Below are 114,372 nucleotides of genomic sequence, written 5' to 3'. Positions count from 1 at the left end.
AGACGTAGGTTTGTTTGTGTTTTTTCATAAACTTTTACTTATGAATCCAGGACCAAAACTTCTGATTTTGTTTGCAGTATTTTAATATTTGGATAATGAAAATACCATAAGAATATCAAATGCTGAATTTGGTGGCCCTTAGGAAAAAGTGTTAACACAAACGCTGAGAAGTTTGGAAGTTTTGTGAATTCAAAGAATCACAGAATCTCAAGGGTTAGAAGGGACCTTGAAAGATCATGTAGTCCAACTCTCCTGCCAGAACAGGACCTCCTAGAGTTGGTCACACAGGAAATTCAACCTACTAATTTTTGTGATATTTGTGTACAGGTCCAAATGTTTACGGCAAAGTGCTTTTGACTAGAGTTTTAATAATGTTTTTAGTATGTTTGTTTATTTTGAAATAATTTTCTTTTTTATATGCTGTTGCTGACTGAATTGTTGAATTTCAAGTGTATTTCATTCCATAAAAAAATCAGTTATAGAAACTTACAGATGATACATCTTGAAATTCTACTCACAAGTGTTTTTATCTGTAAATAATTTAGAAGCTGAACTTTAAAAACTTTGTAGAATGACTATCCTAGAATTTAATTTACTGTTTACTAATGTGTCAAGCTGTTACCATTAACTTAAATAGAAATAAGCTTATGCCATTGCGGTTGGAATAAAGAACGTTTAACTATCTTAGCTGCAAAACTAAAAAAGCTGATCCTGCTCAATGCTATTTTCTTTTAAAATGCTCAAAGAAGGTCAAGACTCCATAAAACATACCAAGTTGCTAAAACACCTTTCATATACAGATATGACTAACAGAATGTTCACAGTAATGAGTGAAGGTTAAGGAAGGTGAAAGAAGTACCTTGTGACATCATAACAAAATCAAAACTTGCATTTCAATGAGAAATATTATTTAGCAATTGGCAAACTGAGATGATTAAGATAGCCTGAGAATAAGGACAACATTTACCTGTCTTCTTTCTTTAGGTCAGTTTTGTTTAACAAAGTAAGACTTTTACTTTTAGTATCATCTTTTCCAGCACGCTGTGGGATTTTTCACACCACACTGCTTCCTCCAGATTGCATAATTGACCAGAAAGGAGACCTAGGCTGGCTAGTGGAAAAAGCCTGAACTCCATACAGTCCTTGACTTCTGAAACTCATTTCTCCCTAATTTTCTCTCCTTTTCGGTCCTTTGCTTTGCTTCTTTTCTTTTCTCTTCAACATGGAAAACAATGAGTTACTGTAGTTTTCTCTCAAGCAAGAATTAAACTGTGTGAACTGAAATCAATGAACTATTCAGGGTACTAAAGTAAATATATTTGTAGTGTCTTATTCAAAATATGAATGAAATCAAGAGGTTCAAGAATTAGGTATATCTGTTCATATAAAAGGGGGTTGTAGGTGCTACACAGTAATGAACTCATAGGTCAGTTGAAGGCTTAACTGACATTTCTGTTTTCTCTGTCCATCTTGGCTTTAGACAGCGATTGACAGGTATAACTTTGAAATCCTTGACTGGAGCTAAAGAATAAGTCAGGTAGAGATAATCTGCCAACATCTGCTTTTTAAAATTAAACTGGTCCTGATAGGCTCGGAGGTCAATAAAGCATTGTGAAAATAAGGGAGGCAGGAGTTTCCCTTCTGAAGAAAAGTTCCACTCTTTTCCTTTGCAGCGCTTAATTTCAGTACTATTCACAATAAAAGTGTTACATTTTCTAATCACAGTGTCATGGTTTAGTGTGGAGCTGTTTCTAGTAACGGGGAAGGGGCTGTAAAGATGGCTCCTATAAGAAGTTGCTCGAAACTCTCTCCAGCTCTGAGCCAGACCCACTTCTGGGGTTGAGCCAATTAGGCACCTCCAAAATCACTTTTATGAAGAAGCCAGAAGAAGAGGGTTCTTCCTGTTCCTCGTTGCTGTTCTCTTTTTCCTTTTTTTCTGGTTGGTGGTGGTGCAAGGAGTTGGAAGAGAGAGAGAAGTGACCATGCAGACCCCAAGGTCAGCAAGGGAGGAGAGAAGGAGGTATACTTTCTAAATCAAAGTCTTGAAGAGAGCTGTCACATTTTATGCACAGGTCTTTCCACCTTGTATTTTTGCCTCTAATATACTGGACAATTTTGTCAGTTCTCTCACCTTCAGGAAAACCTGCAGTCATGTGTCTCACAAATTTAGCATGATCTAACTGAACGAGTGTTTTCTTGACTGTAGTAGGGAGGTTTGTTATGTCTTTGTAAAAGTTAAATCCTGGAGAAGATAGACCTATAATCCTACTTTTATTTAAATTCTGAAGTTGAGCTAATCTAAACCTCAAACATATGTTGCAAATGAATCGTAAGTTATAAATTTTCATGAAATACATCTTGCCTTCTGACAGAGGTGGTACAGGGTTCCCTATTTGTACTTCTACATTCAAATTCATTTGAATGAAAAAAATTGTTATCTGGAATATACTTCCCTACCAGTGAAAAGTGTGGAAAAAGACATTGTGATGAATATGTCCAGTTTTAAGTTTTGCTTAGGGAATAAGAAAGTATTTTTGCAGAAATACTTTCATATCAATTACATGCTGGATTGGTAGTTTCTCCATAGCTCCATTGGACAGGTTGGCAAGAGGTCAATACAGTTGAGGTATTTATATAATGTATTCAATAACATAGAATGTATTTTGTAGTCTTTTAAACATTGTTTCTATTGTCTTTCTGTTCAGGATCAAAAGGCTATCATTTTTCTGGAATCCATAGGATGACATTCTATGTTTTAATATTCTCATTATCCTCAAGTTTTTTTTAAAGAAAATAGGTGTTTCTTTTTTAAGATTGATATTTGCCTCGTTGCACTCAATTTATGTAGAAAGCTTGAAAAAAAATCCCAGCAACCCACCCACTAAAAAATCAAAAAAAACTAAACAAACCCATAAACCCCCCACCCAAACCCTTCTGTTTTAACTGCCTTGTCTGTAACATTAAATGACCTAAAAGGAGAGGTAAATGTTGTACTTGTTCACAGGCTCACCAGCTAGCTTAATCATCCTAGTTTGCCACATGATAAATAATACATCCCCTCATGGAAATCCATCGTTTGATAGGTATAACTATTGGAGACCATGGTCTGTATTTAGCTGAAATTAAATAATCTATAATAGTAGGTATAAAAAGCAAGGAACATTCCTTTAACAGAATTTTTTCCATGCTGTGGGACCCATCTACACATAGGACAGGCATTTTAGAAACACATTTTTATGTGCCACCACAGAGATGGTGATGGAGCATAGCTTAATTTTTTCCTGGAGTCACAGTATTGCCTCTACTCCTCACTGAGAATGTTACAATTGCCTCATCAGCCTTGGGGATGTGGTGATGTCATTATTCAGGCTACATGAATTACAGATTAGAGGTGGTTTCTCAATATTTATTATTTATAGTTGGCTCACATTTTCATGCTTTATTTCCAGTTGTTTACCAACACAGAACTAAAAACTGTCATTTTAAGAAAACAGAAAGTCGAGAGCCCGATTTAATCCCTGGAACTAAGGCCACAAGCACAGGCCTGTACTGTCAAAGACTTAATCAGAGCCAGCAGCTGGCCAGCAGGCTTTAATTTAGTATGTGCATTTTCTGATGATCACTAGTTGAAAATTCGTCCATTTCTGTGGGTGGACCACTGTGCTATGAGGCTGACATATTGCTTGTTTGCATTTTTTTATTGAAAGGGTACAAGTCTTCTTACTACTTATAACAGCATTACAGTTTTACATAGTGTCAAAAGCATGTATTACGCCTGCATAAGAAGGTCTTAAAAGAGAAGCCTTGCTTCTTAAATGTTGCGTGACATGTAAATCTCTTTGGCAGGTTGATGTTTGTTTGGATATAAGTCCTTTTGATACTGCATTTATTTCTAACTTCCATATCCAATTTAGATGGCTTCACTAAAGGATTTGGATACCTGTCAATTGTATTTCACTGCCTTTTGATTCTGGTGCTGTGATTTTAGAAAGAAGCATTCCAAAAGAAAAGTTCAAAGAAAAGACCATTCTGCCAAGGTGTTGAACTTCTGTTTGCTGTAGAGTGTCAAACATCAAATTGGCAGATTACCTAGGGGCTTTTGGCTTTGAAGGGGAAGGGGAAAATTTTAGCCCAAAATACATTTCCTAATGGTAAAACATGTAGTATATTTTTAAAGTATTAGAAGATGCAGATCCAGCACAAACCTCAATGTAGATCTGATTTTTATGATCTCCATTGATACTATTAGTTCACCTGATTAATTTCATACTTGTTTTCCTAGCTTTGTATTCACAAATCCAACAATCAGAATTAAGATCCATAATCTGGACAGTGGTTTATAAATAATGGGTGGTTTTAACTGCATTGCATACATACTAACTTTTGCCTGACATGCACTTCAGGCATCCTTTCAGTTATCTGAAAGTAAATTAATGGAAATCCGTGGTTCTTGTGAATGCAGAAGCTGGAAAGTAAAATTTAAAAAAACCCAACCAAAGCAAAGTACTTTGAAACTTTAGATTAAATCCTGAAATTTTAACAGCAATGGTGCCCTGGCTCTGCTTTACTACTCTTTGTCAGTCCTGACTTGGAGAAAAAAATACTTGCTTTTTTCATATGCATTTAAGTCTTTTCTGTCTGTTAAGGCAGTTACAAGCTTGGCTGTTACTCTCAGTGATCCTGGTGGTAAGCATTATGCAAATAGAGTTAGGAGACAGTCACTGAACTGCCGTAAGATGACAAAAACTTTGCATGTGGCTTCTTTCTCCCTTAAGTTGCTGAGAAATCAGAGGAGTCTCCAGAAGTGTTTTAAAAAAAAAAAAAGTGTTTTAAAAGCTTCTCTCAACAACCAATTCTAAACTCAGTTACCAGGCTTAGAATGTTGCTCTAACTTCTGTAAGTTGGGTGGTTTGAAATTAACTCAGAGAAGACAAGATGACTTCTCTTCTGAGCAGGGAAAGCGTCTTTTATATCTGGCTCACAGTTCATATATTTGCTTTTAAGTTGAGACAACGTGAACTCTTGAAAATAAAGAAGAGAGCAATATTCTACCACTTAAAAATCAGCTTACATGGTAAGCAGTGTTAAGCAAAGATGGGAATAACCAGTAAGGAATATAATTTGTGGTTAAAGAAAAATAAACTCCTGACCTGTTAGATCGAGAATACTGCAGCAGAAAGGTAGTCTGCAGGAGAAAAGTTTCTAGAGCTAGAAACAAATTTGAACAGAGAGTATTTGAACTATTTTTCTTATGTCCAAGCATGAGCAATATCAAGCCTGTATTTATTAAGTATGGCTTGTATAGCTTTTCGTGCTGAAAAAAAATTTGAACTTTACATAAAAACTACCAACCTGAGGATAGCACCTGAGTGTAAAGGCAGAGAAGTTGAGATGAAGTTGCAGCTAAGTAGGAACATGGGACATGCACTCACAGGAACTCGGTTGGCAGGAAACGGTCAATAAAAAAAAAAATAAAAGGAATCAGGTGGCCAGATATTTTCTTAGGAAAATAATTGGCAGGAAAGCACCCTTATGAAAAAAAAAAAAAACAAAAACCAGTACAAATAAGGTGGAAAAGCTTGCTGTAATGCTTCCTTTTTTCCCACCCTTGAGAAAGAGAGCAGTTATCAACATTTTTACTTGCTTCAAAACAGGCGATCTGGCCGGCAGCCATAGGTAGCTCTGCTGTGCAAACATTTCTGCCGCTGAGACTAACACCTTATGGTAACTATTAACATCCAGCAAGAAACACTCTACAGAAGATTAACACACTAACTGTTTTATTGCTGGCATGTGTCAATTATTTAAACATGTTTTTCCTGAAACAAATATATAAAGCAAGAACATTTTCCATAAGATAGAAAATAAACAAATTAATAGGGATGATACAAGTAAAAGAAGCAAGCCATATTGCAAAGCCATTTCATAAAGCCTATCAATAAAGAAAAATAGATAGTGTTAAATGATTGCAGGAAAAGTACTTTATTGTAAGAAAAATGTTTTCAGTAATCTCAGTACGTCTAGATATGTCAATTTTTCTTTACTATTTTGCTAAAACCAGGTGTTTGGTATTATTATTTGAGTTTGTTCCTCCATTGTTTGATATGCTGTACAGCTTATCGTCTTGCCTGAGACCTCTATGTGGTGCTTTGGTGGGCTTCTGGTTTGACGACCAATGTCAATATTACTTTAGAATCTCAGATTTTATTTGTCACTTTATTTTATTCTTTTCCCAAACTCATGAACTTACTGTTGTGTAAACTTATTAAAATGTATTTTTTTATTCAGATAGGGTATTTAAGCCTATTTAATTCTCCCAGAAAGGTGAACATGCCCTCTTCTATACTTATAAACTGTATCCAGAGGTCACCATCTTCTGAAGTAGAATTTTATTCTTTTGGTTTATTCATATTCCAGACAGATTCTTTTGTCTACATGAAGAATATAATCTAACATAACTTCTAATTTCTCCTTTCATAAGGTCCTGGAGTGTATCAACATCCACTTTATTGTAACCATTAACTGAAAAACGTTTTGCTACTTTCCCTCGAGGAAAGTAATAAATTATTTTTTCACTGATAAAAAATGTCTTTTCCATCTCTTTTATGATTAATCCTTGTCTGAATTCCTCCTAGTGCTAGAAATACAGAAACCAGACCACAGTGCAGTTTTACAGCTTCCCAACCGTGGTATGGTATATCATATCACAAGTACACAGCTTAAATATAAATGTGATTTATAATAGCAAACATTCTACCAGAATTGATATTAACTAATGTAGCAGCTGCTGGAAGTTTTTGTTATTTTTTTGATCAGATTACGTATTTTCTCTTAAAACATGTTGAAGTATAGTAGGACAAAGGAGGTAAAGTTATTTCTTAAATTTAGTAAATAAATACAAATAAATTAATTTCATAGCTGATGTATTTCCCAAATGTACTTTCTAAGAATATTTTGTAAATGTTTTCTACTGTTGTACTGGTTCTAGGTCAGCTACGTGTCTTACCAGGGAGAAGCACAGTGTTATAAGCATAGTACATATGTAGGGTTTGTGGGCTTTTTGAGATATCGAAGTTGCTTGTTACATTTTCTCTAATGGAAGTATCTGGCATAAAAAATACTAACAAATTTACTCACAGAATTTCAGGCTGTGCCATGTAACTTAAATTTCCTTCTTCGCTAGTAAACTAAACATTTTCATACTGCTGATGCTTATTGCCTGTGATGTAGGGGTTAAACTTGTGACATGCAGAAGATTGAGCTGTAGTTTCAAGTTCTGCCTCCTGATTTAACTGTGTGTGGTGAGGAAATGAGGCATCCAATATATCCATTGTGGTCTGATTTCATTGGAGACACACAAATTCTTTCTAAGCACATAGCAATCTCTGCATCCCTAAATGAGGTTTAGACTAACTTTGCTACAAGCTTCAGGGACAGATAACAGCTATGATACCTCCAATTCCCTCCTTTACAAAGCAGTGCAGTGACCTGCAACTGCTGCATCACTGAGATGAGCTTTCTCTGTATCAGCCTGCCTGTGCTCCACAACACTTCACTGGTGTCACAGCATTGAGGCCTCTCTTTATGCATCGCCATGACAGAAGAAGGATGAAGACCGTGACTTTTCTAGAGACAGTTCTGCTTGCTAAATTGCAGTCTGCAGTAGAAAGGACCTGGATAATTTTGCATCTTTTTCCTTAATTGCTATGTAGGCTGCAATACAGGTTTCAAATGTGACCCCAGTAACTTGTAGATCTGAGCTAAAAGTCCTATTTCTTGATGCAGACATATGCCTATGACCAGACACCTTATCCTATTTTACCAAAAAAAAAAAAAAAAGGAGAAATATGATACTGCTGCTGCCTTGAAGAAAAACATTGTGACCATGTTTATAACCCCTTGAGTTGAGGTGACTCTATCTTGGAAACTTCAGTACAGTTCCAAGTGTCATTCTAGGTAATTGTTTTCTTTCCAAGTCACTTGTTCCTGTAGGTCCATTTGGCATTTGGAAGTGATTCAGACTAATGTCTCAAAGTCTGAAGGAATCTTCAGTCCTGACACAGGGCAACTGTCTTAACCTTGCCTTATCTTTGGTCTTTTTGGGCAAGGCAGCTCTTATACAACCTGATGTCATGCATAAGTGTCACAGGGATGATACTGTTATTTATGAAGTGAGAATATGTTATGCAGTGGATATTCTGGTATTGATTGTAGTAGTTTTTAATTCTTCTTCCTCAACATATCCCTGATTGTATACTCACAAGTATGTATTAATGTAAATTAGAATAAATTAGGGGAAATAAATTTGTGATTTAAAGCATCTGAGGTCTCCGTCAGTGGTAAAGCTCCTGTTCACTTTAGAGTGAGCAGGATCACATCTCCTTTCAGAGACATGCAGTGTATTTCAGTTAGTACACATTACATAACTTGTCCCACATTTCTTTCTCTTTTTAGTATCCCAGTATCATGAAAATTATGTTCCCATTAATCATTATGGCTGCTCATCTTTTTCTGTGAAGATAAATTACCCTCCGCTGCCCTTCCTGCACAGGAACATATTTAAATCAAAACAAGTATATATACATGATTGGTTCAAGGGAGGGAGTGTCAGCTAATGGGGGCTTTGCTACTGCAAAAGTATGAAACCAGGATTTGTCTCTGTACTCAGTGGATTGCAATGTTGTGTGGTAGTGTCACTGTCATAGTAAGATTTCCCATTTAGCACATGCATAGCCTCTTTGAATGTCAGTGGAAACTGTGTGCATTCATTTCAGGGAGACCTGCAGTTGAGTCTTAAATGTAATATTGATTACTGCAGCCTATTGTGTAATTTCTGCATCTGAAAACATTTTGGTTGGAAAAGTAATGCTTTCTAGAAAGCACCTATGCAACTGGGAAAAAACAGCAAGCCTCTAAATTCGTTTGTCACTGACTTTATTGAGACTGCTTTTACAAAGCATTTAAAATTGAGATGTCTAAAATTACTTATTCAGCACCACATTCAAGCTACAAAACAGTGAGATGATTTTAAGACATGATGGGCATTTATGCACTTTACTCGTTTCAGGTCTCAGTGCTTCAGAAAAGTAACTCATTTTTATTTACATGCTTTGAAGATGGATTTAGTGACTTTACTCATCCTACACTGTAAATATAGAAGCTAGGTTATTTTCAGACTTCACAATGTGATACTGTGCAAAAGGACTTTTGAAATATAAATTGCTGGTTACAAACCCATAAACTTGGACCAACATTTGTCAGTGACTGTCTATTTCATTTTATTCAGAACATTAACTGAGAAGACTGAGATAGCAAGTTAAAGGCTATTTGTAGATGATCCTCGGGAAACAGATCCTATATCTGGAGGTCTGTTTTCTCCAGTGAAGAGATCTGAGGAAAATTCACCCTTAGGACAGGCTGAATTTTCTTTGAAAGCATGTGTGACAAATGAATTCAGGATTAGCTGTACATGGAAAATTAGTTTCTTATTTTGCCTCTGAAGAGACATTAATTTACATTAGTCTTGCAGAAGAGTACATGTTATATTTTGTTAAAGAAATATACAATACAAAAAATACTTATGTTTTAGGTTAAAATAAGTTAATTTCATTCAGACAATGAAGTACATAAGAATCAAGCTTTTCTGCTGACATCTTAAATTTTGTGGTAAGAAATGAAATCTTTATGTAGTGGAGATAGCAGAAATTAAGAAGTCACCTAAATAAACATTCTGATCATCTTCAGCTGACAATCATATGACCAAAGCAAGTGGTGTTCTTGTTGCAGCCATTCAATATTTACTGTTGTTATAGGTATATGATCTCATTAATGTTTACAAATATGTAAAGGGCGGGTGTCAGGAGGATGGAGCCAGGCTGTTCTCAGTGATGTCCAATGATAGTACAAGCTGGAACATAAGAGATTCCAAAGAAATACAAGAAATAATTTCTTCACTGTGAAAGCAGTGGAACAGGTACAGGCTACCCAGATGGGTTGTGGAGTCTCCTTCTCTGGGGACATTCAAAACCCACTTGGATGAGTTCCTGTGACCTACTCCAGGTGGTCCTGCTCTGGCAGGGGATTGGACTAGATGATCTGTTGAGGTCCCTTTCAACCATTTAGATTCTGTGATTCTGTGTTATCAGTTAACATGCAAGCTTATGAAATGGAATCATCTGGACATGTTTTAAGTGCTTTTGGACACTATTTGTTTAATAAAGTAGCAGAATAACCATTTACTAGCAAGGTGACACTTCTAAAGGCTGCCTCTAGCATTCGTGAACGTTCTTCCCAAGGTGTTTTCATAGGCAGGATCAGTATTGGCAGAGAAGAATTAGGATATGTTTGGTTTATGGTTTTTTTTCCAGAATCAGAAATGAGATATAGACCCCATTTTTTAAGTTATAGTCTATCTGAACTTATTTTCTATTAGATGTTTTCATTATCAGAGAAGCCCAAGAGTTTCTGTCTTGTCACAGTAAATTTTGCTGAGGAAAACAATACACATTTTTGCCGACCATCAAAGCAGTCTCCATGGGAAACTTGGAGATTCTTCTTTCAGAAACTAAAGCCCAACTTGAAAAAGATTCAACACTTTTGTTGTCCTCATTAAAAAAGGAAAATACCACAAAAAAATAGAGTTCCATATCTGGGATTTGCTTTTTTTTTTTTTTTTTTTCCATATCTCACATCTAGGAAACCAATTTCTGCACTAAGAGATGCAAATTGTTAGCAATGATTTTTAGTGGATATTCACTAAATGGTGCTGTTGCTTTTCTACTTCATGACATTTCTAGTGTTTGGATAATTCCTAGTGATCCCATTAACTTCTAAGTTAATTCTAATACTTCATTGCTGAAATGTAGAAAGCCTCTAGTTGAGCAGATATTCCTTCTGTAAAGTTTACATAAAAGTACTGAATTAGAAGTACCATTTCTTTGTTGCTGAGTCATCAAGATACGTCATAAACTTATCTTTCAAAAATTTTAACTTAGAAAAATCTTTAAAAGGCCCAGTATCTAACCTCATTACATGAGATTAAATACTAGGTCATTAGTTTAAGTCAAGTATAAACCTTAAAACTGTAACACATCACAAATGAAGTGTTTACTACATTCCACACCCCAAATATGCCTTTCAATTTCACCATTATGAAGTGCAAAGTATTGCAGTAATTTTCAATGTGTAGAGCACATCTGCACATACTACTGTGCAGTTGTTTTGGGGATAATTTCTAAGTTTGTGGTTCATTCTTGGCAATTCTTCCATTTTTTGCTTTAGCTGTTATTAGGATCACACACAAAAGATTCCGCAGGGAATTCCCCAGATTGCCATAGTAACAATGTATTTTATAGTATTTTTGAAACCTATACTATAGGTTGGATACTATTCTTTACCAATTACGAGCAACAGCATTGAAGTCATATTTTCTGGATTACTGTATCCAGATTACACCATGATCAGTCTGCCCCTTTATTTGTTTGGGTTTTTTTTAATAAAAGGTAACTTACAGTATCTAAAAAATTGTGAATTCAAGTATATAACTGTTAAACATGGAGAATCAAAGACCATGTTACATCTTTGCATAAGTGACTGCAAGAAGAAGTGCTTAACAAAGAAGGAATATTTGACTCTTGAAATATGCTTTATTCCCTCCTAATGTTGTTGCCCACATTTCTTTCTTTGCAGATTCACTTAGTTTACAAATAGTCCATGAATAATGGGCATGTTAGATGATTAAAAGAAAGCAAAACTCCTAGGAGTCACCTTCCTTGGAGGTCTTCAAGACCCGCCTGGACATGTTCCTATGTGACCTGATCTAGGTTGACCCAACCTAGATCTGGGTTGACCCAACCCCTCTGGGCAGCCTGTGCCAGGGCTCCCTCACCCTCACAGTGAAATAGTTTTTTCTTATGTTGAAGTGGAACTTTTTGTATTCCAGCTTCATCCCATTACCCCTTGATGAATAATGAAATAATGAATAATGAAAATGAACACATTGAGGAAGAGATGACTAGGATCTCAGAAAAATGTTTTGGCAAAGCTAAGCCTAGGAACAGAAAGTTTGAGGATCTAGGTGGACCTGCGTCTGCAGGGGGGTTGGACTAGATGATCTCTAAAGGTCCCTTCCAACCCCTACCATTCTATGATTCTATTATCTCATATTTTCAGCATTACAAAAGTTCAAATATGCCATAGATATTTTCTATTCTTATTCTTGATATCCTACAGATGTGGAATTAAAACTCTTTATATGAGAATGCACTGTGGAATTATACATGTGCGTTTACTGAGTAATTCCTCCATTACTTTAGATTGTCTGAATGTGGGCATTGTGCCCAGTGGAATAACACTTACTGTACCAGCACTTTTATATGCCTTAATTCAGATAAAGCTTATCTGTCAAATCAAATAGAAACTGCCAGCATTTGCAGATTATTTACTTTTCCAAATTCCACATTTGCTCAGGATAGTGAATATCATAACTAAAAAGAACAAGAAACTATGGAATGCAGTGGACTGAAACTTCAATTTGTCTATTTAGTTCCACCCTCCCCCAAAAAAAAAAAATATACTGCAAGAATAAAAATCACTAGTACAGGATGTAGGGCTTGTTTGAATGGAGAACTAGGACTGTAAAGCATATTTCTCCAGAACTGTGGTCTCTCTTTCATCTGAAATCTGACAAATGCTATTCTTCAACATAATTTCTCTAGGAAAATACATATTTATATTATAGAGAATGCAGACATAAATACAATGTCTGAAAGATTTTTCCTAAGGAAATATATATTTTGATGTGATTATATTTGTTTTAAAACAAATAGCCATGATCTCGAGCCATAGGAAAGATGAGGCATGGATGAGCCATATCTTAGGGAGGACAGATGGTTTTGGTTTTTTCCCCTGTATTGTATTAACTGTTATAAATTAAATTAAAACAAGCATCAATGTAATACTGTCATGATCCTATTTGGAGGTGAAAGGCAATTTGGGCTTGCATAGCAAGGAAGCTGGAAACACCAAAGTCTGCATGATTTCAGATAGTTCTGCATGATTTCTGATAATCCACCTGACGCATTTTAATTATGCCAGTTACCTTTTTGTTCCTCAGTTCATGTTGTGTCACTTACTCTTAGTATCTTAACAGAAATGGCTGATACTTTATACCGTGTCTGCAGTGGTTGATGCTTGTGGATGTGTAATTACATAGACTTACTCTATCTTTGTTAGTATCCTAAGGCTGTTCCTTGCTACTTGGCTTGTAAGGAAGATTCATTAGCAGTGAGTGTGATGTTTTCCATATGTAGGTGCTTTCTGTGTTTTACAGAAGATTTCTGTTTCCAGGAATATGCATTGCTAATTCATTAGGACAGATTTTTTTTCTTTAAGCTGTCTGTTTATAAAAAATACTTTGCCAGCAAACTGATTCTATCTACATTTATTATGTCACTTGTTTAGAAGCACAGGTTAACTGTTAATTCCACTTTGTTGAGCAAGAAGCAGCAAGTTTGACAAGTTTTACTCACTCATTTTTAAATTAATCATGCGACTTCTTATTAAAGCAGTTTTCAAGGAGGCACAAAAGAAACTCTTACAACATCTTCAGTGACATAATTTTTCACGTATGCCACCTTCAACACAGGTTAATAGAACAGACTCCTGACATAAACATGTCTTCATGTGATGCTTTTGAATATGGCTGTCTTTTCACTTTAGTGGCACAGTTAAGCACCTTAGTAGCAGCTGAGTATATATTTTACATTACTGTTAGGATAAATTAAAAAAAAAAAAGTGCTTGTTAGTAACAGGCATCATCAATACCATATGAGTCTGTAGTGGTTTTGACTGGGCCAGGTTTTTGGTAGCAGGGGGCTACACGGGTGGCTTCTTTAAATAAAGATCTCCCAGAAGCTTCCCCTGTATCTGCCAGGGCCAATGCCAGTCAATTCTAAGATGGACCCCACAGCTGACCCAGACCTGGCCAATTAGTCACTCAGTCACTACTGAGGTAATGCCTCTGTGAATAACAGATTTGAGAAGCGGAAGAAGTTGCTGCAAAGTTGCTAAACTGCTGCAGCAATAGGGAGTGAGAATGTGAAAACATCTCTGCAGACACCAAGGTCAGTGGAGAAGGAGGGAGAGGAGGCCTTAGGCCCTGAAAGATTCCCCTGTGACCTGTGGTGAGGACCATGGTGAGGCAGCTGTGCCCCTGCAGTCCATGAAGGACCATCAGGAAGCAGAGATCCACTCACAGCCCGTGGAGGACCCAACGCTGGAGTGGGTGAATGCCTGAAGGAGGCTGTGGGAAGTTCACGTTGGAGCAAGTTTCTGTCAAGACCCAGGAGTACATGGGAAGAGAAGAGCCCACACCATAGATCAGATTTGCTGTCAGGACTTGTGATCCTGTGAGGGACTCAGGCTGGAGCAGACAGTACCTGAAGGACTGTTCTCCCGGTGGATGACCCACGTTGGGGCAGTGTGTGAGGAGCTGTCCCTGTGGGGGGCCCCATGCCGGAGCAGTTCATGAGGAACTGTAGCCCATGGGAAGGACCAACGCTGGAGAAGTTCGTGAAGGTTTCCCGTGGGGAGAGACCCCAGACTGTAGCAGTGAGAAGTGTGAGGAGGCCTCCCCCTGAGAAGAAGCAGCAGCAAAATCCATCTGTAATGAACAGACTGCAACCCCCATCCCCTGTGCTGTTGAGGGGGAAATAAGGAGAGTCCTGGAGGAGGGAGGAGTGGGGGGAGATGTTTTAAGATTTGGTTTTATTTCTCATTTCCCTATTCTTATAGTTTATTAATAGATTAAACCTTTTTCTCCCCAAGTAGAGTCTATTTTGCCCATGATCTCCTTGTCCTTATCTCAACTCACAAAGCTCTCCTTATATTTCTCTCTCTCTCCTGTCCAATTTAGGAGGGGGAGTGATATTATGACTTGATGGGCACCTGGTACCAGCCGGGGCTAAACCACCATAGAGTATTAAATATTTAAGATGGAAGATGTCACCAGTGATGATTTGACAGCGTTTCATCAGGAAACTCAAAGTTTCCTTTAATTTGGATTAGTTTTGTTTTCTTTAATATAGACTAGAGAATATATGAGACGAGTCATTACATGGGAGAAGACAAGTGCTTTCATTATGGTAAGACAAATGCAGACTGCTGTTTTGTTTCTTCTGATTTTTTTCATCTAAACCTTCTACTTCCCTTTGAGATTAATCTGTATGCACTCAGCTATGGTTACTATCAGTAAACAACTCCAAAGCCTTGCATTCTCTGACATAGAATTTGGTGTATTTTGTCTGGCCGACTGGGCTACAACTCGAATAGTCTCTTGAATAACCAGATTTTTTTTTCTTCAAAGGATTTGAAGCTTTCTTGCTATGTCTTTTCTGAGCTGTAAGGATGTAATTGTGCTGATTTTGAAGTATGGGCTACTGCTATTTACAGTATTCATTATAGGTGGATTATAGGTGAAAGCAAGAGTCAGGAACGCCTGTGTTGAAGTCCATTGTTACCATTGTTGCAGTGGCCTTGGGCAACTCACGTGTTCTTTCCTTTTCATATTTTCATACATGTGTAACATACGGTAATGATGTCTATCCACCCCATGGTGTTGAGGTCAGGAGTTACTAGCTAGTATCTATGTGGTAGTCATTAAATAGTGCTATATCAATATCTCCCATATCACCTTATTTAGCTCAAACTATAGTTCAATGGCATTTGAGTTCCACCTCTGCTGCAGCATATATGTGGGCTAGCTGATAATTACATTGTTTGGTGCCTAGTGTCCAGACTGATCTTCTTTAACTGTACTGTATCTTCTCTATTGAAATACAGGCCTTGTCAGGGAGAGCGTATAGTGTATTAGCTCATATGGATTGTGTACCATTGCCCTCTATTGGACAGTACTAGACTTACTTAAAATGTTTAACATTTTTTGGGCTTGAAAGTTGAACACTGAAAGAATATACTAAACTTTTCTTCAGGAATTTTTGTTTTTAAATATGAAATTGTATTTGTCAGTGGTTGTGCACTTCAGAATCTTCCCCTTCCTCAGCATTAACAAAGATTAGATTTTACTGCTAATGAAGGTTTGCAAATAGCTTTAAATATTGCTACTCATTGACACTGACTTAGTGTCCATCCAGCCAGAATTTTGTGATTTTTTTCAAATAAGGAAATGGAAGGATCTACAGCTACAGCCCAGCCCAACCAAACAGCACAGCTCAAATTTAGAAAAAACTTGAGGGAGGAAAAATATGATAATATTCTATAAGTAAGTTTGAAGTGTTTACTAAACATTGATGATCTTTTAACAGAAAAAGAAATGAAATTTATTACAGGTTTAGTTATTGTAGCTAAGTACAAGACTGCATAGGGTCTTCACATTGCTGAGTGTCTCTAACATGCTAGTCTGCTTAGCTCTTTCATAAAGGAGAATTAAACAAACAAAAACGAGTCTCTATGATTTTATCTTTTTAGTGGTGTGATATGCCATTATGACTTAGTCAGGGCATGAAGTCTCCAGGGGTGGAGACTACCACTTACCACTATTGCCTACTTTTTTTTCTGAGCTCTGTTTTCTTGTATTCTCCCAGCTGTCTTGATGCCATTCTTGTCTGTGGTGGACACTGAGTGGCAGAGACCAGAGTCAGGAGTTCCAGATATTGCACCTAAAATGCAGAGGGGAAATAGAAGCATGGAAACCTGCGGTATCCTACAGACTGCTGTAACAGTATCTTTCTGCTTCACTGTTAACTTGGTTTCTTGACTGGTTTTGATTTTTCCTCTTGCTCTCTAACTATCTCACATCTTCTGTGGTCTGTGATCATTCTGTGTATATGAAGTTGAGTGTTCATTGTAATGCATTGCCTGTTTTTCTTCAGTATGCTTTTTTAAGAGACCTGTATGCTTTGTCAAAAAATATAATGCATCTCATACATACAACAATGTCTGAAAGGGAGATCATGAACAACGGCAAAAATTTAAAACAAGGAAAAGTAATAAAGATCAAAGTAAGATATAAACAGTCAATATCTGGAAAAAAGTTATGACGTGTCTTGGAAATGCCTTTAATCCTCACTCCAGTTGTGAACTTAGTCCTAAAGTACTTTCCTGTACTTTGACCTCGGGAACACATTTTATGGCTGAGTGTTCAAAGGAGTAGAAACTACTATAAAGGTCACAAGGAAAAATAATACTACTATTACTACTGTGTGAATGTTATCCGTCCAAACATCTACCAGCTGCCATCCAAACCTGTATTTCTACTGCTGTTCATTTAAAGTTAAATACAGAGGACTCACATCTAACCTCCATATTATTTTTGAAAAAATATCTACCTAAATTTCAAGATTGTTATGGCTACTAATGTAACAACAATCATCTTTTCACTATCCTTGGATGAATTTTCTGATTTGTGGATGATCCATGTGACAAGTAAATAACTATCCAGTTTGAGTTTTGTAAGCCTAGATGAGTTTGGAGTAGCATAAATATCTGTCTGCAACCTTGGGACTTCATTTCTCATACCAGATCAAGACTGGCTAGGCGAGCTACAAATTCAGGTGCAGCACTGCATTAATGTGGTTATATAGCTTCTGAGACAGCTATCATTGCATGTTCAGGCAGCGTGGTTTCAGAGCTATTAAATCTTCTCAGCATTCATTGTACCACAATATGCTATAACAGAAAAAGCTCCTCAGATCCCAAAACAGAGGCATGTATTCTGTGTCTTTGTTGCTAAGTTGTCTTTTTTATTTTACTATCTAGCTTAATGAAGAGTTGCATGCAACTTAATGTGACCAAAATTAAAGTTTCACTTCCTGTAATAGCTTCAGCCTTTTAAAAAATAATTAAATGCCAAAGACTTTGCAATACTTGTACTGAAGAAATACCTGTAAATGTAGAAAGAGAGGGAAATGTATAATCATCTATCTTCCAGCACTCTCCACATCTGTTAAAGTATCCTATACACTTAGCATCCACTTCACCTGTTTTAGGCATTTATTTGGGAATGGAGTTAATTTTTTTAAGAATGCCTCTCCACATTGATTACACACAAGTCAAGACAGTAACTTGAGCCTCAACAGAGTCCCAGCTGAGATAACTGTCCATATTTCTGTGCTTTAAAAAGAGCAAGTTCCTAACAGAAGATGACATTAGAAAATCTGATTAATACCTTACTGTTGATACGTTTTTTAAAAAACCCTACAAAGTACTAGAAAACTTCTGGTACCAGTTCAGTGCTTGTGAATTCATAGTCAGTTGTATTTTGTGGTCTTGCACATTGCTATGTGAGGTGAAATCCTTGGCCTGCTGACATAATGGTAAATTAGTAAAGCTCCTTTTGACTTTGCTGGGATCAGGATTTTGTTGTATGTGGCCAAAGAGATTTGTTGCCTTGGTGTTCTGGTCTTGATGTTTCTTTCTACACTGATCTTTTAATTTCATTTTATGCCATATGTAAAATCTCTTGGAGTTTTAAACTGCCAGGAGAAGTAAAGAATGATGGAGAACTCCACAGAAATAGTGGAGAAAATGATTTTGAACTTTCATTTGAGATGTGACATTATGTGGCTCCACAATGGGAAATTTCTTGGAAGCTAGGAAAGTTATCTATTTTATTGTTGTCTCTTAAAGAAATGGCATCTGAGGTTATTCTTTTGTCCATGCAAGTAATTCAGCAGAGCATCAATTTAAGCTCTGTGTTCCAATAAACAAGCTATTCAATAAGAGATTTGTATTTAACTGACGAGCACCTGATGAAAAATGCTATGCTTATGCTTATAAGCTTTATTTATTAAAAAAAATTAGAAACACCATAGAGTTGAACATATGCTGACTTTATGTTGATTCTTGTTTTCCAAAATTACTGATTTTATGCAATTAAGCTCAAGTGCATCCAGTAATAACATGAAGGGACTGATTAAAACTAAGATGGCTTAAAAAAATTTTAATAATATTGAAAGGTGGTAATTTTTAAAAAATTGCCATAGTCCCATGAGGTTGTCCATGCTGGGAAGAGATACCAATGCATCTTTTACTCTGATTCTGAATGCCATAAAGTTTCTTATTTCCATTTTTGCCTTGGGCAAATTCTCCTTCTCTGCAGGCTACTTAAAAATATTGTTAACAACATAAAGAATTATTTTTCCAGCAATTGGCATAACTTTCCTTATGTTTATTTATAGTGAAGTAAAAAGTCATGAACCTCTGTACTATTTAGATAAAATTATCCTCAGGTTTTGTTTTGCTTTATTTTAAAGATGAAAATAGATCTAGATATATTAATAGCTTTTTTTACAATGTGTTTAAGAACTTACCAGGTAAGAAAATGTAACCATGAAAGGAAATAATGCTGACTCCCTTATAACCTTATAAGCCCTTCATAGAGCAAAGCTATTTCCCATATTTTTCATGTATCAATCTGTTTTTCTTGTATTGGGAGCAAAATCCTGCTTGATTTACAAATGCAAAAACTGCTTTGTGATTAATTTCATGTGATTAGTCAAAGTTTCATCTGGCTTTTCACAGATAGATTATACATGCTGTCCTTATTTCCTTGAGAGCTATTCACCCAAATAGTCTGAATAGTCTAAAGACTGGGTTCACATTTGTTATCAATATTTATTTCTTCTTTAAATAGTATGCTTCAATTAAGAATAAACAAGAGTAATTTAGCCCTTATTAGTAAATTAATATAGTAAATTAGCCCTTATGAACAAACCTACAGGAACTACCATTCTATGATTCTATGAACTAAACAAAGGTTTAGATGCATGTAAGGTAGACAAGTAATTATAATAAGTAAATGTTAGTTGCAGATTTTTACAGTGAGGATGAAAATGTTCAAACAGTAAAAACTGCTGTTACCATATTATTTTATCTAGGTAGATTGTGCTTCACTGTATTTCCTTCCTCTGCTTAGTCAGCGTGAAAATGAAATTCTACTGAATTTGAAAAGTTTGCCATTTGACCTGATGTTGATTTAAGCTTCTGGAAGCTCATATCAGCACGAGGTCACCGACAGGCAAAGCCAGTGAATCTAAAAATGGTACAGAAAAAAGAGATTAAGCTTTACTTGGGTTCAGATTATTTAAACAAACAGATAAGAATTTAGGGAAAACGAAATTGTGTTTCTCATCTAAGTGGTCAAATCACTTTATTAAATGATACAATTTACATCTCTGGCATGCACTCTCAGATAAAGTGTACTTTGCAGTGAGCAAAAAGTCTTTAGAAGTGAAAAGCCTTTTATAAAGATAATACAGTCTTTTGCTTCTAGGCAGAAATGCAGTGTGAATAGATACTGGGTTGTGTTAAAGCAAACCAAAATGAAAACAAATTATGAACAAGAGTTGTGAACAGCATCATCTAACATAAGTAAATTTTTAGTTATATTGTGTATTCAAATATTCTGCTTATTAACAGAGATACCTCTGAGGGTGAACACACAAAACCAACGTATTTAGAATATCAAGAGAATTATTTCCTCACATTTATTGAGTAGAACTGTGCATTCAAAAACAAATTTAAGAAATACTTGCATTACTATGTTGAAAACTCACACACAACAGTCACTATTTGATAGGAAGGTGCTTTGCTAGTGGAAAAACAGGGTGAAGAATAAAAACTAAAAAAATACCATGTGATTCTTCGTAAAGCTCTGTATGCATTAATATGTCATTTAGTAGTCTGAGCCTGCTGCTTCCTTTGAAATCAGTACATTGTCTCAATCTCATTTTAGCCTGATTCCCTTGGTAAACAAGACCATATTATCTGTCTGCATGCATATGTGTATGTTTGTCCTCCCATTAATAACTTCAAAACTATTTATTTGATTCATTTCTAAGTGGCAGTGGAATAGATCTCAAAGACAATCCATTGCCCACAGGCTTTATAAAAATAGATGCCTGGGTGGAGGACGGATACACTTACCAATGTTGCTATTGAGGGAAATGATGCAGTGTGAACTTGTTCCATATTAGATATGAATCCATATGGAAAAGAGCTAGTAAATCCTCAGAAGGAGGAAAAAAAATCTGCAGAAGGTCATGTTAAATAAACACACAAGTTAATCTGTGGTTAGATATAAAGCCACATGAAACTCAACATCAGTAATTCTCATGTTCACAGAAGTACTTAATGATGAATTCCTGCTTGTGGATAGGATAAAATTGTAAGGCTACACTTGTTTTTTTTCTTGGGAAATTAACAAAAAGCCAGTGATTCTGTCATTCTTACATGCTTGTACTTGTTGCATATTTGGGGCAGGGGGTTAGAGCATGATCCTAGAGTCTATTTTTCTGTATTACTATGTAATCACAGTATGAAAGGGTTTTTAATATCACTTTGTATTGTAACTTCATTTGTAACATCAAAATTTTAAAATACTTTTGACAAATTTTAATTTCATGTATTTAAAATTAGCACACATTTCCTTCTGGTACATATATGACCTTAAAATTCACAACATTAGTTTTAATGAGAATTTAAAAGTTCAGTATCTGATTCTGAAAATTAAAATAATTGTACTGGGTAAAAATATGCCTTAATGCAAACTCATTAATCTGGCTTCCTGTTTCACAATGTTAAATATACAGTTCAAAATGGAACCCTGAACTTGACTTGGGTATAGGGAAGCATTTTATTATGGTAATAGGGACAATAGTTCAAAATATCTAAGTAGTGTGCAATTTTCAGAATGTAGGCCTTCTGTGAAATACACATGCACTACTATTCATTGAATAGTTAAAAGCTTGATGGCTTTGAATTATAGTTTCACTGAAATTAAGTGAAAACTTGAAATCTAGTTTAAGGGAGATAGGCCTGGATTCAAAGACAAGCCCTTAAGGCTAATAGGGCTACCACAGTCCCATTGGTTTCAGTGGGAATATTCTCAGTCATGATAAAAGGGGACATTAAAGGACTTTGTGGAGAGAAATGTATTTTTGCCTGTGTGGCAGGAAAATTTACTCTTTTCATGTGCGTGTATGACTGAGGTGCAAAGCTTCTTTTCAGGCATATCATGGCAGCCTTGTTAATATAATTTTTCAAAATCACTTTTTCTTTGTAAATTCATATTTTGGAAAATAAGTTTGTAAGGTGCTATAGCGATATGATCCTAGTTTAAAGGTTTACAACTCCCATGTCTTCATTTCTCGCTTGATCAAAAGGATCACTTGATTTCAGAAAGACTTCTGTTTGACTAGAGAATTACTGCCAACTTAAACTCATGAAGGGTATATTTTTAATGTGATTATTTGCTCTTATGGGAAGTTTCCCCTTGACTGAACTTTGGGTTAATTTTACTTTTGCCTTTTTACAAATTATATTTTATAATTTCTGTAATGGAAAATTCTTTGCAGATGGGGATGTTTTGTAATATACTTCTTCTTACTGCCTGTGTTTCTAATCTAATCACTTTAGTCAAAGTTGACACCTTCCTAAAACTAAAGGATAGTTAACAGTGCTTCTACAGTAATTTTAGTGGACGATGCTTGACAGATCCTTGAAGAATGCCCCACAAAATGAGGAGAATGCAGAGCACTTTGTAAAACTTGGGATATTCATGTAATGCTTTAATGCCATCTAAACTACCCAGTAAGCTTGGAATACATATATTTTTAGCCACACGTTTCTATCATTTGAATAAGCTGTAAATGCAAGATATCACCAGCAAAAAATATTTACTATCTCTCAGATCCATCAATAGTTTAATTGTAACCAACCATCCAAATATTTGCTACTTCTACTAGACTCACACCATGGAACACATTTCATAAAACCATCTTTCACATACCAATTTCTGTGTAGAACAGGTATTGTTCTTGATCAACAACTTAACTATGTTTTCCAAACAAAATACAAGTCAAAAGCTTTCTAAACAGAGAACTAACTAGACACTAAGAATAACTGCCCAGCCAGTCAGATTACTAGATGCTGTAGCAGTAAATGTTCTGGAAGTAGTGCATTCCACAGAGAAATAAAGGCTTTTCAGCCTCTGGCTTGTTCAATAGTTTATTACAAAATTATCTTGCAATCCAGTTTAAAAGCACTCTAAATACTTTACACATTCTTTTTGTTGTTCAAGTATCATGGTACTGATCTCTATTAATAATACCTTTCTTCCTGTTATGTTCAGATTTTTTGATTAATTACCATATGTCAAACTATCAAAACTGTCTGGAAATCCATCTGAAATGGATAACTGCATAAAATCTCACTTATCTACAAGTTGTAGGTATTCAGGTATCATGTCTATGGAAGTATCTGAGCTGTTGCCACAGTAAAAATACTCATCAATTAACTTTCATAGCTCATTTTTTAAATGTAGTAAAGAAATTATATGGCAAAAAAGCCAGTGCTTCCAAGTATTCCACTTCCCTTAGGATTTTCCCAAGTCTGGTTATATCTAGTACCTTGGAACTCAGATGTGAAACATACCCAGAAAACCTACAAATTGTAAAATATTTCTTGTCTTTAAAATGCCCTTATTTTGCTTTTTTTTTCACATTAACTTTACTGCAAGCATTTGTACTTTATCTGTCTACATTCTTTCTATATTTTTGTACCTATCACATTGATTGCCTCATTTTCATCCTACTCTTCACCCCAAGAAATGTGTATTTTTGCCTTTTGACAAATAGAACAGTCTTAGATTAGTTGTAAAACTGAGTCTATTCTAGAGGCTACTACCCCTGCAGTCATATAAAAACTGTGCTCCAGTCAGTCACCTGATTTCTTTAGGTCAGAGATTGTCAGGCTAACAAGAAACTTTCCTTCTCTAACTCAAATATAAGGCTTGTAAAGCTGGAAGAAGGGAAAATATGCCTGGCCCTTCAGCTGCTCATGTTGGACGCCTCCATCCCCTTGGCTGTGGATTGTAGTTTGAATCAGCTGATGACAAGCAATAGTCAGACCTGGAATCCATGGACATTATATCAGGATCTGTTCTGGACCGTTGACTGCAGTAAGCATACTTCAGCTGAGATCCAGCCTTCATGGTAGCACTTGGGGCAGACAGGGAGCTTTTAGGGTGTGATACATTACCCGGTTGCTTTCCCGCTAATAAGGCTACACTACCACTTGGGGGCTCATAAGAAACTTTTTGTTTCCATTCATCTGGTGGCTCAGGAAGTATTTTCCTGCGAGCAGCTGATACTACATTAGCAGCAATGGACTCCTGCATATTTTGAGGCCCAAAAGCTTCATCCACTAAGCCAAGAGGAGATCTTGCTGCTGCTTCCCAGGGAGTCAGTCTCTTGCCAGGTTTGTCAGCTGCTGTATCTGGCTTGCTGAAGTAATCAGGGGCAGGCTGAAATATAAGAGGAGAAGTAGGAGACATGGCTGGAGAAATGAATGAAGAAGGTCTCCCAGGAAGTGATAATGAGCGTCCACTGCTTCTTCCCTAGGAAAGCAAAATACCAAATATTGTTACAGTTATTAAACACAACAAAACAAAACAAAAAGGAAGCCCCTTCTCTTCAGTTCCAAATTGGAACAACAGACCCTGAAAGCACATGACATCCTGGCAATACCTTTTTATGTCTATAGACACTTTTTAATATTTAAATTTGGTGGAAAGAAAGGAGATAGTAAAAAGGAGCCAGAGAAAGAAACAGGAACAAAGACAGAGCAAACTGAATTTTTGAGGAAAGTATAGACTGAATTACTTTTATCGAAAAGGAAAAATTACATTAGCAACTGTGCAGCTTTCCTACTACTTATCTAATGTGCCTTGTTATGACAGTTCTGAATGTGTTTACAAGATTCTTTCTAACATGCAGGCATAGCCCAATTTACTTGATAGCAGGCTCTGTCTAGGACATCTGTCCAATAACATATATTTGACAATACTCTATTAAGAAAGGCATTTCTTACTCTGAAATGTTTATACTCATCCTAGTTTTCACTTCTCAGAGCACAAAAAGGAACACAAAAAAACTAAAGACATCATTCACTTTATATCCTTACATGATGCTACTTAACCTGGTTTCTTTAAAAGGCAATGCCCTCAAAATTTTAGTACATTCCAACCCATTTATAGGAGCAATCCATTCATATTTGACAAATCCTAATCTTCTTAGTAATGCAGCACTTTTAAACAGAAACTGTTTTCATGTGAAGGTTCAGCTGCAACAGTCACTTGGCAGCATAGGAAAAAGGTATATCTTTTTCCCCAAGCCAGACATGTTCTTTGTGTTACACAAATTACTTTGTTCTTACCAGGTAATGTCAATACATGCCATTCCTAAAATCAATGATTTAAACCAATATCCTGAGGTTTAGAAGCCTTTAATTCTGAAATCCAGGGAGAAATTCTAGGCTTTTTTGCCAGAGGCTTTGCTAGATTTTCATTCAAACAACATTGGCCTATGTTACTTTTCCTTATTAGCTGCCAAAACTTAAAGTACTGTGAGCATGATACAGATGCCATCAATAGGTATATGATCGTACAAGGTGTAGCTTATCTAGCAAAAATTCACACAGAAGTTTCACATTTTATGGGCTTTTCTGTCATGGGTTCTTAATGGATTTTAAAACCTTAAGACCTCTGCTTTACACAGGTTTTTATGTTCTATTTTAATATCAGCCTTGTATATGAGAGATGGAAACTGAGAAAGAGACTACTGATTTAATTGTTTTCTGTCAGTTTGGTGGTGCTCAGTCTGAATCTCTTTTTTAAAAAGTGTAGAGTGTACTCAGAGCTTACATAACAAGAGTTTTGATAACTCTCACAACTAATGCTTTGTAACAGAACTATCCTTTCACCTCTGAGCTATGACCAGCTGTTCCCAGATCGCAGTTCCAGAGAGGAAACTCTCCAATATTACTAATCCTACTCCCATGTACTTACAGCACATTTTCATGAGTTTCTAATTCTATCCAGAAAAAATATTTCATTTTGGACAACTTAGCTCAGTTAATTTTTAAGGATCCTTACTTAAACCTTGAGATGAGCAGTCATTACAACGTGGCTGATTGATGATTGCATATAGACAGATCTCTAGTGAGTGCTGTAAGATGGAACATTGGAAGGTAAGGGAATTAAAAAAAAATATAACTATTTTTTTTTCCCACAGATGAAGTTATATGCTGTCAAGAATGAATTAAGTTTCTCCATATATTCTCCTGATGAGAGGGGTCTCTCTTTTTTTACCTGGAAAATAAGAGTCCAGGTAGCAGATTATTAGTGGGACCAATGAGTGGCAGGCCCAGATAAGCCAGTCAGAATGGTTATTCCTCTAATGTATTACAATTTCTTTCTTCATTGAATCCACAGAAAAGAGTTTATTCAACAAGCTTGGTTGGTGCATTTTGTTTAAATTATTTTCAAGAATAAAAATGCAAAGGTGCAAAATCAAAATAAGTAAGCAAAATTAGATACAGTTTTTATATTAGGAATTAATCTACTAAGCCAAACCATGAAACTAAAAAGATGAGGTTGTACAGAGAGATAAAAAAGTAGATCAAACAGGTCAACCTAATTAGTCTGCCTGCTAAAATCTTTCATATCCAAAGTATTTCACATTATTTGGCTTTTTTAAAAAATATAGCATTAACTGCTCTCAGGAAAGTTATAGAACATTGCATATTCTGAGTAGACAGAAAATTTCCCCGCGTATTTAATGAAGATTCCAGTCCCAAGCCCTGTATGTACTTTGTAGGATTCCAGAGATGGAGAGGGAAATGATCGCTTTGAAAGAAGTGTTACACAAAATATAAGATTTTTCAAGACAATTAGGATGAAGATGCTGTCTAGTTTGCTATGTTTATCTAAAAACTCCAGTGTTCATCAAGTTACAGAAGTATCTTTTTTGGTCTAACCATTGTCGATAAAGCAGGAGCTTGGTTTTATTGGACACAGCTTTATCAGAGATGATGAAGCGTGTTTTACCATGTGTCTAATAAAATGGGCCATTCTTCTGTTCTATGAAGGTAGAAGTTTAACTTGTAAAAGCAGAAATAATGTAGACAGATTAAATGTTCACATTATGGCGAGTTCTACACTTTTTTAGTACAGATGGTAGATCAGATTCATCAGAAAATCAAGATCATTAATGGAAAATAAGATATTATTCGATGATGATGGAAACCATTCTACATCTAGTTTTGTTATCATATAAAGCAAAGAAACAGAACTGGCAGAACAGAGCTAAAATGACCTCATAGAAAAAAACCTCTGTATGAATCAAACAATACAGTATACAGGAACTAGCACAATTTTGACAACCAGATTCAGGGATGAGTGTTTTATTGGCCTGAGAGTTTTACTGGCCTGAGACTCTCCTATGTCCATAATTTGGAAGAACTCAATGAAAAAGTGTTTGTACTTCAAATCGTATCTATCCACAGCACTTGTAATGTCATGCAAGTCATAAATTTAGCATGTAAAGGTCATTGTAAAAAGAAAAAAAAAAAAGCAGAATCTCAATACTTGATAAACTGGAGAATATTATTAAACCTTTGGAATTTATCTGCATTTTTAAAAAGTCAAGCAATGTGAAATATTTTGGATATGGAAGACTTTAGGCAAATATTTTTTTTTCTCCATTTTAGTATGAGATTGTGGTCAGTTTATTAGTTTTAGTGCAGCATGGGTCTGTATTTGGCTAAAATGTTAGGCCTTGCAGGAAGAGAGGCAGTCAACAAACTGGAACATCAGTAGTGCCTTGGGAATGAGCTCAGTTTTACTAAAGTTCCTTTTATGAATTTTTGTTTTGTTTTTTACTTTAGTCAAGCTCTCAGGGATAGAATGACTAGGAAAGAATCCAAATGGTTCATACTATCTCGTGAGATGAAGAATGTATCATTTTGTAAGGGTGGTTTTCCTTGGCTCCAAATATGATTACTCAGTGATTACTCTATCAGATTGAACAATCTGTAATGGATTTTTAAAATCGAATTCAATTTAGAGACTGACAGGTAACCTGCAGCAACTGTAATGATTTACCTGGCCAATGAGAGATGGTACCAATTTATCTGGAAAAAAAGAAGTCCTTAAAATTTGATAAATATTCTGCTTTTCTACCTCAGAATCTCAAGAGAACAACAGTGGTTTCAAGTCTTTTCCATTTTGCCAGGGTACTCATTGAAAGCAGTTGCTTTTAAGTTGCCAGAGTGGTTTATGCATTTTTTTTTTAAACTGTTCTCCTGGATCTTGTATATTTAGGGACATTTCTAGACTTCATTTTAGTAGCCATTATCAGAGAGCCTTCATTCTGGCAGAAAACTGGACCAGGTTATTGAAAGAATGCCCCAGTAATCATTGAAGATAATCAATGATTACTTCCTTCTGGATTTTTTATAAGGAATTTTACAGCTGGAAGCTCGTTTATTCTAAGTTTAGTTTGATTACATCTGTTGTATTATTTCAGGAATGAGAGAAAATCAGTGTTTTCCATTATTGTTTAATCTTTCTCTGTGTACGTTTATCAACATACAATACAGTTATGCCTATAAAAAGCAAACTGAAACTTGTTTGGCTACAGGCATCTTTGCATTCCTTGGCACAGTTTATTTTTTGTAAGGAAGAATATTTGCTGCCACCTTCTGGACTTTTATATTCCACAGCTTAGAGGAAGGCCTTAGAAGGTGAAGTCTGGTGAATGAACTTTTGAAAGCCACGTGCAAAAGTGGTCCAAGTTTCTGACCATGCTTCTTTTTATTTTTTAAAAAAAATTAAAGGAGTTTAAGTTTATATGAAGTAAAGGCTAGTGATATTTTTCTCTAAAGTCAAAGAAAAGAAATATTACTTATATTGCAAAACTCTAAGGCAATAGCACTATTGTTGCTGAACATATCCCAACTAAAAGACAAATTATCCGGTTCCATATAACATTCTTATCAAATCTTTTAAACTGAAATTTTCAGTTTTAGTTGTTTGTTGCTTTCTTATTTACTTCATCCTAAATGATCCAACTATTTTTCAGATATATTTCAACCAAATATAGTTTCAAAGAGTGAGAGTAGGGAAAACATATGTCAATGACAAAAAATTCTAACATTCTTTTCCTTTAAATGTGCTACCACTACATACTTTAGAACTGATTTTAGACTGATCTTTGTATCTGAAGTAATGCATGCAAACTTGCATATGAAAGCCTTGTGTAGGCTCAATAGGAGCACCTTGCTTTTTACAGCTAGTTCCTGAGAACTCTGTTAGCAGTGATAATATTCTGTTATGCAGGAGGATTGTATTCATTGTTACAGGTCTAAGCTGCTGTAGGCTATGATGGTTTTGGATACTACATGGGGGAACAAGGGGACTGTCCTTGCACTCTCTTCCTGTCTAAACTGAAGACTATGTGTATCCCCACAGGATGAAGAAGTCACTGGGGTGTTGCACAGCTCCTGTACTGGCTGCACAGCAGGGTTTTTGATCACAAAAGAGCTGTGCATCCAGGTGTATGGTGCATAGCCATGTCTTTTCTCAGGTCCAGACCTGAGGCCTCACACTCAGGACTGAAATGCGTTGCAGAGCACAGCTGTCCCTAGACAGACCCCAAGACTTCCTGTCTGAGCCCAAGCAGCCTCAAAGGGGAGAACATCTGACTTGAATACAGGGTGAGCAAGAAGCATACTTTCATTACGGTAGAAAAAAAGGGAAGAACAAAGAGACTGGACAAAGTAAAACCACAAGCTTGTTAAACTTTATACCAAAGTAAAAATCTGTATTCAGTACTGGGTTGGAGAGTGATGAGTCTAGGACCTAATGGCCAAGGTTCCTGGATGACAAGCTTAAGGAATGGAAAATTGACCCATGTAACTCGTGATGAGGCCACAATGAAGAGACCAGGAAAAGAAAAGGATTAAGAAATGGGACAAGGAAGGTACATTTGGGGAAAAGAACCCATGCCTGCTACTATATATTTTCCTTCTGAGTCCCAGAGAAATTTATTTCCCAGAGGGATGGAGTTTGTCCTTCCAGTAACTCTGCTGTCAGAAGACTGTGAAGCCCCATTGGAAACCTGCATTATCCTCCCAATGCACATTCACATCCGGGATGTTAACATATGTTTGCTGCCAGTTACTGCAGCAGTGTAATGGCAGTTGTCAGTGGTGATTCAAGCCACACTGGAGGACCCTGTTTGTTACAGTATGCTACATGATAGTATTGCAGGGTTTGGTTTGTTATTCTTAGAAAACCCTTGGGTCTTAAACATACAAAGCTGCCTTGAAGCAATGTTAAGGAAGCTGGAAGGTCAAGTACTCAAAAGCGATGAAATGCAAGCATCATTGCCCAGTGCATATGCATAATTAAATTTCAGGACTTCTGCCCCATCCAGTGCCATTTCAGGAATTCACATAGGAAATACTAGGATTATGTAGCAAAGGAGTATATTGTGCAAAAGGTGCTTTCACTGATTGGATTTCATAACTGGTCACTGAGGATTCCCTTTCTGGGCTTCTGCCTGGAGACCTATTGTCTCGCAGTACTCACAAACTGATTTTAAGGATCACATACCTGGATACAATAACTAGTTCAAATACAGTAACTAATGGTAGTGATAGTTGTATGAAGCTGGAACACAAAAAGTTCCATTTAAACATAAGAAAAAACTATTTCAGTGTGAGGATGAGGGAGCCCTGGCACAGGCTGCACAGGGAGATTGTGGAGTCTCCTTCCTTGGAGGTCTTCAAGACCAGCCTGGACACATTCCTGTGCAACCTGATCTAGGCGAACCTGCTTCTGAAGGACTAGATGATCTCTAAAGGTCCCTTCCAACCCCTACCATTCTATGACTCTATGAACTAGTTCAAATGCTACTGAACTCTGAAGATGCTAAGGGTCTTGGATGCTCAAGGCTGCTGAGTGTGCTGGTATCAGAGCTACACACTTTGTGCATTATTTTCTCATTTGTAGAATGTGATAATGTAAAAATGAAGCATAGTTTCTGAATTACTTGAATGCTAACAAAAAAAAAATCTCTGAAGAAATAACTCTGCTTGAAGACAACACTTTGAAGAGTGTGCATTAAGTAAGGAATGGTGCTAAGCAGAGAACGATGTCAAAACAGTAAAGAGCTATTTGTCACATAAGTGGTAGCATTCTGTGTCCTGAATAGAGTCTAGATTCTAAAAAAAAAAAAGCAGATGATGACTTGGTTACAGATGTTTTTCAAATACCCAATGGGATTGGATTAAGCTGATACAGGCAATATTTATTTCACGTGTCTCATTTTGTAATTCAAATGGTAGTGTTTAATATTGTTTTTTCATAATTAAATGTACAGGTTCCAGTTCGTGCTTCGATTTGTCAAGCAATCACCTCTCTGAAAGTAATCTTTGGATAAGAAAAGTTTGTCATTTTGTACAACTGAAATGCTCACAGTTGTGCAACAGAATACAGTGTAGGTGTAGATTTACATCATAATAAAAGTTGCTGCCTCTCATTTCTTAATCTTTTCAGTTTTTAATGGAGTGCCATCACAACTTTTTTTTTTCTCATTTTTTCTCAGTCACATCTCTGCACTTTTTGACATCAGCCAAACTAGCAGCTAAGTAGTATGTGGAAAGTTTTCTGAAGAAACTTCAGTGTGCTTCTGTAGAGATCCTTCCAACAGATTATTTCACAGAGCTTCAGGATTTTTCCTACTTTTAAGATCATTTGGTAAAAAACCTAAAGTGCTTCCTGTAGTAAGCAACGGGCCTGAAAAGCACTTGTCAAACATAGCTCTAGAGTGTTTCCAACTCTTCCCTTATGTAATCACATACAAAGGTAATGTTTACTATAAAGTAAGAACAGCCATTGTCATAGTTACTGTGAAGTTGTTGCAGTGGCACAAAGTGTGCTATGAAATCATACAGGCTCAAATGTTTTCCCAAGAAATCTACCAACAGTGAGTAATTCAGAGCTTCTGAATCCACAGGTTTTTGAAGATCTTGTCAAGTTTCTTCTTTGTGTAATATTTCCATTTCAAGCTAAGTAGACTCATTATAATATAACGCTGTGCCAAGCTGTGTAATTAAGATTTGCACTTGCCATACCGAACTGCCAAAGTGATCAGTGAAATCCCAGATGTTTGACTTCAGGCAAAGAAACATGTATCATGTTTTGTTAAAAAGGCAAGACTGGAAGAGCGGATCTTTTTAGAACCAATCAGTTTTTGTTCTTAAAGATACAAAATCTGGAAAACGATCCTGGAAAAAGAGAGAAGAAAGATTTTGCAAATTGTTAGTCATGAAGAATGCTGTCATTTCACTGGTGTTTCCCTACCTCATCGTGTACAGAGGATTCCTCACAGAGATGCTTCAGCAGCAGAGCGTGGTGGTAAGGGTGGTCCTTTGTTGAGGTGATTTCCCAGATGCTTGATAAACAGTGCAGCTCCCAGATCATATCATCTTTTGTCAAGTTCTCTTTGTAATTGCTTATAATCTTTATCAGATTTCACCTTAACACTTTGAAAAACTCTTGTGTATAGGAGCAGTTATCTATCTAGAATAAACTATTTGTAGATCTGTTGTCTCTCAGAGCAAGAGTCTATTGATAGGGCCTGCTTTTCTTTTTAAAGCTTTTTTTTTCTCTTTTCACTGGGTATTAGCGTTTCAGTTCTTTCACAATATCTTTTTGTTAAGTAGCAGAGGAAAAAAATAATGCCCAGTGATGTGATCACTCTGTCATTCAAGAATAATCTAGAAAAATTCAACAAAAAGCTGGAAATAGTCAGCCACCTCTGCAGAGTAATTGAACTCTTCTTGCTGATTATTTTCTTCTCTTGTACCTTCAGTATTTTGTGAACCTTTGATAGGAATTTTATCCTGTGCAGTCTCTGCTTGTCTTCTGGAGTTTTCTCCCCACTGCTTGTCTCCTTCTAGTCCTAGTAGTTTTTTCTCTAAAAATTGTCCCTCTGCCACTTAGCACTAATTTTCACATGCTGGTCCCTCACTTCCTAATTTTTGGAGCCTGCTGGTACCTCCACCTCTTAGTATTTCTTTACTTCAGATACAAATTTGTGTGAATTATGAACATTTTTTTCAGTGTGAATAACAACAACACTCTGCCAAAAAGAAAATAAACTGATTGCCACGTGATTGCTGTGATGAAAGCAAAATGAGTCATGCAGCTTTGGGACTGCTTCTGTGTCTTGACTCCAGACTGTGTGATATAAAATAAAATTATGTATACAAAATAAATTTAAAAAACCCAACAAACTATGTATATAAAATTATGGTCAGTGCAAGAAGGCTTCAGACAAAAATTGTGTGAAACCTCCTTTTGTGACTGATCCCAAAGTGACTTGTCAGTGTATCTAGAAGAGAAGTGCGAATTCCCTACTGGAAGTCTTGATATGAGTGTGTTAGGAAGTCCCGTGCCATCAGCCAAGTGCTTTTGGAAACAAGCAGCTTATTGTCAGCTGATGTTGTCACATCATTTAGGAAACTGGCAAAGTTATTTTTTTCCATAAGAAAGCAGAAAGCAAAAGAAGGACTCTTACTTGCAACAGATGGTAATATTTGCTCTGTAAATGTTCCTACAGAAAAACAATCATTGAAATATCTTCCTGTTTCTTTCATAATATGTTATCTTTTGCTGAGTAGGCAGATGGTGAGAATGGGTGGAGGATGGAGAAGTTTAGCAGTTCTTTATTCCAGAACTAAATTTTACCTTTTATTTTTGCAACAGAAATTTAAACTTTTTGTCTAAAAAATTCTTCAATTCAGGTTTTATAAAAATAGGTTTATAATTGAATCAGAAATTGAAAGTACTTAAACACCTGATTGAGGGAGTTGTTTTCATGAAAAGTCTGTCTAAGATGTGAGATCCAAACTGGTTCAGTATAATACCTCCAGTGTGTGCTATAATTAAATGTCCTAAAAACAACATAAAACACAGTCATATTTTAACGTGAACATACGGGAAATATTGTTAATAGGAGTGGCCTAAAATTCATTGTTGAATATGCCTGCATAGTAAACCTAACAATTGCATCTTGATAGCCTTGTTGTATTATATTGAAATAATTCCAGTAGCTTTTCCAGGAAATCATTTATTAAAACACATTGCCCTTTCAAAGTGAAATTTCAGATGGCCCACTCTACACAAACTGTTAATTTTCTTGATGTTCCAGCAATGTTTGACGTCATCATTAGCTTTTAATTTGAACTGATGACAATGAACAGCTCAACGTTAAGTATCTGCTTCACAAGAGATTATGTTTTGGATAAAGCTCTTACTTTAGGTAGGCTAGTCTTCTGAAATAGTAATAAGAATTACAGACTTACCTGATTAGTAAAGAAAGTCTTGAAGCCAAGTTGGATCCAAGCACTATGCATGTAGAATGACATGTAGATATGAATTTGAATTCAGAGTTGGACTTTGAGTGTGATTTTCAAGTGATCTTAGCTAAGAGGAATAGTGTCACTGGCGGTCTTGCTTTTCGCTCCTATTGGTGCTTTAAAAAAGTCCTTCTGTCATTGCTATAAGCCATATGAATTACTTGTATTTGAGTAAAATCCAAACGTGATCTAAATCCAAGTTTTCAGCATAGATGCACTTCTCTTTCTTTTGGGCAAAGTAAAGAGAAGATAAGCTAATGGCTGTATTTTATATTGCTATCACAAAAGCTATTTTTTTTCTTATTGCTGTAAATGTGCATGTGATTTAGTTGACTTCCTAAGTGAACTTTTGGATTCTGCTGAAAGCAAAAGAAATAGCAAAATTATTTTAAAGATGACAGTTAGACATTTCTGTCTTTCGGGTGAATTTACTTCTAGATAGATGACTCGGGAAACTGAAATGTTCTGTTTCAGTCCCCAGCTCTTCTCTAGCTCCTATTCTGTCTTTCTGGAAAGCTAATTTCCTTTGCATGAGAAGATGTCACAGCTTTACCTCTTGTTTCTTCTGCTGATAATTAGAATAATAATGCTTAATATTTCTTACTTGGAAAGTGATATGTCTTGTAGGCATATATATATGCTAGAAGTTAGATTTCAGTAATCCCCATATTTCACACAGGATACTCAGTAGCTGGTGATGAATTCCAAAGGTTACTGACCTGAGGCTGATAGAACTGTTGGCCATGTTGTGTATGCTGCTGTGTCTTGTTAGTAGCCACATGCATCAAAGTCAACGCTTGTGGTGGAAGTACAAAACTGCTAAAAATCTCACTAAAGAAATATTCTTGGGGTGATAGGGTGAAAAAGTACAGAAATGTTGTTATAATTTACAGATGTATTTTACAGGCAGTGGCTGTCAGTAAAAACATTAAGGCAATATGAGGCTTATTGGATTTCTATGTATCTCTCTAGCAGCACTGCTTATCTTTTGTAGGGTATCTTTCATTCCAAGTAGTTGCCAGTATCTTAAACTTCTACTTAAAACAGTGCATGTAACTTTTACTAGAGGGGAAGGAAGGTGTGAAGAAAGGGAAGAGAAAAGAGAATCATAAAGAGAAGGGGAAGGGAAGGGAAGGGAAGGGAAGGGAAGGGAAGGGAAGGGAAGGGAAGGGAAGGGAAGAGATTTCATATTAATGACATAGCACAGAAAATAGATACCCCTTATAATACACTGTCACTCTGTACATATAAGTGAAATTAAAAAAAAAAACAAAGGCAACCAAACCAAAGGAAAAAAAACCCAAACAGGCAGAGAGGAAAGGGACAAGTTTAATGAGAGAAGAAAAGTACAGATATTGATAGTGGAAAACAGATAGAAGGGAGATCTCCAATGGATTAAAATATTGCTACTTTCTATTTCCAGGTAAATACAGTGTAATTATTTCTTGAGGTTTTTTCTTTTTTTTTTTTTTTTTTTTTTTTGTTTGTTTTAAATTTCCTACCATTCTTCTGAGTTTCAAGAGGGTGTTGGATACACTTGGTCATTTTCTTTTAGTTCAGACAGTATCCCAATCCAAAATCTAAAGGAGAGAGTAAGATTTTGGAGGTCCAAAATTCAAAGGAGCGATTTTTATTGGCTTGATTAGACTTTAATTGCAATCTGCTTTCTGCATGTACGTGCTCCTCCGCTTTGATTGCTATTTGAGTTACCAACAGCCAAGGTAAGGAGATTTTGTTCATATTGGTGAATGTTTTCTTCATCGAGATAAATAGTTCTACTAAAACTCCTATGATATAAAAAGTCCATAATCTGGTCTGTAGCTATCTGAGTGGTAGTTTAAACAAATATATCAACAGATTCTGCCACCTTTATTCACAGAGGGATGCTATAATCTTTAACTTCATACTCGGGATGGATTTTGATACCCTTAGTTGTGTGAAACAACACCTTATTTCAGACATAACACCAGTGATGTTAACAGGACTGCTTACTGAAAAACATGCTAAAATATTCAAATATAGCTCTTTGATTTCAGCAAGGCTGTATATTCACTGCTGTATTATACAGTAGCTTTCAAGACCACAGACTCTTAAGAATTTGCTACAGTAGCAGTATTTCAACCCTTAGTCCCCAATATAAGCAGAAGGTGAAAATATAAGAACAGAGTAAAAAGATTTGAAGTGGAAAGAAACACTGTAAAGCCCCAAGTGAAAATAATAAAATGTGTACAAGAGACCAATAGGAAGACATGGTCATATTTATGATTTACTGTTAAGTGCTAATTTCTTTGGCATATACTACTCTGGTTGCAAGAATCAGTACTCTTGAAAATATATATCCCTTCAGTTCACAATCACTGTGCTTTCACAAGAAACTATTGCATTACATTGCAGCTGCAAAACCCATCTCACTTCTCTGACTGTTCAATAATTTCGATTTACTGACTTCTATCTTACTTGCTGGATTCAAGGCAAACTTTGGCTAAAAAAATATGTCTGCAATTGGGAAGTCAATTTTCCCCAAAATGGGAAATCTGTTAAAATTTTTTCCAGCTGTCTTTCCACCTCTTTTAGTCTTTGTAACACTCCAGCATCTCTTATAGCACATTCTCTGTGAAATCACAGAGGCAATTTATTATTTTGGATCACAGCTGATCCACATAGCTTACAAACTAAGCCCCTGGCTGATCAATCAGATGCCTTTGGAAGGACCTTTGAGCCAGGACAGATTCTGACTACATTCAGTGAGGCTCTGCGCAGGCCAGAGATCTATCCAGTTGTATTTTGTTGCTGATCAATCAGAGTCTAATACTGTATCTATTTTATGCTGTGTTAATAATACATATTACTATTAATATCATTTAATAAGGCACTTCTTTTAAAAAATAAAAAGTCCTCAAATTCCTAGGTCATTAGAACATAGTTGGGGAGGAGGGCAGAAAGAAAGCTCTTCTCTGTTAATTTGACACATCAGGAATATTGCTTACTGTTGTTTGTTATAGTAGTCCTAAAGCAAAAACCTAGTGTCCTGCTTACTTAATAGAATGATATATATTCATTTCAGGATGTTATGTGCATAAAGCGTCTGGTAATGTGCATAAATGTGCTCAAATTTGTATCTATTTTGATTCCTTAAGAAAGTTCAAATATTTTGGACCCAGATTTGAGGTGATACATATGATATTATTAAGTTAAGGAATACTATTGGCACTGTTTGTGTGCCAGGTTACCGCTGCAAACAAAATTGATTGCCAGCAAAACGGACACTAAGTTTCAGCTATAGGGTTTACTCTTCAATAATTGATGGCTTCCACACCTGTGCAATGACGCCAGCTTTCTTTGCTGAAAATTTTGGCCTCGGAGCAGTAAACAATGAGGATGTGGTGGTTCCTGGCTTAGAAAATGCAGAGTAGCTTGTAGGTGAATATGATTCATTATCTGGGATAGAGACATTTGACTGGAACGAGGGTTGTGAACTGTAGGCAGGCACGGAGTACACTGAAGATGCCCGGCCATGAGGAGGAGAGCCAGCACTAGGTGGTCTGAAAGGTAGAGCTTGCTTTGAAGTGGACAGCTTTGATGTCTGCTTAATAGCAAGATTTTCTTTAGTACTAGGAGGTTGAAAAGTAAATAAAGATGCATCGAGTTGATAAGGTTTATGTTTCATAATATCCAAGGCATTGAGACTTTTCTTAGGTTTTCTTTTTGTGTTTTTGTTAGCAGCAGTGGACTTAGAGGAAGGCTTAATAGCACCAGGAGGATAAGATGGGCAGTGGATGGGATTATAAGCAACAGGTGGAGGTGCTCGGACATTAGATGAATATTTCCAAGAGGCTGGTAAAGATGGAGTTGGAGATGAGGCTCGTGCCATGTTTGCCTGCACAGTCTCTGAATCTACCACATATTTCTCCATTCGGGAGTGCCTTCTCGCAAATAACTGTGCTCCTTTTCCACTCATAGCTGGTGGCATCTCAAAGGGTGGCTTTGTTTCTCCAGCACTTGGTGTGACTGGTGTCTTGGGTGTATGGTTTGGACTCGCTAGCGTTGCCTGAGGCCCTTTGAAAGGACCAGCTAGGTTGAGAGTACTTGGGGGATGGACAGAAGAATGAGGATACTGTGGAGATTTGAGTGGTGGAGGATATGCTGCCTGAGGTGAGACTGGTGCTGGGAAGGAAGGAGGCTTGTTAGAAGCCACAGCTGAAGGTGACCAAACTGGTGAAACAGGAGTACCAGCAGTAGGAGAGACCTTGAGTGAAGGCTTTGGAGCAACAGGAGGAGGAGCCTTCTGTTTAGATGCTTGAGTCTGCATGAAATTGCAAGCTTCTGCTCCCAAACTGAGGTAGTCTTCTTCAGGTCCTGACTCAAAACCAGCTCCAGTACCTTTTTTGCCCTCTGCATTGTGTACAAGGGACAATAGGGCAGGATTAGGACTTACTTTGGGTGCTTCTTTGAAAGTGAACATAGGTTTTGAAGTGCTTCTTCTCTTTGCCTCTTGCAGTATCCCAGTTCTTTTGGCTGGCACTGCAATCCTTTCATCTCTCGATGCTATATGTTCTGTTGGCTCGGTAAGTGACCACACAGTTGGGGCAGATCTACTGGCTATAGGAGCTGAAACAGGTCTGTATAAAGCCTCAGGTGGTGGGCTAATAGAGCAGTAAGGAGGTGGGGCTGGTATATCTGAAAGAGGACTAGTGACATTTCTTATGGGTGAAAACGGTGCAGCTGCTCGGTTTTGAACCCCAGAAGGGAAGGGTTTAGCTGTTTTATTCAAAGATGCTGCTTTTTGGGCTTCAGCGGGTTGAAAAGAGAGGTTTGTGTCTGGAGCTAAGCCAAAACCATTTTGTTGTATCATTTTACTATGATTCTGGCTCACGTTTGTGTAACTTTTGCTCACACAGGTCTGCTGTCTTGACATTTCTTCCTGTTTTGTTTGATAGACTGAAGAGCTTACCTTCTGGTAGCTGTCAGACATGGTGGCTTCCCTTTTTTCCTCTGTATGCACTGTACTTGCCTTCATCTCCTCTTGCTCAGCTGTAATCTGATCCATCCTCTGCCTTCTCTTGGCAAACATGAGGGCCCCTTTACCTGTGCTCTCTGGAAGTGTTTGCATCTCCTCTCCACTTTTTATCTTCTTCTCAACCTCAAGTAGACCACTATCCCAGTCAAACGTCACAATCTTACCGTCGTTCTCAGTGTCAGAGAAGAAATCTTCATCTATTTCTGACTCGCTTGTTGCAACCAAACTCACTTCAAAAGTGTTTTCTTTGTCCCCCTCTTCACCTTCACCTTCTTCACCCTCGTCTTCGTCACGTTCTAACTCCCCGGTACCGTAGCTGACTAAAGTATATTTCCTTGCCCTTTGACGACGCTTCTTGAACATCAACACCCCTTTGGAATTGGGATTGGGAGCTGCTGTCAGCAGCAATGCAATACTTTTACATTTAGATTTGGCTTCTTTGACCTGTTTCTCTGACAGACTCTCACTTCTCCGGAGCCCTGTGGAAAGAATTGAAGTGCACATATAATTATATGCAGCCCACAAAAATATGAAGAGACTATCAACAAATAGCTCTTCATTTATCTGTACTGAAATATACCCTTCCCCCATATTAAAACATTTCTTTTGTATGGAGAAGTCATTATACTTAAGCTTTTTCCACAATATCAACTCACTTGCAAATTCCGTACCCAGAATTCCCTAGACTCCTGCCCATGCAAGTTCAAAGGCTCCATCTCTTTCTTTTGGACTTTCTTAGTTCAATGTGTGTCTTTAGTTCTAATATTCTTGATGTGTGTTCCCATAAGTGATCTCAGCAGCAACAGGCAGATGATATTTTCTCATTTACTCCATTTCTGTGGCCTGGCATTTACCAAGTGTTTGATCACAGTTCCTAGGCTTAGATCAGACATTTCCAGCCATCCACACCCATGACTGCTTAACATTTGAGACCAAATGAAATGGAGTATGTTCCGTCTGAGGTTGGTACCAGCTTCTGCTATTTATGTGTTTATTTTGCTTTTAGGAATGACAAAATGTATACTGTTGCTAGAAGTCAGTATGAGTCTATGAATTAACTATTTAAAAGCAAGTGTACATCCACACAGGCATACAGAGAAGCTATTAGCATTAACTTTCAGCTCCTTAGAAGGCATGGGAGTTTGTCTATGATACTCAATGAAAGCAGGTTGCGGTCTTTTAACAGTCATTACTTGCCTGAAACATAATCCAAAATTGTATGGGATATCAGCTCCAGAGTATTTCTTTTGAAAAAGCAGCAAGAATTAATACACATTTAAGAACTGAATCAAGGAGGCTCAACTAACTTCTCAAAAGAATGCTCTAGCATATATCAATCCTACACATTTCTTAAAGCATGAACTACTGGTTTTCATCAAGTCATGTGGAACAGGAATAGATGCAACTGTAAAGCTGATAGATGCACTGTGCATCAGCATGACTGCTTTCTTGTTATGTGAGATGGAACATGTGCCTCAGGGGGCAGTGCAAGTCAATGCTAGTCCCAGTTTCTTTCCCTTCCTTGTATTCTACCACTGCATCTCATGAGTGACAGCCTCAATAGCATCTCCTTTTTGAAAAGATAGAATTTAAAGCCTTTCCTGCCTCAATCAATGGTCCTCCTTCACCTGACTTCAAAAGGAAAAAGTGTGCCTCTCATACATGAAAATAGAGCAGTAAATTATTTGGTATCTTTTGCTAGCATAAATAAAGCAAACTCATTCAAGAAAGACATGTGGTGTATTTTCTATTAATGATCCTTTTAGCCGTGTCAGTAGATGGAGTCAGATACTTCTCCTATTAAAGGCAATTGGAGTTTTGCCATTATGCCAGATGATAGGACCAATGGTTCTCACAAGAACCTATAAAAGAGAAAAGAGCATGGCACCCAAAGTAGTGATTTGTGATATTTTATTGTGAGAGCCAAGTAAAAAAATCCTTGGCTCACTGCTTTGATGATCCAAGTGCTTGAAATAGTCACTGAAGACTACTTTTTTCCAAAACTATAGGCTTTAATGTTATAGTGCCTCTGCAAACAGAAAGCACGTTAGTTCTATGCTTTCAAATAAGATACTTGCATCAGCATTGAGTGTTTTTCTGGGAAGGGAGTCCAGCAGGTACCCATACAGTTCTGTAGAAAGCAAAAACTGAAACTTTTTAATTTGCTAGTGTATTTTTTCTTTATTCATCTGGATAGTTACTTAATCAATGGTTTCAAAAGATGGCAGCAGAAATGTTACTTGTTCAGGTAAATATAATCTGATTACTATTTACAGAAAACTTTTCTGCTGAAGAGATTACACACCTATAATAAATGTTCTTTTCTAGTTTAGACTTCAATGCTGCATTACAACTTTTAGTTTTACAAAACTCTTGTGTCGTATTTGCTGCACATAGACTATTCCCCTACACTTCGTTATTTGTTCTAATGTGTAAGTAGGATTTTACTATTACTAGCACTAATAATAATAATAAAAGCAAACATTTTATAGATTAAATCAGTGGTTGCTAAGGAAAATGACCTGCCAGTAGATTAGAAGGAATTGAGGTTGTCATAGTTCAGATGAGAAAAGGACAGAATCTATGTCCTGCTTGAAAGAAGAGTTCATTATGTAATATGTAGGTCATTCTTTTCGCATTTGCCTTATTAGACAGACACTGCAAGTAATTCTCTAAGACAGGCCCTGTCCCACAGGTGATTCTAACCTCACAGCCAAAATGTAAAGCATGTGCACTTTTCTTTTATGCTTCATTTAATATGCCAAAAATATGTGGGTTACATACAAACACTTAGGCATAAGTAACTGCTTAATACACTTGCCAATAAGATACAAATGGTTATCATGCTAAAAATACACTTCCAGAGGAATTAGCAGTGGGTTAGCAGACTAATTCCAACACTGCATATGAAAGATAGCTTGTTGCTACAGTATATCACTGCACACATTCAAGCACCTTTGACATACAGCTACTAAATCCCCAGACAGGATTCTTAACATTGTTGGGAAAGAGCAAGCAACCAATAGAAGGTCCCAAATGAATAAAACAATAAACAAATAAATCAATAAATCATACGTATCTACGCTCAGTTAAGTAATATTGGATCCAGTTGCAATATTACTTTCATGTAAACTTCTTGGATACATTTTGAAGCTAACTTCTGGATATGGAAGTCAGAAGAAATAACATGTTCACTTTACAGTCTGGAGAAGAGTGACAAAACTGAAAGGATCATGTAACAGTTATACACATGCTAGTGTCTGTCAAAATCTCTTCTGCAGGCAGCATTAAGCTTTTCTACTAGCCTGTTTTATTAACTTTTAAGAGCAGTGTCATGGCTTTGATTTTAAATGATGCAAATGACAACATAATTTTTTTGCTATAAAAGGAGAAATCCATGAAATTCACTTTGACACGTGTAAGCAACTTTTTTTTTCATTAATATTCTACAGATTTTCTCTGAGTTTACATTAGAAGAGCAGTGGAATTCAGCCCTTTTTGGAGATGTAAGTATTTTTAGTTGGACAAAATCATGACAATTTCAAAGCGGAAGTCTACTGATCGAAGTTATTCAGCACAGTTAAGGCATGGGTGTACTCTTGGGTCATCACCATAAGCATTGTATATAAAGCAAGAACAGAAACGTTGTTTAAAAGAAAAAGAGAGGGAAAGTTAGAAAACTGCAGAAAAAAACCTCTAAACATTTTTTTTCTAATGCATCCTAAATTCTGAAATCATGTTTAAAGTTACAAAAGATATCCTCAGGCAGTGCAAATGATTAAATGGGACATACTTACTTGCGTGCCTTGCCCTGTGCTTGTGAGGTCTGTGATCCTTTCCCGAATGCTGGTCGTCTTCTCTCTGCTCTGTGCCTTCTGATGAGATTGCAAAGGAGAGAAGGGAAGGAGGTGCTTCTGACTGCCCTCCTTCCACTTGAGAATCAACACACCCCCTTTCAGCTAGAGACCTGGGTGCTTCCTTGTCCCTGTTTGAACAGTCTAGGATCACCTCAACCCTGGGGAGAGATGGATCTGCACCTTGGATCCTCTTGATCTCTTTGCTACTGGAAAACTGGACTACTTTGCTTGACCACTGGATGTTGCCTTCTTTCGTGCCCAGGGGAATGGAAATTACAGGGCTAGTCCCATCATCTAGTACACTATGTCCTCTTCCTGAAGAGGTGCATTTTTCTGTTCCCAAGAGAGTCACAGCAGGAGCATTGGTGCCCTTGTGCGCATCATTCGAGAGTGACAACTGCAGCTCAACCATAGTACCTGGCCTTCTTTCTTCTGTCTTCCCTCTGAAAGCAGCCTCATCTGTCACAAGTGGTTTAGAGGTGCCTATCACTTTAGGAGTAATTCTGTGGCTTTGTGTGGTCTCTTGTTTTGTTGCAGAAAAGTGTGTGTTGCTGTCTCCTGCTCCCTGGTGAGTCTCACTGTATATCTCTGTGATGCATAAATCTCCATGGAGTATCTCTTTCGCTGTGTTAATTTGCAGTGTAGCACTCTCCCTATAGTCCTCATTTTTTATGTTATCTTGCTTTCCATTTTCTCTTTCAGCACTCAAGGTTTCATTTATCCCACTGGAGGATCTGCACATACATAAACAAGTAATTCAAATACAGTAATGTAAATACAGCAATTGTAAGTAAAGTTACAAAAGAAATTTCTGTATAGTATTTTTTCCTTATATTAATTGTAGTGCCTTCTGGCAGGTTCATTTAAGTAGAGAAATTTTCCCAGAATGTACAGGTCCGAAAATGAAACATCTTTGTGTCTTTCAACATTTTTCAACTTGAAGGGTTCATTAAGAAGGACATTACACCACTGTGGTAGCACTGTAACCCTGCTGCCATCCTTCTGCAATGTTGAATTATATCATTCCTAACATCAGTGTGCTTTCACAAACACATTTCTTTGGCAGTGCTTCGAAACAAATGCTGCTGAGACTTCTGGGCAACATTTCTTCCTGTTTCACACGTGCATGAGAAAATTAACTTTATATGACATCAAAAGAGTAGTTCATTTTTGGGTCTGTAGCTACTACTGCAACTGTTTTAGGTATCATCCTCATATATAGTTCCTGTCCCAAATAACTTCGTCTCTAAGGAACAAATAAGTACTGGCTGAGAATCAGAGAAAGGAGAATGAATACTTAAAATACACATTTGAAGATTTCCTGTGAGGATTATCATCCTTATATATCATGGAATATTTAAAACATCTTGGGCCTATTCCAGTGATCCGGTGTAAAAGGGTAGTGAACCTATACAATATTCCCTAGTTACTAGAAATCATAGATTTCTAGCTGTCAGATATTACTTTGAAATCCTGAAGCCTGCTATATACCTTAGTGTAGCTCCTTTTTAAAAACTATTCTTTCCTCTGGCCCAGTTAGGTGATTTTACTGGTGTTAGAACTCCCAGTGCACACTCCAGCTCCTTCTTCAGTATTCTAGGCCATAATGATTACTATTAATTCACAAAGAAAGATTTTCTGTACATGTAGCGTGATATTAAGGCTTTCTGTTGACTAGAAGATGGCAAAGCACTTTTTCAAGACAAAGAAGCAATAGGTACCCTCAGTAAAGTGTTGATATCAAGTATTATGGAGATTTCTGTAATCAAAAGCAGGCCCCAGGTACTCTGAAACTTTAGAACTCCCCCACAAAGAAAGGCTGGAAGAAGTGACAGAATAAGTAAATCTGTTAGTGCATTTGAGAAACTTCAACATCACTTACTATTCTAGCATGCAGCATACTGTTTGCAGCAATCTGGGTTTGCCTCAAATAGCACAAAAAGAATAACATCCATTAAATCGCATATGGAGCTATGTTAAGATCAGACAGATTTTAATTTAGTGAACTCTTGTGAGTGCTGCTGGATTCCATCATATTATGCTATGTGGATGATCAATTGTACTGCTCTTAAGTACAGATAAATTACAGAAATCTGTAAACATTTCCTTGTAAAATATGACACTGGGGGCTGGGCCAGCTAAATGTTAGCCTTTATTGGTAGCTGAGTGATTGTGTGTATGTGTGAGAGAGAAAGATTTCCCCCTTAAAAGGCCCCTGCTACTTATGGGTATACTTCTACTCTATATAGACATAAATGAGTATCAGTGTGTCAAGAGGCAGAATCCTGGGTCTGATCTCTTTTTTGTCATTTAAGATTCTGTTAGACAAATTATTATTTTTGTTTCAGGTTTTTCCAGCTCATTGCAGGAACAACATCTATGGTGTTATTCCAGGAAGGAAGCAGAACTCATGGAATCAGCACAGCAGGGTTGATCGCAGAGTCATGTTTTACTCCATGGTGCATTTTACTACATGGTGCATTTCATTTGGTATGTACTGAGCACACTCCCTACTTCCCCCTAGAAATTTCCTTTCTACACTCAGCAGTAGCCCAAGAATTGCTAACACTAATGTGAAAAGGGCAGGCTAATGTTTCTGTTTCTGTTCCTACTCTTAATGTTTCTTGGATACATCTGTTCAGCATTTGCTGGGAAGGTCAATAAGATGCTCCCCCACATGGCATCTGGAGAGTGCCTGCCCTGCAGGGTGTCTCTTTCCTCTGATCCTGTAAAGCGAAGCTTTTTTGGGCACCACTGGACAGTAACTGACTGTGGTGTACACAGGGGGTTGGGAAAACCTTTTTTAGTCATCAGAGGACAAGGAGCATTTTAACAACTACTTTAAAATACCATTTTTTCTCCAAGTAAGCTTAATAAGAGCAGATTATTAGGCCAACAATGAATGCCTATGAAAATCTCATCCTTCACACAAATGTATCCGGAGCAGTCAGAAGCTTCCCAAGGATGAAAGTTCTTCCCTGCCAGGAAAAGATGCTTGGATGCTAAGATCACCACTGGAACACCACTTTAATTAGATATTATTCTTTCCTCATGATTTCCAGTGTTTTGTTGGGATGGCTACTAACAAATGGCTGCTCAGGAAAGGAAGGATTTGCTTCGCGTTGCTCTCAGAGGATACTAAGACACTTCCTGAAAAATCCTTCTGGTGATAGCACTCAGAGAGCTAATACTCACAAAAAGGTGACAGGAGAAAAGAAGTATTTTAGTTTGTTTTCCCATACCCTGGAAGATACTGACATTTGGGGCTGGGAGTTGAAAGAGATGAGCTGATGAGAAGAAATTCAAAGAATCTCGTCTTTTTAGAATCTCATAGGTTTAGAACATTTTAGTCACTTTCAGAGCATCAAGCAACTGCAACTTTCTTAAAATTTCTAATAGACACAGTTTCATTCCATGAATCACTGAATTATGTAGCCTAAACATTCTGGTTTGGTTCTCATTTTTAGGGCATGTCTTGCTTTTCACTGTTCATTTAAGCAGGGGCAATGGAGTGAATGGAAATGTGCTGTCACTTTCAGCTAGAGCGTACTCTGGCCTTCAGACCAACTGAAGTATCTGTTATAGACCAGCAACAGGCAGGGATCAAAGCATATGGAGCTATTTCTATGGCTGCAAAGACGACAGCTGGTCAGCCACAAATACCATTTTTACAAGTTCAGTTCCAGTAGTCATCTTATTAATTAAAAACATAAGAATGCACATACCACATGAGAGGCATTCAAATGGTAAACTGCTGAACCAGATACAAGAGTTATGCACTATGGAGAAGGTAAGCTGTAACCTCAGCTCTTGTTTTTCCCCTGATCTCATCACACTGATCCATTACTCAGCCCACAAGAACACATATGTACAGGCCATGCAAAATGTCTAATGAATACTCCTTGAGAGCATCTTTTTTTTGAGGCAGATTGTAACTTTGAACTACTAGGCATTTTAGGACAGTTCATTCGTGCAGGTTGCAGAGGAATTTCACATGCTGTTTAGATATTCCTGCTAACCAGAAACAAGTGTGTGTTTTGCACCAGAGTAATTTTAGCCTTTCCAGTAACACTGCTCTGTTGGCTGTTTTGATGAATCCTGACCCTTTTTGTCTTCCTGGTTCTGCCTGTAGGAGAGCAGACACAGGGAACTGCAGTAGCTCAGGAGGGAGCTGTAAGTCCTTACAAGGAATATGGAAGTTTCATCGGGTCTTTTCTTCCTCTTCTTACCCACACTGGAGGTAGTTAAGAGTTCATCTTGCCTGAATTTACAAAGTCTAGGGAGCGTTCTTACGGTAGGTGATTCTGAACTCAAGATTGCATGCATCACATTGGTAACAATTACAAAATGGTCATTGCAATAGACTGGTGTGCAATGAGCAGTAATGCTGGCTTGCTTGCAAGTTTAGATGAGGGTTCTCTACTTTAAGAAGCTCAAAGCATTTTCAAAGAAAACAGAAAATCAGTAGCACCATTTTATAAATGGATAAGCTGAGACGCAGAGAGCTGGGACTTGCACCTCGTCTAGTGAAGTGATAACAGCTACAGAAATAGAATTTGTGATTTCCAGACCCTCTCCCCCTCCTGACTACTAACGCATTTTGCCACCCAAGAAGACTATTTGCCATGTCATCGTCAAGGCATATCTGTGTAACACTTTCTCCATCTATACAGCCTTTGCTTTTTGTAAGTCTCACTTCCTTATCTATGGGGAATAACAACACTTCACTACTTCAAAGGAGCGGGATGAAAATTGATCTTAAAACTCTGCAGTATGCAGATCTGGTAGTGGATACCTTGTAAGTATTAAGAATACTCAATAAGAAATAAAATCGTTACAGCTGGAGACTGTACTCTTAATTCTGTGCCTGAACTGTGCCATTCAAATTATATACGTTACTTCCTTCAGAGCAAATGCTCTGTCTTTTCCATAAAGACAAGCAGAATTGCAGGCATTAATAAGAGGACTATCAGAAGCTCACAGTATAAGTCTGAAGAATGAGTGCATTCAAAACCAGCATTTTCTGTGTGGTTCACTAAGCAGAATTGCACCACAACATTCTGAGCATTCCTGTACCTCTTGATAAGCATCTGCAGGACGTCAGTCAGGCTTTCCATCAGAACAATCACTTCAGCATACGTTAAGTCTCCACAAGGCTTGCCATTGATTGACACCACCTCATCTCCCTCACACAGTCCAGCCTTAGCTGCTTTGCTCTTGCTGCGAACCTGCAGTGAGTTAAAAACAAATTCCAAATCACACAATTAGTGTTCATTTGAAAACAGCAGCAATCATGTCCTCAGCTCGCTTTTGTCTGTACAAAAGGAAAAGAATTGGTAATATTGATCATTAACAACTTTCTAGTAACCCAAATTAATAACCTGTCCCAGTGAGGTTAATGCTGTTCTAGCCAGTAATAATAAATACAAACATTTCTGCTTTACTGAGCTTGTGAGCTAGATGTGAAACAGACTCGTATTTGAATGGGGAGACATGGAAATTTAGGACAACAATCAATCAGAGTTTAGCAGAAATGCAAAAAATCTCATTAGTTTCACTCAAAATGAAACACTATTAGAGCTGAAATCTATGCCAACATTTTAAGTGTTATAACTTCAGGCTCCTGAAGCAAAATGCCATTATCTATATGTTGTTAGAGCTGTAGGTATACAGCCTTCTGATATACTGGACACTTTTCCTTAGATGCCCAACTGTAGGTTTAGTTGCCAGCCTATAAACATCTGAATCACTGGAGATCCTAAATCCATGTTTAGTCATCTGAATAAGTACCTGGATTTATTAAAGTTAAGACACACCTCTTAGGGTTTAATCTTCCCTGTAAAGTACTCATTCAAGAATCTTATGCAGCTCGTATTTCGCTGTTTCACTTCTTTTTCCACTGGCAGCATGTTATAACTTATCATAGTCTTTGTATAACAAAACCTAGACAGCTTTAACACCACTCAAGGTATGCCATACAGTTGTCTGCTATTTTTAAAGTACGTATTTGGCAAACAGTATGTTATATTAACCAAGATGATTGCAGGAGTCTATTTTAGAACGATACATACACATAAAAGGGCTGTCCTTGGGTTCTTTGCTCTCAGTTTTCTACCTGTTGGTGAGAGTACTTTGGCCTTATAAGATATGTAGTTGGTGGATCAAGACATTGTCCATATTAGTTCTCATAGCATTTTCTTGGAAAAAGATAAAGAATTAGTATAGTTCTACCACACTCACAGTGGCAGAGTCAGTTCCCACTAGCTCTAGGAAAGCTACTTCTGTTACACACCAGACTTGAGGGTGCCACTGTACCAGACTCATGGAATTACCCCAAATGTATGAGTAGATCACAGAACTGATAAATAAGATGCATTTCTGGAGGCAATTTTGACTAGTTTCTTCATGTCAGGATAATATGTGGAATAAAGAATGAGACAGTACATTTTTCTGTGGCCATGCCGTATATCTTTGTTGTTTCAATTTAAATGTATCCATATGTCATATTGTGACTTTTTCAGTTGTGAAGAAACAGAAGCCTGGTGCATATAAAAGCCAGTTTCTACCTTGCAGAGTTACCATTTACAAATATGGAGTGGTATGCTGCTCTGTTTATCTCCCCTTAGGCAAGAGCATAAACATCCTTGTGCTTTGGGAAGAAATGACAGTTGAAACTGCTTGGAATGTTGTGCTTCATATATGTGCTAAGAATGTGTTCAGGTTTTGGTTTGTTTTTTTTTTTAAATATGAGGGTATGCTACTAAAATTTTGCAAGACACCTTAGGCCTCAATGTTAGTATTTAATGTGGATGCCAGGAAGAATTTAGAGTGAGTCTTTTTCAAAAAGCAGCAATTATAGCAACATGTGAACTCTGAAATAGCATAATGTGATTGTAAAGAATAAACTTGTTTTAGTTTCTTTAAATATCTGAGAATTTTGGATCAGTTCTGTCATAGATTACCACTAGAGCTGTCTCAGGAGAGAAACTGTTACCCATTGCATAACTTCAGTAATCTGTGTCAAAAAACAAAAGTACAAATGTACTGCATTAACAGGTCTGAATGAGTTGATAGACAGCTCAGCCACTTTGGTAATTTTTTAAACAGACTGTTTGGTAGCATTCGAAGAAAATAGACAATGGCACTGAATTTCTCTTTAAAGTTCTTGAAAGAGCCCCTCAGGCCATTTTGCTGCCTTGTGAATTGTAGACCACAATTGTGAAATATTGTGCTGCTAGGTTAGAAATACACCATCATCATTTATGTTATTTTAGCCTCAGGATATCACCAGGTTACTCAGCAATATGAAGACTGCCACGCGAGGCAAACTGTAACTGTTTCTGGTTTTATTTCATTTTCTTTGCTGGAAACCCACAAAAATGAACAAATAACTTACTAATGTAAACCAAAAACTTTCAGATTTCTGGGAAAAAGCCCAACAAAACAACAACAACAAATATCAAGACTTCTGGAAAGCAGGATCTTCCTGGTAGAATTTGTATTTAGTGGACAGTTTCGGCAGAAAGCCTATATCAAGCCCACAACAAAAGCTGCCTTTCGTAGCAAAAATACAACTTGTTCTCACAGGGGACAGTAAGAAACCTTTATCCAGTTCTTTGGAACTTAAAGCAAGGCAGATTTGATTATAAGCAGAAAAGATTCTTCTAAAGCTAGTGCTTGCTCTCACTTGATAGTGCAGCTCAGGATCCCTTGGTTGCTTGTTTATCTGATCTACTGTGGCCTGGAGTTTTCTTTAGAAACGTGTTTTTTCCTGTAAAATTTGTGAATGGGATCTCACTACTAGAAATAATAAGATTGTAGGTTTTTTAATTTTTTTTTTTAATCTTTCAATGCTTACAATACCTATATAACAGGGAAGCTAAGTCCATACTGTTAGTGCTGAGCCTGTCAGGACACTAAATGTTGAACAGCGTGAACATCATGTTGAAGAGCTTTAGCCCACTCTACCCTGGTGCTACCTCTAGTGCTTTTATGCTTCCTCCCAGTCAGGATTCTTCCTTTTTACTATTCATTTATTCATTAGAATGCTTCAGTTTTCTTCCAATCAAAAGATTTCCAGTGAAATGGCAATGGAAATATTTACTCTTGATGCCAAAAGTTTTAAGGAAGTCATAGAAGAAGGTGTATTGGAATTGAAGCCTTAGTCGATGCTCTGCCCACAAGGAGTTTTAGATTTATGAATTTTTCATGGTATTCAAGTGCTCTTTGTAAACACTTGTACATAAAGACTTCAAGTTATTCTGAGATATTTGTTACAATATTGTCTAATTTCAGGTGTTTAGATCATTGTTCCTAGAGGATGTGAAGAACAGTGCTGAATTCCTTAGACAATTTACCTGAATTCTTTTTGTTCCCAGATTATTCCTATATCCAGAACTTCCCACGATCTGGAGGGCCCCTTGCTGCTTAAAATGTCAAGTGTTGAGCAATTCCTCATATCCAGAGAGATGTCAATCTTAGGGGGAAAATCCTTTATGAAGAACTTAGCCTGGATGCATTCTGTTGTCTGAGTACTACAGAGGCACCAGGAGCCTGCACAAGCAGCAGCAGCAACACTGCTCCCTGGGACAGAAGGCCACAAGAGCTGATGGAGGGTTTCTACCACCTCACCTGGCACCTACTCACAGCTGCTGCAACAAGGGTCTAGTGGCTGTCTTAGGAGGCTCTGTAAAGACTTGGGCTGCAAGTGAGTAAAGTCTGGATGCTGTGATGTACTGATGAGAGATCACATCCCAAAGGCATACATAAGTGGAGGGGAAAAGTGTGGGATAGTAACTCACTGTGGGTTGGTGGCAGATGTGGGATGCTGCTGGACTGGAGTAGTCATGGATGCCTGCAGCATGTGGCAGTTTCAATGAGTTTCCAAACCAGTGAAAGATGAGTAAACAGGGATACGCCGTAGTTGTGTGCATGTTAGTGTGGGGCAAAGAAGGGGATTTGTAGAGAAAGCTAATGTTTCATGCTGTGTTTGCTGCTGTGATTTTAGTCATTCTGTCACCTGGAGGCTCCTTACCAGGTAGCAGGTATTCTGCTCCTTTGATTTAATCTGAAAGCAGTTTAGTTTATACAACTCAAAACTGTTCAATGACATGTAACAATGTATGGTAAATCAAGATAAAAGGGAAGCTTGCTTCAAAAACTGTAGTCCTGATGAAGCTTTTAAAAAGCTGAAGTAGATGCACCTGTTACTTGTTGTGGCTGCAAGTGGATGCACAGACAGCAACTGGGGCTCAACTTACCAACTGATGATCTTGGTTGTGTCTGAGCCCTATAATAAGCAGATCAGAGAGTTGAGGTATGTTGAATCTGGTAACGAGGTCAATGAGTTGTAGTTTAAAGTGAGGCAAATGAACTTAAGGCCACTCTGCTGTCCTGGTTCTCCAGCTAAGAAATTGTTAGGGCATTTCATAGTTTTGCTTTTACCAGTGACTTTTGGAAAGGATGACATATATCTTAATCTTATTCTGGCATGCTGCTGGGAGTGCACACCTGTATCTGCGATGTGCATCTATGTGATGTGCTTCAGATGTAGGACTAAGGAATCAGGCTCAACGATTGCTTAGTTGGGCTGAACAACCAGTCTGAGAAAATAGGCAATCTGAGCATAAGCACAATCCATTTAGTCTAAACTTTTCTCTATTAAAGTAAGACTTCTGTAGCTTTAAAATACATGTATATTTTCACAGTGATATTCTCAATTCAAAGCAAGCTTTAGAAACAATGAGTTATTATCAGAACTATTTACTGATGCATTTTCAGTTTTCCAGCAGTTTTTAGACAACAGAATGGAAAATTTGGCCGCTGGATGTAGTGGAAATACCCTTTGCTGCTATTTAAGATCCCTTGCTCTTACAGACAGAGTAGTTTCTTTCATTGAGGGATCACTTCTGAAAGAGCCTATTCAGTTTAATATCCTATGTGTTTCCTGATGTATCTTCTGAACCATTATATGGCCCTCAAGTCTTGAAGCTGCTTTCAGTTAACTTTACATATCTAAGTTCTTGGTGTTAGCCTTGATGGCTGGCTTCACGTTTTGTTGCGATGAAACATGTTGCCTAAAATAGCATGGCTTACCAGGCAAAGGTGAGTTCTGTAGATCAGTTATCCATTTCCATTATTGTTTACAGGTCTGAGCATAGAACAGGATGTGTGGTCATTTAGACCAAAAAAGTAACCTTTAGTGAGTAAGCTTTTTGGGTTTTAGATAGAAACATCTTTACTGTAAGTTAAACCTACCTCATAATGTGTTTGAGCTTTTCAGGGATCTCTGTAGATCCTTTAAATAGCTCATAGACTTCAGGCTTGAAATCATTGATCTTACTAAGTTAGAATCTTGGGTCTCAGCTTGCAGCTTAGTTCAACCCAGTATTTGCCAGTGCTCTTTGGTCCAGAGCATCAGCTCTTCCACCTGGAATGATCTAAACCTTCCCAAGCAGGTGGTGGGACACGTGGGAGGTACTCTATAGTCATATAATTAATAGAAGTGGCACAGTGACAAACTCATATCCCTTCTTTTTGTGGTTTTGGGTTTTGGTTTTATTTTTTAAAAAAACATTAAGTTTATAATGAGAATATCCAAACATATTTAACTTTTAACACTTTCTTTCCATCTCCAAGCTTTGCCGTCTTAAATTATAGTATGGACTGTATCAACACAAGTCTTAAGAAAAAAATTACCTGTTTCTCCTTTGCATAAACTTCATATAGATATTAGTACCTATCCAGAGGTTCAGATATTAATTCTCTGTTCTCTGGCTATATAGCCATCTATTACAAAATTTAGTCAGTGACATAAGCCTTTTTGTGTCCTTTCCTATCCATAAGGATCCAGTCTTTGTCTCCCTTCTCTAAACCTGCCACTGTGTAAAATATGTAGGTTTAGCGGTTTTAGTTTATTTTATAGTTACAGTTTTAAATGTCTTTGTTTTGTCAACTATCTGAAAACAAGCTGTCAATTTCCAGCTTTAAATTGACACCTCTGGAAACAAAGATGTAGCCTATCAATCAGCCTGTAGATCCTATTTTGTACAAGGAATCAAGACCTTTGTTGGAATTACTCTATTTAAGTTGCTTTGACCTGCATCACGATTTGGACACTAAGTCATGACTGTGATTTGTAAGTTGTATCCTTAAAATAATGAGGCAAAATGAAGTAAAAAGGAAAAAAAAAAACCCTAAAACTGTGATAAAGTTAGATTGCTTGTTGTACTGGTTGATAAATCTAGACTTGTTGAAGTTAGCATGTACTTTAGTGTTTTTAATGTGTCTATGAACAAGCCATTCAGCTCTTGAGCTCACTCTGCATTTTCTCATGGTTAACATGCAACTCCAGGATAACAGTGCTATCTTCATCAAGAATGCAAAATCTTCCCAGCTATTACTTTGCTAGTTCTTTCACATATTTTAAACAACGTTTCAAACACTTCAACTAAATTTATCTAAAATTTATTTCTTTACTACTGTGTTTGTGAAAGTCACAGGTGAAACATGGATATTAGAGATCATTACATGATTCAGATAGTCAGCTGGGAAAATCTAAGGCCAGAAAATATTTCATTTTCCTAGCCTCCATGTCAGGGTAATGAAACAGGGCAAGCTGCGATTGGTTCTCAGACCCCGTACTCATACATGCAGAAAACTGAATGACCTCTGTGTTCTTATTTGCCTTTGTAGAGATGAGCAGACAGAAAAGAGTCATCTGATCTTCAGAAAGGGAATTTGAGCCACTCATAGATTTAACTAAATGACAGTAACATAGTTTAGGAGTTCTTGGAAAGGTTTTCAAAACCATATACTGAGGAAATGTTCTTGCCTAGAACTCAGTCTGGGCTTTATGTCCACATAAATGCATTAGAAACACCACATTCTAGTCTAAACTGAAGGCCTGGCATTTTTGGCCATCAGACAAGCTACTTGCTTTCAAACTCAAACACAGTAAAAGCCACAATGTAAAACCTTCAGACAAGGTAAATTCAGCAGGAGTGTGAGATCCAGCCCCTCCCTTCCTCCTCTCAATATATGCATATATCGTAAGGAGCCTAACCCCTTAGAGCATGTTGGAAGCTAAAACTGGAGTGCTGTGACTTTAGCTAGTATAAATATAGATAGTATACGTACAATAAAATAGAGTTTTTGGGTTTTTCTCTTTAAAGTTGCTGTATCCCATTCTTTGGGGAGTTTATGTAGAATTTGCACTCATGTAAGACTCATGGGACCATTCAAATGTCTGTCAATTAATTAGGCTAAACAAAGATGCCTCTGAGCTATCTCCTGAATGCTTTTCCTGAGAGGAAGTTTTGAATAACGAAGTGTCTTTGGCTTGTAAGGTAAACACAGAAATATTTTCTGTCACCAAATTCATCCCAGTCGCAGGATGATGATATTGGGAATTTGGCAGTTCAGCACACTCTTTTCTGCTTCTCCTCTGAAGGGAAAGTTCCTAGACACATTTGCTGTTGTAGAGATGGGCTTCATGTCTGTCTATAAAGCTAGTTGTATTTCTAAATGGATTTTAAAATGAGAAGGTATAACATTAGAGAGATCAAAGGAGAAAAGAGTTGATAAGTTCAGACATACTTTTCTTACTTAATGTTCTTTAGCATCTGATAGAATTCTTGAACTGTTGGATCAAGTCAAAAAAGCCTTCCCAAAGGTAAGGTAGGATTTTATTCTGTGAGTTGATGAGAGTGCTGCCATTGATTACCACCAAGATCATCATTAGAAAAGTTGAACAGTGTGACAGTATTATGGTAGTTTATGGCAAAATACATGATACAGGATACTAAGCTACATAAAGTGAAGGTACTTTTTAACTTTAAAACCCATTGATCCAATTGCCAAAAGGGTTCTTGCTTTACTTACTGATTCACAGCTAAAGCAAAACTTTAATCATGGTTTCCTCATGTAAAAGTTCATAAAACATTCTAGCAGAGGAGTGATGGTACCATCTCGTTATTGACTTACTTATCATTTAATTGTCTCCAGTGAGTCCTCCTGCTACACCGTACATGTGAAATCACACTTCTTGAGCATACTGTTTTCAGCTTGATAACTCTTGTCTCCTTCTTCTCATAATGTGAAAAGAACTTACATGAAGGTTCGGTTCTCTTTGTAGTATATTTGACAAATGCGGTTTTATATAACTTAAACACACTGTTGTGGGGGTGTTAAAGGACACGTTTCACCATTTATATATTGACAGAGCTCTTATGCCTTTTAGAACCAGAGCACAGACTGATCTCAGTGAGAAGAAAAGCCTGACGAAATTCCCAAAAGCTTTGCCTAATGTACTAGTGTATCATCTTGCTAGCGATTGACTTTCTTTGGCAGAAACCCAAAGTTAGCAGCTGAAGAAGGGATGAGATAATGACCTCTGAAATATTGATCTGGTATGCTGGCGACGCAGCAGATTTCCCAATAGCGAGCTTGGGTGCAGCTCTGAAAGTCAGTTGTTCATTTCACACAACACATCTACCATATAGCCTGGCTACAGATTATTGGGTTTTGGGGTGTGCCACTGCATACTGGTAGTTCATGTGTCAAAACTAAAATGCTACACTGATTTCTTTTTCACTAGTGCTGCTGGTGAATTGGTGAATATGTGACAAGAGGAATGATTACATTGCCTTTCAATAGTGTGGCTGTGCATTATCTGCTCGACTTCCATCCCCCTCTTCTTCTTGCCCTGCTTGAATAGTGACTGGTTATATGCTTCCTGACTTATTTTTAAATCCTTTGATCTTTCTATAAAGACTGTAGCTAAATTTTCATTTCTTGTTTCCCACTGCCTTCTGTGCAGAGATACAATCGAACTGTCAGTGCTTCTTTGGGATTGAGAAAATAATGCATCTCTAATAAATGCCTCAGTATGTAGGTAGCATCAAAAGTCTTTTGACTACAGTATAGCTTATGACTTGGAGAAAAGAATTTCTGTGGTGATAAGGTTAAGGGAAAATAAATAAAGAATTAAAATATCTGTATTATCTACTACTGAACAGTTTAAGGCAACATTGGAAGTATTACAATAGACAGTCCTTCTGGTAAGCATATCCACTGCCTAATCTTGATCTGAACTCTTATCACTGGTACAGCAGACAAACTGCTTACACTCGCACTGTTGGTGTGGTCCTATAGACCATGCACTAGCTGTTTCCAGCAGAAAAAGTGTCACATTTCTTATACCAAAATTGCATTCAAAGGACAGGTAAATAAAAGGTAAAAAGAAAAAAAAAATGTCATCTGAAAGTACTTTCTGGTGGTTCTAACATAAAAGTAGGGTATATGCACACTGTTCTGAAGAGAACATTTCTAGCCCAGACTTGAGACTGCTAGAGGAAAGCAGCAAAGGTATGTGAGAAGTAACTAAAAACTTAAGCACTTTCAGACCTGCAGTTCACTTTCTTTAAAAAAAAAATAAATTAAAAAGATCAGATTATTTTTATGTTCCTCTCCATAAATAAGAGGGAAGAAGGGAAAAGTGGAAATATGCTTCCTCTTTGTTTAACTCTGAGGTAAATGATATGAGATATATTTTAGTCTGTTCTGTTGAGTTTGTGTCATATCACGCAGTACCGTAAAACAAAGATGTATGGGCTAGCTGCAGAACTAGAAAGTGGGATACCAAAAGAAGATACTAAACAGGTTTGCCTGAACCATGCCAGCAACAACCATCCCAAAGGAAGAGAAGCTGCAGGTCCTTGGAAAATGGAGGAAAAAGAGAGGAGACAAAGAGAGGATATGACAAGCAACTGTGTTCAACTCTAAACTCCATTCATATGGTTTTAACTGTACACTAGAACAAACTGAATGCATACTGTTTGGTGGTTTAGTAATGAGCTGTTTTAAATTTCTCAGACAAGTTCTGTGATAAGTCCTTCAGAAAAAAACCGTGTTACATCAGCATATTACAGGTTTCCTTGACAGAGTTAACCGTGTTGGGACAGAACCTGAATATGCAATCTTCCATGATATTGTTTGCATATTCCTGATTCTTTGAGTCATCATACCGACTCTTCCATTAAAATAGTTAGAGCTGAGATAAGAATATATAATTACTGGTGTTTATACTTTTAAAACACTGACACAACACTTGATTTTTCTAGGCCTCTGATAATGAAAATCAACATCAGCTATCCAAACACCTGTTGTGATAGCTTTCCAAACTTTCAGATGTCACTTGAAGAGTAAAAGATGATGTAGACACTGTTTTCAGTTACAGGTGGCTGTGTAGAACTAACATTCTAGACTCTGACCAGGATTGGAAGATCAGCCTAAACTCAGGCATATTTTTCTGTTATGAGTTAGGACATCAGCTGGCGAATGAGCTTCCTTCTTGGAGTGGATCTTGCTGGCAGAGCTCTAGGGCCTGGCGCGGTTAGTAAGCATGCCCATTGTTTGTTGCGTTTCAATAGTGGAAGCTACAAAAATGGGAGGATGAGGATGTGGATCCAAGCTGGGCTCTTTTTTTGATAAAAGTTTGTAATTTTAAGCTGTGAAATCAATTAGGATAAAATTTGCTCTGACTTATTTATCTGTGGTGGAGGTTGGATGGGTCATCCCTCGATCTTGATTAGAGTTGGGGTTACAAGCTACAGAGCCAAGGCTACAACTGGCACTAGCACATACAGCAGTAAATGCTGAGAGGTCATCTTACAGTCTTTGGTTAAAGCAGAGTTGTTGCCAAGTTAAGGACTTACTTCGTTGAAATACTTCTAGGTTGAGGATAGTTTGAGGGCTTCAGTGCTACTCATTGATTCTAAATCACTCCTATAATTCTATGATAAGAAGGGTGCTGAGATGTGAAAATCTTTTTATCTTTGTGTGAGACTAGTGAGTTTGGAGGGAGAGTTTGCTGGAGATCTTTGTACTTTACAGTTCAGCCCAAAGCATGTTTGTGTAATTTGTTGATATGGCCTGTGATCTGTTTTTCAGAGTAAGCAATGGTTTGGGGGACACATGAGGGACATGGGGTTTTGGGATGGTGGGGGCAGAGGGACATCTGGCTTCTTAATTAGTGACACACAAGCCATAAATCCATCCTACTAGCAGGCAAATGAACCACTCAGCTACAAGCGTACACTTTGTCAAACCCACTCATTCCTAGCTTCGTATCCTGTATCAATTACTCTATCATGTGTGGTTCCCATGTCTTATTTTCACTCCATTGGTCATCTGCCCAAATGCTCTTGAAGTGGAGGTCAGGGAACAGGCAGAGAAGGAAAGGAGAGAGGGAGAGTTTTCATTACAAATCTAGATATGATGCAACACATTTAATCCTTAAAGCAAAACTGCTCTAGTGCTAGTTCAAAGGAAATAGTCGTTCAGTCTCCTCAGTCCGTTCCCTGAAATGGTATTGTTTATGACAATCCCTTAACATTATGTAATGAGTTTGCAAATATACAAGCATGGCATATGATCATCCTCCCAAAAGGAATAGCAAAGGCAGCAAGAAGAAACAAATGCCGTCTTGCAGGTTTCTGTTTCAGCGAGGGCCGTATCTGTCACTGTCAATGATGTCAAGGTTATACTGAAATGTGTGCCCAGTGATGTATTTCTTGCTACTTGCCTCACTGCCGAGACAGCAATTCAGTCAACACTAAAAGGATCATGAAGAGGTAACTGGAAGCTTTGCCTCCCTTCCAATGGAGAAAGCAGTGTTACTATGTTTGTTATGAGAACTTTCTGCGTGTACAATGCTCAGTACAGCTGAAACAGGTCTCAAGTTACAGGGTAGGGGGACTTTTGGAGCTACATGTAGCACAATGGAGTCGAATTGTTCAAAGAAACCAAATCACACAAGCATCTGGTAAGCTCAATATCTAGGTTAAATACATTAAGCAGTTACTGTATTGTGCACAAATAAAGTGGACAAAACCTAATCTTGAATGGAAAGCACAAACCTCCGAGTCATTCAAGAAGTATGAATCAGTGGCTCAAACTCAGCTGAAAGCTCGATGTAGGGTCTGAATTCCAGCTTCTATTACTTATAGTCATTTTTAGCTGCACTGATCAACTAAATAAAAAGTTAGACTGAGGAAAACAATCCTCTGTAAAAGCTGCTGTCTTCGTTTACCAGGATTTCACATTAAATTCCACCATGTTCTTCTCCCTTGAACTATTTCTATTTCTTTCACTTCTCAAAATGAGGAACTCAGCTAAACTCAAGGTTCTCTTCTTCCCTGGAAAGCTCTCAGCTACCCAAATTTCAGAATTGTCTATTTCGCCACTCCCAAATTTCAATATTCCCTGACATTTTTCTACTTGCTCAATTCCTCATATCTTAGGCAGTTTATGAATGAATTTATATTGGCTAATAGTTTTGGCCACAAAATAAAGTTTCAGACAAATTTTCCAGAACTCATTATTTACACAAACAAAAAACTAAACAAGGCATGCAAACTTAGTTAATAGTCTTCTAATTTACTTAGCATCCCTCATGCTTAAGGTGTGATGTTTTGAAACAACATTTTAAAACTGAAGGCAGTATCAGGCCAACCCATGTTGGTGGTTAGAAAGGAAAGCTTTGCCAAACCAGGTGAATGTTTTGTGAATGCGAATACATAGGTTCATGTAGAGGTCTTCCAGTGTAGCCTGGCTGCTGTCATGGACAGTCTGTTTTTGTGACTCATCAGAGAATTTTGATGTCCAGCAGCCTCACCTCTCGCTGGTAGCTCAGATAAAGCTATCCAGGAAAGCAGAAATGGTGGCCCAAAGGGTGGATATACACCAAGGCTATCCATGCCTGTCAGAGGAGGTCAGTGCTCTACTGCTGATTTGCTCTCCCAGCAGAGAAGACATAGTCTCTGGGATTGTGCTGGAGGCCCAAATGTGTCTGTAAAAGGTGATTGGAGACTCTCAAGAGATGTTTCCAAAGCCTTCAGGGAAGTAGGAGACAAAAATGTTTCTTCTGTGGGCTTTGCCGCTTGCCTGATAACAACACTGAGTAAATTATAGACCTGTGATTTTAATCAAACAATTAAAGCCCATAATTTGTCATGAAGATTTCCTTATCTGAGTCTCACTTTTTTTTAGGCTTAGAATATATTCAGAAGTTACCTTAACTTAACTTGATCAAGCTTTAAAATAGTCACAGTTGAATCAATGCAAACAGTCACACAAAACTGTTCCTTGTTTTTCAGTGGATTAGTCCGAAATGCTCTTAATCCAAAATAATTATAAAATAAATAGAAATATGCATGTCTATTGCAAAGGTTTACTTTGTTGCCCCTTCAGTCCTTTCTTGTGTAGGCAATCCTTGAACCCATTTGTCAATTTGTGCCTGTTTCGTAAAATTTATGTGGAGATTAGTATTCTTGATCTGGCTTTCAGCTCTTAAATAAAATACTGTGCTAGGCTATATATCAGAATTCCAATGTGAGGCCAACCAGAGTAAAAATTAAGTATCTTGCAAGTAGAGCATGAGACTTGCCCTGAAACTGAAGGCTGAAAGATCCTCTCTTAAGGGCTAGAATCGTATACTCATCTCCTCATTCAGATTTTAAGGTCAGTACCTACTTGTCTTTGTTAATTTGTAAATAACAGCACGTTGAATTTCATGTTATATATGCTGCCAGAGGAATATTACAGTGATGGACAAATAACTTTTTTTTTTTGACATGGCAAATAGATCATTGCAGTCAGAACACTGAGGAAATATCACTCTGGAAGCTGAGCTCGATTTCTTTCTCCCATGTCAATAGTGTGTCTGTGGCTGTTGCCCTTGCACAGTCGTGTCTGAGCAAGTTTGACAGAGAGGTGCTAAGCTTTGTGTAATAATCCTGGACTTAGTCCTCTGAAGTTAGACCTCCTATGCTTACAGTCTCCAATTCAGGCATGCTGGCAGAGTTGGCTTTTTCTGTTCCTGACTTCAGTAGAGCAAGTTGTCAGCATTTTCAAAAGCTGGACCAAGAAGATGTGTGTTCATCCTGCCCTTTCTTTTCTGTGTATTTTTGAGAGGAATGCCTGCCTGAGAACTGGAAAATCTGCCACATTGACATACGAGATTTCTGTTTGCTCATTTTCATCTGTCCTTCTATCCTCAGTGCAAGTGTTGGGCTTAACTCAGGGTATCGTGCCCAGTCAGGCAGTCTGGGAAAGGCTGGCAGTTGTGTATGAGGGCCCGGGGCCGGGGGGGGGCAGGGGGAAGAAAGAGTGTTACTTTTGCAGAGCTGTAAATCCAGCACCTTTTGCCAGTGCTGCATTCTTTTTTTATAGGGTATTTCTAAGAAGCTAATGCTGCAACAGCACTGGCTGCAAACAAAATCTCATTTACTCAAAGTTCATGACAGGACAGGTCGTGCATTTTGCACATTTGTGAGACGCTTGTAAAAGAAATACAGAGTGCACTTTCCAAAAAGCTTCAGCTTGAAATGCAACAGTTTCCATGCTGCCTGGAGCTTCAATGTCAAAGATTTCTATTTTTAGAGAGAGATTCTCCTCAAAGAGCTATATAAGGCTGTGCTGGGGAGACTGTTGCTTTTTTAATAATATGAGAATACTTCTTACTCAGTGGAGGACAAAATTTTTGTGTAAAACTGGAAAACACACAAATTGAATGTCTTTTGGGAGGAGAAGGAACTGAGATGAGAACTGAAGACACAGTTGTTTATTTTTAATATTCAAATTTCTTGAAACAATTGCTTTAGCCATTAAAAATGTCAGAGAAGGCTCTTTCACAAGTGATGATGCAAGAAAGAAGAGGTAGTTCCAAATATATTTCAATGCCAAAAGACAGCTTACTATGTTAACAGGTGGCAACACTGGGAAAACCCAACAAATTACTGTCATGCCCTTCATGGGAAACTAGGTAAAACTTGATCTAACAGATTGAGGCTTTCCAACTACAATTTACTTAGTTATCCTGTGTACAAAGTGCACCTAAACTGATAGGGTGCTGTAGAAAAACAATCACATAAAGTGGTCAGGTAGTCTACAAACAGCAGTCACAGCGGCAAAAGAACAGAGCACTGTCGGAACTTCTGGCTTGCTAGGGAGCCTTCTTCTGAAACCTATTTTTCCCTCACATACAATAATTCAGCAAACACCTAACACCGTTACCCTTAATCCCTATTTTTGTATTCATGGATATGAAAAAGGTCTGAACAGAGTTAGTTAAACCTGTGTTCTCAACTAACTTTCTCAGTGTAATTTCTACTGCAGTTTTAGAAACTGCATTTGGTTTCCAGGCAATAATTTGTCTAAGAATAACAGGAGACTTTCTGACCTGGTCAAACTTTCAGATACAGCCCAGGTAACATTCATTTTAGAAATGTTTGTTGCCAGTGTTAGCACAACAGTTGTGGCCAATATGGTTTTGCTTGAGTAAGAACTAGGTGAGGTAACAGAACTAAATTAAGCACACTGGGTGAATTTCTGCTGTAGTCTGACACACCTGCCATGATGAATTCTAAATTGGAGGCAGGACTGAACTGATGCTGATCTTAACTTGTCTTGCACTTCTAATCTTGTTTTTATACTGTTGAGCTAGCTGTGACATAGCTTGTTTGGCTTCAGGCGAGCAAAATTATCAACGGCCGAAATATCTGAATTAGGGGTGAAAAAATCCACAGTAACTAGAAGTGATGGCTGCTTTCTAGTAATATAAGGAGAGACGACAGTCTCATGTCATGCAGAATCATAAAATAATTTTGGTTAGGAAAGACCTTTAAGATCATATAGTCAAACCACTAATTCTCACTGCCAAGCCCACCACTAAACCATGTCCCTCACCACCTCAGCAACACAGCTTTTCAATATCTCCAGGGATGGTGACTCCACCACGTCCCTGGGCAGCCTGTGCCAGTGCTTAGCAACCCTCTCGGTGAAAAAAGTTCTTCCTAATCTCCAGTCTAAACCTTCCCTTGTGCAACTTGAGGCCATTTCCTCTGTCCCGTCTCTTGTTACTTGGGAGAAGAGACGGACGCCCACTTCACCAGTACGTCCTTTCAGGTAGTTGTAGAGAGTGATCACGTCTCCCTTCAGCCTCCTCTTGTTGACATTGTGCATGCTTTTGAATACACTGGCATGCTAGAACTGGCTTATTATTATAAGTAAGAGAAGCACTTCAGGTATTTCGGGGAACTCATGCTCCAGCCAAACTATTGTGCAGACAGTACCTTAGCAGCTTTATTGGTGGAATCAGCTTTGTATACTAACCACCCTACTTTTGAATATTGGGCAGGAGCACGGCGGTTGGATGTCACTAGTGGCGTCGTCGTGGATGTTTGCTGTGTGGCGAGCGCAGGGAGCGCAGCTGTGGAGAGTCGGCCAGCACGGGCGAGGAGAGCTGAGGGGAGCGAGGGGAGCGCGGCCGCCGTCCCGCGCTTTTCCACGGAGCGACACTACCCCCTAGCGGCAAACGGCGGGGGAAGCATAGCCGCTTGTTTGGGTGCAAACGTGCCAGAGCAGTGCTCGCTCCTCCTTTGTCATTAGCACATGTACGAGCCGCACACGAGCTATACACATTTCGAGATCATTGCAGGAATTGCAAGAGATTGTTCATAATAAGTGTAAGGAACTTGATCGTAGCTGTACAATATGGTTCTGGTAAGGGCATTTTGCAATGGCATATTCCTGGGGCAGCACCACAAAAACAGCTCCTCATCCTCCCTAGTCTGTGTCAAAGCAGCTAACTGCTTTGAGCTGAAACTTTCTTCTCCTACGAAGTGCCTCTGTGCTTTCCCTTGCCTCACTGAGAAAGCACTGAAAAGATCTTCCCGTGGCAGTCCTCTCTTCCTTCCTAAATGTCATCAGTACTGCTGGCTTACTCTGCAGCAGAGGTATGTTCCAAATTTGATCCACTTTGCAGCTGTCTCAGGCAGGAATCCCAGGCTGCCTCTCCCCAGTTCCTGATCAGTTTCCTTGTGGGATTAAACAAATCTCTACACTGTTTCCTGAACAAGTAACTGGTTGAACTTTTACAAGTTAATTCTGACTTTTGTTGGCTATGCATTCAGGTGGCAACGAACTTTATCTTTGTCATTTTTATTAGTAAACCTAGCAATTTCATTATATTGAAAAGATATTTGTTAAAATATTGTACCTCTTGTTAGTCAGTTCTCTTAATGTATTCTCAATTAACTTTCTGAGTGTGATTTTCACTGGAAGTTTCATGCTCAACTTGTAAGATACTGTTTTGCACTTGCATTGTCTGTTTTCATTTTGTTAGCTGTTGTACAGAGGGAGGTTACAACTGCCAATTGCTAAATAGACAGAAACCTTCCATTTGATAAACACTGTTTAATAACAACATAAGTCTATTACACTGTTTCCTTTTGTAAAATGTAAATACAAATACATTAATATACAGATCCCTAGTCTAAAGCAATAATAAATGACTGCAAGCTCCAAGGTTAAGTTTTGGACCAGAGGAAGGGAAGTTTTAATTGAGGTAAGCTCTCTTTTTGTTTGTTTACAGTATCACTTGAGCTTTTATCCTATATCAGCTGGTTATGTTGAAGAAAAAAAGTTGAAAGAGATAAAAACCAAGGTGTCATATCTTCAGACCTGAAATGTAGTTGTCATCAACTGATCATCTAAAATGGTGAGTACAAGGATACATATTTGATCATTCAGGTTGACTTCTCTTTCTATCTTATTTGTAAACTCTTGTTTATATTAACTTCAAAATTTTATTGAATACCATTAGAAACTGACTGCATTTTTTCCTTCACTTTATTCTAATGTTTATCTGTCAAGAATCTCAAGATAAGCATATGTCTGTTTTCAGTGCATAGCTTGTCAGACAATAACATATTCAACAAATTAAAAGGAAAAAAAATGTTTAAAGAATATAGTGAGGGAAGTGGAAAGCCCAAACTGCTCTTTAACCATCTGAAAAAAAACAGCATCATCTTTCTGAAATGCTGCTGTAGGAGAAACAGAATATTAAGCAATACCATTATGCTGTAAACAAACACCATCAGTCTGTAAGTACAATGATTTCATCAGGCCTACTGTAAATAGCTTAAGGTTAACTCAGCAGTACAAAATGCATAATGTCAGAGAAAACAGCTGTACTGTATGTGTTTGTGTAAGCCTGAATTTAGTTAAGGATAAAGATTTGTTTGAAAAGCCACTAACTTCCAAAATATTTGTAAACATATTACTGATCCTGGAGACCTTTGGTGTAGCTGTCCTAGAAACATATTTGCCATAGTACTTGTTCTAAGAGTTCAAAACAAAGTCAAACAAACTCAGTAAAAGAAATGAGACTGAGGGAAAACGCTAAATATTTGGGGTTTTATTAAGTACTTCTAAGTTTTGAAAAAGCAGCTGTCTAGACAATGCTTGTAATTCTTTGATTATATTCAATACTATGATATTTAAGATGATAGAATGGTGGGAACCATGTAATTTGGGCAGATGAGCATTTTAAAAAAAGAAAAAAAACCCAAGGATGGTCAGCGGTATACAGTCCCCAGGAGGGGTTGCTTATATTCTGTCATCCAGAAAGGTGAAACTCAAAACTTTCCATAGTCACTCTGAATTAGATAGCCTCAGTGTCAAGGAAGACTACTCAGTTTTTATGAGGCCAGCCTGATAAGTGTGTTACTCATGAGTCTTATATTTGGTAGTCTTCCTGCAACCAGATTGTAATAACTCTTTTTCACTTCTCAAGTAGTCACCCTTTCAAAATTCTTGTCTCAGATTAAATAAAAATTTCTGATAATTTCTTGATTAATATGAAAATTCATTTTAAGAAAAGCAGAAGAGTTTTTTGGTATTTATATCCTGGATTTTTTTTTTCCCACCCCTCTCCCCTCCAATGTGTGACTTTGATATGATCTTTAATTACTTCCTTTTAGTAATGTGTGTTTGCATGTGCTCATATGTGTTTGTTATTAAAACTATATGTGAAAGCATCATATATAATGAATGCCCAGTAAATTTAGGGATTTGTTTGCCTTTCAGCCCACTATTCTTGCTTTCTGTGGTATTGAAAAAAATATGTTAAAAATTATGTGCCATTATCATAAATCATAAATATAAAACCATAGCTGATGCAATTAAAATTGTACTTTAAGTAGTTTCACTTCTTTCTTGATCTTTATAAAGTAATCATTCTTTTCTTTTTAATACAATGGTCATATTCCTTTAAAGAAAAACTGTATATCAGAACTGTATACATCCGGAATTCATTATTCTGAGATTTTACTGAAGAGTTTACTTTCATGTTCAGCCATTGCAGTACTAAATATTTAGACAGAGCATCAAAATTTCCTTATATGGAGGAGTATTTTTTTTCTTTATTTTCTGACAATTATATTATAAACCATTTATTAGTATGGCAGCAGAAATAGCTGTCTACTCTCTGTATGGCACAATCCTCAAGGCAGAGAGTTTCCTGTATGTATCTTTGAGATGACCAAGAAAATAATGGTGTTAATGGTTGTGTGTAGGTGGTCATGGCCATGGTGGCTTTGGCAACAAAAGCATCATTTGTGTATAATAGTAATATTTTTTTTAAGAAGTGCCAGTATACAGATTTCCATGTTAGAGCTCTGGATGCAAACCACATGTATTCTGTAACTGATAGGAGGACAATAACTAATCTCAAATGGGCTCTTTAGGAGGTGTTGTGTCAAAATAGAAGGTAGTTGAAGTGTCTGATAGTGATGATGAAAACAACTGAAACTGTCCTTCACCAGCCACATGTACAGCGAAGACACAGAGTAATGTCTAGGGAGAAGGCCCTGCATTTTACAAAGACAGTAAAAACAGTATCTGGAGAGGGAAGAAAGATTGATACCTACCTAGCAGGGACTAAGCAGCATTCAATGGATGTAAGGAAAGTTTTCCAAATACAATCTGAACATGTCTGCTTAAGAAGCAGTGCCAGTGAGTGTATGATAGTTGCTGAAAATGAAATTATTTTTACCACAAAAAATGCAAAACACTAATCCTCAGTGGAGAGTGCTTTATAAGGATTAACAATTGAATGGTATTAGCTGTCTGTTTTCCTTATCAGTTTCTCTTGGCAAGTGACTATGATCACTAGAACATCTCAAGCTGCAGTGTGACGCTACTTGTATATTTTGAACAGTGAGAAGTGCTCAACAAGCTGTTGAATTGGGATTTGCATATTTGCAGTGTGAAATTACAGTATTGGAATAGCTATGATGACATTGTCACCCGCTGCTATCTTGAGGTAAAAATATGCTTGCCATTTTCACCTCGTTCCTGCCCTTCTTACTGTTGTTATACTTCTTATGAGCTCAATGGCCTAAGTACCATTATGTCTTAAATATATCTTATACACAAGTCACACTTTTTTTCAGTACAGTCTATGCTGTGCTGAAAATCCCACTATATGCTATACACTATTCAAAAGCTGCTTGCCCTTTTAACATCTGAGTCTATGTATCATGTTGATCACCACCAGAAGGCTCAAATATCTCTTTGAACAAGCTAGCTTATGTATTAAAAGCAGAATGGTGACATTACCATTCAATCTCAAGTTATATTACCTTATAGTAAGGTAAGATATTACACTATTTTAGTGGGGTTTGAAGAGCTTGTCCAGAGCTGGACCACGTACTTTATATTGTGCTATGTGGACACATCCAAAGTCTTGCTTTCAGATGTTGACATCTGATTAGTTGTCTAGGTACCTTTTACAGTCTGACTACGTCTTACTTTAAGTAAATGATCATGTTTCAGCAAATGAATGTATTGACTAGATCTTCATTTACTATTAGATCTGAAGTCAGGATGGGATTTTAAATGTTAAACATTCTTGAAGGTCCAAGACCCTAAATGTCTCAATTTCTTCATAATTACTGTTGCTTAGGTACACATACATATTGTGCTCTTTGTGCAAAGCAATATAATATACTTGAAACATTTTACTTTAATGATATAATAATGATGACCTTCACTCACATGACATGTTGTTCTATCAGAAAGCTTTACCACTAGTACAAAGTTTAATTCTCCTTAAGAAGCAGATGAGACTACTGTATTCTTATTACAGGCTTTGCAATTCAGTTAGCTCGCTGAGAGAAGTTGTTCCCCGATGGCTTTGCTCTGATCTCAAGCAGCAGAGGGCAGTGAATCCACTACATAGAAAAATAAAAATGTCTGATCATAGGAAAGTTAGGACTCTCTTTCCATACAATTACACTTTCTAGTCATTCCCTGTCAGAATTGGCCACTGTAGGGCACATACAAAGTTACAAACCTGTATAGATATCACAATGATTTTTTTTTTTACTTAATAAACCCAATACAGGCACAAGTAGATAAACTATGAAAATTTGTTAAGTAACTGTTGCTTGCAGACCAGAGTACTGTTTGCTACCCTGAATATGTAGTTTAAAACTACTCTATGAATTTTTAGTTGTTGTCTTGATATGTTGCAGAAGGGAACAGGGAAACAAGGCATAGGTAAAAAGAAAGGGAGATAAGACCAAAATTAAAACTCAGGGAAAGTAAAACCAAGCACTTAGAAATGATGCTATCGGCAGCTACATTCCTGGGTGGATTTTTTTTGTAGTTTTCCATATCTGAATATTTTCTTAACAGAAAAATAAAAATGTTAATACAGTCAGTGAAGGTGAGGAGCTAGCTGGTTAAAAAAAAAAAAAACAAAACAAAACAAAAACTCAGTCAAAAACCCAGAAAGCTTGGGACTTTTCCTCATGAAAAAACGGACATTCTTCATCGACCACAGAGTTTAAAACTCAGTTTTCCAAAGAGCAATATTTTTACATGAATATTTAAGCAGCTATATTAAAAGCCATCTTAAGTAATTTCTGAGGGAGGTAGATCACATTCATATTGCACAGTAAAATTATTGCTACTTATTCAGTCAGTACCATTTTTACATTTCTTAATATGATTTTTACAGTCTGTTTAGACTAACAGTAAGAATAAGAAATGTGATTGAGCTGAGTTAGGGACATTTTCCATTTTCTCTCCTTTTTTCTTTTTTTTTCTTGTCCTCGCTAAGTCTGTTCTCATGCAACTTATTTCTTTTTTGTGCTTCTCTATTTTCTCACTTGTTATTTGATGTAGAGACATGAGAACTTTCACCAAATCTCTGTAGGCAGGAAAAAATCCCCATGGGATTGAAAATTGGCTATTATCATTAATGACAGATCTCCTGTGAGATCTGTTTCTGTATTTCCTTACACAACACATACCACACTTTATTACAACTGGATTCCATCTTTGATTGGAAAACTATTAATGTTGTGTTCATAGATACCAGGGAAGAATTCTTATTACAAGCATTTGAAGGCATTTATAATTATTGTCTGGCAGCACTTTGCAAGGTTAGCTCTTTCAGAAAAACAGTATGTAAGTAACAATTTACATTCAAACAGTATTATAGGCTTATGTCATGGATCCTCTTTTATGACTTTTTTCATGAAGAAAGAATATACACATAAAATTGCCTAACGAGAGCCCACTAGGTGTGGCTGTTTGCATTATGAAAGAGACACATTTGAACTGCTCTGGTAAATGGGAAGACAAAAAGTGAAATGATACAATTCATTAGACTAATGCATCCCATTCCAATTGGGAAAGAGAAATGGAATTTATAAAAATAAGAAGTGTCTTGCTGATGCCAGTTCAGCTGCAAAGGTACTGGAGGACATTTAGTGTGTTTCTAAATATAATAAGTGAAGATTGGGGCAGGAGGTAGGAGGTAGGTGGTAGGTGGTAGGGGTGTTTTTTTGTTTTTTAGAGGGCTTTTTCCTCAAGAAAAGAGGGAAATGGGATCCTGGACCATATTAATAGGATAGCTCAATCTGTAGAACAGGGGAGGTAATTATTCATCTTTATTTGGTGCTGTGAGTACTCTACAAAGTTCAGAAAGACATGGGCAAATTGGAAAGGGTTCAAAGTAGATCAGCAAGTATGCCAAAGAGTTAGAAAGCATGACCTATGAGGAAGCTGTAGAGGAATTTAGTGTATTCAGTCTTTCTCTTTTGGAAAAAAAAAAAAAAAACACCCAGAAAAAAAATCAACTATAGAGATGATGGGAGGGAGGACTCCACAGCAGAAAACTGTTATTAAAAAGGCAGTGCAGTTGGTTGTTCTTGTTTGTAGGCTAAAACCAGCAAGAAATCAATTTTGCAACAAAGAACGTTTAAGCCTGCGTACTCAATGTTTCTGAGGATGATGAAAGACTTTGCTGAATTAGGGTTCCTGAAAATTCCTTCACTGGAGTATTATAGAAGACTACGGAAATTTCTGTCTGGGTTTATTTAATCCTTAGCACTAAGTGCTGGTTTTCAGTGGTTCTCAAGTGAATTTTTACTCTGGCTACATAATTCATGATGAATGAGTTTTTGACAAAGTCTAGTTGCAAGAGGTCATAACCATTGTTGGTGGATTTGGGGTGGTTTCAGCTCAGATCAGTGGAATATGTAATCTCTCAAGGAGAAAACAGCCCCACACATCTATGATCAATGCTTGCAACCATCTGAACAGCCTTACAGGAAAGGGGGAAAAAACAGGAGGCTAGTCTACAGGACCTTACCAGGTCTGTAGTTGGCACAGTAGCTGAAAAAGCTCATACAAGCATGTCTTGAATTGTGCTCTAAACACAGCCTTATTTCATCTCAGACATTTTGAGAGAAAGCATACCTATAACGTGGACCCTTGAAAATGACAGACAAAGCTGATCACTTCTGCATTTAAGAAAAACAACATGATAGAAGAGAAATGTTTTTCTTTCTAAAGCACAGAGCTCTTTAGACTCCATGAGGTCCAGACTGATTTACAGAAGAGGGAAACAGCGACAGGAGACAGTGTACTATGATATCTCCTGTTCTTTTTGCATCAATGCAGAAAGCTATATTCTGTGCTAGAGAAGATTCTGCAATCATCTTGAAAAGATTATTCCACTTGCATTAGCAGGCCTGTTGGTGACTATAACAAGATCTGGTTACAAAAAATGAAACTCATTAGGTCCCAGTGCCTTTATCAGTAATTTTCATCTAGCCTCATGTGTTCAGATCACTTTTGCTTTTGGAAATATAATTACCTTTGAAAGTATGGGTAATGTGTGTTAAGTGGCAGAATGATTCAGTGAAGAAGTGCTTCATTTCTTTCCTGACCAAAGTTCATATCTAATCTAATCTAATCACTATCTGTAGTGATTTTGATGTCAGTCTAATCCCCTGCAGATGCCTGTTCACTTTGCATTTAGAGAGTACTTCAACATTATGAGTCATCTTTATTGAAGAGGCCCTACACACTGAAAGAGCAGATCAAGACTAAAATATTGAGGAAAAAACAGGCACACACAAAAAACTGTTGGGAAGTCTCTTCTTGATACTGTATTTATGCAGTGAGATATAAGAAGAAACCAAAATGCTTCCTGGCACGGGTAAAGCAAGGTCAATATTTTATTTAACACTGTTGCCTGTTTACTTTATCATTTACTGCATCTAGACGTTCTCTGAAAAGTATTGTGTCACTACAGCAGCACTGGCTTCCTAGTTAGACTATCTGGTACCAAAATGACATTAGGTTTTCTAAAAGATTAATGATACTTGTAGGTAGTCATTGTGTGTGTATAAACTATAGCTTCAGCTCTGAGAAATAAGTTCAAGAACGTTATGTACTGCTCCTCAAGTGTACACAAGTGCACGTGGACCATGAAATGCTAGATTATTTCTCTACAATTATTTATGATTAATCAGAGATTTATGCTTCATCCAGCTCTGTTCTCCAGGTTAAGCCCCTATTAGGATAAGGTAATAGAATCTATGTATTTATAAAAAGCATAGCGCATAAAAAGGGAGGAGAATTAATTACATACAAGATGGATTCTTTTAACATTTGCTTGTAGTTCAGCTGTTATTAAAATGTATTCTCAAAATGTCTTGTAACACACCAGGTAGCAACCAGTCTTACATGGATGGTTAACTTACTTAGGTGGCTAACTGACTGACTTAGATTAAGTAAGCTTAATTTTGTCAGTTGCCATTAGAATGACTGTACCAGTTTCAAACATGATGCATACAATTGAAACTATGAATACTTGAAGATACATCCAAAAAAAAAGTAGTAGATAAATTTATTTTATCCTTATGGCTGTGATAGTAGCTTCACATCCAGTGATATCACCTTCAAAAGACACTAATTATCTATTCTTATCAGATTATCCTCTAGCTCTGTGATTGTTCTGAAGTATTCCTTGCCTTATGATACATTACAAAAAGAGAAAATACCTGAATGCACACTGTGCTGTATGGATTATGTAGCCTTCATAATCGTCATCTGCTCAAATTCATAATTTGAGGAAAATGAGGAAATCAACTAAGTTAACACACAGAAGACACCAGAGCTTGCTATTTCTGACTGTTATAGTTGGTGATCTCAATCAGGTTCAAGGCCCTTAGACTTCTTTCTTCTATAACCCTGCTTCTCATTTCTCTGTAACTCAAAATTCATGATGACCCATGCCAGCCACCCGACTTTCTGTGAATATCTTTATTTCTTGACAAGCTTCCCCTTATGTACAAAATGACAATTACTCTATCATTTTTCAGTACCTATTTTTACTTGGCAACATGGGGTGGTGGGGAGATGTGGGTGGTGGTTTTAACCCACAGTTCAAGAAAAATTATTTAGTTGAGATTTTTGAGCTCCTCTTTTAACACCCTATTGTTCAACTTCAGCTCAGAAAGTTATTCCAGTCTCAAAGGCTGTGTATCATAAGGAACAAATATGGTCTAAAGAGGTTGCCCTTATAATAAGTAAATTATAAAAGCAATGTCATGAAGGCAGTTATCTAACATGCAATAAGGTGGTGTGCAGAAACTTTTCCATTCAAAGTATTAAGAGTTTTTAATAACAAATTATTTCAGTAATGTTCAAAGGCAATATGAGAAGTTCAAGCCAATCTTGACTGCCCTACAGTAGTATGCTTACAAGAGCTCAGAGTTAGTTCTTCAGATTGTAAACTGAAAATTTATTCCATTTTCTTCTGGAAAAATATTTGCTCTCTGCACTTCATTCTTGTCTGTTTTCAGACTCAAATGAAATGAAGTGAGAAACCTTAAACACAGATATGAAGTTTTATTACAATTAATCACTCCGAATAAGAAGCATCTGGTTTTGAGTGAGCTAAATTTATGGAAGAAATCAGAAATGAGATGACATCTTAGAGCAGGGCTATATCTTAACATAAACAAGTAACTCTTCTATTTCTTTTCAAAGTCTGCTGTCCCAAGCCAGATATGAGAATAAACAAGACATTAGTTATCTCTCCCAGTATGAAAGTCCCTTAAAGCAGTCTACTGGGAAAAGTGAATCTGAAGACTACTGGCATTGTCTCAGTCTCAGCCTAAGCTATCGGAGTGGTGATGAATTAAAAAAGACAACATTCTAATTTTAGTAGAGTTTTAAGTAGACTTGTGAGAACTCAAAAGGATTGAACTTTCTTACTGAGAGAAAAATAGCTGTTAGTTGTGGATGTTTCTTCTTGGAATAGATAAATATTCATTAAGACATTGGCATACATCTCACAATCTGTTCTACAGGTAAAGAGATGATCAAAGAAGGGCAAAAGGCAGGTATTATCCTTTTCTGTCTCTCAGTACAGCCTGGGAGAGACGAGTTGCCAGTGCAGTTCCAGCAGGGAGCTTGGTGACCATCAGGATGACCCTGTGGATAGTTTCCTTGAATGTTATGTGTTTCTCCACAGCATATTGCACCTAGTAAGTAAATGAGACTTCACTGCATTTACTCATCAGGAATTTATGTCAGAGTGCTAGAATGTAAAGGATAATAAGCTGGAGTTGACCTGCAGCTGGAAAATGCATTGCATGCAGAAACCCAAGAAAAGGCAGGGCAAAAGAAATCTCTTTTCGCTTACCATCAGTGTAATGGCAAACATTGTCAACCATCTATTGAACAATGTCCCTTAGATTTTGATCATCAGATAAAACATTTCCTTAATTTCCACTTAAGGCATCTCTAGCTAAATTTTGTTGAATCATCAGTATTTCCTTTGTTTAGAAGAAATGAGCCAGCCCCATAACAAAACATTCCTCACTGTTTTTCCTTCTTCTGTTTAGCTGAAATGTTCAGGCTTGTTCTGCAAGCACAGGCTTAGCATTTCCAAAAGCCAAAGGTCAGCCTGAAATCTCACAGCGTATTTACTGTACAAAAGCCAAGCAAGGAAATGTTCAAAAAGTCTTTGGAGAGCATTATCCTAAAATACAAACTTACAGTCACTTCAATCCCATGTACCTCATGGCCTATATTTCTTCTTTTTTACTAAGGATGTTATTGATATGAACTTTATTGTATCCTGGAATCTCTGAATAAAACAGATTTAAGAGATCATTTTTCCATTCCTTCATTTTTCCATAAAGAATGGGGATACCCTCTTTTAGGTGGACCTACTTGTCTATTTTAAACAGGTTGGATTGGTTTTATTTAATGATGAAATTAGAGTTTTTTTCCTTAGACTGCATTTTACCCTCAAGTGCTTTTTTTCGTGATATGTTCTTAAGGTAAATAGACTAGGTATTGAATATGTGCTTTAATATTCTGTCATTACAGTGAATGATCTTACTAGTGCTACCTGTGTTTTGTTTTTCTGTTATAGAGGAAAGCACTGGGATCTCCCTTAGTTTCAAATAACTGACTTACTCTGATGATAAAGATATTTGATGACTTTTTTGCTTGCTTATCACACCTAAAGCTATCAGGAGGAGTAAGTATAGAAAAATACAAGTGCATGGACACCCACACATGTCTTCAGAAGACTACAATTGTTACTGTTATTCTGCTGCCACAGAGTGGAACTTACTGTTTACTATCTGTAACATTCTCCACAAAAAGTTGAAATTAGTTGTACAAACTGATAAAAGAAATATATTCTTTAAGTAGTAAAATTGTACTGAATGCATCCCAGTAGTACTTGGACAATGTTTGGTGAAATGGGAAATTGAACAACAGAAAGGAGATCCCCAAGAAACTGTTCTCTAAATATGTGACAAATAAATGGGATTCAATTTGTGTGGAAGCCTTGTTCCTTGTGGTGCACTGAAGCTACAGCAGGAGGTAAAGCCATAAATCACGTCAAGGAATAAAGCAAGTTGGAAGACTTTAAAGTCATTGTGTACAAAAGTCCTCATTAGCTCAATAGTGGGGGTTTTGTTGGTTTTTGGTTGATTTTTCTCTCCAGATAAATCAGATCTAAGTAGACATGCAATATGGGGCAAAAGCTTGCAATGGCTACAATGGGAACAGAATCCACTCTATTTACAGTAGTTTCACATTCTGTTCAGGGCCTATACGCCCTTTCAAAACTCTTATATGAACTTTCGTTCTGATAATTTTCCATGCTTAAATAATTGTCGTTAACATTACTTGCTGCCTGCATTTTTGCATGTAACTGCCCTTTTGGTACCCAGCCTTAGAAACAGCACTGTTGTAAGATCCTCTGGAAGGACTGTCCAGATTTATATCTTCAGCAGTGCTTAACAGTTTGTGTGTGCAAGGGATTTCTGAACATCAGCTGAAGCTCCAGGCCTGTAAAAGGTAAACTTAAAACTTCACTGCTGTAAAAGGTAAACTTACAACTGGCAATCCAATGTGGGATGTAGCGCTCATGTAAATCCACAAGGAGCTAAGACTGAGCCAGACACTGGGCTGCCAGAAAGCAGGCCTGATTCTAGTTCTCTTTGATGTAAGATCACTCACTGAACTCTGTAGAAAGTGATACACATATAAGATTAAGGCAATAATTTTTAATGCTTTTCATCTACATTGGCTTTTAAAGTTTACTAAGCCTCATGTTTTTAATCTCTTTTTTTTTTTTTATCCTTTTTTGTTTTGGCTGATGGAAAACCACTGTTCCCTGTGCAGGGATAAGGTTATTAACTTGCTACCATTTTAGCATGGGTGTATCATTTTTACCTACTCTCTAGAATCTCCTGGTGCTAGAAAGTCCTTTCAGCTCAGTTTTCCTCCCTTTCTGCATCTATCTTTCATGGGGTACATTCATTCCCAGGATATCTTATTATCTATTTGTATATTCAACATTAAATTTTTTAATTGTTATTTTAACCTATGTTTCCCAGAAACAAAAAACCAATCTTGTCTACATGTAGATTAAAAGATGGGAGAAGATGAGTGACAAGCCTCTGAGCACTGAGTCTCTAGGTAGTTGATTTATTCCAGGTTGGATTTAGTCCAACCAAAAATGTTACTGGCATAACTGTTTCAGAAAAGATTACTGGGAAAAAAAATTAAGAAAAGGGCATGTTTCCTTCTTAAGGAGAGGACACTACCACACTCCAGATGTCGCTATATTGTCATGGAGCTCTGTACATTACATTAATCTATCTCTGAACATTAAAGAGAGATGATAAAACCTTCCTGCTATTGTTCTGATGAACAAGATGTGTGAAATAACCATTGTGATTTTTTACTGTTTATTTTTTCCACATCTCCATTTCTGCCTTTTCTGTTGTCCCTAGGATTCTCCAATGGTCTGTGTAGGCTGTTGTGTAATTTTTATTCTATCCCGTTCTTTCAGTAGTATATACAGAAGTCTAACACTTGAAATCACCTTAGTAGATTAAATTTAGAACTCAAAATATGATTCTCTTGCAAAATGGGAAACAAAACAAAAAAAAGAGCCATGTGTTTAGATGCTGAGTGTCTATTCTCTTTGGACTGGTATAACAAATGCTGTTGGCATTAAGTTGTAGGATTTCATATGGTCATATAAAATTGTTCAATTTTGTGACAATAATATCCATATAAAGAAATTTTTACTCTTTTGGCTCTCTTTAATGTTTCACTGTGTTCATAGGAATGTAATTTTGTACTGGCTGACGATTATATGTGCTGTGGTTCAGCCAACTGTATCAGCATGAATCTAATTCTAAGCAGATCTCCTTTGTATTAATTAATGCTTGTGTATTTTTACAAGCTATGTCCTTGAGCACTGTGCTGGCTCATGATTGTTTTCAGTGCATGTTATATGCCATTTTTAGCTGAGAAAGTATATAACTCAATACTTATGAGTGGTAGATTGAGTCCAAAAAGATATGAAAAAACAAACTTCCAAAAATCTTTGAGAAAACTAGTCTATTATATACATATGCACAGCACAAGAGTCCATGTTTTGTTGATTGCTAATTTATATTACACAGTACATACATGTGTATTGTCGTATGTATATGATGCAGTTGCTGTTGTATATCCTGTACAAAAATGACTAATGCTAATATTTAAGAAATCAAATACTGTAGTGAATTAATACTAGTAGCTTTATCTTTTACAGATGTTTAAAAGAGGAAGGTATATATGATACTTGTCCTTCCTCTAGTTAAGAAGTGCTAAGAGTATGTGGTGTTTCTAACTTCACATTTCAAAGTCAGAAGCTTGGTTGTGGAAACTTAAGTTCTGCCTTCTGTGTATATGTCCATGTAAACAGCTTATAAGCTTGGAAATTCACATTGAATTTGAGCTAAACCAAATCTTCTTGCAAAAGTCAAAATTGCTCTGTTTCACTTGGTTCCACATGAAAACTGAAGAAACAACAAAGAAATTTTAGGCTTATTTGAAACTGAGCTAACTTTCACCCAGTATATTTGTGAAAAGATTTTGCACTACTATATAAAATGCAGTACTAAATGTTATGGATATCTGCCATTCTTTCAGGTGATTCCCACAGGAACATTTTCTTCCTAAGAAAGCAAAACCACAATTTAAAAAAACAATATTAAATTACTTTTATGTTTTCAATGTGTGTTGGTTTTTTTTTTTTAGATCTAGAATATGATGTTCAGGCAGGGTTACAAGCTCTTTACATTGATGCAAAATTAGTAAGATTGAATTGCTTTCAAGGGCTCACAGTGGGTTTCTGTCTCATAATTCAATGCACAGAATTATTTTTGCAGCTAGAATTTGAACTATTAGAGGATTTACTGATTTATACACTATATTGTAATGTTAGTGGATACATTATGTTTAGGACTTTTTATATGAGGATTTTACTTTTAATCTTGGGGCTCATTAGCACTTCACAACCTTGTGAATGAAAACATCCACTGATCTATGGACAGAAAGCACATCAGAAATATCTAATTTGATTAGTATTTTATCAGTTGAAAGTTCTGTTTGCAACTTCTTTAAAGAAGAGGCATTCATGTCTGACAACTTTTGTGGGGGATGTTTAAGATAATTTCTGAGGCTATGCTGAATATATTCAGAGACCAGGATTTACTCTGTGTGCTCTAATTAATCTAAACAGGTTTGGAAGTGGATTATTATTGCAGGTAATCACCAGTGGAAAGCTGCTGTGAAGGTCAAAAAAGCACTTACAGTATGTCATGCTCTCAAGTAAAAAAAATAGCATTCAGCATTAGTTTGCTAACTAGAAACCAGAAACAACAGCTATAATAGATTTGATATTATCACATTAGAGGATCACTTGCACATTATTTTATAAGTTTTATACTCTAGATTCTTCTTGAAGTACTGAACAGTGATGGTTCTGTGATGGAGTTGAGGATCTGCTGACACTTAACACTTTAGAAATGTGTGATTTCTTTATCTGTTAAAAAGTAAGTGCTAATTAGCACTGACTTTTTCTTTTTTCCAGGATGAGGAAAGATGAGTAACAAGAGGTGACTATGGGTATGAAAAGTAAAGCTATCATTATTAATCAATTTCCGCAAGTAACCCTTTAGATTGAGTCATATCCAGAGAGATTTTGAAGACTTGAATCAATACAAGGCCTGTATTTGATCAAAGCAGCTGATTTGGAAGAAAAGAGAAGGTGGTTGGGAATTGAAATTTGAATTTTAAATTTGCAATTTGAATTTCCAATCATTAAAGATTGCACCAACTTTTAATAGACTATGTGTGAAAGCCTGAGAGAGCAAGACAGAGATCAAACTACCAGGATTTCTATTGACCTCTAAACTAAAAGAAGACAGCAGTATTGAAGGTAGGGATCATTCACAGACAAGGAGAAATTACAAAAAGTGGGCTTTTGTTTGGGTTTAGGTGCTTTGTATCACTATAATAATGTGATTAGAGTCATAGTTTGTCTTCTGTTAAACAGCCCCATATCATATCTGTTCACCGTGTCTTAAAGTGAGTGATAAATCCAGGGCAGTTCCTCACAGTTCCTCTTTAATGATTGTAGAGCTACTAGTGGTGGTGGCAGTTGTGTGTGCCTTCTCCTTTTTTTTTATTTCAATAACTTCCGATTCCCCAAAGTGCTTTGTGGTTTTGCTCTTGCATTCTCTGTTCCTTTTTTCTCTCCCTTCTAGCCACCTACTTTTGTGAGGGACAGGAATAATCACTGACTATGATATAGTTTCATCTCCTTATAATCCCAGGGAAGATAGTAGTTGTTTACTTCTGAGGAAGAAGAATGGGAAATCTCATCTTATAGGAAATTATGGTTTTGTTTTTGGATTTGAAAGAAAAATTACTCTGCTCCTTTTCAGGAGTAATGCTTATGATTATAATAGTTGTCTTTGCTGACAGCAGATATTTTTGGTGTTGCGGGAGGGCACAGAGGAAGATGTCTGCTTTCACAGAGGCAACACTGAAACGTTCCTTCTTCCCCAACTAGTCTGACAAAGCTTTACAGAGGCTTCCTCCTATGTGCTGTACATGATGATATCTTGTAGGAAATAAACCAAAAAAGAGCAAAGTGGATATATATTACTCCTGAGATGCTGAGAATCTCATTTTATTTATAAATACTGGGATTTTTCTATTCTACTTGAAAGATACATATATAGGATACATATAATAGGTAAAACAAACATCTCACCAAAGGGTTCTTTCTTAAAGGAATTAATGTGACACTCTGTACTTCATTCTTGATCTTAATTTTTTTTTTTTTTTTTTTGAATGGTAGGGTTGGAAGGGACTTTAAGAGATCATCTAGTCCAACCTCCCTGCAGATCTTGTTTTTGATCTAGCTGCTAGTATAGTTCAGAACTCTCTAACTAGTTTTAGGCTTGAACTATAAGAGAGAATAAGGTTTAAAAGAATGTGACCGACATGAAGATGAGTTAGTGTAGTCTTAGTAAAGACTTTTTGTGTGTTTGAAGAAAGCAGACAATATACTAGTGCAGGGTTACAAAGATGAACTCGTTTCATGTGGCTTTAATCAAATCTGGGATGTCTGGAATTAAGGGTCATCACCCTGAGAGGCACCTTGAAAAGAATTGCTGTTTCAAATAAGGCCGTTGCTGTCATGAATGTGGACTGAAAGTTATGCTTTGTTAGAAACCAGGCATAACAACTAAACCAAACAAAACCAGAATGAAACACCACATACCAACAGGATATCTCAATTTGTATTTTACAGTAATTTATAATACATTAAAGAAGGAAGATTGTTTCATTGTCCAAGAAAACAAGAAATTTAACTTGTTCAAGCACATCTAATATATTATAACATAATGATTCCCAACAGTTCTCTAGCCAAGCCACGTTTGAAAAAATTGGCAGGATTTACTCTCTATTATATTCACTTCACCCTGCTGCTGAAGTTAGCTGCAGCATCCTCCTTGCTTCTCCTGACGGCAGCAATAAGCACGGAGCTTGGGCTAATAAATCTGGTTTGTCCTGAATGCACGTCTCCAAGCATCTCCTGTATTCCTTCATCGTGCTCCCTAGTACTCGCACTTCCAGGACTGTGATACAGGGGCAGATGAACCAACCTTACGCTGAACTGCACAGCCTGACAGTCCACACTGCAGGGCTTTGTGACTTCTGACTTTGTAATAGGCTAAACCCTCTATGCAGAGCCACAGCTCTTCAGGTATCCAAACTTCCCCTGGCAAGAGCTCACTTTAGGTGGCTGATAGGTTGTGGTGCATTGTTCTCAATGTGTTCTAATAGGGATAAAGATTAATCAAAACTGGATCTTCAGTTGATGGTAAAAGAAGCATATGTGAGTTAATTATGCCAAGAGTCTGCAGGATTTGGATGAGAAGTTAAAGCTACCATTGTTTCTGTCAGTGATGCTGACAGTGGTATTATTTTTTTTAAGAGATTAAGATAACATTGGAACCCCCAAAATTTGTGTAGATGCTACATTCAATTGCATCTTCTGAAACAAACAAAAAAAAACCCAAGAAAAAAGTTGGCCAGCTTGATATAATGCAGTTTTTCCAGGTCATGGGTAGTGGTTGGCCACTTGTTGCCTAGCTATCCTGAGTACAAATAAACAAGCCATTCAAGGTAGGCATAGTCTGTATGGTGGGAAGAGCTAAAATGTTTTTCTGGAAGATTTAAATAAGCAGATGAAAATAGGTTCTGACACATTATACTGGGCTGTTCTGGCACAAAACCAGCCTTGGATTTTGGCCAAAAATTATATCAAAATTGTGTTAGGATTGAAAAAATAAACTCATCCAAGGAAAAAAAAGCTCAAAGATAAGACATGCAATAACATATGACAGCCCTCTGTGTAATCCTTCCACCAAGCTCTACGTTGTCTAGTTACTTGTGAAAGATTGTTGGATTGTTCTGCAAGGATAGGAACGTTGTCCCTCACAGTGCCAACAGAACTAACAGCACAGCTACCAGTAGGTCTTTTCTTCAAGAAATTTCTATGTGCTCTACCCATTGCATCCTTGTGAGATTCAGATGCAAGTTTTAAGAGAACTGGCAACCTGAAGGTTCCAGTTGGCTCTCTTGATATGAAAAATTTAATTATGAAGGAAGACTATAAGAAAAAGGGAGGAGGGAAAGCAAATATCTGTCTGTCTCCAAAAGATAGCTACACATTTAGGTTCATTTGAATCTGAATCTCTAATAATTTAAAATTGAACATTTATGTTTATGTAATGTGGTACACACAGAAAATAGAAAGAAAATGGTAAACTCATCCCAGTGTCCCACCTGTTTACCATCGCAGGGGAGCTGTTGAGGAAGCCCTGGCCATGTCTACATATTTGTTCTTTGTTAGGAATGACACTGCCAGTGCTGTTGTCAGGCAGTTTGTCCAAAATGTTTTCACTTCACTATGCACTACGGGTGTTCTGGGCTTATGAAAGCCCGTGACCTATGTCATGAGATGACACAGACCTGACTTGTACTGAGTACTGTAATGTTCTTGATACAAGCACATAAACCACTGCAGAGCACATCTCGAGGCTCCTGCTTTCCACAGGAGGAATTGCAATTTTTTTTTTTTACCCAGATCACTGGATACAATTCAACCCCTCCAAACTACAAGCTCAGAACATCTATATTGTATGAGAATTTGATACACTGTTGCAAAAATTATGTACATTACTATTTTGTCTACAAATGTAGTAAATCGGTAATACTAGCAAATTCTGTCTGAAAGGCAGCTGCCAATAGGTTGCTTTCTGTGGGAGTCTAGCTGACCCTTTACAATCATCCTTATGGCCAGCCAGTGAAGCAGCATCTGTGACTGCATTCTCACACTGCACTTGGAATTAAGCTCATTGTCGTTTGGGATTGGCTTGCAGTTATGTTATCAAACTCAACAAAGAAATCTAAAGAGATTCCTATATAGGACAAGATGGTTATGTTGGTTAATGATGTAGAATTCAATATGCTGCAGATTTCCAGGATATGAGTATTTTTTTGGTTTTACTTGTCAAGCCAAGCCTACTTAAATAGTGAAGTGTACCTTAATGGAATATTGCTGTTTTCAAACATTTATAGATGATTTTCACTGAGAATAGGCAACTTTGTTTCTGTGTTTCATATTAACGCTTTCAAAGATATGTTTGGCTTATGATTGTCCTAATGCATAATACATCATAAACTAATTCCACTCCATTTTTCATCTGTGTAATGCACTATTTTGTGACTTAAGTGGCTAAACAGTTCATGTATTACGCCATAAAAACGCTTACAGGACTGCTTCTGATACTGTTTTCATTTGGGGTTTATTTTTGGAGTGAGAGGTAGAAGTGATACAAGGAGCTTATTAAAAGAAACAAAAAACCCCAAAAAAGGGCACACAAAAATCCTGAAACAAATCTGGCATATCTTCAAAGCTATCTCAGTTGTACAGATGTATTATTTTGCAGTTCAAATAGTTTTCTTAGACCCCCCACTCGCTGGCTGAAGTAAACTTGCTCAGCTGCATAAATGAAAAAAATGTCATACTGAGTATGTTTGAAGGCTTGTGAACCAAGTTTAATCTACCAGCATTATTATTTATATTTTCTTGTGCACACAATATTTGTAGCAAAGTAGTTAACACATTTGAATTACTGTTCTTCTGTGTTTTATAATCCTCACAATCCCAAGTAGAACTGTAGTCTTCATCACATAACATGGTTTCCCAGGACCTTTACACAGAACAGTTTCTTTCAAATATGTCTATTCAATCCTTTTCCTTAAAACACCTGACAGATGACGGAATGAGAAATGTCAGCAAAGATGTGTATATGCCAGTGTAGTACGCAGGGAGGGAGCACAATAAAGCTGTTTCACATGGTAGAAATTGCAGAAAGAGGATCCTGACACCACAAATATTTGATATATGTGGAAGGGTAGAGGAAAAGAACTGAAAAGACAAGAGAAGAGTAGAAGAAAGTAGGGGAGCATCCAGTTTAGGAGGTAGCTTAGCCTAAGCAATCAAGATGTTGGAAGACAGATTTCTAGACAAAGGTTATTTGGAGTATTACTTCTATTTAGGGAATAGGACTTAACTTTCAAATTGTGTATTTGACCTCTGTGAGTCATTTGCTTTGCACTGGGAAAAATATAAACTAAACCATGGGCCTTTTTCAAACTTTGATAACTGCTGTGCAGAAACTGGCCATTTTGAACCCTTGATGGAAAGGGGAGGTCAGCTGCAAATTCCAGACAGTTTGAGGTAACGTATTTTGTAAACAATCACTACCCTTTCTTTGGAGTATTTTTCTCCAGATACAAAATGTATACTGCTTCTTGCACAAGGCTTATTTCTTTCAATTCTCTTCATTAACTTGGGTTATCATCATTATTCATTTTTTTCAGGAAATCATAATTCCAGAATACCGACCAAAAACCAAGGTACTTTTTTTTCAACACTAAGTATCTGCCTATATGCCTATAGGACACTGTATTATTCTCCTGAATATGTGATCTAAAAATCTCTTACAATATATGACCTTCTCTTAACTGTTCTCATGTGTCATGAATATCTATACCACAGCTAAATTTAAGTCTATAGTCTTCAGGAGATGCTCTGAATGCTTCCTTTTAAAAAAGAAGATCTCTCTCATTAAATCAGTTAGTTACCGCTTAGAGGAAAAATGATCCAGGGAATCTGAAGGTATTAGTAGACTATTTTCGTTATTTCTACTCAATTAGGGTTATATCCTGGCCAGAGGTTTGGTCAAAGTATTTTAAAAATCTGGAATCATTCTTCTAGAGAAACCATTGGCCTCTCTGCAGGTGTTCAGCAGGAGTCCTCAGCAGAAAAAGGAAGGAAAGATTTGCTCAGAGTCCGATTCTCTCATGCTGTTCTGAAAACAGAAGCCTATTTTCTTTTCATCCACAAACTAAGGTCCTCAGTCTTTATCAGTAATTAGTGCCTTGCTGCAGATCCTGAAAAAAGACTAATGTCAGAGGGGCCAAGGTGGGCCAACACTTCATGTGCAACCTTAAATGTGATCAAGTCCTGAGCACGTTTGAAACTCCAATGCAGTGGCTAATGTGAGACAGCACTAATAACTCAATATGCTATGAAGATTGATCTCTGTGATCATACTCGTTTCTGATTTAGGGGGCCTGTTTATTTTAATAGTTCGCTTAGTTCCTCTGGTGCACTGTAATTTAATTCAGCTGAGTTATTTTCCTGTCTGCTGCCAGTCTTCTCCCTCCCACAGCTCTCTAGCAACCAGGTCCATAATAAGGCTCTAAAAGCACAGTCTTTCACAATGTCTGTCCCCTTGATATGAGGCAGAGAACTAGATAGGCAAGGAAGAACCTCATGTCCCATGGCCTCTGTTCCCAGCAACAGGACCTCTTGCTCTTCCAAATACTAAGGTTATAAGGCTGTAGGTCCTCACATTGAACATCATTGTGAGACAGTGGCAGCAACAACAGTTTTGCCCACACATTTTTTAAGATTTTCAATATTTGTGAGATCTATGAAATACTTTTTTTAAAAATCCATTAAAAATATCCAAATTCTAAAACTCTGTCTACAATACACTGTAATGGCAAATTAGGGATGCAGTGGTAGATCTTTCTTCGTCAAAGGTATCTCATAAAGCATCAGCAGTGCATGTCCTCCTTTACAGTGTAGTCTGAACTGTAAAGTAAAGAATAGAGCCACCTGAGGTTATACAAGATTCTTGGGCTAACAAAAAAATGAGTGATTGTGATTCATTCATCAACTTTTTTTGGCCATGACATTCTCAACTGATCAAACATTAACAAGATGGAAGGGGGATGGAGAGGGCTTTGAAGCATTTTTCCTTTTAAAACTTAACTTTGAAGACTATGGGATATTCTGCATGTATTCAGAAGAAGATTCAAATCATAGAACTGTAGAATCATAGAATGGTAGGGGTTGGATGGGACCTTCAGAGATCATTAGTCCAACCCCCCTGCAGAGGCAGGTTCACCTAGATCAGGTCGCATAGCAACATGTCCAGGCATGTAGTCTCACGACAACTGGAAGTGTTAAGCATTTTCTTGTAAACTTACTAGGAATGGGAATTCAAATACATGGAGAGTCTTGCCAAAATACTCTCCCATTGTTGCTTTTCCAGTGTGAAACTCACACTGAAATCACTTGGTCACTTTCTAGTAACTTCAGCCTCAGTCGGAGCAATCTTAGGAGGAACACTCAGGGAAAAGTTCAAGCATGAGAAATTTGAAAAAAAATAATCCCACTAACACTTTCAAAAGATTTATTTTGTAGAAATGACCAACATTGGACACATGCTTACACATCAAAATGAAGCCGTGTAATAGTTGTTTAATATTTAAGGGAACGCAGAACGTGCGTTGACTACAAGTGATGAACGCAGCAAATTCCTTTATAATGGATGTGCACTTAGGACAAAGTAAATAAAAATCTTTAAAAATATTAACATATTTGTGTTGTGACTGACAAACTATCGCCTTTGTTTAGAGTGGAATCATTGTAAATTTTTTATGCGTAGTATTTTCTGTGCTGCACAGTAATAAGTGTCCTGATCTGAAGCTACTGACTTAGCTTTATTCCTTTAGGGTGGCCTATAACTTTAAGGCTCAGTAATGTTTTTCAGTATACTGTTTCCCTCCAGATGGTTTCTACAGGATTTTGGCAGTCTCATGCAATGATTAGCATGGTTACCCTTCTAATCTCACACACTTTAAATAGACAAACCATATTCTTACAAAAACTATTACAGACTTTTCAGCAGATCTTTAACTATCAAACTGTGTTTGACTATTGCAATACATAGAATATCCTGACCCTACTGCTCAGAGTTTAGATAAAAAAATCTAAAGTGATGATTATATAGCAGACTCTTATAATTCATGATGCCATGTATAAGCTTCTCTTCCTAGAGTAACAATATGTAAACAGCTAGTGATGAGCTTAAAAATAATTTGCATTTCTCCATGTCTTGCATGGAATGCTTACTAAATAGTCAGCATCCCTCAAACAGGTATTGCATCTTGATAATCCATACACCAGCTAGTGTGCACTTTTTCTATCCTATTTCTAATATTAACAAGGGCAAATTCTATTAAAACTTAGCTTTGTAACACAGTTTCTCTCCCTTTTCTAAATGAAAGGATACTTGAGTTTTGAAGCACATCGAAAAGAAGAGCTTTAAATGGCATATTGGAGATCTCATTCCATATCTAAAATTGTAAAAACTAAGACAGGAATTGTAACAAAAGGATACAGTGATTACTTGAATACAACCTCCTGCTGTCTTATGAGCCTCCCCTTTGAATGATACAGTAGGCAAAAACTAGAAAGTATGAGACTACTTCTTTCAGCTCCTTACGTTATGCCTAAAGTTTCAAGTCATGGAATCATAAACAATAACAGAAGTTTAAGATAGAAAAGGCCTTTTTCTGTCCTACTTCAGTATTGCATCCTTTAAGCCACTGGAGGGGAAGTAATGCAGGGAATAACAGAATAATATTTACTTGTAGCATTTGTAAATTCTAATGCCCACAGCGTAACTGCTTATGTCAATGGTGTTGGTTTATTTGAAATAATTTTCTTATTGTGGACAGTTTCACTTACAGTATCAGGGTTTTGAGGAATTTCCAAGTATTTGAAGTACATGGAGTGCAGTAGAAAAGTCATGTTATCTACGCATAGCTGAGTGAGTGATGATTCCCAGGTTTGTTGTGTGGTTTTGGCAGTCAGTGATTTGCATTGATAGGTGCAGGAGTTCATTTCGAAGCTAGACTAGACTAAAGTAAGTGTAAAGTTTGCTTATGAAATGAGATCTCTGTCTTATCTATAGGACTGAAACTAGAGGTAAATATTTTATTCTTTCCTGACCTTTTCCCCTTTCTGATTGAATGATTTACAGCATTCTGGAAAATTCTGTATTTTTCTCTTTAAAACTATCCTTATCATGCCCAAAACAGAAGATAATTGAGTTTGGTTTTATTAAAATCCTTTCTGAACTTCTTACACTGTAGCTATTCTCCTCAAATGAGTCATACAAAAACCATTCCCAGTTTGTAGCCAGTTCTCCAAAGAAGCAGAAGAAAAAAGAAACAACTTCCTTTTAAGGAAATGAGACCTTTTTGTAATGATAAACCTCTTTCCATTTCTATTTGAAGACATTCTCCATAGCCCAAGAATTGATAGTTATAAAAGCATTACCTACTTTATTTGGATTACAAAAACATTAATAGCTATAGAACATTGTTTAATGTTAGCCTAAAGCATCTGTATATACACTCACACATAGGGATACTGTTGAAATTACACATGCAACATGTCAAACAAGCAGCTAGTTTACCAGAAATCTGCAAGAAACAGCTTGGAAGTTGTTTAATTTCATTTTACTTAATATTTTCAATAAATCACTTTAAACAAAGAAGTATTTATATTTGTGAGAACGAAATCAATTCAAGAGTATGTAAGTGTATAAGCTAACACAGCAATTTCTATTAAAATGCTGTGAGATACTCAAAACTCATCACACTGTTTGAATGCTTAAGTATTCATATGTTCTTAAAATGTACACCTATGTTATATATTTAGTTAATTCCATCCCTAGAAATTGTAAAAGGTATGTAGGTGCCTTCAATGTACATTTTGTTCTCAAACTGTGATCTTTCCAAGCTTCTTCCAATAGTCCTGCATCTAGTAAATAAAATTTCTCTAGTACCACATCAAAAAGGTTTTAAGCATTAAAAACTTGAGATTACTTTTTCCTCTTGTGAGGAAAACTGGGAAAAGTGGGATCATTTTGCAGTCCTTAATATCCAGAAATGTATTGTGATTGTAATGAAAGCTGTAACTTGGGTAAGAGTCAGATTTTGGTATCTGGTACTGTAAGGAAAATCGCGTGTCATGAGACTTGCAATACTTTTATAAATAGTTGTCCTGATAGCCATGGTTATTTTACAGGCTCTTTAAGATACCTGACTATAGGTAAAATTTTTTCAAGATATTCACCTCAAATGTATAAAATTGGTATTATTGCATATAAATTAAAATATTTCATTGGATGTGTTACTTAGATGAGAAACAGGAATAGTTTTGGACTAACTAAGGAGTGAAAGGGAAAAACCCTTGATGTTAAATTCAGATGCAAAAGCAGAAATAAATTATTTAAGTTGTATTGCTATCCATTTAGCTCTGAACCTCTGACACTGTAGTTTATTAGAGAGGTGGAGACAACAGATTTCTTTGTAACATGGATTTATATTACCAGAGGAGCTACAGCAGACTTCTTGTGTGCTGTTAAAATAAATTAATCAAAACCAGCAGGGAAGCGTCCTTGAATTACAATGGTTGCTTTATTCAGAAACTGTAAAGATTGAATTTTTAAGGAAAACCAAAAGGCATGTAGCTTGGGAAAGAGCCAATTGGTTTTTAATGCTGAATAGCATTTAGCAATTCTTAATATAAGAAAATGGAGTATTGTTTCAAGCAGATCTTTAGTGTACATTTTCTGTGATTTTATTTAATTATCTTCCTGTGACATATTATTACTGTCTACTAACCCAAGCATAATATAGCATCTCTCATCTCAGATAGATTCTGAAATACTTTAATGACCTTTGGCTAAAATCTGTGCAACTTTAAGACACGTTGTCTAAGTCAAGGGAGCAGTTATATATACTGAAGGCTGCAGCCCACACATTCATGAGATGCAGCAATCCTATAGAAAGAGCACCACTATGTGTGCCTTCTGGAAGGTAAAGAAGATTTTCCTAGCAAAACTTCCAAAGCAGAATGAGATAGAGGTTAACGAACGTAACCAGATCATAGGCACAAGCTGGAATTTGGTTGGAACACTAAATGTAGTCTCTGTCCTGCAAATGCATTTTTAAAAAATGAGATTACTGCAGATGGTCAGAACCCCCAGGTACACGTCTTTTGTTCCGTATACTCAGGGACTGACTTATCACACAGCCATGTAGGAAATGCACAGTGTTAACTTTCTGCAGCGCTCGGGTTTCATCAAAAAGGAAGAGCTTTGAAAAATATCACAATTTGAAGTGGTATTATTTACATTTGATGCATAGATTTAATTTTTATAAAACCATATTACTAAATACGATAGACAAATATCACAGAATTACAGAATTTTAAGGGTTGGAAGGGACCTCGAGAGATCATCTAGTCCAACCCCGCTGCAGAGCAGGACCACCTAGAGCAGGTCATACAGGAACTTGTCCAGATGGGTTTTCAGTGTCCCCAGAGAAGGAGACTCCACAACCCATCTGGGCAGCCTGTTCCAGTGCTCCATCACCCTCACCATGAAGAAATTCTCCCTTGGTTTTTTTTGAAACCTCTTATGTTCTAGCTTTTACTCGTTGCCCCTTGTCCTATCATTGGCCATCACTGAGAACAGCCTGGCTCCGTCCTCCTGACACCTGCCTGTTACATATTTGTAAACATTAATGAGGTCACTCCTCAGTCTCCTCCAAGCTGAAGAGCCCCAGCTCCCTCAGGCTTTCATCGGAAGGGAGGTGCTCCACTCCCTTCATGATCTTGGTGGCCCTGCACTGAACTCTCAGAGAGCTCTCTGTCCTTCTTGAACTAAGGGGTCTAGAACTGGACACAAGAGTCCAGATGTGGTCTCAAAATATTACTGCTGTTGCTAATTCCATGAAGTCATGCATAGTACACAAATGCAGCATATCAGTCAGCTGTGGTCTACCAGAAAGCTAGTCCCACATATTAGAGTATGGAGGTATGGGTACATCTCCCTTTCCCGAAGACAAGGAACTAAAGTGTGAAAGTCTCATTACCTTAGATATTTTTATAATCAAAGAGCACATGTGAAAAGCTTTGTGTTTTAAAGACATCATAGTTCCTATTCTTTATAATTTCGCTTAACTTCCATGTAGTTGTTAAAGTCAATTAGTGAGGACAAAACCTAGGACAAAATCTTACTTGCTTAATTAGTTTAAATTAAATCCTGGATATCACTGCCGTCAAACATTCATATTTTGAAAACATAAAGATCCAAAATCTGCTATGTGAGTATGATGACTTTGAAGAATACTGTCACCCCAAGTTACAGTCATGTTATCCCATGTAACATTTTTTTATTCTCTCTGAACTTTGTTGAAAGTGTACTACAGTTCTTCTAGCATAGCTCCATCATCTTCTGGAGAGTTATGCCACAGAGCTGTGGCCTATTCTATACAGTGTTATTGAAATCAGTGTTAGAACTTGAAGTCGTGATTGGCTTCTGTTCTTTTGTCTCTTCTTCCAAACACATATGTATTATAAATAAGGATTAATAAAGATAATTGAAAAATACTAGGGGGCTAAAAATAAAAAATATTCAGATCTTACTCAGATGTCATAAAAATTGTAAGTTTTAAAGAATTTTCTAAATATAACAACAAAAGAAACAAGCACTTGCAAATGAACAGGATAATCTTGACTATATCAAACATCTGGAAAATATAAGCACCCATAAAAGAGCTGCTCATTTTAAGAATTTAATAATTCATCTTGTTCAAGAAGATTAACATGTGGCTATAAAATACCTACTTGCCATCAGAGTATTTCACTCCAACATAATTGTAGAAATTTTTTCAACAGCTCTAGTTAGATTAGTTTAGGACAACAACATTCCTTTTCATTTCGTGTGGCTGTTGTTGTTCCAGCTTTCCTACAATATATCATGCTTATTTTTCAACTATTAAATGATGCATCTAGCTCAGTTGCATATACAGCCATATGGAACCTCCACATAACCTTAGTATTTGTAAATCCAAAACTGTGCCAGGTCTTCACAACTTGATTTTTAGAGTAGAGTAAGTACTGCCTTTCCTACATAAGAAAGCAACAAACAACTGTATCTTGGACAGAGTTAAAAGGCACTTTTTAAAGTACTTCTGAACTTGTGTTCCTCGGGGCTCAGTGTTGGGGCCAATTTTGTTGAATAACTTTATCAGTGATCTGGATGAAGGAGTCGAGTGCACCCTTGGCAAGTTTGTAGATGACATGAAGCTGTGTGGGTGTGTAGACACACTTGAGGACAAGAAGGCTCTTCAGAGGGACCTGGACAGGCTGGAGCAATGGGTTGAGGCCGACTGTATGAGGTTTAACAAGGTCAAGTACCAAGTTCTGCACCTGGGCCACAACAACCCCAGGCAATGCTATGAGCTTGAGGCAGAGTGATTGGAAAGCTGTCCTGCAGAAAAGGAGCTGGGGGTGTTAATTGAAAGCCAGCTAAACAAGAGGCAGCAATGTGCCCAGGTGTCCAAGAAGGCCAATGGCATCTTAGCTTGTATACGAAATAGTGTGACCAGCAGGTCCAAGGAAGTGATTGTCCCCCTGTACTCAGCACTGGTGAGGCCATGCCTTAAACAGCGTGTTTAATTCTGGGCCCCTCACTACAAGAAGGACACTGAAGTGCTGCATGTCCAGAGATGAGCACTGGAGCTAGAGAAGGGTCTGGAAAACAAGTCTTATGAGGAGCAGCTGAGGGAGCTGGGGTGGTTTAATCTGGAGAGGAGCTGAGGGGAGACATGATCATTTGCTACAACTACCTAAAAGCAGATTGTAGTGAAGTGAGGGTCAGTCTTTTCTCCCAAGTAACAAGTGATAGGACAAGAGGAAGTGGCTTCACATTGCGCTGGCAGGGGGTTTGGATTGGAGAGTAGGAAGAACTTTTTAACTGAGACGGTTGTTAGAAACTGGCACAAGCTGCCCAGGGAGGTGACGGAGTCCCTATCCTTGGATATATTTAAAAGCCGTGTAGATGGTTTAGTGATGGGCTTGGCAATGTTAGGTTAGTGGTTGGGCTTCATGATCTTAAAGGTCTTTTCCAATCAGAACATTTCTATGATTCTATGAAATTAAGGCTCTGGCAGATATGAAACCAAAATGATCCATGTAGTATTTCCCTTCAGATCTATGGAAAGTGCTTCAGTTCTCAACAAAGGTCAAATACTAGCTTAAAAACATGAGACACACATACAAGAGGAAGTGGAAGTCATTCTGTTTTCTCCTCTTATGTGCATTGTGCTGCTTTCAGAGTTTATTCATGAAAGAAAACATAATCTGAAGGAATATCTGACAATACAACAGCATGATATTCATGACCAATTGTTTCAAGGAGTGTCAGGAAACCTGTGGTAATAGCAAAGTCAGCTCTGACCTGCTGCACTCTTCCAAATGCCAAACACCAAATACAATAGAGGAGTAGAGGCCAGGAGGAACTTTTGAAGGCACAACTAGAAACTGAAAAGAGATTTCTGTGGATAAGTTCTGTAATTTTATATTTGTTTCCTGAGCAAGTGCTTCCCTACGATTCACATTACCGTATACATTGGAAATTGATGGGTAGTGTAGCTCCTTATCTCGTGGCACTGTGTGAAACCTTTACAGTCTGACACAAATTTCAGCATGTTGGTGATGTAAGAAGTCATCTAAAAATCATCATTAAGAGCAACATTTTAAGTAACTGAGTAGGAGTGTAGAAAGGCCTAGTGCTGATTTTCTCCTAAGAGAAAATAATCTGACTCAGATTGTCTCAGAAGACAGAATTTTGCTGACACCTCTCTTACAAATATAATTTTGAGGGAAAGGTCTTGTTATAAGAACTGCTAGTATCTTCTCAAGTTTCTCTGGGAAGAACACTTTTTAAGGATTGCATAGTTTTTAAACAGATGTCACAGGTCAGCACCTTCATAAATTAAACTCAGAGTCGGAATTAGTATCCGATTTCCTTTTCACTTTATTATTTTGCCCTGAAACTTACCTTTTTCTTATTAATTTAAGCCTAATAATTTAAAGAAAAAATAGCACAAGAGAGTTTTAATGTCACTGTATCACAGAATCACAGAATCTTAAGGGTTAGAAGAGACCTTGACAGATCATCTAGTCCAATTGCCCTGCCAGAGCAAGACCTCCTAGAGTAGGTCACACAGGAACTCATCCAGGTGCGTTTTGAGTGTCCCCAGAGAAAGAGACTCCACAACTCATCTGGGCAGCCTGGAAAAAGAGCCACTGAAAAGAGCCTGGCCCCATCCTCCTGATACCCACCCTTTATGTATTTGTAAACATTAATGAGATCACTCCTCAGTCTCCTCTTCTCCAAGCTAAAGAGCCCCAGCTCCCTCAAGCTTTTATCATAAGGGAGATTCTCCACTGCCTTCATGATCTTGGTGGCCCTGCTCTGAACTCTCTCCAGCAGCTCCCTGTCCTTCTTGAACTGAGAGACTCAGAACTGGACACAAGATTCCAGGTGAAGTCTCACGAGGCCAGAGTAGAGAGGGAGGAGAACCTCTCTTGACCTGCTGCCAACATCCCTTCTAATACACCCCAGGATGCCATTGGCCTTCTTGGCTACAAGGCCATATTGCTGGCTCATAGTCATGCTGCTGCTCCAGCATGATCATTCCAGTCACTGAAGTAAATTATGTGCATTGCTTATGATAGAACACACCATAAACATGGAATAATGGATATTTTTCACCCTTAAAAAAAATCTTTGAGTCTAGAGCAGTAAAGGGTTTGGGAGAAACATTTGGTTTGTCTCTCATTTAGGTGAGCTTGATTGCCATGTTGTTGCCTTGAACATCTGAAAATAAAAGATTTTTTTATAAGAGGAAGAGTTTCTTCCCACTCTTTTCCATTTCTGCCAAGATTGTTCTAAAACATGATTGCATTTGTGCCTCTATTTTTATCCCGGGACCCAGCAGCTGATGAACAATGCCAGGGTTGTAATGCTTCAGAAGTGGATGATGCAGGAATCCAGAAGTCCTGAATTGGAGTCTGATTTGAACAGGCCAATGCATCTTTAGTTTTCGCCAGAGTCAATTAGCACCCAGTATCAATTTGTGCTAATTCTCAGTCTCTGCAACTTTTCCATGCATCTTATGCAAATCAGGCCTGGAAGCAAACAAGTGAACAACCCAGAAGGCTGGTACGGGGCTGAGTACCATTGTTCTCAGACCATGCATTTCAGTGCTCCATTTGTTCCTGTAGTAACACTAAAAAAATGACAGGCCACAAAGATAACTATCTCCTCAGGCTTAATTATCATACTCTTTGAACAGCATAGAAAAACAGACATTCATGGTCCTCCCACTACATTTAGATCGTTGTATTGTTTTTCCCTGTTCCTATGAATATAGATTAAGAGAATCGTAACTGAGAATTTGGGAAATTTTTGCTTTTGTAGAATGACAAGAGGTTTTAAATTCAAATCCTTTTGTTAGTCACAATTTGTGCCATGAAATTGCAAATATTTTTGGTAACGTTATCTTGGTGATCTGGAAAATGACTTTAAAATGTAGCACATTCAGGAGCTGAATCAGGGCTTTTCATAAAGAAATTGTCATGGAAAAAAATAATTCTTTGTTGGATTAGTAAAATAACCTGGTCTTAACGGAGCTAATATTTCAGACTGAAGTCATGGCAGAAAGTGAGGGCAGAGAAAAGAAAAGCAGGATAATGAGTAATTTAGCAAAACCTGTCATTTTAATACAGCTCAAAATTTGGTTTAAATTGGAAACAAGACCTGGGAGACTTCTTACATCTCTAGGGCTCCCAGTCCTGTTTGCTCTCAGTATTGTCAGATGGGGCTGGAAGAAACTGAGGTTTGATAGGATGCTTTTTCTTATACTCTTTTAAAATTATTATTTCACTACATGTATTCAATAATTGTGTGCAATATTACTACTGAATGTTCATAATATGGTGTAAAATAGCTGCAGAAATATTCTTCTGTTTTCTCTTTTAGAATTAGGACTGCCTTTTTCTTAAGGCCTTCTGAAATATTCTTTTTTAGTTATTTTTTTAAAGATAAAAATGTGTCCTAATTATACTGTTACAAAACCACAAATCAAACACTAGTATATATTTATGGAGCTTTCCTTAAGGGAATTCTATTTGTATGCAGGGGATAATAAGTAGAAGTGAAAGGAAGATTTGGAATTATTCATTTAGTATTATGATTTTGATTCATTTCATATTATGTTATTCTTGACTTGGTTTATATACATATTTATCCTGAAGCTATTAATTCTTCATGTTGAAATTATTTAGTCTGAGTGTACTGAGACAAACAATACTAAGCAGTTTCAATAAGGAAACATTAAAACTAGCAACCAAAATTTCTCCAAGGTGTAACTGTCTTTACATTTACTTACCTGTGATTTGTGGGACTGTGAATAAGAGCACCATCTAGTGATTTTCAGTAATATGTCAGTATCATGAAAAGGTGATTAGTCAGTCTGGACATAAAGGCAGACTGCTAATTCACTTAGCAAAGGGATCTGGGGGCTTGGAAGGAAAGCATGTTCTAGTTGTGATTTCCAGTTCAGTTTTGTGACTAATGTCTTCTGCTAGGTACTCTTAAACACGCACAGCATATCTAAAGAGTAGCTTTGGCTGACAGCATGGATGCCATAACACTTTAAAAGTAATATTTTGTTTCATAAACCAATGATGTAATTTTATTATGCATTATTGTAACAAAACCCTCCAACTTTGTGAATTACTCATTTTATATTGATCAGCATAACATACTTATTCCACTGATTGAGAATTTAGGTGAAACCATTCTAATTTCCTAGTTATCAAGTATTTTGGAAGGCCAACAATTCTGAGAGTTAGGCCTTTTTTTCAGTGAACCATGTCAAACAGCTGCTCCCCTGTAAAGGATCTTGGACATTAAATAGTATTGTATGTTAGATTGGCTTAAAACATCCATGTTTAATGGTAGGTTTTTTCCTAATTTGAAGAATTTTATAGTTAGGCCTTACACGATCTGTTCAACAAGTATTATTTCAGTGTGCAAGAAGACTATTATTAATATAATATATTAAGATATTTATCTTTGATTATTTCCATACGCATCCTATGTAATTAAATCAGTGGTTTATGGCAGCTAGTCTTTGAAGTCATCCCTGCAAAATAAGAAAATGTAATTTGTGGAACAAAATGCTGCTTAGTCTATTCCAGACACATTTGTTGAGCTCTAGTATTTCAGCAATTTCTGTGATGAGAAAGCTGAAAGAAAGCAGAAAGTTTTCTGTATTTCTTTCAGTCAAAAGAAAGCTCACTGGAAGTGATAGGCACTATTCTAACCAAGGAATAAAGTTTGAAGTCTGAGGCATTGCTTACCCACAATTTTCAGTGAATTCACTGAAAGTGATGCTCAAGTAGGTTGCTGTACTTATGGGTTTGAGTAAAAGCACTACCTCTACCAAAAGAATGATAAGAGAAAGAAGAGCAAGAATTCAGAGAGATAAATAAAGAGATAATCTCTTCAGGAGAACCAGTAGTGATGGTTGAGTAAAGCTGATAAAACTTATCACATGATCCCCCTCGACTGCAGTATATCTTGGAAACATCTTACATTACACAGGTATAGACAGCCATTATAATTACTGTTGGACAATTATCCATGTAGATGCTATTCTTCTGGAAGAGAAGCAAGTTTTTTGCAGGACCGTTAAACACTTTCCAAAGCTACGTCCGTTAAACTGTTGAAGGTCAGTCTACAAGATGGATGTGCCAACACAAGTTGTTAACTGCCTGACTTGTTCAGCCACAGCTGTGCCTGCTGAAAAGGTTGCCATCCACAATTGCTTGTCACTCCTCTCTTTCCTCCTTCTTATCCTAACCTGGAGGTTCCTACACTTCAAATCTTATTGATGGGCTGCTCTTTGTTCCCTGAACTCTCAGGCGAAATGAGGTGAGTTATAAAAGCCCTGATATCTAAACCGTTTCAGAAATACCTGCTCATTTCAACCAACACAAACCTATCTGTTTGCAGAGTTGAGGAAAGCAAGAGGGCAGTTACAAGTAGCCTCTTCAACCAGTAAACATTTGCAACTGAGATATGTCCACCATCTAAATTTTCTCATTACCTTCCACCGATACATTGTCAGTCCTTTAGTAAATTGCCTCTAGTTTCTAGTAATGTTAGTCTGATACTTAAAATTAGCAATCATTTCACTCTCTTGCAAATATGTAAACTGAAATGTCTTCAATTCAAGTGAGTATCTTTGTCCTTACAAAGACTTCCAAGAGAGCTTGGAAATTAAATGTAAAATTACCAAATAACTTGAACATTAGAATACTTTGAGGTCTAAGGGATTTTTTTCTTCCTTTGAAGGGAATAACTTCTGCTAAACACAAAAAATTGTAGTAAGTAGATCCCTAGCAAAAATTGCTACAGCCTTCCCAATGAGGATTTTTATTCATGATATCTGCTTCTAATTAAATAACTGCACTATATTATGCATACTAAAGCCCAATTTTTTGCCCTTTGAAGTCAGTGGCAAAGCTCCCATTGAGTTCATGGGAAAAAAATGTAACTCCTTTGTTAAGGCTTCCTTTGTAGAAATTTAAACTGTTAGGTTTTTAAAACACTCAGCTCTGCCACCTTTGCCAGCAGACAAGTGGTTCCTGATACACCTAGTATTAAGCAAAGACTACTAAGAAGGAGAAATTTGGCCTTCTTAAATTGTTTCATACGATTCTGTTTGTTTTGCTTTTTGTTACTGTGAAGTGCCACAATGGACATTTGATTGTCTTGCATTACCTTTATTTTATAAACTTTTTGGAATTCAGTGTTATAACAATTTATGCCATATGTGGCATGTTTACACTATAGAGAACATATCAACTGGAACCAAAAGTATAGAAAACCATAGCTTATCTACTTTTTTCATAGTTTTGACTCATCACCAGTGCATCTCATAATGAACTGTGATATGAATCATGCTTACAAAAATAAAGTACCTATTCCATGATGACATAATTCTTTTGAAGCAAAAGAATGCCCAGATGCAGGAATGGAGATACCAAAAAAAGAAGAAAACTTAAAGGATTCAAGATACATCTCTGTGGCAGTAGGAAGAAGACTTGTAGAGTGTTTCCCTGCTGAACAAGAAGATTCTATGCTGTGCCCAAGACTGCAACACATGAGAGTGAGCTCAGGGTATAAGCCCATTGACCGTGACAAGCTTGGAGCTAGGTTTTCACTACAATTTACCTTCCACATAAGCAACAAATAAAGCAGCCATGTCTTCATTGTTCTTAGCACCCTGATGAGAGCAAGGTGTGGAGGTGTTTTGAAGATTTTTGGCTTTGATACTCAACACCATGTTGTATTGGCAGGTAACCAAAAAATAGCACTTTGATTGTGGTGCACACTGAAGCGTTTCAGTCTAAATATGCATTAGTCTCATCCTAACATCCACATTGACTATGAACTACAGTTTCTAATGAAACAGGACAGATGGGAAAAATTACAGAAAAGGCAAAAGAAATCCACTGTGTAACTTGTGTACATTAGGTCTGAAATTTAAAACCTTCAAGATGATATCCACGGGTTGAGTTTACTGCCAGTTTCATTCCAGCCAGCAAACAAGGTTCTTAAGTACTGGTTACAATCTAAATGTTATAATTTTTGTCCACAGTTAATTCTATGTACAGAATTGTTTCTCTTGAATTTCTCTCTGCAAATCAGCCTCATTTTATGGAGTGCTAAACATTTAACCCACGAAATATGGTCCTTTAAAGTAATTTCTGCTCTAAATATGAACACTGAATTCTGTATGTGGAAAAAAAGCCCTTCCATGATATGCATAAATTGCTATCTGTGTCCTCTCAAACAATCTGACACAATCCTGAAGGGCTTTCTAAACAGCATTTCCTGTTGTGGTATTTTAATGTGAACTTGGACAAGAGTCTTATTATTACATCCACATTCACACTAAGAATGCAATGGCAGAAAACACAGAGCCATGAAATATAATAATGTCATGCAGCGTATTTTAAATGTTTCCAGCTAAGAAACTAAAAAAACTAAGCAGAACTCTATACAAAGCAGCTAACCTAATTTAGTAGGAATACACTGTTTTGGTTTTTTTAGTCTGTTTAGTTTAAAACAGTGTGAATTATGTTGTTCATTCTATTCCATTGAAAGCTGTCCTAGCATGAGAGTTGGAAAAGTATCTATCAGAAACAAGCACAAATGAATACTGCCATGTATCCAAAGCGTACTTGTATTTGCCTATATGCTGTGGAAAGCATGCCAAAACTAGCTTGGTATGTAGTTCTGTATAACCAAAACAGGGTATACAATCATGTACCAGTTCAGTCTGTAGTTTTTAAACAACTAGATGGGACTTTAGTACTAAACATTTCCACTGGCACAATAGCTGGAATGCAAAAGTTTGAAACTAGAAAACACAAACCCCCTAACTTTTGGAAAACGTAAAAACCTTTGCTGGTAAAGGTATATGAGGGTTTTTTTCCCCTCATTTTTCTAACTAACAATGGCAAATTTTCAGGAACAAGGTTATTTAGCAGTGTTCTATTCTAGTTAGATTTCGGGAACTTTAATTTGTTCATTTTGCAGAATAAATTGGCCTAACCTCCATAAAGCCCAGCTTCTTCTCAGTTCGCCAATGGAATTTTGTCATCTAATTAATTAGAAGCTGCATTATATCATCTAAATGTTCAAAAAATATTGGTTATTAAATTGGATCAAAGCTTGTAACAGAGTCCAAATCCTCTCCAGAAAATATGGATAAAACCACAATTTTCCATGTAACTCCTTATGTGAAAGGATATGTAAATATGCCTTACAGGGTTTTTCGAATATTAGCAAAGCTGTGTCAGATGCTCTGCAAAGTGAATTTGAGAATAAGAGTTTGTCCAGGCTACAAAAACAATCTTTGGAAATGTATTAGCTAGCACATTTAAACAAACAGTTTTAAATACAGTCCGAGAAAGGCAAGATGTTTTTAAAATCATGTAGGTTAACTCTAAACTTCCCTCCTTTGCTGCCAAAAGTTCAACTAGCATGTTTTAAACATGACTTCCTTTCTCTACTGCTAAGGCATAAAGTTATATTCAAATTCTGTTTAAAATGTCAGTTGATATAAATATCAGCATGGTCATGTTAGCTAGGTACTGAGCATTTACGCGGCATGCTGAGCATCTTCATTTCAAATAGGGTAGTGTGTACAGAAAGATCATACTTCACTATGTATTTATGAGTATATTTTCAGAAGCAGATGGCACCAAAGCACCAATGCCAGCTCAAAGATGACTTTTAATGCCATCTGGAAATTATCTGAACCACAACAGAGTCTCCTACCTTCATCTTACTAGGAGGATGGTGCTCCTAGGCCATCAATACAGAGACAAGCAGGGGAGCAGAAAAACACTGCTTCAGCAACTGACAGTTTTTATTCATCTCCGTGACTAGCACTGAAATGAGCTACAAGTACAGGTATAACACAGTGATATTTATCCCATCTAAACTAGAATGTAGCGACCAAAATCTCAACTTTCAGTAACCTACTTTTTCTGCCTGGAAGGGTGAGCATTTGCCAATGGTGAAAATGTACGAGACCTTTAAAAAATTTCCTTTAACCCAGCAGCTTTAATGTAATTTATGGATAGACCAACTCTGCTAAAATACCTCTCATATGTGACAGTGACATGCTTTGCCTTACCTCAAGATCAAAAGCATAACTGTGCTAACGTGTCTTATCCTTTATTTTCTTCCTACTAGACAAAGTATAAAGGTCAACTTGATGAATGCTACTTGAGGTTGTTCTGCATGTGTCGAGTATTTCAGATAAATGCAGGCAAGAAGTCAAACTACCACAACACAACCCATCCCTGTACACATCCAGTATTAAGTAATCATATTCAGACATCAACTTTTCACACTCTTCGTTCAAGTTTTTCCCAAGTCTTTGAGTTTCACATTCAGTTTCAGGTTCCAGTGAATCCAAAATGATGAAACTGAAACTTGAATTGAAATCTGAGCAGTTTAATGGACAAGTGAACAAGTCTAAAGTGATCAGGCAGCCAGTTGTCATGTGTCATTACTGACATATTTACGCAGCAGTAGCAGAAGTCTATTTCAAAAATCGGTGAAATAGTCACAAATTGTTGAAGTTTTGCATGAAGCCTAGTTGAGGCTGTTGGATTTGAGTTATTGAAGTATTTCATAGGATTAGTTAGAACTATAGTTGATATTTACAAAGCAATGGAAAATTACATGCTGTTTGGACATAAGAAAATGTCCATAGTAGAGCAAAAACTTTCAGGATGCAAAATCATATTGGTAAGAATTTAAAAATGTCCATTAAGTTCTTTCAAATAGCTTATTTCAAGTAGCTTCACATTACAATAGCAGTTAGGCATTATAATTGTACTTAGATACTGGCAAACTGGCATGGTAGAAATTAAAGGAAGGGAAATGTTACTATTTTGTTTTTCTAAAAATTGAGTTAAAAAATGTTGCTGAAAATGTGCATAAAATCTTTCACCACTTGAAAAAAGTTGCTCTGTGTTTGTGTGTTGTTGCTGCATATTGTTCTGCTGCTGGTATATCAGGGTGATTGCTCTCAGAGATATGAAATATGACAGTATGTTTCCCTTTGAAGATATATTTCTAGCTGAGGTGTATGTATGTAAAATATGTCTATATATACTACATACAGATCAGAGTACTTCCAGGACTGATGTGATCTGAATTCAGTAACAAGTGAGGTACTGTCTCTTGACAACGTTAGTTTCCCTAACATCTCACGTGTGAAAACCTGCCACACAATTGATCATTCAGGTTTTTAAGCATCTGTTCATTTTTACTTTTAGAATACTGATAGGAAAAAAGAGGACTGGACTTCCTTGGAAGTGCTTAGTGGTCTGAGCCATGGAAGTAACTGCCCTTGAACTCTTCTGTTATGTTCCCAAACTTAAATTAGCGACTTTGATGGATACAAACAATGAGTTCACAAAATTGATGTTTGGTGTAGGTAATAAGTATGTTGAATACAATGTACCTCTATTACAACCAGATAATTTAATGGAGTTACATCATGGTTTAATTATAAACCTAAATTATCTATAGGACAACTCCATTAAATTACCCGTTGCAAAAGAGGTGCTTCCTGTAGCACAAAGCTTCATTGCATGTAACACAGCTGATATTGTAAAGCATTGATAGAAAAACACTTTCTTGCAAGAGCTAGTCCAGAAAATCATCCATCATTTTGTGCATAGCTTTTATATCTTCTAAATTAAAAACTGCAAAGACACGTACAAGAAAAATTATATTAATTTAAAAAACATTATTTCATATATCCCAGCGGAAAGAGAAGGGACATTATGTGTCACTTTGCTCTTATATATTTTCAATTCTTAGCCATCTAGGGTCACTGAGATTTTCCAACCACCTGGTACTTTGGGAAAGGTATTCTACAGTGCAATAGTGACACGATTTACTGTCTTGGTGCATACATAGCATGACTAATACAGCCAGTTTTCCTTATCTTTTTACTCTTTTTTTAAATGACATTGGTTTATTAGATATCCTTCTTAGCACATTATATCTTTGAAACGAGGCTTTTGTAAGTGTATGTGGACAGTATATGGAATATGCAAATTCTTTTTAACTGAAAATATTTTTTTATGAAGTGATTACAACATTAGTGGACATAATGTAGTAAACTGATGTACAAATCCAGGGATTGGAGGAAGAAAGGTGTTAAAAGCATTTGTATGCCTCTACAGAAAATGAATCCAATGTCTTCAAAATGTACATTTTGAATAACTGTTAAAAATGGACAAAAAAAATACTTTGTGATAGTTTTTTTTAAAAATCCATTTGTAGCAGTCTCGTATCTAACAAATTACTGAAATGTCTTGAATCTAATTTACATATTGTAAAGTTATTTGTTGATGAAGATTTCCTATTTAATGTACTGGTGAGAAAAAGTCCTGTTTCTTGGGAAGACAAAAGGTTTCTCTATGTCTTTCTGTTAACGTTTTGTACCATAATGGAAGACAATATATTATGGGCAAAACTGCCATTGATTTTAGTAGGAATGCTACTTGCATATATGCTTTAAGAGCTAGGCAAGAAACAAAGGGGGGAGGGTTTACATGTTTTAAAATAAATTTAATAAACCAATATTTTAAACAACATAAAACTGCTTCTGATAGTGAACTGCAGTGATATTAGCTTTCATTAGCTTTGAAAACAGTATCTTTCCTTTATCGAAACAGTAGATAAGTGTGAATTGGGGGCTTTTTTTCTCCTGCCACATTTTCATGGATTATCTCATTTCCATCCATTTCACATCCCTCTGCCCTTTAGATCTGTATCACAACCACTGCCCTGCACATGACCGAGGCCTGGGTGCACTTCTCTCTGCATCAGCCCAGGATTTTATTGTGCTAAGGTTGTGTCAGCAACCAGGCGAGCAACCCCTCTGCAGCTTTCCCAGCTCCTGCAAGCTGAGACATCAAAAACAGAAATACACACGTCTGAGAAAATCTCAGTTGCTGTAAATTGGCAATCACTCACTCATTCCATGGAGCTACATTAGTATGCATCAGTGGAGCAGCTGAACTTGAACTGGAAAAAATACCCAAACAAACCAGAAACTACCTAACCAATTTTTAATGCTGTTTAAGCAACACAACCTTTGGATTTTGGAGCCAGTAAGAAGAATAGTATAAACTAGTTGGATAGTTCTTTCTTCTTTAATAATTTGTTTTTTCTGAATAACAGAATAAAAGCAGAAAACACAGTCTCTCCCCAAAAAGGTTCACACACAGTGTAGCTGCAGACCCCCTGCCTCATTGTGCTGCAATCTGAGGGTGTTGCCTGACCTGGAGACCCACATCTGCATGCCTCTGAGAGAACCCTGGCTCCCTGGGGAGCATGGTGAAGCGTGCTGACAGAGCGAGTCCCAAAGAAAGCTGTGGCCTGTCAGCTCTAAGTTTCAGGTGTTCAGACAGATACTAGTGTCAGTTTTCAGATCTCACTGATCCTGACCAACTCTTTAGCATTGAGAAATGAATGATCTGGAACTCATAAAGCACCCGACCCACCATGCTTATAACAGTTACATATCCTGATACATGTACTCTTGCAAAGGCTATTCTGAAGTATTATATTACGTAGCCTTTCAGTTGGGCTTGTTTGAAAGAAAACAAACTCGTGTGTCCTTGGGGTTTTTTTCCTAAAAAACACAATTACAATTTTTCTAAATTTAGACATATTTTACTGATGGATTTTCACACTGGAAGGCACAACTGTTACCATGTATCTAGTTCTCAAGTCCAAAATTTTAGTGATAGAACACAGGCTGAAGTGCACCAGTCTAGGATATGAATACGGGGGGGAAAAAATGCATAGTTCATTTTTACCAGGAAAAGTAAAGCTTAGTAAAAACCTTGTGTTCAAGGTACTGTGCGTTTGACTTTTGGTTTTCTTTTATCAAAGCCGCTTGCTTTTACCATTACTTACATTTTTTTTAAGTTCTAGCTACAAGTTTTCACTAGATGGCAGAATTCCACTGTCACCTATTGTCAGTGGCGTGACTTACAAAGCAACAGTTGCTCATCGGTAGGAAACAAAATTAAACGTGTTCAACTGTTGCAAAATATAAGAAAACCTAAAAAAAACCTAACAGTCATGAGAAAAAAGATACATACGCTCACTACATTATACCTCTGTTACTGAATATGAGTAATAATCATGGACTTAAATCATTGAAAATAATAGTGAAATATGTTCTTTTCTTGACAGAGGAACTAAAAGGACCTTCTTTTATACAATAAAGTAGACTTAATGTTTCTGCTATTCATTGTAAAGTTAACTGATCCAGCAAGTGAAATTTAACTAATTCAGAAATATATTGACAGCTTAAGAAAGTTAAGAGCTTAAATAGCTAAACTACTGTTTTAAAATACTATATAAATGTACAAAAAACCTTAACATTCAAAGTACTGGATTATAAAGATGCTACAAGGTGGTAAGACACATTTTAATCTCTCTCTTTCAAGTGATATTTTGCTGACCTCGGAGCTCTGGACAAAATTTGTCCCTTCAGTCTAGGAGTACAGAATGGAGCTCCATACAGTTACATAAGCTTTAATAACCATGACAAACCTTCATTGTTGCACTAGTGGGGAATCTGTTGCAGTGGAGTGAGCACTGATTTTTAACAAAACTACTTTTTAACTTGTTATTTTTGCAACTTGTGGACTTGAGGTTACCAATTCCATTTTTTTATTTCTTCTGAATTTCTACTGTCTGTTTTGTTGTTCTCATTTTATACATGAAGATAATATGTGAAGTGTTCAATATTTTTCAGTGTTGCTCATGAAATATAAGAGAGAATGTTTGGCATCTATTCATGCTGTTTCTAAGACTGGATAACTTTCCAAAACCAGAGATAACTCACTGTAATGCTTTCCAGGATTCCCAAAATAGTAAGAACATTTTCTCATGATAAAGCTGTATTTATTCTGTGCCTAGAGTAGAAAAAGTATCATAAATAGATGACTGAAACAGCGTTTCCTAATATGAGATTCAGTTTTGCCATATACTGGGTGCATTCCAAAACATACAGTAAATCAAATAGGAGCTCAGGCATATGTCCTTTCACTGTGTCAAACCGTTAAGGTTTAAGAGAATGTTTGCAATACTTACAAGCTACCAAAAAGTAATCATTCCTTTTTATTTAAAGAAACATAATCAGCACCTGTAGAATCTCTGCAAAACGTTAGCAAATGCAAACAAGCAGCACAATAAGATCCACAACAACTATTTCACTGGAAGCAGTATCTATTTAAGTAAACTATTCTCTTCACTCATGTTCACAAAATACCAATAAAGATCTTTCTCTCATGATCCTACCTTGGCGATTTGTAAAGGCTGCTTTTGCTCCTTGCCACCTTGCAATCTAAAGCCCCAAGGCGCCCCTCCACTCATAGCAATGCAGAGATAATCCCCTGTGCCCATTTTCCTGGTGCAGTTAGGCAGCATTCATTTACAGAAGAACATGAAAAATCTGTCCTGCAGATATTCAGTGAGCTGGAGATTTCATCTGCCAGGCAGAGCTGGAGACCCAGAGCACCACACTGTTGCTGCTGCTGTGTACTGCACAAGCAAATGTAGTCATTCAGAAGAATGTAAGAGCTCCCTCCAATCAAGGGCACAGCCCACTCTTTCGTCAGATTTCTGTGCTCAGCCCACCTTCAAAGTGAGTAACATTGAGGAAACACACAAAGAGACTCAGACATGAGGCAGAAAAGACTGTACTTAAACATGACTCTTGTGACATCTAAATCAAAACAACAGAAAAAAAAAAGTGTACAATTCAGGACGTAAGTTTACTTTAGTAAATGGTACCAGATGTTTTAAACTTTTTTGCATTCATACTGCAAACAAAAAAGAAAGAAGAATCTCAAGTGAAACATCATGTACATCCTCTAAATAACCAATACACTTACATTGAATTGGGTTTATTTATGGATTTCATCTCTACCCTGCATGCACTTTCTGTAGTGCTGCAGGTATGGGGGTGAAAAAAGAAAGGAGAAAAGCATTAACATTTCCATCTCAATTTCTCTGACCTCAATATAGTTTAATGTGCACTGCTATTTATAAAAAATATGCATTAGTATTAGTCCCTAATACCTGTTCTTATGCAGCCTGTTGCCTTTCCTACCAGAGGTGGTAAGAGAATTAGTGGAATGAGGTATCAGATCTCCCTACTGATGCTATCAATGGATGATTTGCATTGTGTCATTAAAGGGGAACCTTACTATATGCATGAAAAAAACCCACAAAGATTCAGTGAGAAGTTAATTTTCGAATGCTTTACAACACCTGGGTTCAGTTCTGTTCCCTGTTGCCTACTTGAGGTAATGCAGACTGTAAACAGCTGAGCTCCTCCAGGTCTAGTTGGAGTGGCTTAAGAGGTGACAGTTATTTAGCATGGGATGAGTATTCCCCTAGCTGAGTGTTAAGAACTGGCAGTGTAAGCACTACTACTCACCTAAGCCCAAAAACAGTTAGCTTGGCTTAAATCACACTGCATTTTTAAGTAAGCTGATTCTAAATGAGAGTGTTTACCAGTTAGGCAGAAATATCATTAGCAGCTAGACTAGTTTCTGAAACAAACACCTCTTGCTTTGAGAACCAGATTGCTGGGGGTTAATGTCAGATTCCCACAGCCTAAATTCCACCAAGATCCTCATAGAAAGTGTTTTCTATTGGCTGGTTGTAGGTCTTTGAAGATGTCAGGGCAACAGAAAACGTTTAGCATTTAAGTTACACAACTTTGCTTCTAAGTAGCTGGTAACCATTGAGGCTTTAAAGGAAAGCCTGTATGTCTGTCAATTAAATAACCCTGGAGTCACCCTAAAATAACCCAAAGGCAGAGTGGAGACAAGCTCCCTAATCAAACAGAGGAAAATGTCATTCTAAATATCAGGATTTAATGGGAAGAGGAGTGCTTGCTTTATTGACTACAAGTCAAAGGCTCTGAAGAAGCAAAACAAACACAGCTTGCCAAATAATTAAATACTTATGGAAAATGCTATCAGAGAAGCCATACTCAGAAATGGAATGGTCTTTAAAGGAACTTTGCTAGACAGCCTCTGAGTGAAGACTCTTCTGCTATAGCAGATAGTTTTTTAGTCTTTTCATAGGCAAAATCTTGCTTTAGATAAAATTATCTCACTTTAGCTTACTGATGCACATTTTTATCGATACTTGTATGACAATAAAATTCTTAAGCATATGGCTGCAAAAATAGCCCTGCAAAGCTCTGCTAAATAGAAAAATAAACATTTTTTAATTAATCACATAATTGTAAGATATTGTAATATCTTTAACAAAAAAAACATCACCACAAAAAAAACCCACCCAAAATCTTTAAGAGTAACCAAGTATTATAATGACAATGCTTTAGGGTCATTTAAACCTGATAAGTTTAGACTGATTTAGGACTCTTTCCTTGAACTGGCAAGAATTGTGGTCCTGACAGGAGAAGTGATAGGAAACGTAACTTTTTAATAGTTAGTATTTTGATGGGGTTTTATAACAACAATTCCATACAAATTGCTGTTTGCTTTCTTCTGAGAGAGAATTTTTTGCTTTCTCCACAGAAAGAAAAACATTTGAAGTCTGTAGATAAACTATTCCCATGATGGGGAGACTCAAAGCTTCTTGAATCCTAATCCAAAAAACAACACTCCATAGGCATTAACGACTTCCATTACCCTTATATGACTTTCTTAAATCCTTATGCCACAGCATATCTTGCTTTTTAATACTAGTCTTATCTTCTTGTACATTCTCTGCATCCTTTGGGATTTCTAAATGCTGGTCAGAAACTGGACATCATGATAAAAGTGAGGTTGTGTATGGTGTTTATAACATTTTGGTCTCTATAGCATAAATAAATTGCATAAATTCTGAGATTTTTGTTTTTTTTAATCCACTGAAGAATTTAAAGCTGACAACCACAGCCACTATCTCCATCATTTCACTAAAACCTGAAGATTCAATTCTATTCAATTTTAAATCACAAAAAAAATTATAAACCTTGTAAATGACAAATTGCAGAATTTACCCAACATCTGTCTGTGCCCAAATGCAGATACAACTTTGGCTTCAATTTCTTCTTTTATGATGAGATGTGTATGAAAAAATTTCCAGGTCAAACCCCCACCTGCTTATCTGCTTTCAAGAACTGCCAGTCAAAAAGATTTAGCACATGATCTTAGCCTTGATGAGCCTTGATAAGCTAAGAATAGAATAGCCATACTTAGACCAAAGTGAGGCCATCTATCCTAAAATGTTGTCTTTGATAGCAGGTGGAAAATGGTTGCTTAGGAAAAATATTTCTAGAACATGGAAATAAGAACAAATAAGAACATGGGAAAAGCACACTACATTCCTCAGGTGACTTCTGGTAACTTCAGCTCAAATGCTACCTCAGCAGATTGTAGGTCCTCTGTAGTTAGTAACAGTTACAAATTTGTCTTCCATGAACTTTTCCAGGTGGTTTCCTCTTAAGTCTACATAACTTCTAATATCTATAGCTTATTGTAGGAGATAATCCCTAACTACATGGTGACGTAAAGAATCACCTTTTCTTCTTTGAACTTGGATCCTACAAATTCATTAGTGTTCTCTTTTTCTTGGATCAGAGGGCACTGTGACCAAGCAATCCCCAGCCACACTTTCCAGGCACTTTTGTAGACCTCCTGCATATCTATCTCAGTCACCTTTTTCAAGAGGAGAAGAATAGAATAGTTAGTCATTCTTTATACAGAAGCTCTCTCATACCCTTCATTATCCTTGTTGCCTTTCTCTATATCCTCTATAGTTCTATGTCCTTTTTGAGATGCATGCCTGGAACACCCTACACTCTTCAAACTGTAGACAAAGTGGGGATTTATACAATAGCATGATGATATCATCTATTTTGTTCTCCAGTTGCCAACTCAAACATTGCTAACACCTGATTTCCTTTTTAAGATACTGTTGAGCTGATATTTTCATGGACTTGCCTTTTAAAATCTTAAAATCTTATCAGATGACGGTCAGTTCAAAGCTCATTGTTTTATATGTGAATTAAAGTTTTCTTCCCCAGTGTGTATCACCTTATACTTCTAAGCCATGTTATGGTATGGTTGCTTAGTTTGCTTAAAAGCCTTTGGCGAAGGAATTTGTTGAAAGCCTTTTGTAAATCCAAGATCCATCAGATCACCCTTATCCACGTGTTTTTTGATCCCCTCAAAGGACTGCCTTATGTTTGTGAGGCAGGACTTGCTTTTATGAAAACCTTTTTAACTCTTCCCAGATAAGCCATATTTATCCAGATGTCCACTGTTCTGTATTATAGTTTCCACCTATTTGTTTTGTATAAATGTCAGGCTGGCAGGCTTGTTGTTTTCTGAATCTCTCTTGGAACACTTTCGTTAAACAATGGTATCTCTAATATCAGGTAACAGTTTTCAGCAAAAGTCAGTTATTTTAGTCTTGAGTTCCTTTAAAGCTCTCTGTGGTCTTGTTGATGACTTCTTAATTTTATTTGCCTCAGCTACTGTCACTTGTCCATATATTTTGTTTTCTTATTTTAGTAATTGTTTATGATTCTGAACAGTTTTACTGTAAGTGGATCTATCTAAAATCTGTTTTAAATCAAGTAGTTTTGTAGCATATTTTAGTCTTCCATTCAGCAATAAAGGAATAGCTGTCATTTCACATACATTTTCCTACAATAGTATCCTGAGTCTGTGGATTCTTTAAAAATGTAAACTTTTCCATCCATTCCTTAGTAATGAGGAAGAGAGAGGGAAAGGGGATATCATAATCTCTAATTTATAGGCAGCATTTTACTGCTGCAAATACCCAGATGGTCCGATTTCCTCCTTTTTATGCATTTCGTTTTCTTTTCTCTTCTGATATCTTACATTAAAATCAACATAAGCTATTTCCCTCAGGATGCCTATTTTAACAGCTTTCTAGTGGATTATAACTGTATCATCTGTAAACAATTTAATAAACTATGCAATTTATTGTAGGATATGATTTAACTCAATGGCAGAATCAGCAAGGGGGAAAAAAGGAGGGAAAAAAATCAACTGTGTTTTTATTTGTTATTATTAAGATGAAAAAAGCCACTTGTAAATATATTATATCTAGTTTAATGGAAGAAAAGGTAAAATAACAGCCATGCCACTGAAGAAAACATGACACACAGTCTCAATGCCTTCAAATTTTTGAAAGTGGCTTCTGCAAGCAGGATAATGTAAGGCAACACAGCATATGTTATTGTCCCAAGTCATTGCCTAGTAACATAGCTTGTTTTGCAGTAGTACAACTCAGTAGTTGCATGTGTTAAAAGCAAATTTTAAAGTCAAAGCTAAACATTGTTTTCCCCAAATCTTAGAGAAGTCAAAAAATACATTTCTGCTTAATTGCTACCCTTAATTTTTGTTCCCCTGACTGTAAAAGCAACAAGAAACAGACACACCTGGAAACAATTTAATTTTAAAAAAAAAACTATAAAATGACAAAGTGAATGAAATATATTGATGGAAGGTTCAAATGCACAACTCCAGCTAACATTCATTAAAGCTGATTGCTCTTCATTTTTTCCCAACAAATTTCTCTTGTCCAACAAGAGAAATTAATAGAATCCATGTGTTTTGCTTACGTGATAAACTTTGAAGTGCACTGCCAGTTAAAGAGGGTTTGCTGACTGAAAGTACAGACATGGAGTGGTAAAGGTGCTAAAAACCAGTAATACCAAGTTCTTACTGAAAAGAATTTAAAATACATGTCACAGATGATTATAAGCGACCTCTAAGGCCAGATGGGAAAGCTCTGTCCACACTCGTAAGAAGCATGAGCAGTTCCTCACCAGTAAAAGTAAAGGCTTTAAATTTTAATCTCTAATGTGTATTATTTTAAGGCTAGGTACTGTGAGAGGGGATGGGATTTTAGAACTAGTCCTGCTTTGGGATTTTTTCCCAGACTTCAAGACTGGCAAGTGAGATGTAGTGGAAGAAGCAGAGGAATGTACTGAATCTGACTCTGGTGTGAGGAACCACTTTGTCAGAAACATAAATCCAATCCTGTTTTAGAACTTGAGATCATTTGTTCTCTAAGTGGAAATACAAAGGGTTATACATTGTTATTTGACAGGTGTGTGTGTGTGTGTTAGATCATGCTCCCAGCATTTATCTACAGTTCACTAAAAAGTAAGTCAGGTGAAAATGTGAAATTTTCTATGCCAATATCAGGAAGGTATTTCTCAGCACTTAAGTTAGTGGGAGCCATCCTAGATGCTTTATCATTGCGTTTTTAGGATCTACTGGGGAAAAAAAAGCCCCCCCAAAACAGGTGAAAGAAGCCACTTTCCTCCAAAACACAGAAAGTTGATATCCTTGAGCATTACTGATTGATAAGGAAATAAATAGAAATTCATGCACAGAGAGTTCCCCTGTAACTCTGCAATTCATCATGCCAGGACATAGATTAATGAAGATCTGGTCTCTAAGCTTACGCCTAGGTGGCAACATATCACAAGCCCTTTGTAACCAAAGACCTGTTACCATTAAATACAGTGAGTAAAAATGTACAGATAACTTGAGCAAAGAGATGTGAGTTTGGAGAAGCGAATTCTGATGATTCTTTGGTGTTTGTCCTACCTGTTCCTACCACAGCCAGTTCCAGATATCCAGGAATGCCTTCTTGAACTACTGGCTGAAGTAATTCTTTTTCTTTCTGGACTCTCAAAGTCTTTTGAGAAGGCTTTAAAAAAGTGTGCATATGTGGCTGCACCGTGTCCCAGCTGCACACTACAACAGGATGGGCCACTCCTTTGCATGGGCCAGGCAATTTGGAAGCACAGGTAGTCTGAAAGCACCCTGCTGATGATATCAACTGATCAAAGAAAAGAAATAATATCCTATCTGTTTCCAGGCATTTAAAGGACAAGAGGATCATTGGGAGCAGTCAACATGGTTTAACCAAAGGGAAGTCATGTTTGACCAACCTGAGAGCCTGTTATGAAGACATAACCAGGTGGAGACATGGTATTAGTGCAGTGGATGTGGCTTCTCTTGATTTCAGTAAAGCATTTGAAATGTTCTCCCACAGCATCCTCACAGCAAAACTGAGAAGATGTAGGCTGGATGATGAGGTAGTGAGGTGGATTGTTAACTGGCTGAAGGAAAGAAGGCAGAGAGTTGTAATCAATGGGGCAGGATCTAGTTGGAGGCCT

At 37.0% G+C, this 114,372-nt stretch overlaps 1 protein-coding gene across 2 annotated transcripts; it reads right to left on the bottom strand.

Moving 5' to 3' along the window:
* Positions 1-19,547: 19,547 nt before the first annotated feature.
* Positions 19,548-107,714, bottom strand: SYNPO2 (synaptopodin 2). 2 transcript variants are annotated; one of them, XM_010204257.2, is made up of 5 exons: positions 107,481-107,714; positions 48,238-48,389; positions 43,102-43,895; positions 37,604-39,783; positions 19,548-24,415 (listed from the first exon to the last, which is right to left on the bottom strand). In XM_010204257.2, exons 1-5 carry the CDS (start codon positions 107,607-107,609, stop codon positions 23,855-23,857), a joined length of 3,816 nt encoding a protein of 1,271 aa, XP_010202559.2. In that variant the 5' UTR covers positions 107,610-107,714; the 3' UTR covers positions 19,548-23,854. The 2 variants fall into 2 exon arrangements, with proteins under 2 accessions (XP_010202559.2, XP_010202560.2); XM_010204258.2 differs by lacking the exon at positions 19,548-24,415 and adding an exon at positions 31,072-32,151.
* Between the last annotated feature and the right edge of the window lie 6,658 nt (positions 107,715-114,372).

Source organism: Colius striatus, chromosome 3 (genome assembly GCF_028858725.1).
Source record: "Colius striatus isolate bColStr4 chromosome 3, bColStr4.1.hap1, whole genome shotgun sequence".
NCBI lineage: Eukaryota > Metazoa > Chordata > Aves > Coliiformes > Coliidae > Colius > Colius striatus.
This window is presented reverse-complemented; position numbering and strand designations above follow the sequence as displayed.

Coding starts and splice junctions, on each gene's coding strand:
- SYNPO2 (XM_010204257.2), bottom strand. CDS start 107,609: ATGCTGCCTAACTGCACCAGGAAAATGGGCACAGGGGATTATCTCTGC. Junction 39,784..43,101: donor GCACAGGGCAAGGCACGCAA/GTAAGTATGTCC, acceptor TTCTTTCCACAG/GGCTCCGGAGAAGTGAGAGT. Junction 24,416..37,603: donor AAGCTGGCGTCATTGCACAG/GTGTGGAAGCCA, acceptor TTGCTTTCCTAG/GGAAGAAGCAGTGGACGCTC.